Below are 144,179 nucleotides of genomic sequence, written 5' to 3' on the forward strand. Positions count from 1 at the left end.
ATGAGAGACTAAGACACAGCTTTCAATACAGTCAATGCATAACGCAGTACCTTAGGCAAACACTTATTTCAAAGGAGTTGTCTAAAAATATATACTTCTTTTTTCTCCTCTGCCCTTCATGGGTGATGACTGGGCTCCTGTGTAGTTTAAAGATGAGATGAAAGGACTCAAAATAATAGGTACGAGGAAGGGCGAAAATGGCATGAGAGTTAACAGTTCCTTATACAGGAGACAGACATCACTGTATGCAAGGATTACCTAGACTGTTCTTTTCAGACTTTTAAACATACTTACATGCCAACCAACCAGCTCTTGGTACTTGTTCATAATGAAATGTAAAGCTTCTTTAGATTTTGGACTAGGAAGTAAGCAAAGATATTACTGCATCAGTAATACTCCATGATTTAAGTTAGAGGCAAACATGGCAAACTCAGGCAAACATGTCCTGGGCTCATCCAAAGCCCCGTGGGCAGCAGGGCAGGGAGGGGATTCTGCCCCTCTGCCCCGCTCTGCTGAGACCCCACCTGCAGTGCTGCATCCAGCTCTGGGGTCCCAGCACAGCAAGGACAGGGACCTGTTGGAGCCAGCCCAGAGGAGGCACCAAGGTGATCAGAGGGCTGGAGCAGCTCTGCCATGAGGAAAGGCTGAGGAAGCTAGGGTTGTTCAGTCCAGAGAAGGCTATGGGAAGACCCTAGAGCACCTTCCAGTGCCTAAAGGGGCTACAAGAGAGCTGGAAAGGGACTTTTTACAAGGGCATATAGCGATAGGACAGAGGGAATGGCTTTAAGCTGAAGGAAGGTAAGTTTAGATTTGAAATTTGGAAGAAATTTTTTGCTGTGAGGGTGCTGAGGCCCTGGAACAGGTTGCCCAGAGAAGTTGTGGCTGCCCCATCCTTGGAAGTGTTCCAGGCCAGGTTGGTCTAGTGGAAGGTGTCCGTGCCTATGGCAGGAGGGTTGGAATGAAATTATCTTTAAGCTCCTTCCCAAGTCAAGCCATTCTGAGTCTACTACCTATGACATGAATACACAAGATTTTTGTTTCCTGGATTTATCTAATTCTTGCTGGAAATGCTAATGAGGATTTTTTCACCATGACCACATTAAATAGCAGAAAATTAAGTGGGATTAGAAAGTAAAAGGCACTTGAGAATAATGTCTCGTAGTTTGCCATCTTGAGATTCCCCTTCACTCTCTTTCTTCCTTCTCCACTTAAAATAATTGTGGCACAAAAGGTAAGACCCACAAGTCACTGGTTCACTACCACACACACAGAGGACAGGCACACCGATACACTCGTGTGGGGACAGCATGGCGCACCTGAAGGGACACAGGCTCCCTGGATGTCCAAAGGTGAATCACATGCTGAGCCATTTGTGAGGCTTCTTGAAAAAAACCCAACACCAAACCAAAGGTTTCTTTCAGAGTAAAAGGTGAATTCAGGAAAAAAAGAAATGCACAATTATATCAGCTACTGGAGGAACTTCCATCTTCCACAGAAACCCTAGCAAAGCATTTCCCAAGTCATGGCATACAAGAGACTGAGCACCAGGGCATCAAACTTCAAATCATCCTTGAATTTCATCACTTCTCTCAGTACCTGTGATGAGATTTGGGCATGGAGTCTGGTCAGGCAGATGTAGAGAGGTAACAACAGACTCGATGTATCTGTCTCAGTGGCTACCCACAACTCATCTGCAGAAGTAACCTTTGAGCTCTGTACTGAAATTTTCAAAGGAATTTGAGCATGCAAAAGGGTGTGACACCAAAAATCAACACCAGCTTCAGTACGGACTGGGGCCAGAGAGCCCCCACTAACTTACAGAGTAGCCCACTTTGCCTCCCATTTAGTGAGGAATTTTCACAACCTCCCCAAACCAGACTGGATGAAGAGAATCCAGATCTGTACTGTGAAGGAGGTCACAGTTCTTTCTCCATCTCTCCCTAACACACCACGAGGTATTGAAGGCACACGCTGACTTGAGTTGTAGAAACAGGCATCAAGTTTGTCTAACTGGCATATCCACAAGTCAATTATGTTTTGTTTTGCATTCAGCTAAATTATGAGTAATTAACCAGGAAAGTAATCTGGAAATAGTGACAAATCTCTTTATTCATTAAGAGCAAGCATTCGTTAGAAAGCCAAATCAAAGTGGGCTGCTGTGAGCTTGGATCAGCATATGCTCCTTCATTAGCAGCACTGATAGTTACCAGCAGAGAGGATTTTTATGCCCCAAGTTTGTGCCATGCTCCCTTCGAGTCACTCTGACAATCAAAAGGAAATAAAAATATCATCAGCAATTATTGCCTGCATATCCTAGCCACTGCTCTAGGCTCATATCAAGTCCCTACAGACATTCCCATGGGTGTATTCCACAGCTCTAATGTGCCAAGCTGTGCCATACAGCAGAACATTGTCATTGCATTCTTTAGTTTCAAACCCACATTTTTCTTGGCAAGTTTACAGTCAATGAAGAATAATTTGCTTTTCTTGTGTAAAGATGTTTGTATTACTGCAATAAATTTCTCTACTCTTATAAAGGCTTCCACAATGCACGTCCCTGCAAATGATCTATCAGAGTCCACACCTGTCCTTGACACCCACAATGATAAAATTCATTTCACTGAGGAGCAGAGAAGACTGGGGTGCCAAGTCCCGTGAACATAATTGCTATCCCTCCCCATTTGGAAATCCCTGAAGCAGAAATGAAAATTTCTTCATTCAGTAGCTGTTTCATGAAAAAAACCCATCAACATCACATCCAACTTTCATTTTGTGAGGAACAAGCTGGAGACCAAGAAGATTCTGTGTGACCACAGTTCTGTCTGCAAAGAGTTCACTGGCAGTGTGAGGCACTTCTGGGTGAGTTCATTCTGAATCACCAAGCAAATGCTGTTAACATTCACCCAGAGGGGAATGTTTCTTGGGATATCAGACCCATTCCACATCCTCATGACCCCACAGGCTGTTCAGCACACCAGATGCTCAGCTCTGCAGCCCTGCTTGTTCTGGTAGACACTCTGTAAGCTCTACTTGGTGTTGCAGCACAACCGAATAAATATAGTGAATTTACAAGAGCCTGAACCCACCACCAACCAATACAAGAAAAGTCAGAGATATTCAGGTGCTCCATGGAACTGTCCTAGGGCATCACCACTGGAGAAACAGAGGCACAGTGTTGGCTTTGCCTGGTGGCAGACTCAAAACTGAAAGAAACACAGCACTGAGGAAAGCACAAGGAATATTCCAAGAAATTATTTCCAAGCTGCACTGCCATTAGATTAGATTGGCTCCTTAAGGATGTTGCTTTTTCAGGTGGCTGCATTTTGGCTCAGCCATTGATCCCTCACATCAAGCCTACTTACAGAGAGAAGAGCCTGTGCAGAAGCTGGGTCAGGGTCCTTTCCCTCTGAAGCACAGTTGAGCATCACTGGTGGCATTACATCCATACTACAAGGTGATGTATCCAAAGAGAGACAGCATCCCTATCCCATTCTACTTTGGATACCAAACAATTAAAATGCTCAGTTATATAGTTCAGGAAGCCCTAGTTGAGATCTATGAACTCAGAATTATTGTTTTAAAATTACCTTTATGTATTGCACTTTCTGCTTTCCAGAATGTTTCCAAAGAGCTTCAGGTGCACAATTTATTGCTGAGACCAGGAAGTGCAGGATGATTCATGAGAACAGCTGTTCGTGTTCCCCAAGACACTCATGACCTATCCTATGTGCTTGCTTGCAACTGTACAGCTCCAGACACTGTGTCTGGACACCCTGGAACAAAAATTTTCTGGAGAAACAGCACTTGCACTAAGGCTGCAGCCCATCATTTGCACTAATGTCATAAGCTGACTTAAAAACTCCATAATATGATGGAAGTGCACCATTAAACCTTTGTGTGGGCTTCATGGGGAAATAGTGTTTACTTATTCTACATGTTTGCTTAAGAACATAAATAGAATAAACTGAGAAGTCTTCTTTGTGATATGAACCAAAGTAGATTTTAGTGTGAAGACAGGTATTTCTGCCCTACACAAGGGACCTGAACAATGTTTCAACATTTAAAATTATTTTCACATGAGAACTCCCATTTAGAGGTTTCCAGTTTATGGTCACTGATTTCAAGTTAATAAGCAGAAGGGTATTTAAATAAAACATAATACAGAGCTTTGTGAAGCAAAGCTGTTAATCTGATTTAGATTGTTTCATTTCCAGCTCCACAACTCTCAGTTTCCAGTCAGTAGCCTTGCTGAAGGCTATGTGTACCTAAGCTCCTTGAGGTACTTTTGTTGTCAGAAATTTGTATCAACAGCACTGATGCAAAGAGCCCACTAACATTCCAAGAATGGAAAGTACACATGAAATAAAGCAGATTTAAAAACCATCAAGACAATGCATTTTTCTCATTTATTCAAATCTTCTGCAGGAAGTAAACACTGAAAGATTTAAAAAAACTTCACACTGCAGTATGTACAGTTTTGTGACATCACATGAGGAAATTAATTTCTAATAAAAAAATGAGACCAGTTAAATTACTGAAGACACATCACAATAAAATTGGTCGTGGTAAAATCCCGAATTCTTATGTATGGCAATGAGAATCAATACTCCTTTGTTTTACAGGGATGGAATAGTCCTGGTACAATATTTCAATTATGCAAAATGGAGTCCTGAACTTACATGATTTATTATAGTTGTATGAGCACTTCATGTTTTAAAAGTAGGTTTGCATTTTTTTTTTCCAGACCCTTTTGATTTGAAGCACATTCTTTCACAAAGCTAAAATACCACAGCAGAAGTCATGTCCAGAAGTGGAATACTGTTGTGTTTTGAACTGACCTGACTTGTTAAGACATTTTTTTTTTTTTTGCCAACGCACAGATGCACAGGGTCCCCCATGCACTTTTCATGCAGCAGGTAATCACAACTTTAAATAAAAGAATTTTTCTATACATTCTTCCAGACTTGCAACTGTATACATACATGCAAAAATTTTTAAACCTATGTGATCATATTTACACTTATACATGGAATATACATAACAAAAAAGATTAAAAGGTTTTTTTTCCTTTGCATTAGAACAATACAAAATATGTATTTTTCATTAAGGAAACCACTATTTACATCACCTTTTAAAAACCAATTTCAACATATTATAGGCGTAACAAGTCAACATATTTACATTATATATAAATATATATATAATATATACTTACCAGTTTACTCCTCTGTAAGATGTGGCAGAGAACAAACTGGTAATATCATGTCACTGACGTCAATGAGAGCTGTAATACTTTCACCAACATTTAACAGGGAAAATTTAAACCACTCATTTCTATCCTTTAAAAACATTTGTAAATTAAAAATTTAAAAACATCACTAAGAGTAAATGGCTAAGAAAAGTGAAAGTTATGGCTGAATTCCCTTTTGATCTCATATAAACTTCTCAAACTGAGCTGCCCAGCTATGTGGAATCAGTAGAGAAGCCCTCCAGCTCTCCACCTTTGATTCTGCGGTCATGCTTAACCCACCATCATTTCCTCAAGCTTTGGCAGAGGAGACACTAGAAACGTGGATATCTGAGTCCCAGACACTTCCCTCTGGAAAGAAAAGGCATATCTGCGTGGCAATTCCAAGTCAATCCCCAAATCCAGCTGGCTTGGGCACTCCACCAAGTGCTGGGGACGCCCCCTTGAGCAAGGCACCGGGCACTCCACAACCCAACTGCTTCAGACCCAGCCCTTCCCAGCTAAGTGGGGCTAAAGTTAATTCAGGTTTAACTTCCCAGGGTCTGCAACTGCAGCTCTAAGCGTGGTGTGGAGACAATTCCCTAACTCACTTCCTCACTGCTCTGAGAGCTGGAGGCAGCTTTCCCCCAGCAGTCTCAGCTGGCTGTAACTGGGGCGTGTTCTCCCCTCCCCCCTGCTCCTTTGATGGTGGGATCACACACCAGCACCCATGGATCCTGCACCACTCTGCCCATACAGCTGCTGCTGCCAAGATCTGCCAAGACCCCATTTTGCTTCAAATCTATAGTCTAAAAGGCCTAGAGGAGACAGGAGTTGCTGAGAGTACTGAGTGCTACTCAAGAAATGACCCTGGTTTGCAATCCATCTATGGGGGTTGGTGGAAATCAGGGACTTTAGAGTTGCTTGGGAAAATGTAGCCAGCCCTACCAGTCTCTCCTGGGGCAACAAACCCAGCTCCTCTTCTCTGATGGAAAAGTCTCCAAGGCAAAAACCAGGAACTCCTTCTTACTCACCCATGCTACAAGACAAAAAGTAACTCGAGAGCCTTTGGTCCTAAGGTGTACATGCTGTAAATGTGGATGGGGTAGATTCAAAGAAGACCTCTCTTTCCTAGGGAGAGGGTAACACCAGTGATTATAATAACCACTGGAGAATTTCGTATAGGAGGAGGCTGCTGCCCTCTTAGCAGCTGACTGAGCAGTCCCTTGGCATGTCCTGCCCTCTCTCAAGGGCCTCGGTGTTGTTACCTGCTGTTTGAGATTGCAATGTCTGCAAGAGATAAGATTCTTCCATGAACACCATGTCCTGAACTTAAATTCTTGTATATTAGAGTTTACTGACGTCTGTGAGAATGGCAATACCCTTTCATTAACATCAACTAAAAAGAAAGCTAAATCCTTAACTGGTCAAACTGTTAACATTTTAACTTAACTGTTTTATAAAACTTCCAAAACTAAATGTTCAAAAGTATATATTATAACAATAGACTACCCTAGAATAAATACAAAGGTCAGCACATTGCTCGATCTCAATATTATTTTTTGTTAGGGTCAGAATCTCTTCCCCACTCTTCATCTCAACTTAACTTTGAAGAAGTTTTTTCAACCAGATAATTCCACATCCTCTCACGCTGCATTTTTCTGTGGAGCCCTTCAAGCAAATTATAGCCCTGTATTTAGTCTGGGGACCATCTATTATTCTATATTGTATATATTTCCTACCTATATACACATTGTTTCAAGAAAAATAATCAATTAAGACTTTAAAAGACATTTAATGGATGGAACAAATACCATCTTTTTAATATTTCTGCTGGGTTGACTCATATAAAAAGAATTCAGTTCCACCGTCAATCCAAAATATACTTTATCTCATTAATGATTATTCTATGAGACATCTGAATTGTCATTGGGCCACTTATAAATGCAATATTAAAGACAAACAAAATTTTATTTTTATATTATACTTCAGACAATGACATTTAAAATGATATTAGAATTTGTGTGAAGGTTTTAAAATATAAATCTTCTTTGTACAGCCCATTAATATATTATGCTTCACTGAAATAACATAAAAATATATCTTTAAATTGCTCTGTTATTTCTCATAAAAACCAGGGGGAATGTTTTTTATCGGATACTGCCAAATATTTGTGTTCCCTAAAAGAAGGTATCCCCCGGAGGGAGGCAAAACAGAATAGTGGTGCATTTTCCAGCTGTCAGACAGGAGAAGTCCCTCTCAGTAGGAACTGCACTGGGAAGAGGAGGAACTGATCTCAGGCTGGGGACAGGGGAAAGAGGGGGACAACAGCTTGCTCTATCTCAGCAAGCCAGAAGTCTGGGAAAAGGATCTCTGAAACTAAACCAGACAGGAAAAGAGCAAAATGCCCCGTCACTCATCTCTGCTATGCAGACATGAGATGGACAGAAACAGCAGTTTTGTCATGTCATCGGCTTGCAATGGTGAAAACAGACAAAATTAAACCCAAGTGTAGCTTCCATTATTTGTGCAAGCCAACTGCTTAGGTGCTTGCTCATGGCAGAGAGGATTATCAGTGAAATCAAGAAGCCACAGAGAACTTTTAGGGGAGTAAAAAGTTCAGCAGAACTTCTGCTTGCCAATAATTCATATAATTTAGAGGAACTGGATTTTGTCCTCTTCCTCCCAACAGAGAAATAAGGGCTGCAAATGGAGTTAACACTGACAGTGCTAACGGGAAAGCAGAGCCACATGGCTCTTCCCCAGCCAGCAATTCTTTTAAGGTGTCTCAGCTTTGACTGCAATTTTCAGTTCCTCCCATCTCAGGCTGATATTGCCAGATGTGACAAATCACAGCACAGGTGGGGATTGAGGAAAAGGGCAGAGAAGGATTTCTCAGACATATCCCACTATCCATTACAGAACATGACAAAACCACAGTTTTATCCTCAGTGCTATCTGGAAAATTATTCTAAAGCCAGATTTTCTGCAGTGAAAGGGGAGTGCATTAAACCATGCATCGGCTGTTCAGAGAGTAATAAATATTGGCAGATTATAGATTCTTTTCCCTGGTTGTAGGAAGAGGCCAACACATTTTTCATTAAAATCCTATTCCATCTTTGAGTGAAAGTCTGATGTGCTGCTTTAGTACAGTTGGTATTCTTCCACAGGGAAGCAGGATGGTGCTGAACAGACAATTCCACTCATCCCCCTCACAAGCTTTCCAGCATCTCCTCACTGAATACATATACTAAGCCTTATCCATCACACTACTCCAAGAGGCATTTTGGCTTTCCCCTTTTAGGCAGGGAAGCAACAGGAATGTGCCGACAAAAGGACTCATGCAGTACTTGCATGGCCTATGAAAATCTGCCTTTTTTATAAAAACCTAGAAAAAACCCTTAATCGTAACTAGTAACTCATAACTATGGCTAAGAATTCTGAGGAAGGCATTTGTCAAGAGCAGGGCAAGGAAGAAAAATAGATTTTACACCACTATTCTGGCAGGACCACAAACAAGATTTAAAAATAACAATACAAATTTTGGAAGCACTAAAAAATACATTTCAGTGCACTTCAATTATTAACACTGATGCAGGTTTTCCAATATGACAAGATAATACCTTGGATGGACTGCTCCATTTCTTAAAAGTTATTCTTAAAATTTCACAAAACATATTAAAACATTCAAAAAAAAAAAAAAAAGTATACTGTCTCTATGCTCAGGCTTCAAAAAAAGAAGGATTATTTTACAGGGAGGGAGGAAACGCAGCATTACCACCACCTAGGCTGTACGCTTACACGTTATGTTATACCAAAAGCTTGCAGATCCAAATAAGACTCTGATCAAAGAGTACTCATAACTTAATCTGATACATACAGAAACTTCTTGTACAAATTACAACCCTTCTATTTTCCTTGTGACAATCTACTGTAAAGCAAATTTTATCTACATGTATTTTAAATAACATCAACAGAAAAATAAAAAGTTTATCAAATGAAAACATGTTTCAATTAGACCATGCTTTTTTTCTTAAAATCATGCTCAATTTATACAGTAGTCAAGTTCATACTCATTTTTCTTTTTTCTTTTTTTTTTTTTTTTTTAACAAAGATTCAAAACCACTGATTGTAAACTCACTGAGGAGGCTGCAGTTTATTCTGGCTCTTTTTTGATTGTTCGCACTTTTTCCAGAAGTCCATGCACTTCTCCATTCATACCACCATGCTGATGAGAGGTGTTACTCCCCATATGGCTGTTGTAAGGGCTTCTTAAGTTACTAAAAGGAGTTTTAAGCTCTGCGTCAGACGTCAATTCCTCTTTGATTGTAACATGAGTTGAACTCTCAGTAAATGAAGGTTCATTCCAAATTTCTTTGTCATGTGCTTCTTGGCTGCTGACAGGGTTGCCGCCTTTCTGTAGCATGTAGTACAATATTGGATTGGTTTTGGTCAGTCTTGGAGAGTCTTTCTCATAATCATTCTTGTCCATGCCTGTGATCACCCATCTGATGGGCCCTTTCTCACTGGGCATGGAACACATGCTAAACTGGTCAGGCTCGAGTCTGGACACTGTACTCCCCAAATGTTCAGGGAAGGGGGAGCTGGCAGGACTTTTTACTGCTACAGGATACTGAAATGTTCTGTGATCTACACAATTGTTCTGTTGCACAGGGCTTCCCATCAATGATCTTACAGAAGAAATGGTGAATTCAGGTTTATTCATTGTTGCACTGGTTTTGTTTCCTTTTTTCTTGCCCTCTGTTAGTATGTTATTCCTATGCTGTGACAGATCTCTCTCACAGTTTTCTGAGAGAAGCAGCTGTTTCAACACATTAAAGCCTTTACTATCTCTAGACCAACTCCTATTTTCAGTTTCACTATTTGAACCATGACTTACAGCATATTTAAATTCAGCATCACTTCTGCTGAATTTCAGTTCTTGCTGGTTAAGCAAAGGCCCATACAGTGCCTCAGTAGGAGAAGCGTGATTGTTTGCAGCATCAGACACATTACTTTTCATCTTTTTTAATGGGCTTTCCAAAGGCTCAGCATGAAGCTTCCTCTTCTTCGGTACCGTGCAAAGACTCTTGGATTCAAGGTGTGTCAGCTCGTTGTTTCGGTGACTCCTGTCCAGCTCATCTGCAGGGTAATTGTCTTGATTCTGTCTCAGCAACCTACTTAGCAGGCCATTTTTGGAAAAGGAGAAATCTTGAGGTGAAAGAGGCTCAGTTTTCAACTCCTCGGATGCAGGAGAAGCAGCTGTGTTTCTCTGCAGTGAATGAACAAACCCTTGGAATTTGTTACCCTTGCATTCTCTTACTTGTTGTGCATTTGAATTATAAGGAACATTTGATTCTTCAGATGGTTCAGTTTTTATTTTCACCGTCAATATTTGCTCATTCAAAGCCTTGTCTGTCTGTTCTTGAGAACTTTCATCTCTTAAAAGCATCCTCTCTTTCTTTTCACTTTTACCTTTACTGGGAGTTCCCAGAAGCAGCTGAAGGACAGTGCGCCTTTCAAGGAGATTTTCTATTTCCGAACCTGGAAGTCCTTGTTCAGTGGGTGCAGGCTGACAACTGAATATTTTGTTATTTTCTTCATGCATACTCAATTTATTCGTAAGCAGAGGGCTGTTCAATCTATCAATCAAGCCCACAGGTTTATCCATGTTCCCTGCCAGCAGCTGTTTGCTAGCTCTTTGTTCCTCACTCGACATGGAAGTCTGCATGCCACACTGAGCCAGGTTCTGCAGCAGCTTGCTGGCACTGAATGCCGAGGAGTTCTGGGGACTGTCGGTCCTGCTCAGCTTAGCTCCTTGAATTTCTTTGCTTTTGGACAGGTCTATCAAGTGTTTAGATGCGGGATTCATCAGTCTGTCCGGCTGGATGCTGCAGGCATAGGGTGGTGAGCTCCGCTTGACAGCCAGGGACTGGTGTGAGAGATTTATAGGAGAGTCTGCTTTTGCAGAAGCCAGCAAAGGTGGAGTGCTTAATGGAGTCATTCGGTTGGCACTGGGACTGTCAGTAACAGGAGTCCTTTTCCCAGTCTGTACAGTGAATTTTGCCACATCAGCTGTACTGTGTGGTCCCTGAGGGTCATTACTCTTGTCTACCTGTTCTTCACTCTTATGCCCGAGTAACAGCTGAAGTAGTGTTACTTTCTGGTGGGGATTCAGCTTAGAAGCTTTCGGAGTGTCTTTCTCTTCCTTGTTCTCTGGACAGGAAACTTTTGGATCCCAGTTATGAAGCAAGGACTGAGTCAGGTTATCCAGTGATGCAGGTGGACCTACATCTGGTTTATCTGTCCTCTGTTTAAAGGATAGGTCTATAGGAAGACAGTTAGAATGGGAGCTTTCATCATCACTGCTGTCTTCTGTAAAACTGGGATTGTTGTCTGAATACTCATCAACAGTTGTTGGTGTGCTGCTGTCTTCAAAAAGGCTGGCTCTCTCACTCTGCTCACGCCCTTTCAAGTGCTTGGTGGTATTCTGGCTTTTCAGCAAATGTAAGAGCAAACTGTTGCTGGGAGACGTTTTCAGGTTACTCCTTTCCACAGTACTTTTGTATCCCATGGTTTTGGGAGGCGAATGCATGATTCCCACTGAACTCTGAAATGGTGCCATGTTGCCTTTGCTAGTGACTGTTTTAGGGGATGATCCTGCTTGACCATTGAGATGGCTTGTCATTCCTTTTGCCAAACCGAATTGGCCTATGTCCTTCTGAGCACTTTCTTGTAATCTGGCCATTGCTGCAAGTCTCTCGCTTGCAATCTGATTGGCATTTTGTGCTTTTAAAGCATGTTCCCTGGAGTACTGCTGCAAGTGGGCTTCACTGGAAAGGAGCAAGGCCAGCTGGCTGCATGCTACGCTGGGCTTGGGCGAAGCAGCAGGACTGGATCGTTTCTCTACCATGCTTGCAACAGCTTGTAATCTTGCAGCACATGACAGGGGCTCGTTCATCACCTTAGGGCTGCTCTGCACCGCATGAGGAGATTCTATAAACCTCTCTTTGGGCAGGTTTTTAGTTATGTCAGGCAGGCTGTTGTCCAGCTTCTGATCTTTTGCTTTGCTCTTCTTCAGCAGAGTCTTCAGGTGACTGGATGCAACACCATAGCACCTTAAATCTTTCTCCACTTGTAAAGAATCATGGCTAAGGGAATACCCTTGCTCCTTAAGACTCTGTCTAATCTGCTGTGACAGAGCAACACTCTGCAGCCTAGAGCTGAACGACTGAAGCAAAGAGGCAAGTAATGTGCTATCCTGTTTGCCTTTAGGCACATTTTCAACCATGCCAGCCAACAAAGCTTCCTTTTTTCCATCTAAATCCACAATGGAATCAGACAACCGCCTTCTCTTTGCTGCATTCCAGTCTTCTGAAGACTGCAACAGTCTTGCTTTTTTGAGGTGCAGCATACCAGATCCCCGATATGTACTTGTGTTAAGAACTGGACCATTACTTTGACAGCTGGGAAATAGATTTCCTGAAATCTTAAAGTTTTGATCCTCCCCACTATGCCCAGTGGACTTTTTGTCAACTGCAGTACCTGAGCCTCCTGCTGCTTGATGCATTAGTAATCCCTCTAGGTAAGTTAGAACAACAGAATCCTGGTGCATCTCAGAGCCAAGCTCTTCTCCATGAGTCATGTTCAATAAAAGTTTCCAAAAGGCTCTGGTTCTGTTCACTTCAAAGACTAGTTTCGCTGAATCAAGATGCAGAGTTAATAACAGGTAGATGTCTATAGTGTTTTCTTACAGACTTTCAGAAACAATAGAAAATGTATTATCCTAGGCAGGCTTCTCCCAGTGTACACTGTTTGGTGAGCCAGGTTTCCAATCATAGCAATCAGCTGATATCTAGGATATTTATGGACAACGTCTAGGAGGAGCACTCAAAACATGGTTCCACAGAAACAAAGTTCCATTAAGTATTTGCCACCTTCTTTCTTCAGGAGACCAGCTTGCTTTTCTTCCTTTTCCATTTCCACCAAGCTCATAAAATTCCTAAGTCAGAAACACAAAAGACAGAAAGAGGATATTTAGGATAAGATATAATTGCATAAGACTTTTTTTCCTTAAAAAAAAAAAATCAATCCAAACCCAACTCCCCACACATTGTCTTAGGCAGAAATTCAGGATCCGTAAACAACAAACACATTCCAGAAGAAACAAAAAATCAAATAAGGACAAAACACATCGTAACCAATTTAAAGAATTTAATGAAAACAATTCTGAGACAAAGTCTTATATAAAAATTAAGCTTGCTTCTCATAAGCACAGCTACTACAAGCCTTCACTGAATTTCGCTATTCTGCAGCTAAAAATAAGGACTAGCAAACCTGAAAGGAAAATCTTGAATCACTCTAAACACAGTTTTTTAAAAATTCCATTGAATTTTACTTCACAGTTGTATGAACTTTTCTTCTGTAAATGTAAATACACAGGACACGCAGGCTACCACTCTAAAATAGAACTAACAGGAAAAGGCAGGCCTAAAATCAATGTTTAGTTTCATGTTGAGTATGTTTTCAAATAACAGAATAGGCAGCATCATATATACGAGTACATTTTTGTTTGGCAGGGGGATGATATTGCTGAAAGTAGAAACCAAGTCGTTAGTGCTGCCCAGGACTATGCACTAATGCAAAGTCCAGTATGGTAACACAACAGGGGTGAAATCTGTTCTTCTTGCAGCATCCAACAACCACAAGTCATTAGAACAATCATGTGATAAGAGTGGTGAAAAGGTTGCTTATGCTCCTGATGCAATATAAATCCTGGCATCAAAACCCTCCCTTTCCTGGAGGATTTTCACCTTTATGTTCTATCTGTACATGAAATATATGATGGCAAAACTAAACCAAACCAGTTCTTCCCTGAAGTCTTGTTATTCTTCAAGAGTGAGTAGTATCTCTACTAAATACTCCCTTGGATGGGGCAATGTGGTATAAAAAGCTGTTTTAAAATGCACAGCAATGGTGCTTGTGCTGGATGCGTCTCTTCAGTTTCACTTACAGGGCTGGGCTGGGTCAATGGGCAGCACAAGCAGTTCAGTCACCACAGCTCAATAATGAGATCATCACACCACACATGCCTCCTCCTTCACTCATTCAATACTGAACTGGCATAAATATTCAACATGAGCAAAGGTAAGTGTCCTTCTGCATACTGAACTCTGCAATTTGCTTTCACTAGCTAAAACTCCATTGAAAACTTGTATTTACAAGTTTAAAAGGGATGTACACAGATGAAATCCTTGCCTCCTCCTAAAGTGAATGAATATTTTATGATTGATTTCCCAGAAGCTAGCTTTTAATTCAAAACCTACAGGCAACTAGAAGTCAGAAAAGAATCAGATCTTAAAAAAGTAAAGAATAAGAACTACTAAATAGCTGTCATGTTAACAGTCCTAATCTCCCAGGGCAAAGATTCCCTTATTAGGTTTTAAGTAATCTAGAAAAACTCTAAAAATGGAGCTATCTTTAAAAAAACCGCCCAAAACAAACCCAAACAAAAAAATCTAACCAGCAATGCCTTGTATTGTAAATGTGTACACCCATGCATTTAAATATCAAATGCAAAGGTGTTAGCTATTATTAAGGTCTCAGTACTTCTCTCAGAAATTCATGCCCACATTAACCAGTATTTACACAATTACTGGTAGAAGACACAGTATTCCTTCAAACATGAAACAATTTAGATGTGGATTCATCTAACTGAAAACTACTGATATCTTACTGTTCCTTCAAAAACCTCTGTACCTCTGGGTGGGCTTTTGCAGAGTTTCAACCCAAAACCAGAATAAAAATCACAAATAACAAATCCTTTAAAAATAAAATCAAGATTTCAAATGAAAACATCAAACATCCAGCAACAGTAACAGCAATACAATTAGACTAATTTCCTCAAAGATTTGGGAATGCACTTTATCTGGAGAATATATTTTTCCAGCTTCCAAAAGTAAACTGTTTGTCTGCAACCAAATGTTCATGTTTCAAAAGGAAATGAAGCTGACAGTGTGCTGTTACTAAAAAAGAAGCAAGTAGCACTTGATATGCTCTGTACCACATTTAAGATAATAAAATTGAAATTTTGTCAGGATTTCTGACTATCTGAGAAAAGCAAGGCTTGCAGGTCACCTTTAAGATAGAGTCCCAAACAAGTGCACCATTAAGCCAATATTCAGTACAACTTTACTCATTACACCTTTGGGTAATTCAAAAAAGACCACACAAATCCCTCGGGTACTTAAAAAGCCTCTTGTAGGAGATGACACTTGTAGCCAGTACAGTTTACATACAATAACCATTTCCAGAAGTGTTTTGCCCCCTTTTTCATTTTTTAAATTTTGTTTTAGTTACCCAGTGCTAGGGAAATACTGATAAACTTAATGAAATTGGGTTGCTGCAAAGAGGTTTCTTTAAAGAGAATGAAATCTGGAAAGCACTTAACACATAAGAACAGGACATCAGCAATCCTTTTAAAAAGCCTCTTCTGATCTAGTGAAGCAAGAGGTATTACAGTGTTAAAATCTCACATGATAATGTCCGTCTGAAGTGTAGTCACGCCAAATCCAAACCAGCTTTGGAAATAAACGTTCAGCAGGACACTGAGGCAACCATTCAGCAACTTTTAAAAAGTACATATAAACTGTACAAAAGAACTTCACTTCCCAGGACCCAGTGAAATGTTAATTTTTTTTTTAATTAAATATTTAAGAAATTACTGGAGCAGTGGTAATGAAAAAGAAAAGAAAGTTAACGAAAAAGGCAGAAGAAAGAGAAAGGAGAAATCATATAGCAACAGATCTCTTTTATTTCCCAGTAAGGGCTGAAGCAACTGCTAAGATCTATGAATCTCTAGACCTAAATATTATATTTAATTACTGTGACAAAACAAATTGATAAGTTGATGTGCTTTCCTGACCACAACTACTCTAAATGCACGATTTTTTTGTAACTTCCACTATCTTCTCCCAGACTTCTGTATCCTGAGAAATAAACAACCCAACTGTTTTGCAGAACGTCCAGGAGCGCCCACTGATTACAGCTCATTAAGTCATGTTTTACCTAGACAAAACTAAAGCAGCAGCAAAATCCACAGCACAAATGCTGTGACGTGGTGAGACACTCCCCAAGTGAAGCACACCATGAGAAATCAGTCCTACAGCCTTTTAAAATGTGCCTAGGGAGAAACTGTAGGCACAATAGGGAAGATAAGGGAATATTAAAATGTTCACTGAACTGTATACATCCAGAATATTAATTCCACTTTTGCACTTGTTGAAGTTTTTCTTTGTTTGCAAACTACAAATATATTTATCCACCAATAGCAACAAACTTTAAGATCCTTTGCCTACCATAAAATATTACTGCTGCAAAAGATAATGAAATCTGAGAACACAGGTTCTAGTATGTTAAAGCACAACAACAGAACCAATGGCTTTTTGCTCCTGAATATTTGTTTTTGATTTTTAAGGAATTCTTTGAATGAATGAAAACTTCACCTGCAAAACCTAACTGGAGACTCCAAACAAACAGCAGACTTGTAGTTCACCCAATAGATATGCAGTTCCTGCTATTTAAGAAATTATAGACAGTTCCCAATTTAACTAGCAAAATTACATCCATATTGTATTTTTCCAATATCCCAGACTAGTATTTCTAGTTAAATCCTTTTGCTAAATGGAACAGAGAGCCACAGTGAATTAACAACACTAGACTAGCATTATTTGAGTAGGAGGGTTACATAATCTATTGAATAACTCAAAAAACTTGGTATTATTAAGGTGTCTTCTTCTGCACTCTTAATTCAAGATCACTGGAAAAAAACCTTACAGAAACCATTAAGGTAATCATTTAGGAAACTGGCAATGGCTAGCAGATTGCCCACATGAACATTCATTAGAAGAGAGATTACCCAAACTCATGCACATGGTTAGAATCATTAATAGAAGTTGAGATTAGTATTTATTCACACAGATAAAACATTTTTATTAACTGCATTTCAGAGTTTTTTCATGACGATTAAACTCCTGTATCAATTTTATGCTCCATTTTTAAGTTGAGATGAATCAAAACATGCATTTGTAAAGCTAAAATCAAACTGGTCTGTGAAATAAAAATCTCCAGTTATTTAATAAATTTGGTGTTCTAATGCTTAACTACTACTGGAAGAGCCAGAAAAATTCTCCCACTAGCTTCACTGCCTTCCCATTCTCATATTCCCAAGTGTAAAGGCTCCAGCCCACCACATCAACCAACAGCTCAGACTGTCGTTTTAATTCTTACAGATTTGAGGAATGCAGTACAGTGATTACAGTGGCAGCTTGGGATCCAGGGGTCCAATTACTCACTGTGCTGCAGACAGGCTGTCTGACTTCTGGTTTTACTTCTCTGTACCCTGTTTTCCCAGATAGAGCAATAATAGATGGAAACTTCAGAAAGATAATTGAGGATAAATATATTAAAGGCTGTGTGTTGCTCAGCAGCTCCAGCACCAGCACTGAAAAAGTACCTAAAACACAGGATTTTAAGTGATTCCCCATTATTTATGCCTGCCTGCAGTAAAATGCTGAAGAGCACAATGAAATCAGGATCTCAAAAAAAATTCCTAGATGCACTGGAAATTGCAGCAGAATCTTGCAGTGAACTAAGAATGAGTGGGGGTAGTGAGACTTGCTGTCCCAGAACTATTTTGCTATTAAGCTCAATTTGCACACCTTTGATTTCAGCAGGAAGGATGTTTTCAGAGCAGTGGTAAAAGCACTTCAGTGTTTAGTTGGCTCTTTTTGCAAAGGTTCTGAGCAGTGAAACAGCCCTGATCAACAACCCTGACACCAAATGCACAGAGCTGCACAAACGAGCAGGTACTTCAATGGTACTTAAGCACGTGCTTTAAGAGAATCAAGTATTTGAGCGCTTTGCTTTCCAAAATCCATGCTTTGTGTCAGAAATCTGTTGAGATGAATGGAGCAGCTGAGACCTCTTCACAGTTTTGATACAGGCAGCCAAGACATTTTGAAGGTTCCCTTTGCAAATGTAATTTAAAAAAGGCAAAAGTAAAAAGAAAAAAACAAAAAGCAAAAATGATCAGATGGGGGAGAAAAACTCAGCAATAAGTCGGTGAATTACCCATGGCTGCACTCAAAAGAACTTGGGAATCCAGAAGCCTTTTTTTACAACTAATTCAATTTAAATAAAATAAATCAGGCTCCTCTCCTACAACTGTAGGGTATCGGTCTGAGAAAGAAAAAATAAGCTTCTTCCCAGGAGCTTGGCACATTACTCACTCCTCGTAGGCCTGCTGACTGACTCCAAAAGACATTTTAAACATGGGATAGCCTATCCCTTTTAGACAGCTCAGTCAGGAGAGGGCTCAGGAGGAATCGTGTTGCAGCAGCAGCAGGAGCTCCTGCTGCTACCAGGAATTCTGAAGGGGGCTCCAGAGACTCCAACCCCACCAGAGCTGGCATTCCCCATCCTGAGTTGGGGCTGTTCCCTCCAGGCTGGCAAGGAGCACACGGCAGCATCGCTCTCTCTGCGAAATACCCCCTCAGATAATGCAGGATTAGCGACAGCCACGGCTCCACGGCCAAATTCTGCACAAGCACACAAATGGAAAAGCCTTTTCCCCCGTGATTTTTTAAGCTGTGTGCTGCCAGACCCAGCCCCGACCTGACCTTAAGTTTTAAACAACAGAGAGGTGTTGTTTTCTACAGTGTGGGGATGGGGCAGCAGTGGGAGGGGGTGTGTAGAAAGGAACAGACCCAAACCGCCCTGATCAAAACCTTTTGATTATTTTAGCAGTTTCAATAATAGGATTTTGAAGAATACTATAGCAAACCAATTCCATAACAGATGATGAAACAGCTCAAAGAGATGCAAAATTTACCGTTTTACAAAAGCGCACAAGCCCCACATACCTGAGAAGCCTGTAAGTCACACAAAATTGACAGGAATGCAGAACCAAGAGCACAGCAGGCACGAGACACAGTTTTTCCTCTGAGAATAAGACCTGACAGACCACTGGACTGAAATGTTAGCCAACCAACAACTGAGTGGAGAAGAAAAAAATCCCAAGTGTTCTCGTGGTAGAGACTATTTACTTCAGCTTTTAAAAGACCACTAAAATGTAAATGCAGATTACTGTTCTTGTTAACAGTAGCACCAGAGGCACATAAGAAAGGGGAGGCTGTTCCTAAACATTCCATTTGGGGTGTGGAAAGGGGGATTCGGTCACCTCAAGTGTCCCTCCACTCCTCAGATTTCACATGGGATTCACCAGTCCGGGAATCTGTGACTCACTCAGACCACAGAATACCACAACGAGGAGCTTTGGGATGGTACGTAATATATCAAGGGGGAACACAACATTTCTACTGTGTGCTGAAATGAGGTGTGGAAATGTCAGGGACATTTCCATATCCACGCAGAGGGCTGCTCGGGGAGGCAGCGAGGCGAGGCTGCGCACTCTGCCAGGAGGGGGAAAGAAAGTGAAAATAAGGAAAAAAAAAGCCGTAACAAAAAACCAAATCAACCAACCAAAACCCTACCCGAGAAATAAAAAAATCCCTCATCCAACATCACCCCAAATCCAATGAAACCCCAAAAGAGCACATGGGAAGGGGAAAATGGGGAGCAGACAATTGCCATGAAAGCTGAGTTTGTGAAAGCCTTAGTAGCAGCTCTCCAAGGTTTATAAGTACACTTAAGCACCATATACAGCTTAATCCAAATCTGGCCTGCACATCAAAACCTCCTGCTGGAAAGTTCTGCAAAGTTCAGAGACGAAACACATGTGGCCATTTTTCATGCTGTGACACTCTTCAAACAATAGCTCAGCCTACCTTAAATAAGTATTTCTTATTTTAACAAGTAAAAGAACAGAGCATCACAGAAATAATCACTCCTAGATGCAGAAAATCCCATGCTGTTCATATAACCATGATTCACCTGGTGTTCCATAGAAATTTCAGTCAATTCCTTACCCAGGCTCATGCACATATATTTCTGCTTACAAATACTACTGGAGGAATATTTATATTTTGTTCTCTAATAGTACTGTAAAGGACATCTTTGAGTTCATTTCTTGATCATGATCTGCTAACACTCAAGGCATGAACTTAGAAACACACTCTCTGCCAAGTCTTTGCTAATTGTAAGGAATGAGGAAGAACAGACATTCAGCTTACAACCACCACCTGTGAAGGAATCAAGTATTTGACATCTAAACCTGTCCCGTCAGTCACTGCTCAATGGTCTTCTGCTACTGAGGAAAAAAAAGGCAGAAACTAAAAGATACTGCAGCGAAGTTACAACCCCACCCCACATCCATTAAGGGCAAGGATCCAGAAACAGCATGTATCACTAAATCTCAACTAACCTGGGTAAGGGTGTTGATCCAAGCTCAGACATACAGTGAGCAGAAAGTTTTCGGTTAATTCAGTCTTCTTATTCAAGAGACCAAGAGCAAAAACCACACAGAAATCTATACAAAGACTTGTTTTCAGAATAGAGGAGTAGATAATATGCAACAGAATGGACAGATCTTCCAATCTTTGGTAAACCACTTGCCTACAAATAAGCAATTAAAAGGAAACTCAACCAGATTTTCATTCCCTCTGACACCTACAAAACCAAATCACTGATTATGCATTTAACTCTACGTCAACTCCCCAAGAATGAAACTTGATTAATATACAGTGAAGAAATCAATGTCCTCTCCTGGGCAATCATGCTTCTGAGTTATGATCAATGCATGCAGATAATGCATTTCCACACAACTCTGACCTTCTGCTTGTTGGAGGGATCTAAAGATACAGGCATTTATTGATAGCAGTGCACTAAAGCTGTGTATTTCTTGGAATAACTGTATGTTAGGTGGTTTGGCATACTTTAAATCGTTTTATGTTATTTTAACCAAGCACTGGTTTCAGATGTCAAAGTGCAACAAAGGACTAAAGAGTAATGCCCAGTATTTTACTGACAGTAATGGCTGTGTTTCACTTGGGACCAGGCATCTCACGGTTATGAATGAAAGCCACTTTGTAGACTTCCCAACAGAACAGGCTTCAGCTAACTGAACACAAACACACAGTAATTCCAGGCAAAGTGAAATACAGGATCACAGTCACATAGCATCCAACTGTATGTAAAAGCCCCATAAATCCATGTTAGAAGCCCAGATGATTTGTGGTTTGGGTTTGTTTTGTTGTGTTTTTTTTGTTTTGGTTTTTTTTTTTTTTTTTTTTGTGGAAAGGACACTACAGCTTCTGTTGTAATAAGAGATTTCAGCTTATTGTTGTTGATGTTTCCAAAGGTTGTTGTGGACATAGAGAAGGCTCATATAACTACATTTAAGTGGGAAAGGAAAAATCCACATTAACAAGATGGTCTCTACTAGCTCAATTCAAATAAAAAATTACAATTTTTTTCCTCTCCAGAACAGCAATAAAACCAAGTGAAATTCAAGATAAAACATAAGAATCAACTTCAGTGAAACCTTGAGAGAAGCTCATAACATCCTATAAAGACAAAAGGACAGAGTCCTTACCTTATCACTATGCCAGAGTTAATCTAAAAACATTCACAACGTAAATCCCTAAGTAAAATACTGAAAGGACTTTAAGTCATATAGATGAATACAGAGATGATCATCTGACCCTCACACATAAAGAACAGGACTGCAACCCACTCCTAGCTACGAGTCAAATCGGAACAATTAAAATACCAACTTAACTCAAAACCAGAGAAAGAGGTATTTACTGCCACAAAGGCGTGGTAAAAGCAATGGATAGCTGGCAAGGGGAAGTGTTTAACTATCCCTCACTGTAAGGATATACACTTTGAAATAATTTCTCAAAATTTATGTTGATAAAGGTGCCATGCATTTTAAGAAGATAATATGCCATCACAAAGTTGTGGAAAGGAAACCTTCTGTATCTGTTTTTAATGAGTTCTTCATGAAGAAAATAATTGCAAGAGCAGAAAAAAAAAAAGCTACTTATTATTACTGCTTGTTCCATTACTGTCAGGAGAGTTGAAACAGGTGCTTATGCCAAATTAAAAACTGTATAAAACAAAGCAACATAGATGTGTGACCGACTTTTGAAGAAAGCATGTGATTTTCTACATAAAACAACACCACCCCAGAAATAAAAGACCTATTAAAAATAAATCGATTACTCCATACTTGCATATAAGTATTAGCTAATTTGGGATCCTATTTCACAGTGCCTGTGAAAACAACAGCCTCACTAAGGCTTTACGAAGCCCAAAGTGCTGGTGTTATACCAACCAACTCTGCTGCCCTGTTTGCACATGTTTAAAGTAAGGGCTGTGCTCAAGAACCTGCTGAAGTCGTGTGGCACAGAGCTCCTACAAGGCAAGCCAGACTAAGGGCCTCGTCACAGTCCAAAGAAACCCCAAAGACCCTGCCAAGCGTCTGTTCTGCAGTTCTCCATGTGGGAATGCGGGATTACAAATGGCGTGAGGAAGGACAAAGAGCAGGGACGATTTTCACTGCTGAACCTCACTTAATGCCACACAAAAGCACAGCCACTGCTGAGGTGCTTGAAAAGAAAACCCCACCTCCAGGCAGAACGCCTGTGCTGAATTTGGGAGAGTTTATTGGTGACCTAAAGACATGTTTGTAAGAACCACCTCCTAAACAGAACTAAAAGAACAACAACAACAACAAAAAGTCAGTATCTTCGAACACACTGAAATCTTAAAAGATGACTGAAAATTTAACTGATCCAAATATTTTAATTTTTATATTTTACTAAGGTATCCTGTGAAACTGGAGTATAAATCCTTTTAAACTGAACTTAGTTTGTCCATCCCTAAAATAGATTTGACATACAAACACAAACACAAGGTCAAGGTCACAGATCAGCAAGAAAGATTACAGAGAGGACTGATGTCAGAGCTGGCATTTGATCAAAGCTCCTGGATGTATCTTTTTTTTAGTACACTTACCAGAAATACCACTACCCTACATTTTCTTCACATTGGTACATTACATGTTTTAAGTATTCCCTACCCTTAAGAGCAGCTGCTCTGTCCTTATTTTGATAAGAACTGTTAGGCAGCATAGCAAATAAACTAAGGAAAAGCTCTTATGTTAAATGAAAAGGAAGGGAAAGACTTTTTGCCATCTTTTTCACTCTATTCAGCCATTGCTAATATATATAAACCACAAATCTAAAAGGAAAACCCACTCAAACACACGGCAAGACCAGAGTCAGGACCTTGGGTTTTAACTTGGTGCAGTCCAAGATACTTATCTTAATATAACAATTGTATATTTGAATGTGCACTTCCAAGCACAACACTTGCTTATTTACACTAATTATCTGTGTGCACAGCATATATTTCTCAATGAACAACAACAACAAAAAGAACAATACAAGGTCTGTGCAGAACACAATCAAACTAACCTCTTCTGTAATCAGGACAACATTTACCTCCTAGAAAGCTTCTCTAATGTTGAATGCTGAGTAAGTGAGCAGATTAAACACAGTAGCAACAGTTGACAGACTCATTAAAACTCAGCTGCTGAAAATAGTTAGCAATGAAAGTCATTTACTGATCTATCCACCCATCGATGCATTCTCAAAGCTTTGGACACATGCAGGAGAGTATTTAGCTTTACAGGTCACGTCTACCACATGTACCCCTCTGATGCCTGAAGATGAACAAGAGGTGTCTTGGGTGACACAATGTCACATGGCATTCAAAGCTGCACTGCTGCCACAAAGTTTACATGCTCATTGTAATAAGTAGTAATTTAAAGAACAGTGTGGCTTGTACTCTTAATTCTTAACCCCCACTTTCAACACCAGCACTGCTCTGATGTTAGTCTAGACATGACTGGGAGCAGTTTATCTTTAGACAGACGGATATGTCTATAAATAGGACTGTTTGTGTTAGTATTAAAGCTTTTATTGGAACCCATTTGGGGTGACCTGCATAGCTCACTCATATGTGGGCATCTTGGACACTGCCAGTAAAACCTTCAGGCCATCACACACCCTCCTGCATCTTGTTTCAGCTATTTAACATTTGTTTACTGATTTTCCTCCATTTTTGTAGAGGTAGTACATTTGCAGCTCTCTGCCTGTAAGACTGGGTTGTCTCAGCTACTAACAAAAAGGCCTCAAATGAAAAAAAGATGGGAAAAAAAAGGTTTAAAAAAGGTTTAAAAACTTGTCTCCTTTTTGAAAACATCCTTCACAAGAATTAGGTTGTCACCCTTTTAAGCTATAGTATTGCCTGAGCTACTAGGGCCAGACACAAATCACCCCTGAAGCCTGGGATGTCAGCTTCTCAGCACTGTGGTATAGGTGCTTTTAACTCTGATAGTGATTCATCAGATCTTAAAACAGTCACTGGTTTAAGATCAAATTGAGTTAAGTTGTAGACCTCAGGGCAATGCAATTCTGGTCTTCCTTAGTCCTCCTTTTCTAAGCCCTTCCAGCAAAATGGGAGAAAAGGGGAGGTTGGTTAGTTGTTGTTTTTTTTTTTTCCTAGGTGGAATTTCTATCCTTCCTACTTTGTGAAAAGCTGATAACGCTTCTTACTGCAATGAAGAGCTAGGAAGGGAAAAATAAAAAAAATGTAAATCAGGCAATGATTACAACAAACCAACAGAATTTCCTTTGTTATCCACAAACAAATCAGCAGCTTACTCTGAGAACCAAACACACATGAAAACGTGTATACAGGACATATCACAACCAAAAACATTCTAGGAAACACATCAGCTTATTAGCAGTACAGCTACCCAACATGTGAAAGCCTAAAGCAAGTACATTTGGAGTCATGCACCTTTTTTAAGTTTACAAACATGGAAACTCAAATGTGTGAAAAAGCCTTTGCTTTAATTCAGCTGTATTACAGTGAATAACTGTTCATTCCATGTCACGGCAAGTCTTCTCTCAAGCTTATACTATAAATACCCTCTTTAATCTTCATGACCAAACCTTTGATAAAACAAGTCAGCAGCAGTTGTGGGTTTGGGTTTCTTCCCGTTAAATACAAGCTCAGACTCTTTACATACATAAGCTATAGAAGCAAGTTCTGCTTGTTCTGAACTTTGGATCAAATCACCCACTCTTCAAGCAGCAGGGATGTGGCAGGCTGCTATCAGCAGCCAGTGGTGGTTTTGGCTGTGACACCATGTAGACAGTATCTGAAATCCAGTCCTTATCCATTCCTCTTTGGAGAGCTGGAACAGGCATCTTTCCACACAGTGATCCAAATGTAAAGCATTTCAAGAGTGCTGTCTTTTAAGAGGGGGTAATGACAAACTGCAGTAAACAACCAGCCACTGCAGCAATGACAATAAATATGACAGCTAGCACAAAGTACTTCTGGTCAATTTAGTAGTCTAGTCCACAACAGTGGATTATGTTGAAGAACTGGAAGGTTGTCAATGCCCAATTCTGTAAAGGTACAATTTTTACTTATTTTTTAGAAAAAATATTGTCTGTGGTCATATTTACATGTGTGAAATGTCAAATTAAGTTTTTAAAAATCTTAAAATACCGTATCGATGAATAGTGTAGTAGTAAGTCCTTGAACGTTGTACTTTCTTTTTACTTATTTATTTTCCCTTACATAAGTAGACCTATGAATTTTACAGGGCAATGAAATAATGGCAAGGTTATGCACACATGCAGATGAGTGCATGAGAACGGCATATTAAAGTTGCAGATGTATCCATAGGACAGATGGGTATCTACAATGCTAAAACCCAGTAACACATCACCAGTTTAAGCATCAGGACTACTAAAAGCAAACTAGTTTACATTTAAAATTTTAATATTCTACCATTCAGGACACAGCATAGGATTTTTGAGATGTGCAACATCAGTTATTCCAGCGTTACCATTCCTCAAGTTGTTTAACAAACAGCAACCACTGCAGGTGATTTGGTTTCCCATACACTGGAATTTGATATCAATTCATCATCTAATAAAATTGGTAACAATGAAAGGCAGTGGCAGGTAGGTGGTGAACTTCTCTCTGTAAATCTTGTCTCAGCTTTGGGGGGAATATCTCAAAATTATAGTTTTAATCTATTCACTTAATGATTACGGTGAGTGGGGGAAATTGTCATAAAAAAAGAACTAAAGTCAAGAATCTAGCAAATAAACAAGCAAAACTGCACCACAGTATCTCAAACCATGTATGACGTAGTATAAAGTAATTATCTGATAGTTATTATCTATAACCACAGCTCTATAGATTCAGCTGGTCGGGGTACGTAATATTTCCAGCTTCCCCTGCCATAACAGAGATTTGAGCATGACTGACAGGTCACAAACCATGTCCTTTGTGTTATATAAAGCCATCTTTCCTTGATGTAACTGGAAGAGTCATTTCCCAGTTCAATGTAACATCAATAAGTAACTCCAGTGTTTTCTAAATCAATACATAGTAAGGCCTTGTCAATAACCTGAAGAAGTTTCATTGACTGCCTACATTATTACTAAACCACATTTTTTTGGTTTCTTCTCTTTTTCAGTCTACACATAATCTTGCTAAAGAAGAATGGTTTTGTTCAAATTTTGTTGCTCAGTTTCATCAGTGAGTGAGACCAAAAGAACTGCACTGAACACATTCATGTGATTGCATTCAACAGCAGTTAAGACTTGTGAGTATCTGCAGAATCTTACAGAACAACAAACAACTCCCAAATACCAAATAAATGCTGAAGCAAATCATACTGGAAAGGGAGGTACAAGCCAAAGAGGACAACAAAGCAATACCAGAGGGGAAAAAAGCCCATAAAAAACCCACAACCCAAAACATCTTCTCAACGGACTACATGCTCTTAAAAGCATGCAATTTAAAATCCACCTGTTGAGAAAAAGCCAGAAGTTCTGGTGGGCAAGTGAACATGTCTTCAGCCTCTCAGGAAACTCGGCAGATTGTTACCGTGGCACCCTAGATAGCAATCTCAGGAGAACGAGATCAGGACTATACAGGGATGTGAAATGAACCATCTTCTGACTAGGGATTCGTAAGAGGGGTAAGGACCAAAGCTACTGTGAATGAGACAAAGTTACCACTCCATGACCCAGGTGAGAAAAAATACAGGTTAATAAACTTTTCAAGTTCATAGCAGAAACTCATACCTTTCAAGTGTCAATGCAGGATCTTTGTGAATCTGCTTTTCACTCCTCCCTGCCAAAAATAAATATATTATAATCAGGATGCAGAAACTTACGGTGGAAAATAATTATATTTCTACAGTAACAGGAAACTCATTCTGTTAATTCAGTGTTAGTTCATGAAAGGGAGCCTGTCTTACTTCTTAATGAGGTTTCAAAGCTAAAATTAAGTTTCCCCCCAAAGTTGGTTATACTTGTGGTCGATTTGTGAGAGTATCAGAGCTTGACAAATGACACTGAGCTGAGCAAGGTGGTAAAGGTAACCTGCCAGGAGAGAGGGGATAGGTCTCCTTGCCTGGTTAATACTACCCACTTTGTGAAAAAATGCTGTCATCGGGAGATTATCTTTATTCTAACACTCCCACTATCCGTTTACCCACCATGACTAAAAAAAGCCCCAAACAAACAACCAAAAAGAAACCAAGAACACGCAACACACCCTTGGCACTGCATTCTGCTTCTCTAAAATCTTACTCATTTTCTTCTGCTATTATCATCATTATTCTCATTCAGTCGTCCCTCAGCTCCCCACTTCCACAACCCACACTCGTGTAACGTTAATGACATCCAAAGACCATTCCACACTACACAAAACACAGCTGTTATTGTAATCTTTCCCCTGAAGACACTCTGTTCATATAACCCTTTACTTCAACTTTTCAATTGTTTTTCTCTTGCACTAGATTAAGTTTAAAATTTCTCATCTGAGTTCTATGGACACTAATAACTTTCATTTCTATCCACATAACCTAACCACTTATTGTGTCCTTTTTCCTTACCCTTTTGTTTCCACAAACATTCATGTTTGCTGCAATACTCAGGCACCTCTCATACAGGAAATTCCATTATGCTTCTGCACTGCTCCCCAGGCGAAGATCATCTACACTCTGGAGGCTCTTTCTTCCTCTCCTCCACAGTAAATTACCAGACCAAAATTAATCCAAATCCACCAAAATACCTCCTGCAAGACCACAAGCCAAAACACAAACGATGTATGTTGCTTGCCTTTCCTCACAGACTTGTTTGTTCCCTTTCTCTCATCACAGACTATATGAAGTTTAAAACAAATACATCTGCACCTGTGAGATGCTGACAAGTTCAGCTGGACAGCAATTAAATGAAGCCCTAGAGCAACACTGGCCTCCAAAATAAGTATGTTTTCTTTTCCTCTTACAGAAGAAAAAATGCATTTATTGGTTTTGCAGTACAACAATATGTGCTGCTGTAGTAACACAGTTTTCACCCAATACCTTTCTTTTATTACATATGATTGGAAGGGAAGGAAAGAATGATATACACTAAAAGATCAACAGAACACAAAGATTAATGATAGGGAGAAAGGGGTACAAAAGACCTAAAATATAATGTAGAAGGGCTAAAATATAGCATCAAAGGGCTCCCCCTTCTCTTGAGCTGCTACTTTTAAAAAACTAGTGAAAGCTCTTTCACTTCTCCAGCTGGTACAATGACAATATCCCTACCCTGATGCAATCTGCTTTCACTTCAGAGGGGACAGAGGCACAGAAGACCAGAGAATGAAAAAATACTGCTCCTAGGAAAGAAAGGAGATACTTCTTTTCAGAGAGACCATAGCTATTCACTTAATCATGACAACAAATGATGACATCGATGAGGAAACTTCTGAGGAGCACGGTGAAGGCTGAGAGAGCACCTGTCCCACAGACCAGCTAAGCATAAACCCAGACCTCCTTTGATGAAACAAAGGAAGCTTTCTGTTTCTCAGCTGCCTTAATGAAATAACCTTCCGAGCCCAAACAGCAGACTTAATACTGCAAGTTCTCCATTTTTTTTGAACATAATTTCTCCTCCTCAAACCAGAGGGGTTTGATTTACTGGGTCTACATCTGAATTCTGTTTTACTGCAAAGAAAACATAACCCTCACTTCCAAAGTCGCTTCGGTATCTCTCTCCTAAATCATGTAAACCAGAGCTTGCTTGTAGCACTTTGGAAGGGAACAGTTTGGGTGACCAAGAATAACCAACCAGGATGCAAATTCCACTTGTCTTCTTTATATGCTGCCAGCTTTATGAGAGCAAGTCTGTCTGTGCTTGATATTTGGCGTAATTACTATTGTAAAATGTTTTATATTCATGTAAATTCAGACGATGACCGCGAAGTGCTTACAAACTTCGATGAGACGGAGAGATAACGAAGCAGAAAAGGAAGGACTGTAGGGAAAAAGTATGTATAAGGAGGATGAAAAGCATCAATACCAGGAGAAGATAGTGAGGCTATTCAAGCTGCCTAGGACACTGCCCCACCAGCATGAAGTCCTGAACAGTAAAAAACAGAAGAGCAGAAACGAGATGATGTCAGATACTGCACACTGTAAAACATTATAATCAACTTGCTTCACTAAAATATAAGGCCGGAGGTGAAATTCTAGGTAGCATGGTCCCTAAAACACCAGCTGTATTTGTCCACTATGTTGTAGGAAGCATTTCCACTGAACTGCAGTAAGCATTGTCACAATGCATATGGATGGAAAGTCCAAAATTTTCAGGAGTTTACAATATTTTTACTGTGATTTTGACCAATGGAACAAGAGGAAGGATTGGAAGACCTAAAACATCTTGACTCTAATCTGTTGCTGAAAAACAGGTGGGAGGGAAAGAAGGAGAAAAACCAGTAAATTACTGTCTATCCATCACCACTCAGGACCAAAAGCTCCACTTATATCAGGGAATGGGGACTAAGATTCCAAAATGAAAATTAACAGACTTAAACTGCTCTTGCAATTCACTTCTACATATAAGATACAAAGCATGCACCGAATGCAACTTATTTTTGCTAGCTGCTTGGCAAGATGTAGATGATTCAAGAACATGGAGTAACAACAAGCTCCTTTTTGCTAATGTATCTGAAAACATCTTTCTCAAGTTTTTCCATGAATTCTTGTATTTCACTTTAATTACTTTACTTAAAGCAAATGTGTATTTTTTAAGATCAAGCATGATCCATGTTCCTCACACATAATGATCACAAGAAATCTAATAGTGTTTATGACAGTCTTTCTAATACACATCCAGAAAACCCAGACTACTTGATAGGGATATGTATGCACAATCTTTGCCACTTCAGGTACTAAAATCTCTCTTGTTTAACATTTATTTTTGTTTAATTGGAAAATTTGATTATGAGTTTAATTTTTGAACAGTAAAGCTCATCCAGCCATTTTTGATTTCAAATTGGCTTGCACTCCATCATGCTTAGCTGAATGCTACAAAAACCTTTGACATTGTGACCTCATAAATCTTGGAGAACAGAAGAAATTCTCGTAGGAGCAGGGAACTGTTGGTAAGGTACTTCTTCCACCGTTGACTGTACTCTGTCAGCTGTAACTATGTGCAAGTGTCCACACTTGCAAATTACACAAAACATGCATCTGAACTACCCTTCCATGAAATTATTTTCTCTGGTGAAATGACAGTCACAGGTAGAAAAGCTGAGAAGAAGAAAATGTTTGAAGTTGACTAAGTATTAGGTTTTTTTTCCGATGAAACATACAACCATAATTTAAAAACTTAATAATACCAATAAAAAAATAATCTTGATGTACTCCACCACCAAGCTGCAGAGTATAAGCAACATCCTAAGAACAGAAAGGACTTTCATAGACTTAGCCGTTCACTACATGAATATGGAAATAAAATCCCAAACTATTTTGGATTTGAGTGAACTACGGAATTAAGTTCCGTATTTCTAATACATAAACTGAGGTCATTAAAAAAAAACCCACTCACAAGCAAACTAACAAGTAAGAGGCATTTCAGTTACCAAAGACCTATTTCAATCTGACATCTAAATATCTGATGTTAGATGGCTGCTGCTATTTACAGACTGATCATAGTAATTTCACTCCTCCGTTGTTCACCAGGACCTCTCATTACGTGCACTGCGTGGGTCTAAACCATGTTGGAGGCTACTGGGTACTGTCAAAATTGCAAGAAAAAAAAAGAGATTCCATCTTGGAACAAAACAGAACACTTTAGGAACATCCATGAATGTATCACACCAGTGCTTTGGAATATTGCTGCTCTACACATGAGGAACAGCAATGAGGACAGGAGAAGTTTAAGCCACTTGCCAAGTAACACGTGAGCCCCATATCCATAGCAAATGAAGAAAGATTTTCTGAATTTCAGCTGAATTACAAGATATTCTCTCTCTACAATTTGTGGGCATTTTGATTTTTGGTTTCTTTTTTCCCCTACTAGTGAAACAAAACAACAATTGGATACCCTAAACTTAAGGAAATAACGGTGCTTACTACTAAAGGAGTAGGAATTGCACACTACAGTAAATGCCTTTCTCTTCCAAAATAAGAAAAATTACTGGCACTCCCATCACCCTCAGATGGAGATGTGTGTCAGTCAAATACAGTCAATATGGGTATTCCACTATACCTGCTGAAACAATGTTCCCTCCAAGAAAACACCAGTACTGAACTAAAGTATCACCATCAGTACTGAACTAAACACGAATGATAGCATTATCGACAAAAATATAATTCCACAAACTTTCCCTATTTCTCAGGGATCTAACATGATGAAGCAGTCTTAATGAGCTGGGCAAGAACATGGATTGGAGCTGCAAAGACCATTGCACAGCAGAAGCTCTTCTGATCTACTGCCCAGTTTCAATCTCTTTCCTAACCAAGAACAATGAAGTCCTTTTTACCCTGAAGCAAGGGTCTCTCATAGCAAAGTATGAATGTCTGTACACATACATAAGCACTTCCTTCCCAAACAGGTCCATTTTTAATTCCTTGCTTTTGAAAGCTGTTAAAACCTGCCTTTTACCAGTCTAATTCAGCTGTAATACAGTCGCAGCTCAGAGGGACACAGGGTGTGCATTCATCCCAGGTTACACCAGCAAAAAGGCAGAACTGCAGCAGCCTGTGCCAGCAGCAGCAGGGCAGTGAAGGAACTGATGCTGCAGCTGCAAGTGACTCCACACACAGAGCTGTTTTTTGCATGTGCTGAACTGCTGGGTGGTGCCCATCCTCTGGAATCCTGAATTACACCAAGCCCGACTGAGCCTCCTCTGCAAATCTCCTAACTAGTAACTAGTAACTCCTAACTAGTAACTAGAACTAAGCCTGCAGAAATGAGTTTGCTCCCCCTTAGTAATCGATATTAGCATTTTTCCTAATGAGCTTGTACAAACTCAAATTCTAGCTTCAAAAGCTGGAAGTTTCCAAACTGACCAAACTCAGTAAATAACTTGGCTCCTATACCTATTCATTTGTAGAACTCACAGATACCTGCCATACTCTGTACTCTTTGCCAGAGTGAGAGAAAAATGGATCAAGCAGTTGCCAGTGACTTAAACATCTAAGTCTGGGAGGAGGGGAGGCATCCAAAACTTCTAATTGCTAATAGTCAGTGCCACCTACGGCTGATGCTGCAGAAACAAAGATCCAAACAAAGAAAAAAAAAAAAAGGTATTTGGAACTTTGGAACTTTTAACAAGGTTTTACAAATGGCTTCAGGAGAACAGATTAGACAAAAAATGACTAATAATTTTCATCTATTCTAGACCATTTACCACCATTGCCCTAGGTAAGGCACTAGTATCAAAACAAGGTCCAAATTCTTTACATGATCTTACAACAAAAACATCTAAAAAACACTGAGTTTTAAGTGCAGCTTTCTATTATCTTACCACACTCATCTCCTCAAGCAAAATTAATCTTATTTTTATTAACAGCTCCATTTCAACCGTTCAACCTGGCTCTGTTGCTGCAGATGCTTTGTCCAGTGGTCAGGAGAAAGATGCCAGAGTTGTCTCATCAGGCCTTGCAAAATCCTCCCCTGTCACCCCAACAAAGTATCAGCAACACACTTTATTTTCAGGGAAAGTTAACCAACACGATAGACACAATAATTCCCTCCAGAGGTTTCGCAGCAGTCTCAGTTCAGTACACAAGGCCGTTAATTACACAACTGCCTTTAGCATTAGCAGGATTCTGGTAGTGACAGCACTGCTTGAGTTAAGGCTGCCTTCAGTATCTGCACAGAAAATCTATTTACTTGAAGTTACGCAACACCTCCACTTCCTCTCTACTATGGTAGAGCACATTAACAGAAAGAAAAGCGGTGGAGATGGGGAACAAGCATTTCACAATCTCAAGCAGGGCACAGCCACCCTTCAAAAATAGATCTAATCTGGAATTCACCTCTAAAATCTGCCTAAATTGATAATAACACTCAAGCATCAACTCTTACTTAACACTTGATTAGGTATTTCCAGAGGAAAAGCTGTGTGATACAGCTAACCAATACTGGAATCAACTGCATACCTCCAAGATAAGCAAGAACTGTTTTTAAAATCCAACTTATTTGGGTAAGGTTGTGTTTGGGTTTTCTTCCTCATTTGGTTTCTTCTTCGCCACCTCATCCACAATATAGCAGTCTACCCCAGAACAAGCTGTATTCCAAAATTCTCATCAAGATTCTAATGTCATCAGTCATGCTCATTCAGTAAAGTTGGCAGTAAAATTTTTAATTCGGCAGACATCCTTCTACTTTCCATTAAAAAAAAGAAAACTAGGAAAAATCATGGGCTACTGAAGCTGGTATATTTCATGGCACTAAGAAAATCAAGACAAAATGAAAAATAACACATCATCAGTCTTCTTTTAACTATGATCTGAAGAGTCTACCTCATATCTCTAATGATACGCTGAGAATTGACAAAAAACAAAACTAAGCAAAACCCACAACAACTCTCAGAACTGGCTTTTTTCTACAGAGGAATTATAAGAAGACCCAAGGCAGTCACAGGATCCTTGACTGGTAAAATGTTTTCAAGAACTTGGATTTAATCACATGTCATTCATTTTCTTTTCCTCTGATCATTTATTTAAAGTCATAGGTTGAATTATTTATGAACAAAAGTTAATTGCATTGAAATGCAGTAACACCCTGTATTTACCTAACACTTTCTTCAGAACTCAACCTCCTGTCACTAACTGGTTAAAATCTACAAAAAATTAATACAGAATTTGAGGTAAGAATTAACCATTTCTATAGCATTACTGAAATTCACTACCAAAACCTGGTTAAATATGGTGAAGTCCCTGGATCCTCCCATCTGCTGTGTAAATTGTGCAACTGTTTTTAACAACTTCTGGTTTTGTTACAACATGTGTTTATGTTGAAAAAAAGAAAAAGTAATTCAGGGGGAAGAATAGCTTACTCACAAAATATTTGGTTTGAACAAGTAAGTTTTGACTAATTATTTGCAACTAAAGTCATCATATTTGAGTTCAGTCACATCACAAAGCCTCCCGAACTGGAGTTCTTAGAAATTTTCTTAGCTGCCTAAGGATCTCGAAGATCAACAACTTGCATGTATAAGGCTGTATTCACACTCCTTGAAAGGTGTAAAATGTAAGCTCAAGGGTACACCCATATAAATATACCCCACATCCATAAAGTGTTAATCTTAAGTCAGCAAGGCCATATGACAGAAGTAACTATTACAGTGCATGACTGCTGCTCAGCAGTGAGCATTTTCCAAGTCCCTCATTTCCTTAAAGCAACTCATTTACGTGTCACCTGCCAGGACAAAGAGCAGAGAGAGGATTTCACAAATACCTCTGTGGCTTGTGTGTGGTGATAACACACCAGGAAAGATGGATTTTCATTTTCTCATCAAGTTATTAGATTAGGTTTACACGCAGATTTAAATGCCCAGGAGGAGTCTGCCACCTGTCCTAAACTTAATTAGTCAGGAATGTCTGCATGACAAGAGCAGATACTTCAGATGTTTTGGAGTGACCACAACCAAACATCCAAATAATCACCACCACAATTTCAGTGATGCCAAGAATGAAGCACTAAGCACAGCCCTCTGTGAAATAGCCTGAGTTTTATTAATGGAGTGCTTCATACTTCCCACACAACTGACATCAGCTGAGCATCTGTAAAACCAGAGAATCAACTATGTAAAGTCTACAACTGGGTTAAGGAAACGAAGAGCCGTAGATTTCCCACTAAAATAAGGGTGCATATTTATGCATTACTAAGAGGGGTGGTGGTGGGGGTGCGTGTGTGTGAGATATGAAGACTCAAATCCTGTAAGACTTTTCCTCAGCTTTGTTCTCGTGCCGTTTATCACAGCATCACATCTAAGATTTGCAGGTTTTTATACCTCCCCTCACCCCCTCACATACCCCCCTCACAAACACGTAGGACCAGCACAGCAGATTGATAACTAGGAAAAAACACCACAGTTTCGCATTTAAAGAGGCAAACACACCCATGTTCAAGTATATTTCATATTTATCATCTTGCTAAAAGCTAAATCAAAACCCCCTTAAAACATTAATTAGAATTTTATCTGTGTAGGTACGTAGCAACTACTGACACTGATGTAACTGAATATAATACAGAGAATTCAGTTAATCTTCTCCTTATGTTGCCACTGGCACATAAATTTGTCTCATTAGCAGGGGCTACTTAGTTCGCTGTAGTAAACAAAGCTGCCGATACGACAGCCTTGCACACTTTTCATTCATTCACGTATTTTTCTTTCCTCAGACTGCTAGCGTGTGTCATAGAAGAGCCGAATGTTAAACATTCCTGGAGTGTCACAATATGTAATACAATAAAACAGATTACAACCATACCTTTCTTTCACAGCAGTGGTGCCAAGCACAGGTACACTGTAGCAATCAATTTGTTCTGCAGACAGTAAGGCTTTCATAGAATACTAATGCAAAATCTCTTTTCTTTCTCCTTCGACTTGACTCCCCAATGCCTGGGTCCCGACCAATACAAGGAGGAGGGCAGAATGTCTTCTGCTGAGATAACCACAACTACTAATCAAGTATACGTGTACAAGGGCACAGGATTAAACCTCCACCAGGCTTGACTCGGGCACCGAGAGCAGCTCAACACATGCACAGCAAGGTCAGAATTAAACACACACGCACGCACGCGCATCTACTTGAGGGAACTAATTTATCACACTTTACCACTGACGGCTTTTTACCTCGGGGGAGTAAAATTACATCCCGGTGAACTGACGAGGTTCAGACACAACAGCTTCCCACAACAAATCAGATCTCTCGGAGAAGGGAACTGGGCTCAGAGGTGAACGCTCCTCTCCCAGCTCCTCAGAACTCCGTGCACACCACGCGTGTCTGCATGTTTGTGAACGTGTCTCTGTGTGTGTGTGTGCAGGTTTGTGCACACACGTGTGTGAGATGCAGCACCAGGCATTGGCTAAAACCAGAACCACAGCGGCAAAGTTCAAAAACAGGCACTAACTCCCCTTCGAGAGAGTTCTCTTTCGGATTGTATTTATCTTTACCTCTTAACATAATCAATCTATCAAGTCTAATTACTCCAGAAGAAAGCATTTTATTATTGTCTAACATAGCAAATGTCAAACAAGCTGTTCATTTACCTTGAAGTTTATTAGCATAGAAATGCAACATGAAGATGCTCTCAAAACATTGTCACTTGTATTCACAACGTTTTCGAAAACCACTTAGCAGGTTTTTATTGCCTGGCATAGTTGGATACTGTTTTAGTTCTTAAAATAGGCAGGGCATTATCTTAACTGTATCACCCTTGAGCTGATATAAGACCTTTTCTTTAAATATCCAATTTATATTTAACTTTTCTCTTTGGTTCTCTTTAAATGAACGCTTTTCCGACATTCCAGTCAGCTGTACATACGTGGATACATGTGTTTTCATAAAGGTTCATATATGTGCCTTTGAAGGAGTGAAAAGTGAAACACTGAAATTTCAAAGCAGGGATTTTTCCCCCCCATCAAGTTCTGCCCTGTCATGCATCCTTCCTGGCATTTTCCTTCCAGTACAGCCAGATGAACATTTTACCAAAACCATCAAGATGAACCCTACAAATTATCATTGGTGGGGTTTTAAAAACACTGCTTTTGCATGTGATGTGTATTGAGAAGAAAGCACTGCACAAATGCTCCCCTAAGTAACCCCCAAAATAACGCCCGGCACTTTACCTAGGACAAATTAGCAAAATATTTTTGAAATATCAGTGGCTTCACAGAGACACCAGCAAAAAGCAGCGTTAATCAATACTGATGAGCTCGTCCTTGACATACTGACCGTGTCATCGGGCTATTGTCATGTGATACCATGTCATTTCCCCACCTGGCTCATGACCTTGTCCTTTAAATGACCCAAAGCTTCCCTCAAGTAGCAGGAGGCCCCTCCCCGCTGCCTCAGCAAGGTCGAACGGGTCAGCGTGTCCTCATCTATAATCCACCACCATTTGTCAGCAGGGAGGCTGGAGGAGGCAGGCTTGCTACAAGGGGAGAATGCCCAATTAGGCAGCTGTCACACAAAGCATAGGCTGCAAAATTATCCCCTGTCAAAAGAAAGAGCAGCTGCGGGTGCCAATTACAGCAACCTTTCAACCCTTTAGGTACTGGAAACTACACAGAAGTAAATGAAGTACAATTAGTGATAACAAATCGATGAATTAGGACAGTAAATTAGAAATTACTAGCAGGTGAGCTTAGGTCTCCCATAATATTAAGGGCACAGCACACCCCAGGCAAGGGCAGGAATATACAGATTTCACAAAGCACATCAGTTTTTTCTTATCCGTGTCTTCCTTGTGTGGAGCCTGTTTCCCTCTGTCGTTTTCTTCTCACAAGCCAGACAGTGCAGGGAAAGGAAAAAAAAAAAGGCAGCCCAAAGAGGAAAGAAGTTGTAGCACCCAATCTGCCCTCTTTATCCTGGCAAATGCAGTTTCCTCCTTTCTCAGGAGGACCTCAGAGCCAGCACAATCTCTTTCTAGTAAGTACACTCCATTTGACATTTGCTGCACCACAAGTTCCAACTGAACAACATTTACCCCGGGGAAAAAAAATGAACCAAGAACAAATACAACCAGAAAAATTAAACCCCCTAATAAATTTTATGTCAGTTACTCTTGAAGCACTTAAATCTGAGTTAAGTGCTAGATTTTTGACGATAGGGGAAGACTAATTTCTCCACATTTCAGTTCTCACACAAATCATGCAGTGGCATCTCTGAGCATATATAGAGCCTAAAGTTTGCAAGCAAAGTTACTACTCCATGATTTTTTTTGCCTTTTACACCTTAGTGAAAAACTCACAAGTGGTTTTTTGCCCTATTTTATTAAGCGGACAGCCTGTGAAGTTACTGTGTGCTGGCACCAAAAGGCAGGTCCTATAGACCACAGTAAATCCAGCTTCTCCTCCAGTGCATCAGGTCAACCCTTTAAACAGGCGAGGGCTACCCATGGATACCTGGGGCTCTGCATGCCCAAGGCAACCACAGATGGATGGTCACCTTACTAGTCCCTGGCATTTACAGAGTAAGAAGCCTAGAAAACAGAATAAGGAAAATAGGAGGATAGGATTAAAAGTATGAATAATTAACATACAGCCACGTCAAACCATGGTCGAGACAGTGGTACCAACACCTTTGTATTTAGGTGCTTTGAGTCAAAGTGACAGTCAAATTAGAAGAACAAAATTCAAATTCCAAGATGCCATCTCCTCTTCCCAGCCAGCTCACAGTCATTTCAAACTAAGTGAAGTTGCCATTTCTTGTCAATTCTCTCCTTTCATTTCTCATTCCCTAATCCCAAACCCACCTTTAATATGTTCTTATGCCTTGAAACCACGTTGAGCACTGAGGAGTCCAGATTCCTCCCAGAGGCAGCTCTGAATAATACCTGTATACTTGCACTATAATTCATACATGTACTCACACATGAGTACACATATTTATGCTAATACATTCATCAAAATATGAGATGGAGCAGAAATTAAGCCACTGATCTCCAACAAGCAATTTCCTATAGCTATCTCTTGATCTATAACCACTGAGTATTCCACTGTTTTAAAAAAAATCTTGCTGTCGTAACTCTGATAAGAGACAGGATAATAGAACACTAACTATAAATAGATGTAAAAATGCTCATTTAACAGCAGTTGCAATAATGGCTCATCAAATTTGACATTTTCTTTGAGTAGCATATGGAAACCGTAGAGTACTGAAAGAGTTAATGTGTTTAGAATTCAGTTTCCATCATACTTGGGTGACTATCTCTTTAAATAATTTAAATCCTCTCCATCAACTACAAAGCTGTTTTGAAGCCATTTAGCTTTGTTCTTTACATGTGTTCTAATTAAGAAATGACCTTGTCATCACACACACCAGAAATCCTGGATTATTTCCTGCAGCAAAAATCTACGAAGCCAAAAAAAAAAAAAAAAAAAAAAAGACAAAAAGAAAAAAAAATGTATACACTTCTTCCTTTAGTGAGGAACTGAGGAAGTTGTTGGTTGGCTGAATGCTGAAGCAGTTTCACCGCATAATTTTTGTGTGTGTGTGTGTCGTTGAATGTCACAGGGCGGGTTAGCGTGACCTTGAGCTGCATCAGCAGCACAGCAAGGGTCGAGATGCCTGCAGGCGCCCTTGTACTGGATTTGCAAGACAAAAACCTTCAAACTGGCTGAAGGACATCTTAAATCTCTTCAAAGGTTTTCCCGAACTAATCTGGGCTGCTCTTAGCCGGATCTGTGCCAGTGTGAGAGGCAAAATTAAAAACAAGGTCTCTGACAGGATGTTGTCTCCTCTTAACCCTTCCCATGCAGGCGGCAATGCTGGAGGGACGCTCTCGAATGCACCGAGGGAGGCTCAACCCGCAGCAATTCTTTCATAACCAAATTATGTAAGGCACCACTTACTCGGAACGGGGCTCTTCCTCCCGCCGAGCACCCAGACGGCTCCCTGGCACCGCCAGCCCATCCCTCGCCTCCCCCGCAGCTGGAAATGCCATTTTTCCAGCACTCTGTGGGGACAGACCCAGCTCGCAGGATGCACAGAGGAGCTCGGTGCCTCTGCTCCCTCCACAAATATCCCGGGTGAAGATGCTTTTTCCAAGTGGAAGCAGTAGCACCCACCACAGCATGTTGAGCATGTTAAGGCCAGGCAGGTAAGGAGGAGGGGGGGGTCAGGAACACACAGAGGGTTGCTGTGGCAGGCATCAGACATGTTTTATGAGAAGAAATTAAAAAGTGACCACTTCTCATCCTAACCTGTGATTTCCTTCCCAGTCATCCCAAGCCAAGCAGGAAGCACAGCAGAGGATATTAACATGCGACGGGCCTACCAAGAGTTGGAGAGCATGACTGTACACACAGGGGAAACAAAAACAAATAAACCAACTGCCCAGCCTGCCTGCGACTGCTCATCATCTCACAAGTGACACAGAGGCAGAGATAACCTCTAGGAAAGGCCCTAGGAACACATGGTTACTCTATGAAACCACAAGTTTACCCAATGGATTTAGCAGCGTTATTCAAATACAACTATCGGCATATCGAAGGGATGGGTGCTTTCTCCAGAAGTGTATTTGCACATAGAATCGCCAACTCCACCTCCAGTAAAATTTTGCCAAGTAGGAGTATGCTTAGTTAGAAAGCAACATGGATCCCCACATGTGAACGTGGAGAAAAAGGCATCACCACCTTCTCCCCGTCTGTTTTAGCGGTGGTATGTTATTGGTCAGATTAAACTGTCAATTTCTACAAGGGGAAAAAAAATAAACACAAATGGGTTAAAATAACCTCAAATCTTAATCAAAAGGAGCCAGCATCACACTTCAGAATTACCTTTTACTGTTTCTAGGATATCCACCAGGCAAGTCCTTGAGGAGAAAAGGAAGGAGTCACTCGTACCAGCAGAGGGTGTTGTGATTCTTCTCTGCTTGAGCACAGAAGGCTTCGTTTATTCTGGTTTTGTACAGTCATTTTCTAAGCACTATAGTCTGTTACACGGTAACAAAACACATTTAAGTTTACTGAAGAAGGATACAGCTTTGCAGTTACGTCACAACTGCTATAACACTACCCTTCACCTACCACTAAAATAGATTCACTCCCAAGAACCACAGCTCTTCTCACAAAGCACCCTCCTTGTTAGAAGGCTTTAACAATTTCAAGCATTAGTTTTTCAGTAACATCAGTGACCGTGCCTTCTGCATCAGCAGAGGAGGAACTTGCACCATACAGATGCTTTTCCACAGGCCTAGGGTTTCCAAGGCATTTGTTACACCTGGACAGAAGGCCACGGTGTTCCCATAGCACCTGGTTGTCAGAAGGACCCCCGAGATTACCCAGAGCAGTCTCAGGGACTGTTCTGCCCCAGAGGCCCCGGCATCTCTGCTCTGCAGCCCCAGGGAAGCAGGAGGCTGGAGGCGGCACACACCTCATGTGCCTTCTCCACCACATCACAGACCCTGGCAAATGGAGACTGACACAACCCACACATGAGGATTCACTGATCTTCCTGCACAAAGGTGTTCTTTTTGCAGCCTTTCAATGACAGGATGCCATCCAGGCAGCCAACTGTGGGGGCTTAAAAAAAAAAAAAGGCAAATAAAGTTTAGCCACTTAGCCTATTACACAATGATTGTAGTACTGGGTCCTTGTGCTGTGCTTCCTAGAAAACTTTCCAGTTTACCCCAATTATCAGGAAGAGGGATTAGAAGAGACCAGTAGAAGTAGTTCCCATGTTACATGTTAACCTAGCAGAAAACACTAAAATGAATTTTCATGGTATGACCATGCAACATCTGTGATTTCTTAAGTTTCTCCAATGTGTAACAAGACAAAAATATATTATGGGTTTTCCAAACACCGAGTGTTGTGAAAACCCCCAAAACAAAAACAAAGAACTCCTATTGCAATGTTCCAGCTGAGCAGGGTGACTCAAAGATGCAACAAAAGCTTTCAAGCCACACAGTCGTTGCTGCCAAGTATGGGACACATTGTGTGGCCCTGCCAGAACTAGAAGCCAAAAGCCAAAAATACAAATTAGCAGCTTTCTTCCAGGGCCACAACAGTTCAGTAAAAACTTTCCAAATCAGGCTGTCCCTAGGAGGTTCAGACAGAAGCGGTGAGTGCAGTTATACAGCACCTGGCCACAACTCCAAGCCTACAGCAGCTCCCAGCACACCCATCCACCCGAACCACAGCCTTTGTGACAATGTCACATCTGTGGAGTTGGACAGTCACTCATTTCTACCCATCCGATGAAAGTGGTCTTTGTGGCTACAATTTCTCACGGGTGGCAAGCTGCAGAGTTAGGTAAGCGTGTTCCCTGCCTGTTCCTACCACAGGCATACTCACACCAGCACACACAAGCCCTTTCTATAAAGGGCAGGATAAGCATTTTACAGACCACCCAAATACAGGCTGCCTGCTCAATCTTAATTCTGCCATCTTCTAACTTTTGATTCTGAATACACAACATTCATATTCTTTAAACACAAGAGTTATTTTGCACGCAGTGTACCTCAGTGCAGCAGAGAAAAAGAAGGGGTAAAAATGGCAGAAGTTACTATAACATATTCTCTTTTCACTTGGATGCCGTTATTAAATCAAAAAATATCTGCTAAGGATGCTACTGACAAAAACTTTCTCTTGGGACCATACATCCCATTTGCATTAGCAGAAAAAGCTGAAAAATCATATTGTGACTGACCACATTTCCCAACATTTCTGGCCTAACTTCCCAGCAGTACCCAAAGCAGCCCTTGGTCTGGCAGAAAAATGAAAATTAATGCTACCACAAAATATTAGGTGTATCTACTTTGTAAGAAGCTTTATCAGTAGTGTATTAGTTTTAAGTATGCTTGATATAGCTGGCCTTCTTATACTAGTATGCAATAAATTACTTATACTAGTATAAAATAAATTAATATTATAACTACTACTTGACAGCAACAGGTAAGGGCAAGAAGTACTGAATAATGTAGATTAAAGTGATCAATTACTGTGATCCTTTTCATATTCTCCATATGGAGAACATCTAGAGGAGGGCCACAAGGATGGTGAAGGGTGTGAAGAGGAAGACATATGGGGAGTGGTCTGTTTAGACTGGAGGAGACTGAGGGGGAGACACATGGTCTGTTTAGCCTGGAGGAGACTGAGGGGGAGACCTCATTGTGGTCTTCAACATCCTCATGAAGGGAAGAGGAGACGCAGACACTGTGGTGAACAGTGACAGGACCCAAGAGAAGGGCATGAAACTGTATCGGAGAGGTTTAGGTTGGATATTAGAAAAAGGTTCTTCACCCAGAGGATAGTTAGGCACTGGAAGAGGCTCCCCAGGGAAGTGGTCACAACACCAAATCTGAGAGAGCCCAAGAAGCTGTTGGACAACACTCTTAGGCACATCGCTGCATCCAGCTCTGGGGTCCCAGCACAGGAAGAACAGGAACCTGGTGGAGCCAGTCCAGAGGAGGCCACCAAGGTGATCAGAGGGCTGGAGCAACTCTGCTATGAGGAAAGGCTGAGAGAACTGGGATTGCTCAGCCTGGAGCAGGGAAGGCTTTGGGGTGAACTAATTGCAGCCTTCCAGTACCTGAAGGAAGCCTGCAAGGCGGAGAGAGACTATTTACAAAGGTCTGGAGTGACAGGACAAGGGGCAACGGCTTCAAACTGACAGTAAATACCTTTAGACTAAATATTAGGAAGAAATTCTTCACTGTTGAGGGTGGTGAAGCACTGGAACAGATTTCCCTGAGAAGTTGTGGATACCATATCCCTAGATTGTTCAAGGCCAGGTTGGATGGGGCTCTGAGCTACCTGGTCTAGTGAAAGGTGTCCTTGCTCATGGCAGGGGGGTGTAATGAGATGATCTTTAAGATCCCTTCCAGCCCAGGCTGTTCTATGATTCTGTGGTACAAATTAAATAACCTTATTCTGCTGAGATCTCAACTAACACCCAGGCATCTTCCACAACTTGCTAGTAAAGCCGGATGTCTAATTTAGGTCTCCCAACAACTCTCAAATTCTCACCACAGCAATCTCCTGTTGCAGTGGGGGGATCCCCACTGCAACAATCTCCTGCAGATGTTTTGTCAAATACAGTAACTTCCAAACCTGGCACACCTTTCCAAAAAGTGCATCTCAGAAAAACAAGGCTGATGACCTGCCCAGATAACACCATTCATATTTGGGGGGTTCATTTCCTGCTTCAAGCATCTCAGATACTAACTTAAGGACATTATCAACACTTCATACTACGTACACTCACAAATATGTCCTATTCTAATATTTAACTTGTGTCCTGATCATGAATTACACGAGCATTTGCAGAAGAATAAGGACTGTATCTGTGTTTAAGACTGTATTTTGCTGAATCAGGACCCTGAACCTTAATGCAGGTTTTTCTCACTGCTGTGCCAGTTTATTTTATTCAGTACAAAGCCACCAACAGCCTTTGAGTTCTTCTGCTCAAGGTCATTTTTAACATTCACAAGCACAGCTTTTTGGCTGTCTGCACAGCACAGAATTTTTTTTAAAGTGCATCTCAGAGCAAAGTGATGTCTGGAAACATCTTTAAATAGTGAAAACCACCCTTTAAAGTTGCCTTAATCAGTTGCCTGTTAATAATTCTACTTGGCTACCTTTAATACCACAGGCTCTAATTTCGTCTCCATTTCTGCACCCACCCATATCTGGAAGGTATAAACATGATATAAAATCAGTTTCAACTTCTGCAATCTCAACGTCTAAGCTACACCTCCCACTCTTAGCCTTTGAAGGCATCCAGTACAGAATCAGGTCCTTGAGCTCCTTCCCCTGTTCCGCCAGACACAACATTTTCTAAATTTGCACTTAAAAGGGGGGGGTAGGGTGGGGAGCTACCTATATTCAACAATAATTTGCAATATTAAAAAAAAAAAAAATTCAGATGTTTGTTTATATTATGTTTTATAAAGTTAAACACAATTCCCTATTCCTCAGTCATCTTCTTTCATCACCCCAACTAACCTCCTTAAGCTTCTGTATCACTTCTTTCTTCTTATAATTAAGGATGTGGGATTGAAGGGGGTAATATGAGGAAGCACTTATTTTATTTACAGTTCTCATTGTGCTGTATTAAATATTATTCGTATTTTGTCAGCACCTGACTGATGAAGAAATATCACAAGCCTAAGAAATGAAGACAACAGTATGTTTTGGGTTTTTTTAAAACAAATATGTCAGTCTCTGCATCACCACTGAAACGCTGCATTGCCAATGTTCACCTTCAAATACTCGTTTAAATACTCTTACTTTGTCTGTGCAAATCTCAGTACAAAGCAAGAAGCAGCATACTGATTACAGAAAATACAGCTAGCCATGAAAATTGAAAAGATGGAAGTGTCTGGCAGGCAGGCATGTGTTGTATACATGTTTTGTATACACTGCATTTCCACATGTGCACATCTACGCTAGACATGAACACCTCATCCTGGTACCCCAGGCCATTGAGAAGAGAATTAAGAAGCTGACAACCAGATAAGCCCAACAGAAGAGTGAATTACACTTGTAGGGTTCCAGCCATGATCACACTGTAATACTGTTTTCTGTGTGTCCAACAAAATAGCTGAAGCCAACAGCAGTCAGCAGCGATTCCTGGTTAAGTGTATTCGCGTGCTCAGTTGCCAACAGCACTTCCTTCTCCAAAACAGGCTTCATTAATCCCCAGGTCGTGCAGTGCCTCAAACTCTCTTGCTCTCCAGCTACCAAGGGTGTCAGAAAGCCGCCCATAGCAAGTGTTCTCTTGCCATTTCGTTATTTCATTTTACAACAGTCTCAATGTAGAATTACAGGTGTTTTTGTGCTGTACTCAAGCCAGAGATTCCCACTTTACTGCACACATCTAAATTCACAACATATTAGGTGCTCTTTTTTTTTCTTTTAGCCTTAAAAATCCAATTGGTTATGAATCTCTGTTGGGGTTTTAGTTTAGTCTTAGGTTTTCCTGTTAAAGGAATTTTCTCCCATATGCATGTTGCTAGGGGACAAATAGCTGTACTTAAGAAAGACAAAAAGGGGAGTGGGGCGGGCCTGGCTACTCCTTTGTCTACACCTGGGTGTGGGGACAGTTCGCTCTGAGCGTCCGGAGAGAGAAGCTGCAGAGAAAGGAGCTGCTGCTGCTTTCTTTTTGGCCGTTCTTTCTTCCTGCTGGAAGCAACGCCGGGACCCCAAAAGCCGCTTTTCCCTGCCCTGCTGGAGACCGAGCTGTGGCTGTCCTGCTCCGCTGATGCTTCGAGCTTTCGCTACGCTGTAGCCCTGCTCGCCCTGCCTGCCTGGGCCTCCGTGGTTTTTCCCATCTGGATACATCTCGTCTGCCACCCGGGATTTGCGTCCGTCCCTGCCGTTCCAGCCTGCTGTTCCTGAGAGCCCGGGATCAGCTGCCCAGCGGTTTGTGAAGCCTTTGTTCCATCCCTTCCCGGGATCCCAGGGCACCAGAGCCGCGGGTTTCCCGAGCTCGCTCCGGAGCGCCCCCTGCAGCCGCGGGGGAACCATCGCACCTGCCCTGCTCACCGGGAGCCGCCAGCGCCCCTGCCGGCTGCGAGCGGAACTGCACCCGAGGGGAAAGGGCCTGACAGCCGAGAAGGCTGGCACTGGGTTTGTGATTGCTGTTACTGCCAGAGTTGTTGTTGTTTTGTTTGGCTGGTTATATACATATATATATATAGTAAGGAACTGTTATTCCTATTTCCCACATCTTTGCCTAAAGGCCCTTGATTTCAAAATATAATAACTTGGAGGGAAAAGGGGTTATATCTGCCACTTCAAGGGGGGCCTCTGCCTTCCTTAGCAGACACCTGTCTTTCAAAACCGAGACAATCTCTAATACATTTATAAGTTTCAGGACTCCTGACTATTTCTTAGCATTGAACTCAAAAGTGGTATCAAATCTCATATTAAAGTTAACAGAAACTTTAGTAGAAGGAAGTGAGATTTATCCTGTTCCTAGTCAAGCCATAAGCTTAAGTAAGGACCACTTCCTCATTTACTTAAGAACCAGTAGCGTTTTAAAATAAATAGTAACAGAAATAACAAAAAGTAATGGAAAAAGAGTTCCTAGGCAATTATCCTGAACTGCTCCCCTCCCTTTCTCAGAAACACTAGATAGATTCTTTTAGAAACAAAGCCTTTGATCTGTCTTGTAGCAAACATAACCCCTCAACCCAAACACAATGCCTCTATAAAATGAATACACAACAGCTCCACACTCTCAGCAATTTTTTTGAATTACAGCAGGTTTTGCCAAACTACTGGCTTAGGAAAACACAGAGCACACTAAAATTGTTCTGCTTTTTCAGAAGACACATCAGGTTTCTGTTTAGTGCATACAACAAAACGTAAGTCCAGTTTCTCAAGGTGTGCAATGGTCCATTCAAGTTTGTCTAACTCTTAGTACTTTGCCAATAGTACAATTGTTACCACCACCACCCCCAGGCTGGCTGATTTAAAGAATCAGAAATATGAATTAAAGAATCAGAAATATGAAGCTTTCACAACTTTTAAAATGCACCCAGAGATTTCAAAACATTTACAAAACCCCTGTCACTTTTCAATTATTTTCATTTACGGATGACTAACAGTATGTCTGTGCCAAACACAGACATAAAACGCATTCTTCAAGAGGCATGAATATACATAAAAACACAGATTTGCCAAATTAAAATACTGTGAGAACAACTATTTACCTCAAACAAAAACAAAAAACAACTTAAAATTAGTCAGCTTTCCAAACTTTCATTAACATCACAAAAATTGTTTGAGTTATTAGAAATGTACATAATCATAAAAAACAACATTATTCCATTGTTTCATCTTTCCTGCTGTACAAGTGAACCACAATTGAGAAACCATGGATAAGCAGAAATGCAGCATTGGGAGAAGGCAAACGGAGTACAAACTTGAAAAAGATAAAGAAGATGCAGTTTTACTACTCTAAATATAACTTACATAATTTATAAAATAGTTGCATAGATAAATATCAGATGTCCTCCTACAGGTTGTCTTAACTGTGGGGTTAATGGATCAGCCATAAAGAAAATTGACACGAAACTCTAAACCTTTCCTCCTTGCTATGTTTATGTGTTAGTACCAACAAGCATCAAACACAGCATCAACAACAAAGTACTATCCACATAAAATAAAAGAACCCAGTCTATTTGCTCACAAGAGCAAAACATACATTACAGTACTGTCCAAAAGCGTAAGATGAACAACAAAAACAACTGTACATAGAGTTCACCTCCACAGATGGCTCTATGTTGTGTGTCTCCACATCACCCAAAGGATCTCCCATGCTCATGAGGCAGCCTTCTCCTCTCATCTGTCACACTGACATTGGGAATGTAAAGAACAGAAAAGAAATGTATATGGGAAGAACCACACGGAAAATTTCCTTCCCTTAATTCTTTTCTTATGTATGAAGTTTTCCACAGGAAGAGAAATTTGGGTATGGAATATTCATGCTCACTACCACCTGACATCAAGGTTCATTTCTCTCTGAAAGAGTCTCCAAAGGATAATAAAGTAAAAGCCTGAACACTTGCAAGAAGCATGTAACAATGCAGAGAGGCAGTAAAGATTACTCCCGCCCTGAGCAAAGGGAATAAATAGATAATCATGGAAAAGAAACTACTAAGATCTTCCAAAAGCCTGCTACTTAAGAACACAGGAAGAACCTGGTCTTTCAACGTTAACAGCCATCAACATCTAACATACATCTTTCAAAGCAAGCTCAAGTCATATAAATTCATATAAACCTTTTCTTTTTTGTGATCCAAACCAGAATGCCCGAGCTGCAGCCTGCTGGCCAGATCCAATCCACTGCAACAATTCATCTGGCCAGCTGCCCACTCCTTGCTGTCCTCCCCAATGGCTAATTAGATATAGGAAGGAAGCAGGCAAGGGCTCGGGGAATTGCCCTCACATCTGATTTCCCACCACTATGTTTCATAAGCACCTGCAGCCTCTGCTCCATCAAAAAACAGGGCGGAAATTACCACATGTAGTGATGGTGTTCATGTAACTCCATATGCCTGTTAATAAATGTGAATTTTGCTCCATGTCTGCTAGCACTACCAGCCCTGTGTCAGCACAGCTGCGGGTTGCCCATACATTTCTGTTACAACATTGTACACACCCTACCACAGTTGTCCACACCTCTACACACATTGTCATCTGCAGTCCAGACCCTGTGCCACCAATGCAGCTCCCTGGAAAAGCTGGACGCTAGTTCTCCAAACCAAAAGGCTTCACACCAATCCAGGCAAGAAACGTCTTGAACTGGGGTGAGTTTCTCCCAGAACAAGCCCAGCTCACAGAGGAAGGCTCTCCGTGCTCCCTGAGTAACATCCAGTTCTAAGCTGAGAGTGACTGCTAGCTGCCACCACAACTCCATCAGGGCATGCATACTAATGCTCTTGGACTGTTGCCATATCATCCATATATGCTTTATTACAGCTCATCTCCTTAATGTGCAAGACATTTATCTTTGATTCTTTCAAAATGAGAAAGAAAAAAAAATCCTGATACTGTAGAACTTGTTTTAGTACTGTTCAGACCATTTAAACTGGGTCACTGTAAGCTCTTCAAGCAGATGTTTCTTTGTCATCACATACAAGTAACAGCACCAAGTCATTTTTTGCCTTATTAACAAACTTTTCTGGATTGTAAGGGCTAGAATTTTTAATAATGATCAGGTAAGCTTCTAGCCACAGTTTTTCCATTTATCAGCAGGAAATTTCAACACTAAAAATACAGAAAGAGCAGGTTAATCAAATGAATCAAACTACCAGCCTCAATACTAGCCAGTCATGGGGGGGGGGGAACGACAGATGGGTGACGGGACAAACACAGAACTTGCAAAATTGAGTCCACAAATTCAAAGGCAGATCAATGACCATGACTGACACAGAAAAATAAGTAGATCTCAAAGACACCAGTCAACCATGCTCAGAAATATGAAGCTCTTCCCATTCCTTAGGTACACAGTGAGATCAAGGAATGCAACTGAGAAATAGCATCATTTCAACAGCAATGCAGTCTCACTGATATGTGCATTTGGAACAAAGGTACTGGACTAGATTATGTTATTTTAAAATAGTGAAACTCTTTCCCAATACCGTTTTATTTCAAGGATGAACTGCATGACATGTCCTGCAAAAACATGACCTGTCCTACAAACCTGAGAATTAGTGGTGTGGAAAAAGAAGAAAACAAACCAAACCAACACACTTGAAATGCATACTTTAATTAACTTGACCAATTATTCATAAAAATTTACCAACCCACCTGAAAACAGGATTTGCTAGTTTTTCATAATGATAAAGAACATTCTCTGGTCCTGCTCCCCCCAGCTTGTTGCCAAAAAATGTATAGCACAAAACATCCCCACACTCTTTAAAAAAAATTTCAGACGTTTAACAAGCAATGACTGTAACTTGCAGAACTACAGGCTCTGTAAAAGATTTTACCCCTTTAGTCAGATGTAAGACATCTTAACTCTAGTTGTGTGGATGTAAACAAAAACACTGAGTAGACAGTCTTCTACTCTCAAAATAGGATTCATTTAAGAAAGAAAGTGCTCTTGGCAGTTGTTCCCTTGGGAGGGAAGCTATGCCAGATGATGAAGCTGCTTCCCGTGGAGGCTGGCAGGTAAGAGCTGAGCCCTGGGACCTGCTGGTCCCCCCTCCAGAGCAGCCACTAGTACAGCTGAGCACGCAGGCCACTTCTTTCTCTCATGGCAGCCAAAGAGAACAGCAGAAGCCAAACTGCAGAGTTACAGTTCTCCATCAAGTTTTGTCTCACTTAACAAAACTTTTGCAATAGGCATGCACAGTTGCAAAACCCCCAAAGAAACTCAAGACTTTTGCCACGCCAAACTTGGCTTTTCATCACTGAATTTTTCTTTTGTTTTTTCCCACAAGTTTATGGAAAAAACTTTGTCTAGGAGAAGGTAAGAGAGGGAGGATATTTTAAATAATCCACACTAAATTTTAAAAAACCCCAAAAGTGGATGGATATAGATTTCGAGGGCAAACTGGAAAAATGACTGGTTCTCCTTTATGGTCTAAAGAATGATGAAACGTCAACAAAACACAAAAAAGGTGATATGTGACCTCAGACATTTGTAATAAAGAGTTTAAAGTACCTATGTTGATTTCTCATCAAGAGAGATGACATTATGAAATGACAGATTTTCAAAGTACTGACTGAAAACACATTAAATAGATCAGTCCTGCAGAAGTATTTAATGCTAAGGGTGGTAGAATGAATGACTGCAGGTGGTGACTGAAACAGAACGTTTGCAGAAGTTCAAGAAAGACCAAAGTTAGTTTCCAAGTTAATGATGGAGCAGTAGCTTCAAATACAGTCACTTTGCTTTTTGTTCATGCAAGGTAAATCTTATTACTACATGCCATCATTTTAGTGCGCCTTCTAAGTCTTTAATATTGTACACCATTTGCCTTTTTTAATAAAGTAGGTTGTACATCCATTTCATTAAGATGTAACAGTGATTAATCTCAAGTAGGAAACACTGACACCATACCGAACATGCAGCACTCATACATGGATCAGACCGGCCTTCACAAAAATCATATTTTGTATGGATTCAAGCCACCTCAGACCTCAGATATGAGTGAAAGGCATTCTGAGAAGGATGAGCCCTGGTACTACAGTTCCCCCAAGCTGAATCCCACATACCCAGCCAAGTCTGATGTCTTTCCCACCTCGTTTTCCCTCCCTCTGTTACACAAGAGGAATCATTACAAAGTCCAAGGCTGTGAGACTATTTTAGCATTAATCTGTGCCTGCAAGACAACATGAACACAGACATCCACGGCTATGCTGGGCTTGGGCACTGTCAGAAGTTTGTCCTAAACTCTCAAAACACTTGATGTTGCTTCTATCATTTTCAAGACCTGACTGAAGAATATCTCTTTGAATATGCCTTGAAAGAGATGCAGAGGATATACAGCAAAGTAAACACTGCTTAGGGATAAGGCATAAATAAAGAAAAAAAAAATTTAAAAAGAAACAACCCAAGAAAAAGCACCCAGCCCAGATTTAAAAGGAAAAAATGGCAAGGATTCAGAAAAAAAACCAAAAAACCCAACCCAGACAAAAAACATCAAGAGAGCCCATCATCCCAAACAAATAAAATAAGTAATAACAAAATGAAAAGCAGAGAGATTAAGAACTAAAAAAGTAAATCAGATTTAAGCCAGATACTTTTGGTCAGTCATGTTATATTATTTCCTACATTTCAATCAGCACGCACACACTCACCCAAATAAACTGCATCTTAATCCACATCAACTTGGTTTTGCTACTCAGCTCCAGATTACACCCTTGTCCTTCCCAGAACGGACAGATTTTGTTAGGGTTTGGTCATACAGCCTGGCTCATCACTCTGTGCACTTTTTGGATCAACAGAGGCACCTCCTCTCAAACCTCTCCAACCTCCCCCGGAAGCATCTTCTTCAAACTCTTCAAAGTCAGTGCGCCTGGGTCACTCACAGCCCCAGTACAAGAGCAATTCCTCAGTGGTTGTAGGCCAGAAAACACACATGAGGATGGGGAGAAGACTTGTGGAGGGCAGGGGAGCAGGAAACAGGGAAAAAAAATACTGGAAGAAAAAAAGGAGGGCAAAAAGAAAAGTGGTATTTCCAAATATGAAGTGCCAATTAGGGAGGGAAAAAAAAAGTGAGAACCACCTCTTTCAAAATATAACTTTAAGCTTTAAAATACATTAAAGGTGAAGAATCAGCCTTACTAGTCAATTAGCTATAGATTTGCTGGGTATGAATTCAGCTGCTAGTATTGCCTGAGCTTTCTCCGCCCCCAACCTCCTCCCCCCAATCACTGTTTCATTGTGAAAGAATTTAATTATTATTTTCATTACCAGATGCATACATTATAAAATGAGCCTGCACAGAGACCATGAGCCCTTTAAGAAAGCAGGTGTAATAATGAGAATGATATGTTTACATTTTTCTGCAATAAAAATGAAGACATTCTCAACAAGGCTACTTTTTAAAATATACTTGAATAAAATAATTCATAATAGTCATAACACTAAACGTGACACTCCTCCTTTTCTTAAAAAAGGATTAGTCCAGTGCCTTGAATTTTAAAGCAACTTAAAATCAAATTAAAACAGGAGTTTTATTAACTTCTCTATCAAAAACTTCCAGAAAAATTTAACTTGAACACATTTCACAATGATGAAATAGTAAAGCTTTTCTGCTTTGTTCTTGAAAAAAAAAGTAATAATAATAAAAAAAATCTGTTCCAGAGACATCAATTATACTGCATACTCAAGGAAAGAATACTGCAGCCACCACATAATATGCTGGTATTCCAAATACACCACCAAAAAATTCAAGATGAAAAAAACAGTTTTCAAATGAAATACAGATACATGTATTTATTTATTTAGGAGTTTAGCAGCATAAACAAAAATCTCAAAGCCATGGAGCAATAAAAACACATTTGTATGGATACAATAGAAACAACACAATGGTAACATCTGCATATTACTTATTGTCTAAAATTACTGACTTGGGAACAACACAACCTGAGTTCTTGTGCTTTATGTGACCCTATTTAACAACACAGGGCAACACTCCAATTTCACCCAGGAACCAGGTTCAATAAATCATTTGCTGCTCATGGCCCACCAAGCACGCACTGGGTGATATAGAGGTAAGCACCAGGGCTGTCAGCAGCACAGACCCCCCGCTCTCAGTAACAGTGTCCCTGTGGAGCTCAGTGTGTGACCACCTGTCACATCCACACACGCTCACCTGTAAATCCGTCACTGCTACGGGGGGACGTTCAACAATCCACTGCTTCCAGCTCTTGGAAGGTTCCCCCTGCTCAGGAGCTGGGGGAACCATCCACATGCACTCACATCTCACCAGGACTGTGCCTCGTAGCCGGGACCTACCCCTGGTGTCCACGGGCACCAACACCAGAGGAGCACAGAGTCATGGCATCGCTCCTGCTGCCCATGCAGAGATGGCACAAGGGCGATGCCCTTGCAATGCCTCAGCATGAATCTGCCCTACCTGGGCAGACCTCTGGAGGCCCTGGAATGCCAACTTCCATTTTGGAAAGGTGTTGAGTCTTTACTCAAGTAGGATGGAGGGCATCTGACACTTAACCACAAGCCATAATAACAGAGCACTCTTGTTTTCCCATTCTCAGATGTGGATGCCAAGCCAGGATTCACTTGACCAAATGAAGATGTTTACAGTGTAGGTGTCTGTATCTGAACAGGTCATGTTGGTCTCCCTTTACAGCCCATGGGAAGAACCAGGCTCTTTGACTGAACTCCTCCTACAGAACATGTCAAAAGGAGGTCAAATGAATCACATCCTACAACTGCCCGCTTATGCTCCCCGCCTGACAGGAGTTCTCCAGGATTCCTGTTTCTCTTTGCTGGATACGTTTAGGATCTTCCCTCCATTTCCACTCAAGAGTTAGACCTTAGTAACACAGGTGAGACAAAACCCACACTGTCCTAGCACCAGCTTAATCCTCCCAGTTTAAAAATTACTAACGAAGCACTGATAGTGTAAGTTCCCAGCATCTCCCACTCAATCCAGTGGGTGCCTGCTTCCGGGTAACACCAGTCCTTCACATAACTGCTTTTAGTCACATGACACCAATTAGTGTGTTTATTTCAACATTATTTGTCAGCTTGCACTTGGTCCTTCAGTACTTTTCCTCTCAGATGTTACAAGAATTGCCTGACTCTGGGTAGTAACTCTTCTCATTAGCACAGAAACTTCCTACCTTTGTTGACAGTCTTCAAAAAAGACTTACCAAAAGATCTTTCTTTAGGTATGACCTATATATTTTCTTCTACTTTATTTCCTTAAGTTATTGATTTCTTAAGCCTTTTCTCTTTTGTTCTACACTTAAAAATATTATCCAATATCTGCTGAAACCTGTATGTCTTCATTTGACTTTGAAACAAGCCACCTGCTCAGGTTTATCACCTCCATTATCTCTTATTTTTGCTTGTAGACACCTCATGTTTATTAGATAGACAAGAACTAAAGCAATGAATATTCTCAAGTTCCCTAATTCTACTTCTGATTTATTTCCTCATCTTTCCCAGAAACAGGTTACTTTTTTCCCTTACTTCTAGCCTCTAATTCCTCTTCTTTCTTCTCCTAAACCATACTCCCAAAGCTATCCAGAATCGAGACTGACAGGAAAAGGGTTAAAATGTGTTCAGGAAAGGGAGGTAAGTAATTTGTTTTCTATCCTGTCCAAAGCAGACATGTCAAGCTGAACTCCCTCACCCTGTAGGGCCAGGCAGTCTCTTACCTGAGCAAAAAGAGACATGATATTGATGTACTGTTAGAAATTGGTTCCACACTGAACTAACGAGTCTTAATTGCTTAAGGCTTAAGATGAAATTTACCTCCCCTCTTCCTTCCTCATATTCTTCTATAACCAGAGTCATTTTGGCTGGCTGTTGGGCATTTGCCAACAAACCTTCAGACATCTCACAGCAGTTGTAGAACAGAGCTTTTCCAGGCCAAAGTTTTGACTGTATTTATATTCCAACAGTTTGTCGCTCCAGCTTTGGCATGCAGTTGCCATGCAGCACTCCAGACAAAGTCCCTCCTCCTCAAAGCTACTTTTGATCCTCAACACTTTGCTTCAACAAACTGATCAACCTCATCGGAAATGTCACAGCTAAGAAAAAAAGCACCAAACACCTTCCCCTGGGGCAAAGCAGGCCCTATGAGAGCCTGTTCAGCTGTGAAACTTGGGGATGGTGCTTTAAGCTTAAAGCACTTGGTGATGGTTTTAATGGTTTGACAAATCTCCTCCCTCAGAAGGAAGGAAGCTTTCCATGCCTGGCTGTAGAGTCTTCCACAAAGCTGGAAGAAAAATGCACTTCTCTAAATTTAACTTGCCATACTTTCAAACTGGTCTGTGTGAGGAAACGTCTTTTGCTTTTATTTCATGCAAAACATTCAATTAAATTCTCTCAGGAGAAAAGCCCTTATGAATTAAGGCATGTACGCTATTTTTTCTTTCACATATATTTCACTTATCTTCCCACATGGCTCAAGTGGAAAAATCTTGGTGTAGTGATTTTAAACTCACATTAACCTGCCCTTCCTCAGGGGCAAAGAAGAACAGGAGAAGCACTGAGCCATTCCTCATCTCCATAGGCAAAGAAATAAGATAGGCCTGGCACTGAGCCCACCCAGCAAGCCGACTCCACCAGACCAGGTTGGGAGCACATTCCACAGGCAGAAGTACTTCTCGAAGAACTTCCTGCCAATAGCTACTTGACATTAAAAACTAGAATGATCTAGGTCAAGTATCCCAGTTGACATTAATTGCTATGTTGGATCAAAAAAAAAAGCAGGCAGCCTCTCAGCCGGAGCTCAAGTCACATTAGGCTTAAAAGTAACTGAGGCCAAAACCTTGAGTTGGACCCAGAAGCCAAAAGGAAGCCAAGCAGCTGTTGAAGAACTGCCCCAGCATTGTTCCTACCACTCCTGCCCTCGCTGTGCGCAGCTGCCGACCGAAGCCGGGGAGCACTGACCAAGGACCGGCGATTCCGTGGCCTCGCACAGAGGTCACAGAGTCACAGACAGCCCCCGGGACACGCCACCTCTTGAGTGCATTTCTGCATTCTGATGCAGAAAGCTGGGGGCCTGCTGGCTGTACCTACCTCAGAAAACCAGCAAATTACAAAACACTTAGATAAAAGGACAGGGAAAACACTCCAGAGGCTGGTAAACTATAGTAGCACCTGCCTTTAGTGCTTTATCTCTGTTTGCTGCTTCTTTTTATCTCTACGAACTCTGAAGGCAAAGCATGTGCCATGTCCAGCTGGAAAGGAAAGATTACCTGGAAAAGCAAGTCATCTTTTTATTGATCAGAGCACAAGACCAGGTGACTCTTGGTTAACCAGAAAATCCAATGAGTTCTTCAGAACACCATGCCTGAGAGTGCTGGCTGGACAGTAGTCAAAGCTATCACTGTTGACAAGTTAAAAACCAGAATAAAGGATTTAAAAACTGGGGAAGTTCATCTGGTATCAAAGACCTCAGATGATTTTTATTTATTTTTAAGGGAAGATGATTGATTAGGACCAGTAGTAGTTTTGAGAAAGCACTTTAATTCAAACAAGAAAGAGAGAATTAATATTCACATTTTCAATCCCAGAGTTATCATCATGGCCAAGGCTGAGAAGGTCAGGTTCTGGAACAACTGCTACCATGTGGAGGGTATCTCCTTCCAGATATTCTTCCAATTATTTCCAAAAATGTCTTACAGTAGATGAAGACAATTTTCAGGTACATGATGAGTTCATGACAAGAAGAAACAACTCCACAAGCCCTTTCAATTAATGTAGCTACAGCTGAAACAGAAAACAACTATGGGCTCATCTTACTTATCCACACATCTTGAACAATACAGCCTTTTATACAACAGGCATAAAAGGAACAAATTAATTTTTAAAGAGCAAAAGATTAAAATATATAGCTGTACTCCATAACTCATAGCAGGCTTCCAAATTGCAATCAGTATTTTCTTTTGCATTTAAGAACTTCTGAATCTTAATGCTTTTTAGACATCCAAGTGCCAGAAATAATAATTTTATTATAGATAACTGTCTGTGATTAGAATCTGACTATAGTTTTTGAAGTTCTCTGCAAAGCCTATATGGGTTAAGTGCCCATTTGTATTGTTATAAAACTTCTTTACAGTGCTGTAGTACAATACTCAAGCAGCAGACCCTGAGCTAATATTTAGCATACAACCTGAGAACCTCATGTAGACCTGAATACAGCTGGAAAACCTAAAGTCTACAGCAAGTCCAACAATATTTGTATTATTTTATTCAAAAGTTTAAAAATACAGATGTCAACTTCTCAAAGCAGGAACAGTATTTTGGAAAAGTAACTTATAGTAACTTATCAGTCCATTGAATTATTCAGCAATTACAGCACGTGCAGTACTACAGACCATTGACAGCTCATTTAGTTCAATGACAACATAAAAAGGCTTTCTTTCCCCCATGTACAAGCTCTTTAGCCAGTAAAGATAACTAGCACTTTGTCCAAATTTTCCAAATAACAGTCTGGGGCCAAATACAAAACTGTGTCAAGGATAATCTTCTAAAAACTTAGCCAGTGCCATTTAAAAATAAATAATTGAAATCAAATCAACAACAACAACATAACCTCAACATGAAACATCTAAAACATTTACTTAAGAAGCTGGGGTGCTTTTTCTACTTTACAGACCAGATCCAGGTGGGCCATAAAACGTTCAAATATTATGACAGTCGAAATTAACCCTAAATGTACTTGTAGGAGGAAGTGCATAGCATTTCTCCATGTAAGCCAACAGGAAGCACCACAGTCTGCTTGTATTACTGGGAGAAAGTCTGGTGACTCTCCCAGCAATTATGGACTAGAGCAGATCTTTCCCATGCCCATTTGGACATTAGGAAAAGGTTGTTCATGGAGAGGACAGTCAGTCAGTAGAACAGGCTCACAGCGAAGTGGTCATGGCACCAAGCCTGCCCGAGTTCAAGGAGCCTCGGATGACACTCTCAGCCACATGGTTCAGTGTTAGGTAGTCCTGCGAGGAGCAGGGACTCGGACTCAACGAGCCTTATGGATCCCTTCCAAATCAAGACATTGTATGAGTTTATACACATATTTTCAGTCATCAAAATGTTGATAACCTATTAAGACTTCTCAAAAGGCTTTTTTTTTTTTATTTGGCAATATCCAATAGTGCTTTTTTTACTCCTTCATTCACAGAAGGACATCAGTACTTTGTGATAGGTCTCCTGCAGTGTTCAGAGCAAAGCTCTGGAACACCATGTATTGGACGGGGGTTACCTACAGAAATTCCTAATGCAGACAACTAATCAGCTGCACAGATTAAAGATTGAAACGAGTGGTCTTTGTTAATTCTTTTTTGTTTTTCTGAGTTGGTTTTGTTTGTTTAAACTAGTTTCAATTACCAAGTGCATTCAGAAGTTACTGTAGCAATATTTGCCTTTTCATCCAAAACTAGGGTAGAACAGTCATTTATTAACCATGGCAGACTTGTATTTTACAATGAAAGAATGTAAAACATATGAGTCAGGGCTTCTGTTTTAATTATGTTTTAATTTCCTTTAGCAAAACTGGAGTAGAGTTTCTCATAAACTTGATTCAGAAACATCCTCTACCTAAATACTTATGTCTTTTCTTTACTTTGGAGAAGTGCTAAAAATAACTAAAACTGGAAAAGGAAGACAAAATAAAGAGGGCAACACTGACACAGTCTCTCAGAAGGAAACAGTTATCTTTTTGTTCAGAGAATTACCTATGTTACTCTTTTTATTTATTAACTTTTATTTAACCCACCTCTTGCTGCTGTTCTTGATTACCTGAAAGGAGGCTCAGGTGAGCCTACTGAGGAGGGAGGCAGCGATAAAATATACAAAAATCATCACTTCCAGTCTCGTGCTTTCCTTTACTTCCACTTGTGCTCTCTTGCAAAGCTTTCCTTAGATATCCTCCAGCTCTCCCAACCTCTGATCAGTAACACCACTCTTTCCTCATCCTGCAGCAGGCTCAGGAAATAAAGATGGCACAAACGTTTCTGCTTTTCATATGAAAAATAACTGCACCTCTTTGAAACTGCTCCCACGAGGGCAATACCACAGCCCATGCCTGTACCAATGAAGTGGCAGGACTGAAACTGAGCCATAATATCAATCTGTGTACTTTATGTGTAAGGAGTCACTCTTGCTATTCTCTTGTATTTCCATATCTAATTGAGTATGCCCAAGCTTTCCCTCACATGTGCAATGCCAGCCTTTGTGCAAGCAGAATCTCTCATGATTTGACAGCGGTTTAAAACAAAAACTCATTAGTGGGGGTTCAACAACTGGCACTGGTAACACAATCCTGACTGTATCATTCATTCACACAGGTAGCAGTGCTTCTGCCTCCATATGATGAGCTCAGGTAAGAGGGGTACTTTAATTTCTCAGACTAAAGCACAGGTGAGGTACCTGTTGCCTTTTAATCTCCAAGCATAGCAAGAAAAAACATAAAGATAAAAACCAAAGTAGGGGATATTTGTTCTATTTGTTTCTGAATAAAGACTGTCTGGTGAGAGGGTTACCTGTTGTCTCACCTGGCCTTAATTTTGTCCCTGTCTGCTCCACAGGCTAATCTCATGCAATGCACTGCCAGGAAGATGTTACCCTTCTTGCTAGTTCTATGCAAGCACCTTTTTCCAGTATTCTGTTGTTAAATAATGCCTCCATGCAATTACAACCCATGTGTTCGTCAGTGCTAGACTGAAGTAATGCGGGCATAAGCCTGTGGGACCCTGGGATGCCTCTCTTGCCACAGATTTCCCTTCTGGATGCTCTGGCCAGCTTATTACCCCACACATTTTAGCCTGTCAAATTTTAACAGTCCCATTCTTACCCTGTTTTAGTGTGTGCCTGTGGTTTTCTGCTCCAAAACACAGTGGAGTGCTATTTCCAGCCACCATTTCTGGGTTCCTGTGTTACAAAACAATCATTAGCATAGGAAATGAAAACCACAGTCAGACTTGGGGCGGGGGGGGGGGGGGGGGGGGTGTGTGTGTGTGTGTGTGTGTGTGTGTGTGGAATCACTTGTTCCCTAGATATAATCTACTCCTTCCAGCAAAAGGAAACAACAATAACCAAACCACCAACTCACAGAAGACCCTACAGTTCCACCAATTTTCACATTAAGCTCCCCCTGGAATCAGAACATGGTATGGAGTTAAGAGACTGACTCCTCCTTGGAAAAGTCACATTTACTGCAATACAGCCATTAAAAGGAACAACTAAAATAAATGTTAGTTAGCATATCAGAAACAGTGTTAACTGGTCACAAACTCAACCTTTACCTCTAAAAAGAGCTCACTTTGTGCCGGCAGTAGGGCTATTTCCCCTAAATTTAGGTGTGTTCCACTTAAGCCTGATGTTTTCTCACCCTCAGTGTCAAAGCTTATGAGAGCAGGAAGCACCGAAAGCGAACCAGGACAGGTTTCCTCCAGAAACTGAATAAATACTTTTAAGCATCATAAACATGCAATTTGGCATGTTGAAAGAGATGCAAACAGATATCCCTTTAAAAAGCCCCTTTTAGGACCAAAATAGTTTATGTTCCCTTTCTCACAGCTATATGTTCACATGCCCTAATCTATTTTTAGAATGTCCTTCCTAGATTAATTTTTAAACTCAAGTCTGGACACTTTTCCCCCTCTCTCTGCCCAGACATCCCTGTTGAGTCTGTTCCACTACTGGAGGCTGCAAGGACATGGAAGTCAGCCTGCCACAGGTTTGCATCCCACCCTTTCCCACAAAAAGCAGAAAAAGACAACACAGGGATGGAGAGCCTGTAGAGAGAGGAACAGGGCACAGCACTTACAGGGCAAGAGCTATAACTTCCTACAGCAGGCATGCTATTATATGTACTTTCTGTCACAGCAGATGATGACTTAAAGCCATCTCATGAAATGCTGCAAGGCTTAAAAAGAAGGAAAAAACCAGCTGTTCCCCAACTTCCAAAGAAAAGAGTATAAATAAGCATACCTGCCTTCATCCATGAAGTAGCCAGCCCACACTTAGGCTTGACAGCATCTCTCTAAGAGAATAAACCCACCATAGACTTTACAGGATAAATACATAACTAAACCTTCTGGCAGTTCTCTTTACCAGATACAATTCTACAGCTTTAGCTACATTAGCTCACAAATGTGACAATTTTAACCCAAGGGTATTTATATGCTTTTATTTAGAAGGGTCTTGTACCTGAAAGTCTGCATACATCACAAATCTTTTGAAAGGAAACAGATTACAGACAACCACTGATGTCAGTGTGAACTATTTAAGGATTAGTAAGTTGCTTTGGACTAAGCCAGTTCTTCCCATTCCACTTACTAACAGCTGGGAAAAACAATGTAATGGTGATTAAAAAGGAGGGAGTAGGGGGGAGGAATTTAACCAGCTACTTTACATAAGATGATCAATGAGCAATTTCTGTGGACTAAAATTTAATCTGACATTAGTTCAGACTTCCGTTATTTACATCTGTAGTCCCAAGGAGTGGTAAACAGCACTTGTAAACTGAGAGGAAGCTGTGCCCACAGACCACAGCGTATCAAAATATCCAGTGCTGGTCAAATCCAGTGGGACACAAATCTCCCAGCCATACCATGGTCACTGAACTCCTCAAACAAACCACTTTTGCATTTCCAGACAAAAATGTGTTCCCCACGTTACACAGGAGCAATCTGCAAAGACTAAAGAGCACACATGAGGTAACAAAAGAGAGCTAGTAAGATATTACAGATATTACACCTTTTTCCTCTCTTCTGTGATCTCATTTTAGCAATCACCAGTTATTTCTACATATCTTAAAGAGACTCACTTGTAAATAAAAAATACAGAAACACAGTGCTGCAACACACCAGCACTCGTACAGGGAGTCAGAACTCAGGAAAGTGAGTTTACGAATTATGTTTACACATTTTTAATATAGTCTAATGATTAAATCAAAAAGGAAAATAGTAAGGGTATTTGCCCTTATCTTAATTAGCAAGGCTGTTTATGCAGGCTGAAAGGTAAGCATGTGTTTATTTCTCCATCTCATTTTTATGTATTACAACTGAAGAGCATTGCGTTATTTGCACTCTTGAAATCGTAGAAGCCTCCAAACAATTTCTGCAGAAATGATACTTAAAAATTTCACATTTGATCCATCCAATCAAGAGCTATTTTACCCAGAAAGATTAAGGCTCTCACTTACCAGAAAGATTCAAACACTTGCAAAATAAACACAATTTATACCCTTCCCAAACTTCTATCAATACAATTTTCCCCCTAAAATTTCTACAAGTAAATCTCATCACTAAAAAGTTCAATTATGTCATGAAGTGATTGCCCTAATTCTTCCAAACAAGAATGTATGAGGTCATTTGATACATATCTTAACTACAGAATCTAAATTGGGATTGAAAACCAACCAGCAAAACACAACCCCAAAACTGACACCATCTAAAAAGCTGACCACAGTAGGTGCTTTATCCCAGACAGACGGAAGAGATTCAGGAACTGTAAAAATGGTTTCCATCCATTACTTTCCTCTCAGTCTTCGAAGCATTTGCTGTTCCCAGTATCACCAGCTCTGCTATACCTGTTGTTATATGCTCTTTCACACAGTCTCTCTCCTGTCTACATTATATCTGCAATATTCAGAAATATTGCACTATCTTAAATTACTTTCCTGGATTATTTAAACAACCACTCCTATTTCTACAATCCAGGCCATCGTGCCTGAGTTTTCTGAATCCTGAAGATGATCTCCATGAGACATGGGCAAGTTTTTAGATTTAAAAAAAAAAAGAGAATTAAAAAAACCACACATAGGACAGCTGCATCTCCAAGCAACTCACTTCGCTCAGCAAGGAAGAGAAGCAAGTGAGGAGACAACACACCCTGACTTGTGCCATCCCCCTGCAGGGAAGGGACCTTCTGCAGAGGAATGGAACAGGTCACCAGGGTCAGCAGCACCGCCAAGGATAAACCTGACAAAGTCCACCTGCCACAGCACCAAGCAATAAGCTAACAAAAATTAGATCAGATAGCAGACCTCCAAGTGTTTATAGCCCATGACTCAACTTTCCCTCCTGTACAGTGACCTTTACAGAGGACAGGAAAAAGAGGCAAGCATGCTTATATGTTAAATTCATACAATCCATTATCCAAAAGAGTAACTGATATCAGAGGCTCTAAATCTACTTAAGAAGCAGAACAGCAGTGGCCTACGATATGCCCAGAAGGCCAGAACAGAGGAAATTTGATTGGTTTTGTGCTCCTGGTATCTTGTGAAACATGTGCAATTTTTCTCAAAGAACATAGTAATAAGGTAGAAGACACAGAAGTAGTGCGATCATCAGCACAAAGAGGATATTTTAAGACCTGCTTTAATGCTCAAGTTCAGTTTTGCAGAGACAGAATACAGCTGACATTTGCCTGGACAAGACATCAGAGCTGGAGGAACTATACAGCATTGCAACGCAAAATACTCAGCATTACCCCAAAAATAGTGTCCAAATACTGCTCACTTCCTCTATCACATGTTAGAATACTCTGAAAACAAAATCAGAGCAGGGTAAGGCAAAAGTGAAATTGCCTGGAAAGCCTGAAGGGCACACTGAACAGACCCTTTTTTTCACTTAGGAAATTCACAGTAGAGTATCACCAATGGTAAAACTCGAAGTCCAGAAGATAAAGTTCGACCAAGTGACCTTCTACGCATTTCAGATCAAAAACCAGTTGGGTCATATGCATGCTGAGATAGCCTTGGGCATATGACAAACAAGCTTAAAAAAAAACTTTGTGAGCAAGCACTCAAGACAGCTGTGTTCAAGAGCTATATCCAAGAGACACAATCAAACTTTCATGTTTGATATTGTAATCTAAAGATGAGCCAGAGTTCAGTAAACAGTAAATGTGATTCTGCACAACCTTGTTATCTTTTCATCTCAACAGTTAAACCTATATGAGGGAGTGCAAAGAGGTTACAAAATACTATCAGCACAGTTTATTAAATGGTCCTTTTGCATTTATTTTGTAGCAGGATAAAATTTAAGGTAGCAGAGACTTAAACACCGGTAAATTAGAGGACCAGGACTGATTCTTTAAAAATCCTTTGGACCTCCACAGGCAAATTTCTTCACAAAATATTGCACTCTTATGTGGCCACTGTTTACCAGATTGGAGCAGTTTTGCTTTTAGTATGTTAGCTAAGCAAAACCGAATGGCAAAGGTGCATAGATTTTTCCCTGTTTTCCATAAATAGGCCCTAAAGTAACAGATTAAGGTGATTTTTGTCTGGGTTTTGCCTTTCCTCCCCACAGCCATACACCTCTAGAGATCCATGATTCTGGGAGTTCTAGAACTTTTAACATATGATCTTGGAATTCAGGTGAAATTTTGGACTACAGAACTCAACAGCATCACTCCTGATTTCAAAACTGAAGGATTTCACACTTATCTGTGGTCCACCTCCCCAACTCCCCCAATCCTTTTGGACCATTATATTCTGGTTTGAACTTTAGCTTCTTACCCTCTTCACATCTCACTCAGGGATTTTGCTGTCCACCTTCTGAAAGCACCTTTAGATCGCTTCAATTTATAGTAGTTACTATAAATTCAAGAAAGGACAATAGCTTGGTTTATCTTCACACTTAGGAAGCAGAGAATAAAACCTGAAACCTTCAACTCTTACAAAAACGGGAGGGTTGGGGCGGTGAACACCTCATAAGTAGGAAATCCTTCAGCTTCGAGATCAGGAGTGATGCTGTTGAGTTCTGCAAGGGTGCTTTTGGGTTTGAGTGACAGGGTATCGCCACAATCCAGAAACAGTTAAATAAGACTGTGCATTGAACTAATGAGTGTTTGAAGTATATTCTCATTGTTGCACAATTTATGTTGCACATAAAATTCAAGTAATTCAGAAGAAAGTTAGCTACCTCAACAGCAAGGAGCCCACATCCTTCTCTTGTTAGATGAGAGAAAATACAAAACCAAGTACTCTACAAAACAAACACAGCCAGCAGTTCTTGTTACCCAGATGGATCTAGAAAGCTGTACAGAAAGTTGTGTCCACATTTCACATAGCTTTGTCCTTCCCCACCAAACTCAGTACAGTACAGGACTGGCAGACCACCCTTGCTTGGATCCCCCACCCCAGGCAGGATGTCTGCTTCTCCATCTGGGAGCTGCATTCCTAGAAAAACACCATGAGATGAAAAAGGTGGGGGAAAAAGTTTTTTGGGCATCTTTTTGTTCTGTTTGATATGACACTTGTCACGTACTCATCTCTTTGCCAACTACAAAAACTTCTGAGGGAAAAAAAAAAAAACAAAACCACAACCCACTCAGGCAAGCAATTTTTTCCATAAATGATAAGCAAAACAACTATAGCCAAACAAAGTTGAAGGCTACTGACAAGAAAATAGAGACCTAGGCCCTGTTCTTTCTATTGCCTGAGAAATGAAGGCAGAAACCAGTATCTTGATGTTCTTCCCTGCTGTTTCACGCTGCTTTTTCTCTGTATTTCTGCAGCAGTGGGAATAAAGACAAAAGAAGCACCAAAGAACAAAGCACGAATCTCATTCTGGCAAAAACAGGGAGGGGGAACAAAGGACAGAGTGGAAGTGGATGGACTACTTATAGCAATTATTGTCAAACATTTTTGCACTTCCTTCCTTAATGTAGCTCCTTTTGTACACAAAGGCCTCCAAATAGTTCTGAGAGGTTCCCTTTGTAAAACAAGGAGAAAGGAAAACTGTAATAAGACTATGCAATGAAGATAAATTTTCCCAATAATGCAAGCTACAGGAAACACATGGAGGTCAAATAAAACTATTATTTGCCTTTTCAAACACTATTTTCTTCAGCTGCTAAATAAAAACATTATGAAGCCATTTTACACAGTAAAATTTAACCTTCTATTAACCTTCCATATTAAGTAAACAAACCTTTCTAGCCAATAAGCATCATTGTGAACTCTCCGAGATGATAAGCAATACCTTAATTACATTCATTTACATGACTTTGAAATTGTTCCAGACCAAAGTCAACAACTACAAGGTCAAAGAGTATGGAAATCTAAAATAAGGAGAAATCCATAGTCGGCCAGTTTACAAGGATGGTGCAGCATCCTTTCTAACCCAGTTTGCAAAGGGTCAGGGATCCCAACCAAGTAGTCGTTTTTCATCAATTACATTTAAAAAGCAAACCCTCTGAAGCACCAAAGAGCAAGTCCATCCTTTCTTTTTTTTTTTTTTTTGAAGACTATTCAAAGTTGAAAGCAATGGACACTTCAGAATTGTTTTTGATGCCTAATGGCCAATCAAGCTGTATGAATACCTTATGCAAATGTCTTACAATATTCTAAATGAAAGCCACAACACAAAAGATACTTTTAAAAAATACATCCATATCACTGACAGCTAGTGAATATTTGATATAGTACCTTTATACTTGGGAATGCTACACTGACAAGTTTACAACTTTTAGAATGCTGCATGAAAACCTTCATTATTTCATCCCTGCTACACTTAGAACAGGAAATAATAATAATGCCCAAACAGCAATTATAAAAAAACTTTTAACAATGACTGTTGCAAGAAACTTCATAAAATATGTTCTGCCCTGAAACAGCAGAAAAGTAGACACAGAATCCACCCATTCCCAAGATATTAGATAACGGCTCAGGTATGATCAATAGCAATCAAATTAGCCAAAATAGAGCATACATGCATGCTGCACTAATGGATCATTTCAGGATTACATTTTGTGTATTATGGCCATGAAATTATTACAAATATATATATAAAAAAATCTAAAGTACAGCTTTTGGATTTAGGCAGTCCCATATCAATAGACTGAAGCTGACAACATTTTCTTAGTATTAAATTAGATAAATCTCCCCGCACCCTACTTTACTAGCCAAGCACTTTTTATACAACTCTCAAGCCAACAACCTTCTGCAATTTAAGTATGATTTAGTGCAAGAGAAGCAATGAGTATTATAAAATTTATGCTTGTTCACCTTCTCTCCCCACAGAGAAGGGCAAGACGTTTTTTCATGTAAATATGTATTAGATCCAAATCATTTAAATAGATATTATTCCATAGAGAACATGATGCTGCATATGCCCATTTCAGCTCCATGTTACTAAATAAACTGCAAGATAATGATGCTGCCTTGCTCATCCTAAAGGGCACTGAAAATATTTCTAGGCATTTCAAACAGAAGTAAAAGGAAGAGACTTTCAGAAGAAAAAAAGAAAAACTAGGGTGGCTCTTACAAAGCTTCCTAAAGTAAAGATAAGTTACTGGCAAATTAGGAAATCTCTTTAGGAACAGGTCACAGCTGCCACAGGAAAAAATATAGCTCAGGTACATAGAATCTTTATAGTATGAATAGCACATCATTGTTATCAACCACTTTCATTTCTTTTAAATGGAGAAGGGAAAGATAATCACGTTTGCAAGGAGAAAACCAAGAAACTTTAGACAGGTGACTAATCCTAAAAGTTAATGTAGAAATGCTAAATGCAAGGTGCCAAATGCTAATTTGTCTCTAATATGTCTCAGCTATATTTAGCTACAAGTGTCACTGCTTGAATGGAAAAGAGACAGAATAGGGAAAATTTAAACAGTGTCTTAAAAATGAGAGCTTTAAGCATTCCTTTCAGGTGAATGCATATACATCTCCCTGCTTTTCACAAAATGCACCAGAAGTTAATCAGCATGTTACACAAAATGCATTTTAAGTTAACAATTTATTTCTAAATCATGTCTATATTAAGTGAGGAAGACTGTCATTTGACTTGAAGCTATCACATACCATTTGGGCCACAGTCAGTTATCTTACAATACAGTCTGACCTCTACTTGATTTTAAAATAGGATCATCACCTTCAACTGTGTATGAACCTTGAACATTATCAAAAACAGTTTTATTGCATCAACGATTTATTAATAGTCTTTTATTAATAGTAATGTAACTTTGACTTTACAAAGTCATAAAGATGACGAGAAACACAGTCAAGACTTATTGTGCTACCTATTTTATTTTAGGCTTCTAAGGCAACCTCATGACACAATCAGAAAAACTATCCTGAAAGTAAGAGCTACAAAGGAAAAACAACAGAATAGGCATGTATCGTCCCAGTTCAACAGTAGAGCAGGAAGGATACAGACGGCATAATGAGTTCAGACAAATGCTGAAACCTTTCAAGTACCAAAATTGTCCTGTAGCCAACTGTGCTTGGAACTGGAGAACTGCTCGTGCTGAGACAGGTAACTTCTGGACAAGCACACGAGCAGCGACTGCAGCAAGGAAGAGGCGTGAGCCTTACGTGGGAATGCGCTAAGCCAGATTCCGCTTCCAAGCAAAGCACTACAGAACGCCCAAAGCCTACAGGCTCTCATTCAAAACAAACCTGAGGAAGGAGGAAATGTTCCTCCCAGAGTGTTTCTGGTTCCAAACACTCACCATGGCACCCCTGCTGTGCGGTCACTTTTAGAGCTGCTGGCCCCACTGCACCACAATTTAAACAAAGAGCGGCTAAGTTATATTCTATAACTGGCATTTACAGCATCAGCCTTGGACTCCTAATCTTTACCAGACGGGCACACAAATCAATCTATCAGCTCATAAAGGTATGCTTTTTAACCTCTAAAACAGATGGGATTGGCCAGAAACGTCTGGCATGTCAAACTGCTAATCACGGCTGCCCTTTGCACAAAATAACCCACTTAAGTTGAGGCATGGTTGCACTGTAACAGACATTAGTCTGTGGGAAACCCATTTAACTGTCACAGACTCCCGCCACTCTTGCTCTCCCTTAATTAAGCCTAATGCCTTATGCTTTGACCTTTTGTTCTAGCCTATTAACCCTATCTAGTACAAGTTCAAATATGTTAAACTTAAAAGTTTGCTGTAAAATATTAAATGCCAAGCTACAGAAGGAGTGAGGGATGCTTCTCTACCCTGCAAGTTACCAACCCCTTTTCCAAATTTCGAAGGACTACGTTAGTCCCCAAAGACAAAATATGTCCAAACGCTAATCAGTTTCACAACAAAAAAAGTGGAGTTTCTTCCACCGGCATAGCCTGCTTTTTCTTCTTCGGAGGAGAGAGGAGGGTGAGGAAAAAAAAAAGAAGTGAAAACTTCTGTTTGCAACTTCATGTCCTCAGGCTTTTGTGTTTTTATCCAACAAGAAAAGCACATGCTATCAGCCAAGATCATACTGCACTCATTTGCTGTTCTCTGAAACCCATCATTAAAAATAAGACATAATTGGTTTACAGTGACCAATTTCTCCTCAATTAAAGGCTGCCTCTGCCAACCCTCCTCACACTGAGTCACCATCTTGTTCTTTTGACAAGATAGTTACACTTACTATTAGACTGTAATTCTCATCTGCATCTCCAGGCGAGTTGCATCCTTTGAAGTGTCTCAGACTTGCATAGACTTAAACAAGGACATAATGTACACATTCTAGCTACACACTTTTCGTTTTATGCAAGCTCAACTAAAGCATGGCTGCCTTCTGCTCCACTATCTCTTAATTCATGAAGGGTACACAGCACCAACAAGACCAGCAGTTATGTTTCTAGAGCAGGACTCTTCTGGAGAAAGTCTACCCTAAGGGTCCAGAACTCTGACTTAAACAAGAACTCTCATTCCAGCAACAATAACAAACCTCTGATCAAGACACTACTGCACTCCTCAGTAAAGCTATTTATGTATGCAATGCAAGCTTGGTATACCAACAGAAGTATTTCACAATTAGTGCTCATAACTAGTAAACAAACCTATTCCCCACTCCAAAAAAAAAAGAATGATAAAGCTCATAACTGCTTTATAATATTGGTAAGAAACAGAAAACAGAATGCAAACCGTTGGGATTACCAGCCATGTATATACACTGACAAACATGTTCTCAAACGTTTAGCTTAACCACCTTACTGACAAGCTGAATACGTGGTGCAACATCCTTGTTTACAGCTCATGCTTCTGCAACCCTGACTAAATAGAACTGCTTTAAAAAGAGGCAACAATCTTGAACCAAAGCTTTGGATTACTTTAACTGTTTTTGAAGATGTGAGAGATTTCAAAAAGCTTGTTGCCACAAAAGCCATTGTCTACTAAGTTCTATGAAAGCTGTATAAGAGACCATCTGCTGCTGATCACAACAATTCTCCAGTTTCACATTGCTAATTAATTACTTGTGTTTTAATTCCAAAGTGCCTGTCTTACTGATTCTAAGACCAGCAAGTAATACCATTAACTTTTCTGTATACACAATTGCTCAGGCAACTAAGATGCACTACAGTAACACTCAACTCCTTTTTTTTTTGAAAAGTCAAATAGAAAACGTTGTGGGGAAAAATGGATCTTTCATATCAATTTCTGATTATTTCCAAAGCACTGATTTTGGTTAAATCCAAATCCCTACAATTTAAGAAGCGCATATATTTTCATATTTTCTAATGATTTCAACTCGGCCATATTTTATTGTGTTGGAGATGCTCAAACTGCACTACACAGACCAATACTGTATTCAAGTAAAGTCATGCAACACATGGATTTATTAAAAAAAAAAAAAAAGATAAAAATATATCCTTGCATCTGCAATCTGTGTCATTACAATGGATATGAGAAGTTCTGCAGGCTGGGATTTGGTATGACTTCCTCCAGCTTCTAGACCTTCCCTACTAATGCTCGCAAAAGTTGCCACTGGAGGCAATGCAAATGAGTCCTAAGAGAGACCAGAAACAAAACAACAACTGCTTGTCAACCATTACATGCCCAAATTATATTCTTTATGCTCATCAGCATTCTCAAGTTCTTAGGCACGCATGTAGGCCCACCGAGGACAGTGGGGCTACTCAAGTGAATAAAATGACTCACAAACCAAAGTGCATATACATAAGCAATCACTGGACAACACTCAGGGAATTATTCCCTGGTATCAAAGAAAAATAGGATTTAGGAAATGGGAACCAAGGGAGCAGATCCGAACAAAATGACAGTGATGCTAAATGTCTACAAGCCATTGCAATGTAGTATCTAATAATGATTTTACGGTGACGGTCCCTTGCCACACAAGCTCAATTTGGATCTGTTTTATTTAAAAAATAAGAGAGATGGTAACACAGTAAGTGTTATTTAATCTTCTCTTTCACTCAGAAATTACATGTAAATCAAGCTCTTCACTGTTTAGACACCTCACAAACGTGGGCTAAACTTTCAGAACTTAACAGAAAATTACAAAAAGTTCAGACGTTACAAAAATATTTATTTCTCTTTAATCAGCATACATATAAAAAAAACCCCAACTCTTACAGAAAAAGAGAGAGATTACCTTGAACATTTATCACTTCAAAACATATTATAATCCTAAAAGGCTTATACATGGCACACAGTTGTCTGACAGCTTTGGCAAGACAAAGAACAAACCCCAAACCAAAGAGACAAGGTAAACAACCCAAACAAATTATTTACCTTGAATGTGGTTCCATTAGGAAAGGTCTTCCTTCAGGAGTCCAAGGATGCATCAATTTTCTTCCTCAAAAATTTCATGCTTGATCTGAAAAAAACAGCAGAAATCACCCTATGAAAGTCTGCAAATCATTTTTTCCTACCTAATATGCCTCTATCTACTTTCTTACTGGTGGTGAAACAGAAAGCAGTGCTTTATTTTGGCTAGTATGAACTGCAAGTAACATTTTTATTTCAGAAGAAAAATATCGTTCTGAACTTCAGAAATCAAAATCTTCCAGACAGAACCACGAGTAAAACTAGTAGAAACAACTCATGTTGTCTAGACTTGTACTGACTAAGGGGACATTATTTCTGCAAGAACAAAATCCACATTCAACTCTAAGCCAGAGTCCTCTTTTCCATCCTTTCATTCAAAAAATAGCTGTCACATGAAAGCCCTCCTTCCTATGTAGTGGTTACTGCTTAACACTTCAAACTTGCACCCATGAACATCAAAATCAGTTTTTAAAGAGCCTCTATTAATTTACATATACATAAGGAAAAGACAAGAGTGTAGTGTAACAGGTGAGCGTAATGCTAAACGCCACAAAATTAGTTAGAAAAAATAAACCAGTAGAAATTGTAATATTTGCTTTTGAGAGATTTAAGAATAGTATGCAACACTATTTTATTTTAGTTAGAAAATGTTATCCATTACAATCACAAACTTAAAAGTTCTCAGCACTTGTCTACTATTCTTAAATGAAATGTTGCTAAAGGTTGCAAACTAACTGCTAGCCCAGATCATTCTTATTTCTACTGTTTCAGCCTTGTTGCTGTGACAAGCCTCACTATTAAAGGTCATCAAGGTACCACCCAAGAAGCAAGCTTATTAGTTAAATTTAAACACAATAAAATACACTTTAAAGAATGAAATAAAATAGACTTTCTCCACCACCAAGCTGAACTCCCCCCCTCTCCTGCTTGGCAATGGGAGAGTTCCTCTCCTTATCTCAACACCTTTAGCTTCTGTTCCCACAAAAATGCACACAAAAGCTTTTTAAACACTGAGGACCCCACAGGTGGGTAGGATAGAGAGGGAAGAGTGGGAAGTGTGTTTGCTGGGGACACATCTGAGCATTTCTTCCTCCACAAAACCACTTGGGTTCAAGCCAGATTAGAGAAAACATCTAACTCCGACCACTGCAATGTGCTTGCTAACTGGGAAAAAAGATACAGGTGTTGATCAATGGGTCATCATCCAAAAAAAACACCTATTCAAAGCTTTCAGATACATGAAATAACAGCAGCATGCTGGACTACTGCCAGCACCAAGACCCAACAAAAGATGCCCAACAACAGAGCCAATTAAGCTGAAAAATAAGTAAATACTCCAGAAAACTATATGCAGACACTATTTTAAATCTTTCTTCCATATACATCACAAAATGAAAAGGTAAGTTGCACCACAGAAGGGGTGCAATCCTCAACATTTGTATCCAATTGGGGGGGAAAAAATCGACCACCACAGTAAAAATAAATGGAGACATGACAGGTACAGTGACAAAGGTGCTAATAAACATAGTTCAAAGCCTTCTCAACTGCATTTTACTGAAAGGGTAAATAAGCTGGATGTGCAATCTTTTGTGGCCAATGAAAAACAGGATAAGAGATCCCACAGAGCAGAAGAAAGCAGGACTATTAAAAAAACATACTCATCTTTTCAAGTCACCTGAATTTGAGAAAAATAGTTAATTTCAGTATTATTATTCTATACTATAGAGGTAGACAAAGTGTTTGTCACCACTGACAAATGGGTGAATTTAATCATTCCTACTTCCAAGAGAAGACAGATTGCTATCTAGTAGGGAAAAAACACAAAACAACGCACAAAAACCCACTCCATACAGTATTGCCATCAAGGTTCAACATATAGATGGGATTTCTTTAGGTCAGCATTAAATAGTCTTTTTTGTGTTGTTCCAAGTGACTACAAAAGGTTTATGAGACTTCAGTTCAAAGACAACAAAATTTGCTACTTCGGGGAAAAAAAAATCCATATTCCTTCAATATGTTTTAAAAATTGAGGAGAAAAAAAAAAAAAAAAACAAAAACTTTTCTATAATACTTCATTCCCAAACACTTCACATCTGGACCACTTGCTTTACAAACCTTATAGTTTTTGGAATGTTGATTTGTTTTGTATTATGGACTACCAGATGAAGGATAGGTGATGACACAAACACCACCACCAAGGCCATCTCCTGGAGCAAGAACCATTATTTCTTTCTACACCTGAGGCAAGCCCTGCTTTTGCCATCACTGAAAAGGCCTTTTCAGTTCATTTTCCCTCTCTTTTTACAGTGGGATGGGCACAGAGAAGAAGCAGAAAGCAGGTAGCTATGAATCTTAAAGTTTGCTATGGAAAAAAAATCAGAACAGCAATACCAAGTCTAGGACCAATGAGATCAGAAATACTGTTCATCTGTGAGCAGGACTTACTGCTTGGACACATTTCAACACACTGAAGTCAACTTCATTGCCTACTTTTTGGAACAAATTAAATACTCCCTTATTTGTTTTCAAATAATAATTTCACCCAAGACTGGAACACATTTTACATCTAGTGCCTGATCTCTTCACGAGGACTCCCTCAACTTCTTTTTTGAGAGGAGGAAGATCATCCCCCCAGAAGTCTTTCACAACACCGAGCTTCCTTCCTACATTAAACTCAGCCTCTTAGAAACCAGTGACTAAAACAGAAGATCTGTAGCTTCTGCTTTTAATCTGATTTTGTCTATAAGCAAAATTGGTTTTCCTCTGCTGAAAGCAATGGTATTTAGAAATAAGTGGTATGAAAACAAAATTTCACTCAAGACAGGCAATTAAACAAGAGCAATGAGCTCCAATAACAATTTAAGTATGAGAAGACTATGCCAGGAGGGGGTTGACCCAAGCTAAGATGTCTAGCAACTGCTTCTTCCCCTTTGTACACATGAATATTTATTTACATGAGTTTTAGTTCCTATTCTCCTTCTTCGACCATCAAGCCAAGTGACCTGCAACAGACAGCCAAATAAATTACCAAATTAATTCTTTCAAGTGCTAAATAGGTCCGCTAGCATTTCCAAGTATTTGAAATAAATAATCCAGAAACCCTAAAGAGCAGGCATTCATCTTTACCAAAAGAATACCTCTGCTCAGTTTTCCCAAGGAATATCTTCCCACTGGGAAACAGGAAAGTTTTCATGTGATCCCAGATGTTCACCCAAAGCACTGCCTGCCAACCCTTGTATGCTGTTTTCTAATGCAGTGTTTTCTAAAGTAACTAGTGAAACCCTAACAGCAAAATATCCAAAAGCAATGCCACAATCCTGTTAAATAATTTCCCCCTAGCTCTCCCCCTCTTTGCTGCAGGAAGGCCAGCACAGCTCAGAGTTACTGTTCTTATCGTTTTGGCCTGTTGGCAGGCAGAAAGAGCAAACCACAAACGCTGTTACCATTAGCTTTTTTGTCTTTAGTTCAAGACTGTTTAGACAGACTGTCCAATTTATGGTTTTTATCTTTATTGTACATTTATGCATATTCTTTTCACACCACCTCCTCCTGTTCAGGTTTCATTCCCTACCTATGTACCTTTCCGCTTGCCTGTCATTGCGTGCCCTCCTGAGCTGCAATGCAAAATTTGCACTTCTTAAATACCCAAAAGGGTATTTATCCTTTTTAATCCATAGGATAGCTATCCTATTCACCCTGCCTCCTGCTCATCGCTCAGCACGTGGGAGATGAGCCCTGCCCTGCCTGCAGGCCCCATGCGTGGGACGGCAGCCACCAAACCCCCTCTGGAAGAGGGGCTTGTGCTCCCAAACCAGGCACCCAGCTGGGAACCCCACGCTCTCCCCAGGCTCCCTTCTGGATCCCCTCCACTCCCTCTACATTCACATAAAGGAAAAAGAAACACAACCACAAGACTTTTGGGGTTTGAGGTACAGGCAAGCTCTGAAGATCTATTCTAAAATGATAATTCATAAAAATATTATGGTCTTCATGTCTTCTCTGATAGCCCTGCAAGGAGGTGTCAAGCACAGCCCTAGAGCAGGACAGCTGACTGGGGGAAATGCGACTCCCTGGCTTTGCCTTGGGCAAGTTTATACATGTGCTTGGCACAATGCAAAACAGAGTTTATCTTTTATTATAGTCATGTCCCACACTGTCAATGGTAGAATTAACAGTGTTCCCACTAACAGTGATAATAAAGCTGACATTATATAAACTTTTTGCCAATGCTCAAAGCCTGAAAAATAAAGTTAGCTCTGAAGAGACAAAATAAGCTTTAAGCAAGCAGGACTTTGTCAATTCTTTTAAGCAAATCCCGCAATAAGCAAAACTACAGGCAAATACGATCACCATAAAGTTAACTCACGTTTGAGTTCTATAATCTTTACTGAGTCACTTAAAAAATTTTTCCTTGATACCTTTTACAGAACAAATTTACCCCGAACACAACTATGAAACACCACAGGTGATGCAGCCAGTGATTAGATCACCCTTTTAAGTTTACAATATAAAAACATTATTTACTTTTACTTCTTTATCAACATCGTTTTTATGACTCTAATAAATTCTGGTTAGCACATCTTTCACTTTATAAAATGAAACAAGTATGAGGAGCAGAGAAGAAGAGCATGTTTTCATCTGCAATTTTCTACCTCAAGGCTAACGGGGGAAAAAACCCCAAAACCTCAATCCAGCATGGTTTGGCATTTGACTGCATGCTGTACTCTCTGCATGCATGGCCTAGAAAAACCTGAAAGCCATTGATAGCTCTTGCTCATTAGATGACCCAGAAGCACAGGCCAATCTAGCAGCAGGTCAGATTTCACCCCTGCCCAAAACATGCAGTCACTACTCCTTACCTCTTCCATCCCACTCACAGAACACAAACACCCTTACATATGCACTTCACTCACAACTAACTCACTGCTTGCTTTGGAGTCCATGTCAACTCTATCTCAGGAGACCACTGACAGAACAACAAGTAAAACTTCTCAACCACAAGTTTGGGAAGACAGCTGCCTCAGACAGCAAAAACCCCAAACCTGCCTGAACACCGTTCTCTATCAGAACTTTTGCCTTCTAAGATGTTAGCTACTGATGCCCATATAGTAAGAATTATTCAGATGCCATTAAATCTGATCCCAAGCACAAAATACCCTCAGCTCAGAGAGCTTTTGTCATCTGGCATCCTTATGTGTCACTCTCTCATGTGTTCAGTCAGCCCTAGAAACAGTAAATAACGTTTGAGTATTAAAGAAAACGTTTCCTACTTGCTCAGGAATACACCACCCCCCTTCCACAAGTGACTGCTTCCTCCCCATAGGTCTTCACAGATTGGATTCGCACTCTTTGTTAAATAAAGCTTTACGGTATCTCTGAACATTTATAGTGCCATGACTCAGTTAAATTCTAATCAGCCTGTGAGCTGTCTGACACTGCAGCAGGTCCCCTCAAAATAAAACAAGGAATAATATAGTCTACAGATTCCAGAAAGACGAGACAAAAGAGGAAAACTTCCACTTCAGCCTTAACAACCACATAATCCCAAAGCCAGAAATCCCACTGTTTTTTCCAACACCTTCAACACGTGTCAAGCATTTTAGCTGAATCCTTCTTTAAATTAAAAGCCCAGTAAATCACCAGGATACACAAGACAGATGAAGAAAGGTGCAGCACAGACACAAGGCTGGCTGCTCACTACAACGCTGCCCCTCGTTTTGCCCATACTACGTTCCCTTAGGTTTCACTACCTTCCAACTTAATCACCCACTGGCACTTAAAAAGAAGAGCCCCAAACAACGTGTTCCGTAGGGAAAAACGGAAGGTGGAAGCGCGGGGGAGAAAAAATTTTAAAATTCACCTTTAGAGGGCTTCGGGGACACAAAAAAAACCCCCAAGAAAACCACGTCTGGAAAAGTAACCTTTAGTCTAGAAGGGAAACAGCGACGTCCCTAAGGAGCCCGAAGCGATGAGAAGGCATCTTTGGGGGGCGCAGGGAGCCGAGCCTGAGCCGCGGCCGAGCGGGGACGGCGGCGGCAGCCCCGGGCTGGCTGCGGGCCCGCAGGTGGCGGCGGGAGGGCAGCGCCAGGGCCGGGGAGGCGGCGGGAGCGGCGTGGCCTTGCCCGCAGCCCCGGGAGCGAGGCCGTGTGCCCGCGCCGCCGCAGCCGCTGCGCACCGAGCGTGCGGCCCCGGGGATCGCTCACACCGGGAGGGGTCCCTGCGAAAGGGGGGCCCGGCCGTGCGGCCGGCGTTCGGCGAAACACTCGCGGGTCCCGGGGGGACGGACTAGTAACTTTTCCGTTCCGGCGGCTCCCCCGAACCCACCGCGGCCGGGCAAACTTTCCGCCCGCACCGGGGGTGCCTCGGGGCGGGCGCCGCCGCCGCGCCGGGCTCACCTCGGCATTGTTCCCCGGTGCCGCCACCCGGCAGCGCGGCCCCGGCCCGCCCCGCTCGGCCATTTCCCCGGCGGAACAGCGCCGCACTCACCCCGCAGCCGCCGCGGTTTCTCCCGGGCGGGCTGCCCGAGCCCCCCGGAGCCGCTCCGGCCGCAGCCGCCGCGCACGCCGCCCTGGTACCGGCGCTGAGCTCCGGGGAGCGACGGCTGCCGGAGCCGAGGCGAGCGGAGGGGTGCCCGCGGCTGGAGGACAGGACAGGGCTGGACAGGGCAGGACGCGCCGCCTCCCGCCACCCCCGAGTCCGCGCGTCTCCCCCCCGCCCCGAGCATCCCCGTGCACATACAGGGCGAGCCGAGCTCCGCTGCGCTGCTCTCCGCGGCTCGGGGCTCTGCTGCAATGCCTGCGAGGCTGACTTTCAAAGCCTAACCCGCAGCCGCGATCCTCCCTCTCCGCCTTCCACCTCGCCCGCCGCGGCGCAGCCCGGCTCCTCCCCGCGCCGCGCCATTCATCTCTCCAGCCAAGTTTCTTAACCCTTTTGTAACCCCCGGCGCGGGGAGGGCGGCAGGGAGGCAGGGCGGGATGCGGGCATTCAGGGATGCGCCCCCCGCCCCGGCGAGGGCAGGGCAGGGCAAGGGCGGCCGCACCGCACGTACGCGAATCGCATCCCCTCCTGCCCTCTCTAATTAATCTGACTGAAGGCGCAGAGCCCCCGGGAAACAAACTTACGAGCGACAGCACCGGAGGACCCGTACCTAATGAAAACGGCGGTGGCTTAAAAATAACACTTTTCTTTTTGTTTTTTCTTTTTCCTTTCCCCCTTCGGCTGCCTTGTAATAATGGGGGGGGAGGGGGGAGGAAGGGCCGCTTCCACTACTGGCGACACCAGTACTTGTCGGTTTAGAGCTTATGTTTTCAGCCTTTCCTCCGAAAAACACGCGCTAGAAACATTATTATTATTATTATTATTATTATTATTATTATTATTACTGCTATTTTGAAGGAAAAGCCGGGATGCTCCCGGCAGCGGTCGGCGGCATGGGAAGGGCAGCAGCCCCGGCACCTGCGGCTGCTCCCGGGCTGGCGCTGCCCCCCCCCCGGCTCCCAGCACGTCTCCTTATCCTCGGCCCCAGCCTCCCAGGCCACCGGGAGCGGGGAGCATCCCTGGCGGCTGTGCCAGAGCGCCCGGCGGCTGTGCCAGGGCTGAGCCGCGGGGGAAGGAGGGCAAGCGGGGGGAAGCGCTTCCAGGATCGGGAGCAAACCGGCTCATCAAAGCCATGCTGTCTGCCCACGTGGCAAATAAATACAGTTTGGGAGGAAGAAAAAAAAACAGAGTTGGGCAGTGCTTCCCGAGAAGAGTCAGCCCTCCATTTTGGTAGGCGACATCCCCCAAACCTCTGCTGTCAGAAATTGCACTAAATGTCAAGTTGTTCTTTAGACTTTGCTGCCACCAAAGAAGAGAGTACGCAGAGATACAGGCTGAACTTGGCTGTATAAACGAAGCTACAAAGTGCATGCGACCTTCATCACACCTCCTGTGTGCCTGTGTTTAACAAACGTCTCGACGTGTCACACGCTGTCTGCCAAACGCTTTACAGAACGCTTCGTGATACTTTACTTCTACGAGTCAAAGACTGGGGAAAGAGAAACACATTTGTTTGCAAGTCACATATAAACTGCGTGGTAATTACTGCATTAACACATGCCAACGTTTTAGTTTTAAAACTCAGGTAAAATAAATGATCTATTCAAGCGTCTTTCTAGTAAGAGACTAATATGGTTAAAGAGCACAGGAATTTCCCCTTTAAAGAAAGCAAAGGGGAGTCACATTTATGAAAAGCTAAATATTTTAACCGAGAGATACCATGAATGAAAGTAGATATAGGAATGTTAACCAAAACGTCTTTCACTTTGGAATGTATGGATTGTGTACAGGCTTAGAGTGGAGCTAGTAATGTATTACTTGACCTATTTTTTAAGCCAATGAAAGATTTAGGTTAATTTCATCATGTGTTTTTAACCACTTTCTTCCAGACATGCAGCAGCATTTTCTAAAGCCATTGCATGTCACAGTGTTTATACAAGTCTCTTTTATTGAGAGCATAAGTCTCATAATTCAGCCTGATTGTACTTCCATTAAAATAATGGGTTTGCTCTTCATTTCCATAGTAGTCTTATTAGCAAATTCTGATCATAAAGAAATTATCCTTAATTTCTTTATTTCACAAAGAATCTTCATCTCAAATTTTTTTCAATGCTAAGCAGCTGAGTTATCTAGGGAAAAGGAAATTTTCTCATTACTGCAGCAATTTATCTGCTATTTCAATCAAGAGTGTCTGTAGTAGAGACCTCTTTCATTCTTAACCTTAGGGAACATATTGCGTAGATGAGAGACCTACAAAATGAGGAATCTTGGACAAGCAACAGAAAAAAACGTGTGTGTGGAGTATTTGTTAAAATGATTGTTGTCAGGTAACATATAGTTGCTTGAGGAGACAAGTTTCAGTAAGATACAATCAACTGAGACTGTGTTAAACGATACAACATATAGATTTAGTACGTTATTTCCACCACTTAATAGTTGTATCACAATGAGTTGTGCCACTAGTCCATGTTTACTTAACTATGAGAATTCAAACAATATACTAAATAAATACCCTGTACAAGAAGAGGAACCATTCCATCACACAGTGAAATCCATTACTCAAGAAGTATGAAAGTACTGATGTGTATTGGTTGGTCCTTCCTGAACATTCTTCAACCAAACCTAAACACACCCTCGCACCCCAAGCATAAAAGATGAGCACCCATGGCTGTACCTATCTACCATCTGTGAGTGGTGTCTATACCTTTTTTTTCTTATATTGCAAAGCAGGACACTTGTTCAATTTTTTTTTCAAAGGGAATTCATCACTATAAGATGCTGTTAAATGGAAGGCCAATTGTGACAGGAAAACATAAACTACCTTTGCATCAGTCTTGGAAAGGAAAAACATATTTATAGAGCTTACATTAGAACTTACTCCCAGAATTGCAAGCACTTAATGGAGAGCTACTGCTGTTGTACTTTGGTAATATCAGAGAACCACTTCTTTTTATATATATAAAAATATATAATAATGCACTCCCTCCTTTAAAAGACAGAAAGTTATATTTTTGACCTAGGAAGACTTTAATCAAAACCAAAATACAACAGTGATTCTGACATTCTTGAAGAACAAAATTAATCTCTGTCACCATTTAAAACATGGTTAAATTGATGTACCTACAACTTTCCTTTGATAATTTTGATGATTACAATAATGTGTTTAAAAATGATGAGTAAAGCTACGTCTTCAGTAACAAACTTGGTCTTTTACTTGCTGAAGCAAAACACATAGGTCTGTGCCATATGGTAAAAAGACACATATTATTATCAAAAAGAAAATGCAAATGCTTTTTTATTATTCCCAAACATTTTTAAGCTAATGCTAGCTTATTTTTAAATCACATAAGGTGCTTTGAAGAGCTTGGGGGAACTACAGTTGCTTTTATTTTGATTTTCCTTTAAGGTTATCTCAGCCTCTCAAAAAGCTAACCACTCTGAAACTACCTTTTTCAATCACAATAATTAAGGCCTTGCTTTACGGCATCCAATCATGATATGAGAGGCTTAGGATGTGGTCGAGGAGCTAGGTACCTTTACAGAAATGCATTTCCAGACTAAATCTTCCTCTAAAATAGTTTGTCAGCCTTACATGGACAAATAATGAAATTCCATCCTTGACTCAGCCTGGTTCAATTCACGTAATATGTCAGATTACCCACCATTTCAAAGGTGCCTTCACAGAGGATTAAATCATCTAGTTGTTCCAGAACTTAGGTACATACACACCCCCCCCCCCACCCCCCAAAGAACCCAAAAATAGAAAATGAAAAAAAGGAATTATTATGACTCCTGTTTATTCAATAAAGGATTTAAAAGGAGGTTTGCCTAAATTAATGATCATCATATAACAGCGTTCATCCATAAATCTGAAGTAGTAAGGTGCAAAAGTCTGGTGTTCTTCAGGAGTACTATCTGGGAATAACTGAAATCAGTGGGAACCCTGCAAGTGTTATCAGAGGAATGAGTGGTCCAGGGAAGGGTTCCTGCAGGGGGTACCATAGGGCATATCCTGTTTTCCTCATGACAGCAGGAAGTCTGCAACTGTTGGTGGTGGAGTTGAATTACACAATAACATGTAAAGGGAAGAGTAATACACTCTATAGCTGAAAGTTATAAAAACTACACACCACTGCTTTTTCATCCACCTACATTTAAAATTATAAAGGTATTTGTATGCATACATATATCATTCCCTACTGGAGCTGTTTTCCACTTCCTTTTTTTTTTTTTAAATTACAGAGTCTACTTCCATTTTTACAAGTACTTCCAAGCAGGTCATCTGAGAGGAATGTACCCTTAGCAGCTCAAATTAATTTTTTTTCCTGCATTATTTAAAAGTAGACTTCAGATCGTGACTATTTGTTCTAAGAGTAATAAGCAAAGGACCAGATGCTAGAGTCTTTTCAATTACAGAAACATTTAAAGACAGCTGTACCATATAAACTCTCATGGAGGAATCATATGCTTGCAGCATCTGGTGAGTTTTGGCCATGCCTCCAGCACGTCGTATCTGTTCTGAGGCACGAGCTAGGGTGAGGCTTACTTCACCATATGTGTTTTTGGGGTAGGGGTGTGCAGTTTTTTGACCCTAAATGAGGACTAACACTTCAGGTCTTACATTTAGTGGCAGGAAATAAACACTGCTTCAGCCCCTGTAACACCTTTCATAGAAGAGTGAAAGGGGCTGGTGCTAAGTTGATATGACTACATTACATTACATTAATTATTTTACCAGAATAAAACACCAGGGTTTTTATCCAGAAGAGAGCATCCTGTACTTGTGAATTTTCTGCAATTTCATCCCACGTGCACAAACATGAAGAATATATTTCTGAGAGCATTGTTCTGATGAGTCACATTCCTGGTAGTGTGAAAGCACATCCAGAAAATAACCGTGCTGGAGTCACTACTCATAAACTGGCATGAGAAAGTACCAGTAGAGCAGGTATTACACTACAGAAGCACTGCTCCTACTTGTGGGTCGATAGCCATGCAAAGATAACATTTGAGAAGGTTATAGGCATGTAGCTGAAACTGTTCAGAATGTTCATTTTCCTTTCAGAATTTGTATTTGCCTCCTTTCTCTCACAAAGGTGTTCCCCATGTCAGCAGTAACAGATTGAAAGAGGACTGAAGAATCATGCCCTCTCTCACACTCTGCTTTCAGAAGTTACTCTCAGTAACAATTTTGTTTCACAGCCCCGTTTTTCTGGCTGGCTAACATGAGCTCTGGGTAACCCTTTGTCGAGGTTCTCATGATGACACAAGCCATGTTGTTGAAACAGTATGTTCTAAAATGAAATGAACACTACGTACAAATTATACACACGCGAGCTGGCAGCCAGTACCACGCTGCAAATGAATAAAGTTCTGGAAAGGACCATTAGGAAGCACCTAAAAAAGCAATGCTTACGTGTCCTGTGTTTGCCCTTCAAAATAACACGGGTGCTGGACAAATGTTTTAAAATATATGAACACTTTAATTACATATTAAAATTGCAATAATATTCTTTAGTACAAATGATACTAAGAGCTCTGACTCAAGTACAGGAAACTGCTGTGTTAAGCCAAACTGTGCATCTCATGTATTTTTATTAAATCTATTTCCTTCCCCACATATCAGCTTATGTACAACTAAGAAATTCTGAGGAAAATCTGGCTTCTTTGTCTAGGTACCTAAAAGCGGACTGTTTAGAAAACTTGGTTCCAGTTCTTAGGATGAAATATTCTCAAAAAATTGTTGCTTACCTACCTAGCATCACAAATTTAGTCACAAGTGATTAATTTTTGTTTCTGTTTACATACAGATGCCTAGTGAGAAAAGCCATTTAAATTGTGTATCAAAAAACTTAAGGAACTCAAATCACTGGGCCATGTAAGGTTAGATAAGTTTCTGCTTGATTGTATTTTACATGAAGAGTTTATCAGAATCATATTAGCTGTGCTTTTATAAGTGATCCAACTATATATCTTTGCATATTTTTATTAGCATACAAATATCTAGGTTTTATTAGGAGACATTAGCTCCACTAAATGTTAGGTATGTAACATATCCAGCTTTGATGCCGTTGATCATAATACCAGTAGTTTGCATCTGACATAAAACTGTCAGAAGCATGGGAGTGACTCAAGTCACCATAAACCACAAAGCAACAGCTCTGTTCACATAAGTTACATCCCCTAGTAGAGCTGGGAAATTTCCCTTGCCACTTTTTGCATATATTTTAGAGAGCTGCCTAGCCAGGACTGCCCTTGCTTTAAAAGGAGTGGGAACATGAGGATACTGCCATATATGAACAGCAGATACTACACCCTGTTTCCATATATGTAATTCTAATTTTGGAATAATTGCACCTCTTTTTTTCTTGTTTGATATATGATTAAAACAAAAAAAGGGTGGAAGTATTTTTCTGTGGAGAAGAAAATTCATTCTAGGTTTTGATGACTTAGCACAGAGAATATCTGGGTTACATTCTTAATTTGAACAATATCCATTTTGCTGCATTACAGTGGCCAAAACAACTACTTTAAAATAAAAGCTTGATTAGAGAAAATAATTACATTTTGTTAATAATTTGAAATTTTTGTTTCATGTTTATTTGGTTTTGAAACAACATTTAAAGTCTAACCTGCTGTGCCTACTTTTTGCTTTATTATTTTATTTAAGCAGAATACTATCATCTTATACAAAATGCAAATGGATCCATGTTTTTCTGAAAAACTCCTTTTAAATTTATTCCATCCCCTAAAATCCCTTCTTTAATGTAAACAATACTGAAACTCTTGATACATCAGTTCCACAACACTATTGTTAACTTTCTTAATATAAGGGTAAGGACTCACATGGCTCCTTACAGGCAGCTCCTAAAATATGTTACGTTCTACATCCCGAGTAACTCTTAAATATTTCAAAGGCCTGGCCCATTGTCTACCAGCAGAAACATACAGAAACAGTTACTTGAAAAAATGTGTTTGAAAAAAAGGAATTGTCTGTGTGGTTTGCCTAGAGCAGATTTAAACTCTTGAAAAGGTGATCAATAGTCACAATTATTTAACAAATAATTATTAAGCAGTTAAATTGGCCAGGTTGAGACGACAAATAATAATTAAATCCATAAACATTTTTTCACCTCTCCCAAGCTACTTTATGTACCAGTTATTTGTAATTTTCCCCTCATGCTGTCCAATTGATGTTGCTCATATGGATGCTTAAAGAAAGCTAATAAATGACACAACAAATCAGATAAATTCTTGGATTTTTTAAACAAATAGTTTCACATGTTTTCCAGAGTTATTACTTCAATCGTAAATAGATTTTTTGTTCATGTTCTTTCTATAAAGAAAAAGAAAAGGTATAAACAATTTACTTTATTATGATTCTCACTATTCTCTACTGAAATTCTCTTTCCCAGTATCAGAGATGTACTGCAATTCCAGTAATAAGCTGTACTTGGATTTATGAGCAAAACACAGTGTAAATCATGACATGAAGACATGTAATTCTGTTTTCTATGACTCATCAGCTTTTTTCCAGTTCCCACCTTCATATCCAAAAAAACCACTTCTTTTTTTCCATTATTTATTTATTTTTTTTTTTTTAACTTGTGGGATAAATTGCATGGCCCAGACACTACAAAAGAGAATATTTTCCTCCTATTGCACAGATGTTCTCTTCTGAGTTTTCATTCTTTCTTTCCCCTATCTCTTCTCTGAGAAATATCACTGAACATTTTCATTGACATTTTCTGATCCTGCTAGAATGCTTCTGGTAGAAAGAAAATCTATAAACCAGAAAATAAAAACTTACCTATTGAATTTCTCTTAAATTCTCAAAAATTGATTAAAAAATCATGATTTGCAGAACCTGTCATCCCATTATTAAGTTTAATTGTCTTTTTATTGTCCCTTCTGGTCTTAAACAAAAAAATAGTAGCAATAAGCATTATTCAGTTGCTCGAATCCAGAAGAAAGCAAGAAGTGCCACACCATACACTAATTCTGTTTGTTGCAAGTTGATACACGACACGAAGCATAAAATCCCTCCAAGAATTTCTAAGTTATTTTACATCCCCTGAAACCAGCATCACCAAAAGACATAAAGGATTTGCTTTTGACTTCAGTGAGTATGGAAACAGATTCTGTATTTTGGGTGGGGTTTCCACTACTTAAAATTTTCAGCAGGACAGCAATGAGATGTAACCTTCTCCTAAAGACAGGCTCTCATATCCCAGCTAGTCTCATTTTGCTAGATCTTGATGTTCTTCTTGAATGCCTGAGGAACTTTATCTTCCTGTTTGGCACAGTACTAAATTGGCTTAAATCATATTTATCCAACTTTTACCTGCATTATATTTTCAAGGGTAATTTGTGTCCTTCTCCTAAAGCATTTATTTTTTGTGCTCTGTAGGGTTCCACTCTGGCCCTCTTCTTACTCAGCAATCTGAAGCTTTCTGTGAGCAGTGTTGGTCACTGGCATGATGCTGAATTTCATTTCTATGCCGACAAGACACAGATGTTGTCAACCAAACCAGCAATTCCAGACGGTGCTATTACCATATTGACAAGCTGGTAAGCGTAAAAGCCTCTACAAACATCAATTTTCTTCAGTTAAAATCAGAGAAAAACCCTGAGCTGTTCATGGCTGGCTCTTGCCATCAACCCAAACCCACTTGAACTTCTAACCCAGCTTTAAAATTCAATGTAGGTTCATTGGTTAAAAACTCTGTATGTTTTATGATTGCAAACTCTTCTTTCAGTGTTGCAGTCAAAAGATTAAGGCTTTCTATTATTAATTGAACTAAATATGCTTTGCTTATTGCTCACTCATGCTTTTATGTTCCCTAGGCTAGATTATTTTAATGCCCAGCTTGTTGATCCGCCGAGGAGGCCAATTATCAAATTTCGTCTTTTGTAGCAAGTGCTGTTTCCAGAGCAAGTATTGTACAGACTAATGCATGTTTCATACCTGCTGTTCTCTCACAGTGGCTACTAATACACCACAAAATCTATTTAAGCTATGGCTGCTCTTTCACTACCAAGTTTTTTCATGAACTTTGACTTATTATAAGAGATATTTGTCAGCGGGGCTGATTCTACCAGGTTAAGCATTCTGGAAGGGGATTCCGTTCCAGGTTAACGGAAGCTTTATCATTGACTTCAGAAAAACAAAAACAAAGAGATGTAAACCCACATACTCTCTACTGGTGTTCTTAAAGCTATTGCATGGGCACTGGGTGGTGGATATCTGCTTGTATCCCATACATATTTCAGAAAGTGTTGGTGTATCCCAACTGGCAGATTCAGAAGCACTTTTCAGCTCCTGAATCCTGGTGCTTGTGCACTATAGCTATAGCCCACATATTGAAATAAAACTAGGTATAGGCACCGTTTCTATGCAAACTCTGAGTTTCTTCTAAAGGAAACACTAGTATGTCATCACCCTTCCACCAGGCTGATCAGAGCACCTGGACTGACAGAGGCAGTCTGGGCTCCTCTGCCTGATGATGGTCTGAGTATGCTCACAATTTGCATTGTTTTCTGAGGGGTTCTGGCTTCAGCTATGTCTGTCAGCTGCCATGAAATGCTTAATAAGTGTTTCATGTCTAAACTGTTTAATTTTATTTTGGTCTTTCCTGTGAAAAAGAAAACTTTAAGAGTTTTGTCCCCAGGACTTGGCTTTTAAATGACCAGAAATCAAACCTACCAGAATAGTGTCATTAGAAGCTTTCCTGAGAACACAGAGCTTCAAGGGTGAGTGGTGGGGAGTGAGAGGATTTATAACTCTCTAGCACTGACAACGAAGGTAATTTCACAACAGACTGCATAATTTACTTGTTTATAGAAAGTCCTTACAAGAGCAAGAATTTCTGCACAAAGGAGTGCCACCATTTAAGAGGAAAAGAGCAGTTATAGAACCCCTAAAATTGTAGCTAAGAATATGGGCCTACAGGGATTTCACTGAAGATTAAAGTATTTTGGCTCTTGTGACTGCTGTAATGAGAATACATATGGAGATAAACTGACAGAACTGAAAAGTATTTAATTTAGATGGCAGCGTACAAAAATTAATGTGAAAATGAGAATTGCTTAGGGGTAATAGATTGAGGGTACAAGATTCATCTTTTAAGTGTTAACCTTTTACATGACAGTGTGATACTGTAATTAAAATGGCAGCATTCTTTGTTTGGGGAAATTTATTTTACCTTCCTAATTGTTTTGTAATTCCTGGGTTATTTTTTTTTCCCAGCAATTTTTGACTGACAGAAGTCGAGGATTTTTCACAGCAATACAATGGAATGAATGAGCTTCGTTGTACTGAGCAAAAGATTAAGCATCAACTTGTTTTAATTGTTGTAAATTATTAAATTAAACTGTTCTTGAATATTAATATTTGTTCTGGTCTATCGTGAATATGAACGTGGAAATTCAATTGATTTCTTTCTAGTAACTAGATCCTTAAGAACTTACCCCAAACTTTGAGCCACTTTGATGTTCAAAGGCTGAGATCAGAGATGAGAAGAAAAAGAATAGGGACCTCTTCACTATATTTTTACCTTTGAAGTCTCAGGTTAAAAGCACTATTTCTGTGTGCTTAAACAAGCAAGAGAATGAAGGATAAGATCATGAATTATGATAACAGACAAGTGACAAATGTTTTTCATGAAGTACTTTTCCTTGTCAGGAGAGAGAATGTTCTTCTAAGAGATTTCCGAAGAGATTGGCAATTTGTAGAGTCAATTATTGGGAGGGAAGAGATATATACTGTATTTGGGTTTAACTGTTTAAGTGGGAATAAAGGATTCATTTGGAACTTTTCCCCTTGTTTCCCTCTACATGTCATACAAGTGGTAGCAAACATGCACATTATCCAACTGTCAACAAATCCCCTAGACTCAAGGCTGGAACAGTACATCCCATGTCTCCCCCCAAAAGTCTTTCATGAAAGCTCCTCTGTCATTCAAGATCATACTATTCCCTCGTCTATTTATTTCTAAGTGTCACTCAGCTCCATTCCACCAGCTTGGAAAAACGTCAAGAACTTTTATCTTCAGAGTCAGTTGCCAGTTCTGTTTAGTGAACAAGCCAGCAGGGACCTCTGGTGCCATCAATGCAGCTCCGTCAGTGCCCCTCTCTTTAGGGATGGAGTATATCATTATCCCGATGGCTGGACAGAAAAAAGCTGCATTTTTAGAATAGTTCTCAGGGAGCAGTTACTGGAAATCTCCTCCCTTGAGACAGACTATTGGCAACAAGTTTTGCTGCTGTGACATGAGGTATTGCATCAAGGCCCAATCCTGCCGCTAATAAAGTTAGTGGGAAATGTGCCATTCTTTTCAAGTGAAGGCAACAGGATTAGTGTAGCAAATCAGGGCTAGAAAACGTACCTTGCATCTACAAATGCAAATGGAAAGGCATGTCCCAAGTGAGGATGTCATTTTATGTCTGGTTTCAGAATCTGGCGGTGTGTCAAATCAGAGTAAGTCCCTTCCCCAAGTTTAAAATTGACATTATAGAAAATGGTAGTTTTATTTTCACATTGCAACACTTCCATTTTTGGTTTTGGGGGTGTTTATTTAAGTTTGCTTCTAAAGTAAGCCAAGAACAGACTGTTTCAGTGTTGGATTTCTTTTTCCTCTTTAAAAAAACAATTAGTTTCCTCTAATACAAGGCATAGGATTTGTAGAGATTTTAATTCTTAACAAAACTATTTTCTGATAGAAAATGGTTCACTTTATGCTTTTCCTTAACCAGCTCTAGCAGACTCTTTTAATTACTAACAGACACATTACACAGCTGTGCTAGGAAACATTTCTTAACCTGCTCAGCCTGAATGGAGAATTTCTGTTGAGGTCAGCTGTTAGACCCACAGGCTCTTGACTGCACTAACAGGTAACAGTCCCACTCTCTTGGCAAGGGCCCTTTTCCTATAGAGAAATAACATGGTGCTAGGTTATTTTAATTTGTATATGTGTGTATGTGTGTGTGTGTTGGTTCTTCTTTTTTTTTTTTTTGGTAAGATATTATTATACTTGGCAATACTGGTTTTAATTCTACTTAAAATGACAGAACTGGATTGTCATCATTTTTCATGGGTAAAATCTATGCAGTTCATCAGAGGTGCTGTAAAATCTAATCAGAAATTAGGCTGTAAAATTAATAGGCCTATATTCCCTATAATGCTGTTTTATAAATCTGGAACTGTAGCAGATATGGAGTTCCACATACGGTGCAATTCAGCAGTGGTGGAATCTTCAGTTTAAACAAATAACATGTGCAGTAACTGGTACCCCATGCTAAAGAGCTACTGGCTGTGTTTTACTTTGAGCAGTAGGGTACCAAATCCTTTAATTCCATGTCTGGGCTTTCATTTGAGTGTATTTCTATACCACAGCTATAAGCCATGGGATAACTTCCCCCCAGTTTATTTTTGCACAGCAGAGGTTAAGAATGGCTGTAAGACACTGGTTTTGACCGCGCAGCCCTTGTGTGTGAGTATCCAGGTGACTGAAGGGCAGTGCTAAATTACCCCTGTTAGTCAGAGAGGAATGACGGGGGGAAGTGGACAGGGGAGGCACAAGGAACGCTGAGAAAGGAGCCGGTGAACAGCGCTGTGGAAAAGGGGAGCAGAGCCAGCGCTCCCCAGCGCTGCCCAGCCCCGGCGTGCGGAGCCCGGCGTGGGGAGGGAGATGGGCGATGGCTGCCAGCATCTCCTCCTCCCTGCGCTTGGCACAGGCACACGCACGGAGGCACAGAGCCTGGGCCGAGGTTTCCCCTTCCCAAAAGCCCGATGGGAAAATCCCAAGCGGGACTCCGCAGGATTCCCCCCCCGTGAGAGCAGCAGGGGGGCGAGCCGTGCGTGGAGCCTCCCCTGCCCCCGGCAGGATCGGGCAATCTGGCGGGACATATGTGACATATGTGACATTATGTAAGGAGCGGCTGCTGCCGGCGGTGAGCGATGGCAGGGCGGCAAGAAGAGACAGCAAACCCTCCTTCCCTGGGCTGGAATGAGTCACTTCCAATGGTAATTTGCACCATTTTAACGCCGAGTACCTCCCGTGTAATGATTATACAGTGTTACTATAAAACCTCAGGGCTCATCTGCAGAAACATTTCTTATGCTGGAGTTCTCTGCGGAGACATACTTATAAAAATTGGTGTGAGGGGAAGATTAAATAGATAAGAGCATAAAAACAGATTATAAAATAAATACAGTCTTGTAGATCGGTTCAGTGGGGAGGCAGGAGCTCACACTCCTGATTCTCCCGACGGATTCTGTAATACTGGGCAGATTCCTTCACCACTTTTCCCACCTCAGTTTCCCAGATTTGAAATGCCTATTTCAGCTCTTTCTCTACCTTAGCTAAATGCTGTAATACAACAGAAATACCTTCACTGCTGTCTAGTCTATAGAATCTGGATCTCAGTTTAGTCTTCAAACTTGGAACAAACCATTATCAACATATAAATATGCTTCTTTTTGGTTACAAATTGTGTTCTCTTTTCTTGTACATCCTGCTATTCATGCCATTGCTATCTCCATCCCAAGAAAAAAGTGTTTGCCGAAGGCAAAAGAGCAAAATCTTTTTTTTAACAACCTGATAGAGAATAAATCACAGTGAAAAAGAGACTTTTTAAAAATCCAGTTTTAAAAAAACTTCACTAATTTTTTTTTTTATATTAATAAAGCCACTCCCAGAAGTAATCATGTCTTACACCATTAGTGCACAGCAATACAAAACAAGGTGGAAACCTTTGAAAAGGTACTTAAAGGAATAAATCTGTAATGAGGAATACACTTTCTCTCTGTCATAATTGCACATTTAAGAGGCCTCTGCTTTACCAGGGGCAATTCAAAGTGACAATGCCTGGCTTAGTGCTGTTGTCTTTCAGCTACTATTATAGAAATTGTAGCTGCACAATTTTCAAAGCGAGCAATTTTATGAAGTTAATTGTGTAACATTGTTTATGAATTTAAACCACACAATTAATGTATTATTTACAGACGTGCATAATGGACTCTTTGTATTGAATGATGGTTTAAGAAAAAATGTAACTGATTTTGGAGCTACAGTGATTGATTTATGAGGTAAAATTAAAAGTGCTAAGTATGTATTACTAAGCTAAGTGGATGGGGGTGGTATGAAAAATATTTATGTACACTAATTGCAATGCATGGATATCAAGGAATCAGAGAATTTATTTAAGCAAAGCAAAAGGATTAACCTAGAAGTAAATGGTGAAGATTTAAGAAAGGCAATTGGCTATCAAGGGAAACCAGACAAGAATTAGATGTTCTTGCCTATAAAAATCTTCTCTAATGTAAGGTAATGGAGGCTTTATTCTTAGAAATTTTAAAACAGCTGGATCGAACAATATCAAATTAAAAGACAGCACTCCAGTAACATCTCTCATTAATATCTTGCTTTTTAAGTAATGGTGGGACTTTAAATGAAATGGTACCGAATATGAATAATGGAAACTACCTGCCTCTAATGAAGAAAGGACCTCTGAGGTACCAAGGGATCTGACTTCTTGGTACTTACCAAGAAGTACTGGAAGTACTTTCCATTTTTAATTCATTTGGAAGGAGAAAAAAAAAAAATGTATCATTATACATGGTGAATGTCATACGAGTTCACGGGCAGTTCCATTAGAGAGCCTTAAACCAAGTAAAAAGTTTAGTTAGTTTATATATAAAGCATGCCCTGCTGTTCTGCTGCAGCTCTTTATACTAACAGATTTTAACTGAACAACAAATTGAAGAAGGTACTTGTTTTATTTCATTCTGCGAGCTGACAGTTTAACAAAAGCATGTAAAATTGTATTACTGCACGGGACCAATTTGGAAGAAACACAGCGAAGCAATGGACTAAACTTGCTGCTTCCACCATCCTTTTCACTTCTGCTTAGCAAAGGAGAGTCTCAATTCACTGTTAGCTAAATCCCATGAACATCTTGCTAGCCCTTATCTGAGCTAGCCTGCTTCAGGGAAAAGGAAACTATCTACAGGAAAACTACTCTAGTAAAGGACAGTTCCTCTTGTCAAAGGGCAGGAGATGGGTTTAGCAAGGAAGTACGTATAATTTAATGAGAAAGTTAATCTAAGTGTTTCCATATTGATGGGTCTTGATTTAAGCCTAAAATTAAGGAAGGTTCACATTACTGTGAAACAGCCATGAACAGAATATACTAAAACTTACCTTTAAGCCTGAGCAAAATAACAAGTACATTTTTCCTAGATTGGCAACTGTCAAACATTTTGACATAGAAACAGGGCAGATGGATTACTTATTACTTTCATTTTGGATACCTAATTCCATCAAAATATTACAAAGTAAAAACATTGCATCAGGAAATTTTTATCCCTGAATTTTTGGTGGGCAAAATTAAATAAAATTCACCCAGATCTTGTGGCTTTTATTTTCTGTTGAACACACACACGTATAAGAATTTCTATGCTACACCATCTTTGTGTATAAACAATGTAACATATATAGCATATATGAAGACAGTTTTCTTTTCTCTCAGATTCACATTATTGTCTATTCCATATTACTTGTAACTGGTTAAGTATCAACTTCAGTTCATTTTACAGCTCAGCTTTGTACTCCTCCATTTATTCTCCTGCCAAAGCAACCTGACCCTTCTTCCACCCGAACATTAACACACATTATAAGTTTCAATTTTTCCTCTTTCTGGAAATTTATCTTCATACTTTGTGAACTTTGTAACTCATATTTTCATCAAGTTTCAGTCAAGACACTCTCATAGGTCTGAGTGACTGCATTTTGAGTGTGTGTTTACACTCTTATGTCATGTGTGCTAGAATGACATTACGAACTCCCATAAAAAAAAGCAGATCATGCATACAGTATATCAAAAATGTTTATAACATTTCATATAGAAATGAAATGGAAGTTTTGACACTATTGCCTTTCCTGGTGTAATTTATTGGACTTGTGGCCACCAATTAGAAATGTTTATACATGCTAACAGTTCTGTTCACTCACTCCACTGGCTCAGATATGGTGATATTCTCCCTAAGAAAGGATGGCCATTAAGCACAGCATGATAACTAATGGAAAGTAGAAGCTCACATTTAGCAATCTAGAAAAATACTAATAGAAGACCAGTTTACAAATAAATAGCTGCGGTTGTCATAAATTAAAAAAAAGAACAACACCCAAATTTATCTGCTAGATTTCATTTGTTATTGACTAAATTAGAGTACTTTCTACTACAGATGACCTGGTGGCTGTCTAGCATTACAGACTGGAGCATGGGCTATCCAGCCTAAAGGTTAGGGCCTGTGTCCAGAACTGGGAAATGAGCCGAATGTTCATGGCCAAAAACCAGGAATCAGAAAGTCAAACCAAGGGTCAGCAGCCAGAGATAGGAATAAGCATCTGCCCAGGAATCACGACCTGAAATCAGAAACCCACAAGAAGAAACTGCAACCACAGGGCACAGTGCAGAGGTGGTTCTGAAAATATACACTCTGATGTGTGAGAGGATGCACCGGCGTTCCACCTCGAAGACCTGCTCCTGAGCCATGGCTGATGCGCTCTGGCTAATGGGTCCAAACTGCAGAGACCCTGACTTACTACTACAGAAGAAGCTCTTATCACAGAATGGCAAATTTTACCTGAAAAACATGGCAAATAAACCAGCCTTCTATACTTTGAAACTCTCTGGATGTTGAGAAAGATGGATATTCTTTTCTCAGTATCACACATATTTCGGTAGATCCATAGAAGCCTTACAGCGCTGCTGCAGCCAACCCAGCAAGTTGCAGACACATTACATCCACATAACACTCCTAAATTTTGTACTAAGATGCAACTTCCAAGCCTGTTACAAGCAGGAATGAGTTAAAACAAAGGTATCAGAGTATGGCTCCTTAGAGTTTTGATAATCCTATGACCTTCCTAAGGGTTTTTCACAGTATCACTGGAGAGAGCGGTGCCAAATGGTCAGACTGGACTTCTACCTGTAATTGTGTATGCCTGAGGCAGCAGTGCAGGAAGGTTGCATGGAACAGGGCCTGGTGTGACCAATCAGATCAAAAGATAAGTAGAATAGGTTGGGTTGGAGGTCATCTAGTCTAACCCCCTGCAGCAAGCAGGGACATCTTCAACTAGACCAGGTTGCTCAGAGCTCCATCCAACCTGACCTTGGATCAACTTCCAGGGATGGAGCCTCTACCACCTCTCTGGGCAATCTGTAACAGTGTTTCACCACCCTCATCATATAGAATTTCTTTCTTATCTCTAGTTTCAATCTGCCCTCTTTTAGTTTAAAACCATTACATCTTGTCCTATCTCAACAAACCCTGCTAAAAAGTCTGTCCCCGTCTTTCTTGTAAGTCACCTTATAGTGCTAAAAGGCCACTATAAGGTCTCCCCAGAGTCCTTTCTTCTCCAGAGGCCCAAATTCTCTCAGCACATCTTCATCTACCCAATCTTGCTTAGGCATTAAAGGATATCTTAGGCACATAAGAATTTAAATATGCAAATATTGTGCAGCAGGTCAGAGCACCCACATATTTCTTAGAAAAAGATCATGTTGAGGATTTTGCTATGACCTCACCCTATTTTTCTATGTGAAAGAAAAATATTGTCTGACTTCCTTCATAGCATATTCTACATCTTATTGACAAATCACTTATGACACTAATTTATTAGCATAGAAATATTACTACACTCAAGACAGCCTGCTTTGATTTACTGCATCAGGGTTTTTCATATGCCAAGGTCCTATCATCTCTGCTGGATCATTAAAAGTCCCTTGGTTTTTTTTGGTGGTTTTTTTTTTTTTTTATGCAACATAAGAGTTTTGCCCTGTGGCCCTGGCTACAATCCTGAGTATTGGAATGGATTTGCAGCTCAAAGGAAGATTCACTGAGCTAATGCTTAAGAAATACAGGATATGTTTATCAAAACCATCTTTACATTAGCTCCATAAAAGTCAATGGCAAAGAAGGGGAAAAAAAAGGGGGCATAAATGCAGAAAAGTAAAATCCAACAACAATTAGAGACAAGCTGCTTGAACTGCAACACTGTTTTAACCTCCTTGTGTGAAAACTACATTTGTGACACGCAAAGGGAAGGAATGAAACTAAATCCATCTATCCCTTTTCCATACTGTTAGTGTTCCAGGGGCTGGTATCTGCTTAGTTTTGTGAAAATATCAACACCATTTTACAGGGTCCACTGACTCTGTATCCAGAAGCACCTGCTGAATTCCACAGAGATGTGAAGAATTGTAGGATTCAAGAGTCTTTTTGCCATCACCATTATATGACTAGGAAGCTGGGTGGCTTCATAAGCTTTCATAAGCTGTTGTTCCAAGTTTTTTCTCTCTTCCATGGCTGTGGCCTCCCCTTCAGCAGCTTTATTTCACTGTGTGCACAACCAGTGACTGACTACTGGTCCTAGTCAAAGTAAGCAAGCCCTGCATCACCAGTATTCCAGACTACAGGAGTCCGTTCAGAAAGCACATTAAAAACAGAAAACTGAGACTGAAATTAAAACTTAAGCTCTGTCCCTCACATAAATTGATTGTGTATTTTGAAAAAGAAATCAAAGTCTCATTGGCCTAAAGCTTGTGGCTCAGACAAATCCATGGAAAATCAACTGGCTTATTTTTAATTCAAGGATATTTCCTAGAAAAAGAAAAAAGTGCATCTTAACACCTAACTGAAGATAACCAATTATTTTATCTTGTCTCCACTTCTTCTGAAACCAAATAAGCCCAAACAATTTCATTGTTATTTAAAAATGAACTATTGAAATGGGATATGAATAAAAAAAGTGGACACATTTTCAAGTCTTTCTTGCATCCTCAGTTTTTTATATGTATTTCAGCAAATGCTATTTTAGCTGTAGCAATAAATCTGAACACCTGTTGTTTGTGTAATGTGTACCTACCAGTCTCTCAGACAGACCAGATCATTCTATAATATAATTCCAAAGAGCATGTTCTTATTTTGTCTGAAAAGTAAACAATTCATCTGCTTACAAGAAAACAAGTCTGCTTGTCAACACAGAAAACAAATGCATGGTGATGCTATATATGCGGCATAAAAAATAGCACAGAGTTTTGAAATAAAAATAAATATATCAAAATAGCCTACATGTATAAGTTCAATTAACGTAAACAAGCAATAGCTAATTAGTGAATATTTCAGCTGCATTATGGAAAATAGGCTACACATGCAGGCACACACCTTGAGGTCTGTGAGGAGCACACTTGCTCCTTTTTGGTCATCACACCACCCACCAGCATGGCTGATAAGGCACTGAAATGCCCTGATGTTTTCCCCCCCCTCTCCAGCAGATATGGAAGCACGGTGGAGATACCCAGCTGCGTCAAACTATCGCTGGGAAGCAAAATCTTCACTAGGAACTTTGTACCCATATATATCAAAGAGTCAACACAGCTCATTGTCGCATTAGGGAGCTGCTGCTGTCCCAGGATTGCTGAGATACTTGGCAAGACAGACAGGCAGCCTCTCTGTCTCCCCAACGGCGTCTGCCTTGCTGCAGATTTGTCATGCAATTCATCGACTTGAACTGAGCACATAAATTTTCAGTTATGACTAAAAAGTTAGAAAATTCTCCACAGATAGTCAGGCTGCTGATAGTCAGGCAGGGAGCACTTTGGGAACAAGAGCAGGAACAAAGGATCTCCCAGAGCACGAGGGTGACTTAGAGAAAGGAAGAACAAGCTAAAAGTAACACTGGCAAGAAACAAATTCAGTGTTAACTCTAGAAGATCCTTCTACATTCATTCATTTTCCAGTCAAAACATCATTAAATATTTAAATCACTCCCACACAGGTGGCAGTTTATTGAGATTCGTTTTTGAGAATTGAGAGTTCAGTAAACCAAAAGTTTCTACCACAGTCTCAACTCTGAATTTAAAAGCAGCATCTTCACAATAAACCACTGATCTCCACCCTTAACTACGGCAAGCCAGCAGCCAGAAACACAACAGAGAGATCATGCAGTATCCACTTAACACAGAAGCAATGCAAATCTGGATTTTCATATAAAATCTCATGTCAGACAGAAAGACCAAAAAGAACAAGGTCCTTTCGTAATAAAAACTCAAACCTTTCTCATATATGAAGTATATCAGAATTCACACCTTGTAGGAAAATTTGATTATTTTACCCTTTTTTCTTTTCTTAGAAAAGCTTCTTTTCATTCAATATTTTACACAGTGTAGGCCATGTTCTATGACTGAAGTGCAAAAACCTGAGAGAAAGACTCAACCTAAATATGAGGAAACAAACATTACTGTTTGAACAACTCTTTTGAAAAAGCTTGTCAAAGTCCTTACACATTAAATATAAGCAGACCTATAAAAATAACTTCATTTTAATTCACTCTTTCCTTCTAATTTTGTAACAATGTGTGCAACTCAACTAACGTGCTAGTTGCATTATCACCAACATACAAAGTAGTGAGCTACTCAGAGACCTCTTCTAGTTTTAACATTTACCCGGGGTGCTTCTTATTTTATTTGAAATACGATTTTTAAAAAAAATTGGTGAAGTCCTAGTGTGCAAACAGTTTTACTGAATATGACACCAAATGATCGATGTCAATTTGCTTTAGAGAGCACTGTAAGTATCTGTACAAGTACCTTCTTGCTGATATAACACAACCTGCATTAGGGAGAAGCAATGGGTGGTGGAAAGTTTGCCTTAACTACCCCAGGAGAATAAAGCAGTAAAACTGCAGCTGCAGACAAGCCTCTTACTCTACCCAGCCAGTGTGGTGAAGACTGAATGTAGAAGACACACAGAAAAGAAAGTTCTGAAGAGGAGAGCAAAACCAAAAAAAATAATGAGACACAAATAAAAATGCCTTTTGGACTGCTCTGGTTTGGTTTTTTTCAGTATTCCTGCCAAAGGAAATCCTCCTGCATTTTCTTAAGACACCTAAATTTGCATGAGAAGGAGGAAGCTAGATGAGAGAGTTTTCTGATAGCCTTACCTGAACGGGTTTGAAGCAGGGACTAGGGAGTGTGTAAACTGAGAAGAAAACATTTCACAGGCACAGATTCTTAGGGGAAAGATACAGATTTAAAAATATCCTGCAGGTCATATTTGCATGCATATGCCTTCTTCTGGCCACTTTTTTTTTTTCAGAAGAGGCAATAGCACTCTTCTCTTCTAGGAGTCTCAGCACCTTGAATGAACTCCAAGTTTTACTTACCTGTTAGATCTCTCTCAATACTAGGATCCCAGTAGATCTGCAACCAACTAGTATGGCACAGTCCTTCTCTGGGATCTGGTTCTTGGTTCAGGCAGGCAACAGGTGGGATGATTCTCAAACTATCTGCTGAGAAAGAAAATAGGCAGCTTTAAACAAAAGCAGGTACACCCAGGCAAAAATCTAAAATAAAACAAAAAGGAAAAAAGTAAAAGAGAGAAAAAGTAAAGAAGCAGAAAAGGAAAAACAAGAATTGACCTGCAAGTAATTTTTCTGTTTATTCTTGTATTTCTAACTGAAGCCAGGTGACACAGGGACAGAGGACTCTGATGCAAATGGGGGGAGCGGAAGGCAAAAGGGAGATGCAAACATTCACCTGTCTACTTCAGTGGAGCCAACAACCAGCATAGTTGCTACCTTGCAAAGCCAGTCCCAGTTCCTGTTTTGTTTGATTTGGACTACGTACCTGAACTTCAGCCTACTGCCCTGGCCCGTGAAACCTCACTAACCACAGGGTTACAGGCACTCTCCTCCTTCCTCCCATTATACCTTCCCCTGCAAATATATTATTATTAATATGTGGTCAATGCCAACAGAAAGGAATGAAGGAATCCCACTCCACACAGCAGTAATGGCCTGACAGGGCTCATCTTTTTGGATGAGGCAAGCCAAGGCTCAAATCTGCAGTCACTACCCGGAACAGCGGTATCACCTGAAGGACTTTTATCAGTGCAGCAAGCAATGTACACATTTTATAGCTGTTAACTTTATCATCTTCTCCCCTGAAAAAAATACTGAAAATTTTGCATATTTTCAGTAGCCAGAAGTGCTGGGGAGGGTAGTGACACCAGTCAGAGTTCCTTAGGAAATGAAGATTCCAAAGCCAGGTATAATCAGCCTAGCAAAGAGAGGCCAGAGACTTGGGTGGAACTTCGGCAGTAGGAGCAACATAAAATGTTACTCTCCATTGCTGCTATGTCAGGGATTTGCATCAATGCAGACCAAATGAACTAATTATGGATGTGCTCTGCCACAGTCACTACTTCCAACAGTGTCTCAATGACTCGGTCTGTTCACTGCAGTAGTTACACACAGACAGCAAAGAGTAGCAGGAAACCCGCCCCTCCTCCCCCCCACCCCAAATATTCCTGAGTTTCCACAGTCCAGGACAGGAATGGAACATCACAGGTGCAGTTCCTGTTATTTCTGTTTCTCAACATTCTCTCAGGAAGGGTTCAGCCAATATAACACATTATTGTGGATCTGTGGACCTTGGCTGACATTCTTTTTTCCCCACTTCTTTTTAAGCATTGAGTAGCTCATGCTCTCTTCTGAGCCCTCACAAGCCATGGTCTGGAGTGTTCACTGAAGGGTCTTTGTTAGTTTCTTAAATATATTGCTCAGAAAGGGAAGGTCAGGCCTGAAATAATAACAAAAGCACAGGACTAACTCATCAGAGGAAGGCTCCTCTGGTCCTTGGTGGACTCATGAACATTTGCAGGAGAGAAAAAAAATTGTAAATTCTAAACATACAGATCTTTTGGTCCAGAACTCATTTTTTTGGCTACTACAGTCCTTCTGTCAATCCTGGCTTTAATTCTGGCTCTCAATAATTACATTTATTGAACCCAGACATATAGAAGCTGTGATACAACGGGGGCAGACTTCTGATGTCTGAGAAAGTTTTCTGAACATCCATGTTCCTTTCAGCGAGGTGAGATGACAGCAGCCTTCTCAGACCTGCAGCACGCTGTGGGCACTGAGCACTGATGACTTGGTTTACCACCCATGGTTTACCATCCTTTCCATGATAAAGGATGTGGCAACAGATAGGAAACTTTCCTCTGTCTGTAATACAGCTACAGCATTGCCTGAAATATAAATTCCTCCAAGGGTGTTTGTACCATCCTTTGCTCTCAGCTGTCAGTCTCCATTCTCACTCAGGGTCTGTGCTGGGGTACAGCAGCCTTTGATATGACCACAGCTAATCAAAAAGGCTGCACAGGTGGGGTTTTCAGCCCTTATGAATAAGACAGTTGGGGTTAACTTCGAAAAAGCCTCTGAAGGAGGTGAAAAAGGAGGATTTGAAAGCAGGATATCCAGACATATTAAGTTCTCTTCACCCCCATGGTGTGGAACAGCGTTACTGTGAAACAAAGGAAACACAGGGACTAGCTTTTTTCTTTCTTGTTTCTTTTTTTAAAGAGTTGTTTCATCTCTTTGGATATAGAGAATTTGCTGTTCACTTTGCCTCATTTAAATAAATCTCAGGAGGAAGGAGAACACACACGGGCCCTACTTCCCACATGCACCATTCTCCCAGTCTGCTCCTTCAGTGGGGTTTGGTGAGGTCAGTCCATTATGCAGCACATTATATTTAAACACTTCAGCAACTCCTTCCAAAATGTTCACTCTTTAATGAAATCTGACACATCAGAAAAGGGAATGGGAAGTTTTTATTGGTTGTACTTACAATCTTAAGCCAACTGTTGCTTATCCCGAGTGTGTCAGACAGCAGGGCCAGGGGCCAGCAAGGCTTCAGCCACTGACCTCTGAACCTCGGCCGGACCTTGCCCCGGTCAGCTCCATGACAGGAAAGCTGGCAGACTTTGAACCCAGGCTTTGGGGCTGTGAGCAGGGGAACAGCTGCACTTTGCAACACGAACTTTGTACTTCGACACATGGACATTTAATCTCCATAAAAGAGCCTTTGTTTCATTACTTATTAACATCTCCTCCTTGAGTAAAGTTCTTTGTTAATGAGGCTTTAAAGCATGGTCTGAGGGTTTTTTCCCCACCTTCCCATGCCCAAAAAATAAAACCCACCAGCAACTTGATAGGATTACATTAAATGTTAAAGAGTGCAAAAAAGAAACAAACCCAAAACATCAACTTAGACTTCATGCACCTTCTGAATACTGTGGATAGTTGCTATGTGCTCTCTTCTGAGTGAGCAGTTGTAATAACCAGAGCTAAATACAGAAATCAGGCAGTGTTCTGAGGCCTGTCTTTGCAGAGATCACTTTTTGAGATGATACCTACAGTAATTCAACCCCACAGCAACATTCAACCTTACTTAATAAATCAGCTAAAAAGGTGAAATAGTAGGAAAGTGTCAGCCCATCCACACTAAAAAGCCCTGCTTTATGACAGTGTCATGAGTTTTATAGTTGCACAGCTTTTTGCTACCAGTTTTACTTTGGAGCAGTGTCAGTGCTTGGCTTCTGTGTATTTCATCATAAAATATGCTAACACACACAGCCCAGCAAATTTGAGGAGAAGACACTTGTGCCCTGTCCTTCACTAAAATAAATCTTCGATCAGGAACAGACACCTACCTAAACATCAAATGAAAACCTCAAGACAAAGGCCACCTAAGATGCTTTAATAATTTCTGTACCAACAGTAAAAGCTGAAGATGCCCAAATGCATTTACTGTAACAAAACCAAGTGACAGAGAAGTACTGGAAGATCCTGGTAATGCCCTATTATGTCTGTGTTGTCATAACAATATGGAGCAGCAAAAGAAGATTAAGAAAGTAAAGGTTTCCTGAACATTTCTTCATCTGCAACTAGAATAAAAGAAATACTTGGAAGTATAGTATTTGTTACAGCCTGTTAGAAAGAAATTATCCACAGACAGAGGGATCACAGTCACACTCTTCCTATTGTTCATCACTACCATCTTTTCAACATGAATCTCCTTCCATGCCTCTCTGGTAAGCTTTTTTCTCTTCCATATGATGGGGGGACACCCTCACACACACCTGACCCAGTTTTCCTTCATTTTCATTAACAGTATGATACAAAAAAAGGATATTTCCAACTAGCAAGTCAGGGGGGCAAAGAATCAACCAAGTGAAGTGGTATCAAAGCACTCCCTTGCATGAGGCTGGGCTAGCAGGACTCGGAAGTGATCAGATGAGGATGGTCAGCTCCCGCTGTTCCCTGAGAAGGCCATGACTTTTCTTATTTGGATGTATTTGTTTACCCCCCCCCACACCTTCAGGGCACTGCTTTGTCAGCATCACCACTCATCTAATCCCAGAGTCTGACTTGCATTCTTCGCAGAGAGTGGACTGACAGAAAATGACACAATTACTTTTTTTCTGTTACTACATTTTGGGTAAGAGTACTTCTGCCCTGCTATGACTGCAGAGCAGCTGGCACAGCTACAACTGTGTTACACCTTATTGTTTCCCTCTGTGTATCCAGCAAACTGTGACTTCTCCTCGAGGAGCCCCCCCATGATAAGGCAGGCATTATGCATTCCTTATCACCTCCACCCTGGAACACAGCCCTCCAGTCACACGGGCCTACCATCATGATCATAAGATTTAGCTGTTGCTAAGAATAGGCATGATCGTTTGGAAGAGATCCTGCTTTATTCCTGGGTACAGCTTCTGAACGGTGTTAGACAATAAAACCTTTAGGCTGGATTCTGGATGGCACCTGCCTGCTCTTTCCATCAGCTCAGGCCTATCAGACCTCTCTCTGTGAGGGCAGGCATGAAGATCTGTGCCATTTGCTTAGTTAGGGACAGCTGCAGACGTGCACACGAAACCATAATGTCTCTGGGAATAAAGCAGGAAAGCCTCTGGGAAATGACAATACCTTTAATTTAAATAAATAAATAAATATAAATAAATATGCTTGGAAAGAGAGCTGAGAAGAATAACAAGAATGATTTCATTCCGGAGGAAAAAAAACCCAACTCCTTGCAGTGAGACATTGAACTAAATGTATTTTGCTTCAAAGAGAAGATTATAATCTTTAAGGGACTAGACAAGAAGATATTTCATGAGACTCCAAATTAGTGGGCAGACACACAACAGAATCCAATATTTGCAAGTTCAATCTGAAGATAAAAAGCACGTTTTAAGTATAATTAGCTACTGAGATGAATTGTCAAAAGATGCAGTAAATTCTCCATCACTAAGAAACTATTTTAATTATTATATGCTTACCTTCCACTAGAGCCCAGAAGTCTCAGACAACACAGGCCCAATAATCTCTAAGTTTATCTAACTTCTAGCACAAGCCACCCCCTCTGTCTGAAAATTGTTCCTGTTGCTAATTCCAATGGGATTATTTTTTCCCCAAGAAATTCAAGGTGGGAGAATTATGACAAGTGGATAATTAGGGCATACAACATCAGGTCACGTAGACATTGTTTATGTAATAGTAGCATTCCTCAGTTCAGTGCTTCCAGGGAAAAAAAAACATAAAAGAAAAGGTATTCCCTAGTGTCTCATTCAGGTTAGAACACCAAAATAACAACAGCAACAAAACCCCAACCAAACAAAAAAGGACTATCACTTTAGAGATAAACTTTAAAATATACAATATTGTGTATAGTATTGTGATATGCTTTTATCAGTTCCAGAATCCATCAAAGAGAATCATAGAATGACCTGAGTTGGAAGGGACCTTAAAGATCATCTCATTCCAGCCCCCCTGCCATGGGCAGGGACACCTTCCTCTAGACCAGGTTGGTCAGAGCCCCATCCAGCCTGGCCTTGGACACTCCCAGGGATGGGGAACCCCAGCCTTCTCTGGGAAATCTGTTCCAGTGTCTCAGCACCCTCACAGTAAAGATTTTTTCCCTAAAATCTAATCTAATCTGAACCTGCTCTCTTTCAATTTTAACCCATTCCTCCTTGTTCTGTCCCTACATGCTCTTGTATATAAGAATATTTACAGTATTTAGGTAAAGAGAGGAAAGGTTTCAGAGTGGCGCTATCAGGCACTCTTACCAATTCCCTCCTGGAACATTTTAGCATTGTTCTATACCCTAAACAAAAAAACACAGTTAGCAGCACATTATTTCTCCTTTGGTCCTCTAGGAGTTTACATGGGTAGCTCCTATTAACACTAATCAGAGCTAAGGGCAGAAATCCCCCATGGACAGCCATGTTGTCTGGGGATATGTCCATAATTAATATGTTCTTAGAGTCTAATTTTGAAACAAAGTAATCAGGCTTAAGATGAGTTATATTAAGAGCAATAAACCTGTGACTGCATATTTGACTATATATATATATATATATATATATACACTGTATCCAATGTCAGACCAACGTACAGTTCACAAGACAACTTCTGACAAAACAAGCTCTATCTTAGCTCAGTTTGGGAGCATGATATGTGAATATGCAAGAAGAGAAAAACACAGTGAGGTTTGTCTTCTTTCTGTTTCTGACTCTTTTTTGCAGCACATCGTTATTATAAATGTTAATGCTCATCATTGTTCTTCTTCACATCGTAGTTCCCAGGCTCAGCAAAGCTAACATAATCCTAGCACTTCTGATGTTACAAATTAAAATTAACCATGCAGCACCATGGGAATATTTGTAATAGGAAAGATATGGAATGGGGACTTTGTGACAAGTACGTGGAGGAGAGAAGAGGAAGCTAGATGGCTTGAACATGAGTGGTTTTGCAAGTAAGAGATTATGTAATGGGACAAGGAATACAAAATAAAATTATGCCAACAGAATTTGGTTTCAGTATTATTTAGGATTTCTGTCACTGGAAGAGACATTTTCAAGTCTGTGATTGCTGATGCTGCAGCACAATTGATGCCCAAGTCATACATAATGTATTGTACAACACAGTATATTAACTCAGCTTCAAAGTGTTAATATGTCATGAAACTTAATTCAGATATCACAGATTATGCAAAGGAGATAGAGATGTGGAGACACACTCTCGTTTCTCAGAGGTGTCGGCCAGACAGCTTTGTGTCCCCCAGTCCAGGAGAATACGGCAGCAGCTTGCTCTAAAGCTCTTTCACAAGGTGAGGGCTGCGTGGTTCTTCACCCCAGTGCTTTTGACAGAGAAATCCCATGCCAAGGGCAAAACTATGCATTAAAAAAAAAAAAAAAAAGGCAGAAGCATTTGAACACAAGAAAACAGCCCAGGTTTTGCAGTGTCCCAGCTGCTGATATATTTTACATTGCAGATGTGAAAACTGTATAATATAAGCACAGAAGAATTTATCATTTTCTTTACCTACAATACGGCCAAGTCCTAGCTTTAGTTCTGTATGGGTAGAAAAATCCAACTGTGCTCTCTGAATGCCCATGAATAGATAGCAGCAATGGAGACAAACTCTTTTCCTGGTCAGATGCTGGGAATAAAGATTACAAACTTTCCACAAAGTTGGGAACGGAGTTGCATGGAGACTTATCCAGTGCCTCTATCAGCTGGGAATGGAGCCCATGACAACCCACAGATCTCAAAATGGAGGTAGAGACCTTCTTCCATTTCCACACACGCTGTTCTTGTGAGTCTCTCACTAACTGCTCTCTCCCTGAGCAATTCTATGCTTCACACAAGCTGCTACTAAAGGAGACCATAAACAACACCTGCCAAAATTGCATTGGAAGCAACAGAGGAAAGCATCCACAGGAAGCTTTTGCTCATGGTATGAAGCTTTCAAAATCCCCTTTGCAGGCAGTTCAACTGAGGAAAGAGGAATGTCATCTATACCTAAAAGTGAAGTTTAGCTCCTGACACTGCCATATTATTTTTGCATGAACTTGGACCCTGATGCTTTTAAAAACAAGTAGGAAAGGATATATCTAATTGTCTCAGTGTTCCACTTCATCTGTAGAAAAGGGATAACAGATGACAATTTTCTGCCTATAGAGATAATATAGGTGGATAATATTAAGCATTGAAATATTAAGATACTATGGACATATACTAAGTCTTTATTAGACTGTCCTCTAATATCTATCATCTCTCTGGGTGTTCAACTCAACGTAATATAATGCAATTAGAAAATACTCTTATGCAAAATACTTAATGATTTTATTCAGAAATTCTGTAGAACTCCCCATTACTTGAAGCAAAAATTCAAACTATTAACCAGAGGTGGCTAGATAAGTGCATTTTTTTTTGCTAGGAAAAAAAATTCCACCTATTTTTAATTAAAAGGCAACTCTGTCCCAGAAACCACACATGCTCACGCACAAAAGAAGCCAAAGCAAAATAACCTCATCCTAACTCTTAAAACTTTGAGGAATCTACTTTTAGTAAATGAACTGGGGGGGATTTAAGCCTTCATGATTATCTAGGTTATGGATTTCTTTGTATTGTCTGTACTAAGCCGAGAGGAAAAAGGGATGCTTTCATTATTCAGACTTAATGAACGCACTCAATTTAAACTAGCTAGACAATCCAGTGTATTTGGAAGCAAAGAAAAATAAACTAGGAAAACATATGAAGTCCAGGATTCTCTGGAAGAAAAACCAGCTTGCAGGGCTGATCACAGCCCTGTACGCCAACTGAAGCAGGACATGTGCCTCCTCAGTGACCACTTTGGGGAGGACGGGAAGTAATGAAAAAAAACAAGTCTGCAGGAGAGGGTCCACACACATAGTAGAGAAATCTTTCTATCATTTAATACTGAGAAGTAAAGGAGTTGCATTTTGTATACTTCCATAATTTACTAAATACATTCCTTCTGCAAGATCAACGTCTGGTGCTACCAGTCCCCCAAAATAACAATTCCTTGAACATACACTCAAGAAAACACCATTCATGGTGGCTGACAAACAATCTGGGAGCCTGTTAAGCCATCCTGTGACAAATTCACACCACCAATGTAGAGTTAAACATTTTTTTTTAAATGACAAAACAGTAAAGTACATCACCAAGTCATATTTGACCATCACTTTCTCCCTTAGCTACTTCAGGGGGCATGCAGCCTGCACTCACCAACTTACTTCTGTCCTATTCCGTGGTGGCAGGATCCCCAGGTTCTCCTCATCTCCTCTTGGCCAAGTTAGAGCACCCTGATGTCTCTCAGGTGCTCCTCATGAGGGCTCACTTCCTACTTTCTCCTCTAATGGCAAATCTTGTTCCAGAGCTTCTGCCAAATATGGCTGTGAAGGCTTAGTTTTCCCATCCCCTGTTTTCTACCATTAAGCTCAGGATATAATGGAGGGCTTAGGATATGTAATTAAGGCTTAGGTTGTAATAAAGGGACGCTCTTTTGTTTAAATTCTCTGCCTTACTGTGGCTGCTTTAAATTTGTATTTCTATCATTCTCTAATTAGTATCTCTCTTCTGTCTTTAGGCTGGCTTTTCCTGTTTATGAGGCTGTAGTAAAACATCATAAATCATTTAACCTAGAAAAAAGTGATTGTACCAACAGCTTACCAAAGCAACAATTATCAGTTTGCTCTCAATACTACCTAGAGAATACAGATGACAACAATTCTAACAGAAAATGAGTGTGAGAAAGGGGTTACAGGAATGATTTAACCTCTTCTTCCTACACAGACAGCACAACTTCTGGGGACTTTCTCACAGTAAATAAAAATATCTCTCTGCAGATAATTAGTTCAGGTGTGGCAGCAGTTTAGAAGGTGGTTCACCTGGAATCACTTCAGGTATTCACCCGCTACCAAACAACATGAACATATTTTCCCCATCTCTCATCCTTGTCTCAGCAAGCATCCTACCATGCAGGGACAGCCAAATGCACAGGAGCCAACACAGCAGGCTCACCAAGACTAAGAGCAACCCATTAAAATATATATAAAAGTCAGATGAGTGGTAATGAGGAACTCATAGGAGTCATTTCCCTCTAGTTCCTCTGCCCATCCATTTTCACACATCCCTCCCCTCATTCTTCTGGGACAGCTCTTCAGGTTCTGTTCTAGTTTACCCTGTGGAGAGCTTGGTTACAGCTGCCTGCCAACATATTGGCATGTGCCTGCACTCAGAACACAAAACTGGGGAGAACCTAGGTTGGTTCTCCCAGGATCAGAAACTGTGAAAGGAAGAAAAGCTGCAAAGCAAGTCAGCTGTCAGCTTTACAGCAGGGTCCTGCAAAACACTAATTCCTTCTCCACCCTTTGTTTCAGTTCCACAACACTCTCATGCGCTCCTCAGAGAAGTAAAAAGAATTACTGTCCAACACACACAGACTCTCTTTTTCCATTTAAAAAACACACATTTTCAAATTCTGTCCTCTTCTGCACCAAGGAAGGCATGTGAAGCTAACTACATCCTAAAATGGGCTTTTGGTTCAAAATAACCCAAACATAGCATATTTACTTTCAGTGTTATGGTAAGTCAGTCAACTAGGCACTAAGCACTGCTCAACAGGTGTTCACAATAGATTACACAAAAGAAATAAAAAAATCACCATCGACTTCTGCATTGTGAGATGAGTCCCAGTTTTTTGAGCCATGGGCCATGCAGCAAAGAATCTGTTATGCATCCTTGATCCTGCGTTCCAGCCTCTGCCAACAAATCCACTTTGAAGATACTCCTAATGTTCCAAGTCCTGAGAACCTTTAGTCTGTATTAATTAATTAAAAAAGGAAAAAAATTAAACAGATATCCATCTGCCTTAGGGCGATATTCAGCTTGCTCCCTCTGACAGCTTTCCTTATGACTTTGAAATCTATTACCTGCTGCAAGAGTAGGAGCTTTGTGACAACCTTCAAAAAAAAGCTTCTGCCTTCCATGCAGGAACTGTATTTGCTTCAGTGGCAGATCAAGGTCTCCATGTGGTACAGAACAGCAATTACCCCATGAATATAACAAATATGCCAGCAAGCATGTAGGAAAAGAAGTATATGCAAAGTCAGAAGCTAGTCAAAACTCAGCCCAGAAACTTTCTTTGAGCAAAAGTTCATGGGAGAGGGGAAGGGAGAATTAAAACAAGTCTGGCTGCACATCTTGAACTTGCTGAAATCTGAAGACATTTAAACCAAACATAGTAATTTACTCACAAGAGGCTGAGTTCTTGTTTGTACAATGACTGGATGGGGAAGGAACAGAACACTCCTGCTAAGAATTCCTTCTCCTGGGTCAACTGGACCTAAAAGGACTTCAGAGAAATTGGATACCTGCTCTAAGGAAAGCCATTACTGCAAAAGCTCTTCCAACCTGTAGACTTAGGAGAGCTGTGACCCCATTTATGGATGCTAGACCAGAACATTGGGCACAGACTCCTTTGTAAACCTGCTACAAGAAGAACTGCCCCTTTAGCAAGGTACAGACTCTAAACCCCACACAGCCAACAAAACAGATGCCAAAACCTGCCAAAAACTTCCCAGAACTTCTCATTGTTCAGAGGAGGAGGTGATTTAGATTGGGTCAAACCTAAGCATGTCTTCCATTCACTCAACATGAGCATGCTTACCTGCCTGCCTTCCTTTCTGTCTGAGCTGCAGTACCCATTGTGGGCTTTCCACCTCCCAGTATGTGTCTGTCAGTAAGGATGGGTGGATCACTGTGGCAGCCTTCTCCCTCTGCCCATCATCTTTTCCAAAACACAGGAAACAGCTGTCAGGTCAGTTCTGAAAGCTGGTTAATAATTACACAGACTAATTATTTGCCTTTCATCTTAATAATTAGCATTTCAAAAGTATTTTATTAATCAGTCTTGTTACAGGTAAGGACCATTGTAAGTTTTGGATTTTCATTTTTTTTTAATGCTTTTAGAGTCTTTTTTTCATTATTAAATCACCATTGAGGTTTCCAGAGGTGCTGTTATAGAGCTTGTAATAGCTTGACACCCTCCACCCCTCTTTCAATTCCAATTCACTATCTAGGTGAATGACTATCTAAAATTATCATCATACTCTCCAGATATCACTATCTAGAATAATCTGGCTTCTGTGGCTTAGCAGATACAGTAATAACATACCTAATTTTTAACTTTCATGATAGGGTTCCCCTGGGACAGAATAGAAGGAAGACTGATTTATTATTAATATTATAAATAATTAAAATTAATGAAATGCACGAAAAGTGGAAAGTGTGAACCAAAGGAAGAACTAGCACGCAAGCCTTAATGTAAATTATTGTCTCTGTGTCTATACTACCAGTCTGTAGTCCTTTACATCCGTGCAAAGCATGCATAAAATCTTACCAGAACAAAATGATATAATTTCCCACTCACTTTCCACACATAGAAGTATCTACAGAAGGTGCAAGGCAGGGGAGAGAGTGGTCAGTCAATCGTGTTTTAATTTACAGCTATTTTTGTCTAAGCCCTGAATGGCCTGCCAATTATGAACAGTACCAGCTGGGCTGTCAGGAGAGCAGACTAAGAAGGACACACAGATAAAGAAAACGATCATAATGTGAAAATGAAGAGCAGGAGAAAAGTTTGGAGTGGGGAAGACCCGATGGGGAGCCCAGCTCTGGTTTTAAAATGCCTCACTACAGTCCTGTCTTCCACAACCCCCCAAATGAAAACATGATTGTGATCATCATCATTATCTGGACATAGGCCTCTAACACAGCTAGGACTATATTTTTGACTTCTTGGGGCATAATTCAGATTGCTATTAGTTACAAAAATTGTGACTTTGTGTGCTTAAATAAGCAGCGAAAATAAGAATTCGTATGATGAGGAGGATGAGAATCTTTAAAGGGTCTTCTTTCCATTTTTCAAATAAGTAACAAAGCCTCACTAGTTTCTTTCTATTTATTTTACACAATAATTTTACAGAAGTTTTAAGCAAAATATAAAATAAAAGTTGAGATTTTCAGTAAAATGGCAGCTCTTCTGTTTCCAGAACCTCCTTTCCCCCGACTCTCGCACAGGGACAACATAGAAAACAATTCTTCTAAACAAAACCTGATGAATGCTTATCAGTGGAGTCATGTTTTGAGCAGCTATTGAGGGAACAAGGAATAAGCACAGGCATTAAAAGACAATTTTATTCCATTGCTATTAGGATGTCAGTGATGGACCACACTGGTGTATATATAGAAATGTTGCATTTGGCAAAGGAGCAGTTTTGGAAGCTGATCTGCTTTTCATGACTGCTCTTCTCTGTGAAAAAAATTAAGAGATTTACCCCATACTTTATTATAATCTGCTTATTTGTGGATGCAGAGCAGTTTAAAAAGGAGAAGTATATTTATACTCATGCACTTCACTGTATATCAGCATCACACTGACAAATTCTACAATATCCTCCCCTCCACTCCTTTCCATAGCCTTGTAGGAGAGGCAAGGCAGACAAGGCAGTCTGAAAAGCCAGCAGGCCATAACTCCTCTCCTCTAGACAAGCGACAATTAATCAAATTCGCCAGCGAGGCAGGTACCTCTTGTCCTTTAACACTGAAGGAAACATAAAGCTCTTTTCTCTGAGCACTGATTGTCCAGTTGATACTGGAGCTCTCAGGAGCAGCTACTGAGCTGCCGAGATGCTGAAAAACAAGGTAACCCAAGACCTAAATATGCCACTCTTCTGCTGTTTTATTAATCCTTATTTTTCAAGGGAGCAATGAAAGAACAACCAGCGGCTGGAGTATAATGTTTTTCACCATTTTTCCCTGCAAGGTCATGAGTTGCTCCTCCCCTTCCAGTGGTTCAAGGCCCCAGGGGTCATTCAGGCTCTGACCACAGCAGCCCTGCTCAAAGGGAGCCATCCCCACTCATGTCTGTGGGAGTGCAGCACCAGGGGTGAAGAGACATCCCCTCCTTCGGAATAAGAAAGAAGAGAACAAGCCACAAGACCATCAAATATGTCTACTGTGGAACTAAGAAGAAAAGGATTATTGCTTTTCTTTTGGTTTTGCTCTCAAGCAACTAACCTTTCTGTTTTAGTTTTCTTCATATAAGCGTAACTCATTGATTAATTCTGACAATTATATAAAGCTTTTGAAGTGCAAAGAGAGACCAAAGAGCATATCCAAAATCTGGGACAGCCATAGCTCATCTGTTTCTTATGGTTCCCTAGCACAGGTTTTATTTCCAAGTAAGTCAGTCATATTTCAGTCAGTGCAAGAGATATTTTCATAACCCTTGCAAAAACCCTTCCACTAAGATGCAATTATGTCCCCCTTGGAGGGGGAAGGGATGACAGATATAATTTCAGGGGACTATACAAAAATGTTAAGATTAACTGTAGAATCTCTCCTTCAGTCACTCAGCATCATCCAAGCACTTAGAAACGAACCTTCTTGGAAAAAAAGATAAGAGTCTTATTTTAATTGCTGAAGATTATTTTACCCAGAATTGCTGAATTAAAAAACTTTTACATTGCAATGTGATCCCCAGGTTGAGGGAGCCCCTTGTTGGCTTTGCTAACTCAAGTGTAATCCCAGTGAAAGAAGAGAACTGCAGTAAGGACGCGTGAAACGAGAAGGCTTGTTTGCTGTAGAAGTACCCTCATCTCACTTTCACACAGGCTCCAGCCTCCTGTTGACTGAAAAGCTGACGAAAGGAACATTCCAAGCATGTAAGCCAGAAGTGTAGGCAGAAATGGGTGATGATTGGGGCATGTCAATCATGTCACACCGCTGGAAAGCTGCCCAGTACGTGGTGAACAGCTGCTCTCCCAATGACTAATCACACTGGAGGAGGGAGATCATAAAATTCTCCATTTTCAGAGAGGAAGGTACTGCTCCTCCTGATGTCACCTCTTATAATGAGCTTCTCCTTGTCTTTCCAGGTCCATGTTGTAGTAGTCCAGCCACAATGTTTACAGCAAAGACATCTCATGCACAGAAGTGTGAACATCAAGCATGCCAGTGTTTTGCCTTCAAAAAATTATCTGTCAGCAGTGCTGTACTGCAGATGTGGAATGATCAGTGATCAGTGAATTAATTTCAGAAGTTCTGAAAACAAAAGCAATTTATAAGAGCAGTTTATAAGTATTCTTACTACTACTGTTTGGTTACAGACAAGAATACAGTGATGTTGTTGAGTTCTAACAAACCCAACTCAAAGTTCAGTGCTCTTCTATTGAAATGATCACTTCAGTAAAGGACTCACAAAAGCCTAGAGCTAAAGATGCCCCAAGGTGGTAGAAACCAAGACACAAAGTACATCAGTTTGGATCTACCTCATCTGTGCAACCACAAATTCTGAGAGGAAATAAAATTTAAAATTTCAGAATAAAATGCAGGAAATTATTTTTATTTTATTTAGAAATCCTGAGTTAGTCCATTTAAATGCAATGCAATTTCCCAGATGCTTAAAGATGATAGCAGGCAGGATAACATCCATAAAGCAAGACAGAATACAGCTTTCATTATCTCAAGTGTTCGAAAGCCCAGCCCATACCAGGACAAAATGGCTGGTGTTTGCCTTTAACCATTCCAGTCATCCTGTTTTTGAGGATTGCAGTGATAAACAATTCCCTGAAGTATACTGTAATTCTGCAGCACTGATGAGCCCAATATCAATGCCTGTGTTAAGGGCAAGTTCAAAGACTCTCCAGTGTTTGCTTGATAAGCTTCTCAGAGAGGTCATTAACTAGGACAGTTCGTGTACTGTACTCTTCATGCAAATTTTCTGGGTTCTTTTTCTTGGTTTTGTTTTTAATATCTTTATCATCAAAATCCTATTTTAGGGCACCTTCCCCAGCTGCCTAGGAACATCTAAAGGGAAAGGCACACGTGTAGCTGAAGTTGACACACACATACTATGGCCTGTGAGTCTAAAGCATGTTTTTGTTTAAGGACTCTTATCACACATGAGACCCAGAAAGGTTTTAACTGGGTGAAGCATAAAGCTCTTACAGGACTGAAGACAAGAGAGGAATGGAGTAGAAAATATTTGCAAGACTTAGATCCAGTAAGAAAGTTATTATAGGAGATGCTTAGGGTAGCTCCTGGTGATTCTCATCTCTAGTACTTGAGCATTAGCAATAAACAAAACCAACCAAATGAGAACCTTGTTGGTACCTCATCCTCCGGAGCTAACTGCTGCTGCTTAAATCTCTAAAATCACTGATGGTGTGGTGTTGTCATCCTGGCCCTGCAGATGGCAGGTAGTGGAGGTGACCAGGCTCAGTCCCACGGATGCAGTGCTGCACAAAGCATCCATCAGGACAGCTCTGGCTGTCACAGTCAGCTTGGGACAACTGTTCCTCAGCCAACTCCTTCCAGCAAGCCATCTACAGAGTCTGAAACAGTTCCAGAAGAGGCCCTCACTGACACAGGAATGCTGTTCTACCACACCAGCATTTTTCACTTAATGGAGGAACAAGACAGAAGCAATTGCTGCTGTCAGTGAACCATTCCAAAAAAGCTGCTCCAGTAAAAAGTTTCAACTGCATCCAGGCAAGGATGTCGGACAACACCAATTCCCCTAGCCAAGAGCGAGACAGGCCTGCCCAAGTCCATCATAGCTCTAGAGGTCTGAATTAATGGCAGCTTTGCAGGGAATCAGCTGCTGTCTAATACAGGGCCCAGAGGCTCCAGCAAAGATCTTTTAGCAGATCTAAGACCCAGAAGCAACCAGAGTTGCCTGAAGCCATCGCAAGCATCAGACACAGACTAAGACTCCAAGAAGTCCCAGAGTCCCCAGCTGTCTCTGAAGGGTTGTTGTTGGCTGTTCCCCAGCCCTGTGGAGCAGACAGGAGCAGGATCCAGAGGTGCCATGATTCAGAACCACCAGGAGAAACAGCTACCTGAGCGGGTGCTCTAAACAGGAAAGACAAAAGTTAAAACCTGAAAATTTTCATAGCCAGCTTTTCAGTTTCATAGCAGAAATTAATTCAAGCAGGGGGACAAGTCAGCTGACCAAACCAGCAGGATAGCGTTAAAGAGACATGAAGAAACACAGCTGGTGGGCATCTCCCTCCTCCACAGCGGTGGAGGGGCAAGAGGGGTGGTGGCAGTGGGAGTGCCCAGGATGGCTCTGAAGGGCCCCATCTGCACCTGTGTCTTGCCACAGAAATTTCAGCTTTAGGAGTCCTGTCAGAACACAAGCAGAGTTCTGGCCCCAGAGAGAAGACCAAGGATAGATCTCTTTGTTTCTTCTTTTGTTTGTCAACAGTTTCTTTTAGACTGTGCACTCCTTCCCCAAGTCTAGCTGCTGAGTAACCAGACAGAGCAAATAGATCAGATCTCACACACAAATAGTTTTCATCTCAGCAGATCCCACTCGGGCAATGTCATCAAGTGCCAAGGTTTTGGCATGAAACTTTACCCTCCTAGCACCCATATTTGTAGCTGGAGGATATGTAGGGAGAAGAAATATACAGATATGTAAATATGGGGGACGAAATTCTTTACTGTAAGGGTGGCGAGGCACTGGCACAGGTTGCTAAGAGAAATTGTGGATGCCTCAATCCTGAAACTGTTTAAGGCCAGGCTGGAGAGGGCCCTGACCAACCTGGCCTAGTGGCAGGTGTCTCTGCCCCTCGGACTCTTTAACTCACTTCTGATAAGTATCATCATCTTCTCCATGTGTAGGCTTTTTCTTGTTTTGTTGTTTGCTTGTTTGTTTTTAATTTAAACTGATCTTTGCAGTACCAACTGCACTTGAAAAAACTTTCTCAAGTGTATAAACGATGGGTAAAAAGCTATTTCAAACAACCTACAGCTACTCTGGGCAATCTGTTTAGCTCAGCTGATTGTTAGGTACTCCAGGAGTTCAGGTTTACGTAGATAGTCATTGCCAGTATAAAAGATAGTGATGTCAGCCTGTCTCGTTTATTCAAATATCCCCAACCCTGTGAGCCTCAGATGTTCCCTTACAGGAAGAGAAATGAAAACAAGGGGGGAAAAGGAGAGGAAAGGAAAACCATCCTGATACACACTTCTCTTTTGACTTCCCAACAGATGCTTCTCAGAGAGGGGCTGACCAAGCCTGAATACTGGAACAGCCAAGCATTTTTAAATATGTATTTATTTATAATTAGGATTATAGAATATTCTAAGTTGGAAGGGACCCACAAGGATCACCAAGCCCAACTCTTAAGTGAATGGCCCATACAGAGATCAAACCCATGACCTTGGCATTATTAGCACCAGGCCCTGACCAGAAGAGCTACAGAACCTTACCAGACATCAGAAAATATGGATGCAAAGGAACAAGACATCTACCCAGGAAGGCAGCATTCTGACCACCCTTGAAGCTGTGGAATATTTTTAAATTCACAAAATTTCCACTGTATGTATATTTTGAGGTTTCAAAATGTAATACTACATTTCCCATTTCTAAAGCAATATCAACAACAATGAAAGCTTAACAATTTGGAAAAAAATACATAGCCAAAATTGAAGCACAGCAAATCAGCTTTCCTGGATTTTACTGGTGGGGGGATGAAAAGGATTGAGAGGGGACATGCTGTTGATTTTTTTTTCCCCCGGCCCTTCAGCTAATGCTATAAAAGAAACATTTTTTGAAATCTCCACAACTCTTACACAATAGGGAAGAAAAAGAGCACAACCAAATCAATCACCCTCCAGCTGATACCACTGCAGAATGAAATCCATTCAGAGATCTCCTAGAAGCAGAACAACACTTCTGAGTTGCAGCAAATCAAATCTGGTGATAAAGGGGCTGCTCTCGCTTCCTCCCTCCATGACAAACAGAGGCACAGGTTATCTGCTCCAGCATAGTCAGAGCAGCTGGAATTAAGCAAGTCAGTTTTTATTATCAGTCCACCTTCCCGAGGAAGCCACTTTATACAACTGCCTCTACAGGTGCTTCTATCCATTTGTCTATCTTGCAAAATAACTTCCAGTTTTCCAGGGCAGTTTCAATGAGGTTTTGACAGAATGGTAGCAGTTATAAAAATACTGTCTGATCAAGTTCTGTACATGTATGGATGGTAGGGCAGGGGAAAGATAATGTTCCTGCAGAGGGAAATTTCCTATGTTAATTTATTGGACACAAGAAAATTCACACATTCAGCACAAAGCTATAGGAAATCAGATCTCATAACTTCTACTCATTATGGCACTACTTTTTTCCTACAGTTGTGAGATACTGAAAGATTGCAGAACCTCAGGGAAACAGAAAGATGCATTTTGCAGTGTATCAGCACTGCCTTTTTTATCTAAAATACCACCTTTGGAATATAAAAGTAGCTGGGGTGACAGTAATTTAACAAGTCTGCAATGAAAACACATACACCTGATGAAATCAGAGGAGGGTCCAACAACAAAATCTCTACTTGGATTTTATGCCTTCCAGTGACTCTATGTATGTTTTTATCAAGGATTTAGCTTAGAACAATCTTTGCTGTGCATATAGGATATCAGAGGGAATGAGTGTGGAATATACATCAAAATGATGACAGTAGTCACATCTCTGGCAGGTGTCACTTTTCACTTACCAACATGTTTCCTTAAACCTGTCCAAATTTTTATTCTGAGTGAAGTTTTGGTGTATAAAATGGAAACCATATCTTTTATTAGGTCTTTAGCCTCTAAGTTAACACTATTTTACTGTGTCTCTGAATATGTTGTAAGTAGGAAAAACCAAAAAGAACTAAATGCATTTTTAGTTTGAATTTCAATAAAAGAGTTGCATTTCTCAACAAAATTGTGAATATTGGGCTGCAAATTATTACAGAAGGTTGCATTTCTTTTTATTCCCTCTGCAGGTTACTGGGTGAAGATATTTGATTTTTGTATTCTAACAATAATTGTATTTTGTTGGCTGAAAAAAACCCAAGTTCTTTTAGCTAAAGACAAGGTTATCTAACCATCCTTTATTTGGGGCAATCAGCCATCACAAAACAATTCCTGGGAGTAAACACCATAGTTAGAGACATGCAAACAAAAACTAGCATTATAAATGATAGCACCACACATGAAAGAAAAAGGAATCAAAGACATTACTACATGAAGCAAATCTGTATTATGCCTCCCACTGAGCTGTAATATTTTCGCTGTACTCTGCTTTGGGGGGTTGGTGTTTGTACATTTTTCTTGTTTGGGTTTGTTTTTTTTTTCTTAAGCAAAACCACGTGCACCAAGAGGGTAAATCAGGTAAAACCGATTTTTTATTTTAAGTTTTGGAAATGGCACAGACTTTTGTGTCTACCTCTCTTCCAGCATGCCAATGTAATAAGTCCCTCAACATAGATATCAAGAAGAATTATTAGAATATAAAAAAGGCCCCACACAACAAAAACCAGTGCCACACACACATTTTAAGATTTTGTCAAGTGGTTTAAATTCTGGAAAACAACCAACCAAACAACCAAACACTGCCAGTCGCATAAAATCAAGTATAACTTTCCTATTAATTTGTGACAAGGTGGCCTCTATGCAGTCAATTAAAGCCTTAGGTTTGGGAATGGGCATTACTTTGCTACAGACAATGAAGCAGTGCTGATCTGCACCAGTATTTGATTTGGCCAAATATTTGGAAGAGGCAATTGCTACCTCAAAACAAGAGGTCTCTTTGCTGAAAGGAAAGGATCCTGTTGAAAAGTTACTAGCTGAGCAGCACCTCATTTCTAAGTTTTATGCATGAATCAGCCTCAGGGAAGATTCACAAATATACCCTAAATTAAATGTTTTTCCATTATTCCAACAGCCTAAAAACATAAAGAGAGGAATTAATTACATAGGGACAGACCTTGAATCCATTAGTTGTTAGGGATGTCCTGTGTATCAAAGATTAGATACAATACATAAAATAGCATTAACATCATTAAAGCTTAGAGTCATTTCAGCTACTGGTAAAAGTTAAGAAAATATAATGAGAAAGCACATTCCCTGAGAAATGTAAATGGATTTGCTTTCTCAAAGACTGGTGTGAACCTACATGTAATCAATCAGCTCAGTTGCTACAGCTGCACTGTCAGAAGCGTAAGGGTAGATTTACTGTAGGAAGGTACCGAGAAAAAGCCGTGACAACAGCACGAAGATGCACCAGAAGCTCTTTTCCCCACGTATGGCCTCCATCAATTAAAGCCACAATTCACCAGCAACATCAATAACAAAGTAACACTCCTGAAAATCCAGGAGGAAAGTGGAACACAAAGTGGATGCTGTAAAACAGAATCCTTCTGCACTGAGGCATAGCAGCCCCATAAAAGCTATGGAGTACCAGGGACTGCACTGCTGTAATTCACTTGTCCCTCCCTTTCTCTTAATACTGTCTTTATATATTGGTGTAAGCTATATATCCATCATATAAGGGAGAAATGTAGTTTTCTGGGCATGGGATAATCTATTTTATTATATGTTCTTATGTTCTCCGGTTTCTTCTTCCCACATCTGTTTTTCTTGGCTCTGTGTGTACAACAGCTGCATATTTGGGGAGACCAATTTCAAACAAAGGAGAAGTATTCCTTACTTTTCTCATAAATCACTCTTCAGATGGTATACAACTCCAGAAATTCAGACAATTAGGCCAAAATATCAGGGTTTTTTTCACAACAAAACAAATCAGCACCATTTCCCTAGGGATATCCCCCCTCTACCTAGAAAACCAACCAGATAAGTGCGCTTAGAAATCCAGTTGTTTACATCCACTTCTGCCCCATGATTTAGTGTCCAGCCTTTCATACAACTCATTTCATGCTCATATCATTACTACTTTCTGGACTGGAAAGAACCTGAACAAACAATAGGAATTATGGTCTTAAAACAAAAGGAATGGAAATACACTGTGGTCCATAGAGAGGATGGCAGGATCCACCTTCCTTCCCTGAAGAAGGATAAAGATATTGACCCCAGAGCAATTTCAGCCAGCTTGATGCTGTTGCTTCTCAAAAGGCAATTCTCAAGCACAGAGAGTGAACATGACAGGAGCACGTCACCATCAACACAGAAGAGCTGACGGAGCATCAGCTCCTCTGTATTCCTCATTTGCTAAACCCTAAACTCTTCATTCAAGCCACATTACTGCCCAGCTTAAAAGGAACTACCATCAAGGAGATACACAGCAAGGTTTTAATGACAAAGCAGAATATGCAAACACCACATGTGCCATAGCATTAATAATTCTGTAATTGAAACCAAAGAATATATAGTTCACATTTCCATGCTTAACCATTTCATATTTAAACAACAAAGTGAAGATACTGTGAAAATGTTACACAAATAGTTTCTCCTGTTCATTAGATGTACATGAGACATGAGTTAAGAATGTAAGAAGAATGTGAAATTAAAACCAGTAAACCCTGTGCCAAATGTTATGGATTCCATCAGTTTAACACCCTTTCCAAAATCTTTCATAAAAATCACAATGCAGCTTCACACCCAATCCATTAATTGCCCCTCTTTTGCTAAACACCAGGAAGCCTGCAGGCCTTCTGTTTGTCTGTTTATTCTTAATTCAGACACCGGTGGGGCATCTGAGGTGGTTTAATAACAGCCCTGTGCACAATCTAACTTTTCCAGTCTATAGTTTGACTGTTTATTTTTTTGAGGGGATGAGTGGTGTTCTTTGAGTTTACTTGTAATAAAACATGGCCAGTGCTCATTAGACAAGTACAGCAAAATATTTGGTTTTAAAAGACAGTACTGACCAGACTATTCTCTGCATGAAGTGGCTGCTGGACATGGTAGGAGCACAGCAGCAGTACAGTTTGCCTGCACATGTCTGACATGCAGATTTTCAAACTGAGTGCATCCATTATAAAGCCATGTACAACGAGCACCAGGTGAAACCTCACAACCTGTCTGAAGAAAGAAATTTTAGGCAGCCCCATATGTGTGTGCTCAGCCCGGTGCTTTTGTAATCCTGCTATTACTTAGAAGAGACCATACTTCACCACAAACCTGTGTGAAGCACCATGGGTGGTCTCTAACTCCCCAAGATGCTAAAAGCTGCTTGCAAGCAGGTCTGCTGGCTCCATTCAAGCAAACAAACAAACAAACAAACAACTCCCTAATAGTCCGTATCTTCTGGTACCATCAAGACAGACCCATAGAAGGTCTTAACTAATGCCAAATACCAATGGCCTTTGCACTGCAAAATCCCCAAAGGCAACCACAAAACCAACCCGATCACATTAAAACTAAAAAAAAAAAAAAAAATAAAAGAAAGAAAGAAGCCAAGTCCAAAACTTTCTTGGCAATGGCACTGCGGATGGGCTGGAAAGGAGAAAAGGTGAGGGATTTCTGCTCTGCCATTTGCCTAACCCTCATTCCCTCTTGCCAGACAATGGCTTTGCCTTTCAGCATGCATAGTACAGTATTTTGCAGCTGCTCAGAGAGAAACTTCCCTCCTTGAATAGTGCACACCAACAGTAGCTAGGAAGTTCTGGGAAGTAGCAGCTGGGGGGATCAGTGCTGGCGGGCTGAGCTGAAATGCATCTCTCATCACAACTGTGCAGAGCCAGATCCCAGGGCTGTTAATCAAGCACAAGTCAACGGGAGCTTTGCCCAATTAAGTAACAGAGTCTGGCTTATTCCAGCACAGAATTACACCACAAAAGCAGAAGCCCTTCAGTACCCAACACTGAGGCCAACGCCCTCCTTTCCTCTACTGGTTAACTCCCTTCCTTTATCTTCTTCTCCCATAGTCCTGAATAAGAGAGTTTAAAGCTAAACTGTGAAGTGATGCCGAGAAAAGCAGGGATGCAGTCCAAAGGAACAAGGGGCATTTGGGTTTTAGTTCTCTTTATCTCAGTTTTACTACCTGCCCCATTTGTACCATGAAGATCCCTCTTCTCCTCCTCTCCCCAAATAATTAGAAAACAACAGCATTTATGTCCACGCTGAAGCATAACTCTGGCATACTCAGGTGTGCTCCAAACCCCTGTGTAGCCTCCCAGTCACATACAGCTTGGATCAGCTTGTGTTTCCCCTCCTGAGATCTTTCTCTTTCCCTCCAAAGAGTCTCTCACTAAGGTTGGCTGACCTGTTAAAGCCTGATGTGTCTGCTCTTGCTCAAATCCAGTCTCTGTCTCTTTGCAAGATGTGGAACTTTCCCTCCCTTTGTTAAGGGAGGGAAAAAATTTACTTATCCAAGAAATGAAAATATTAACACAGAATTAAAAAAACAATCAATGTATCCAATTGAGTGGCTGAAGTGTTCAGTCAGCATCCCAAACTGCAGAGAACATCATGAGATAGTATCCTAGTCAGGAAAGCATATACTGCAGAAAGAAGTGCCATGACGTATTTGCTCTAATCTCACATTACCCTCTTGGATCTTTGATTATTGGAAAGATTGCTTTCTCTCAAGAACCTGAAGATCTGATCTTACATGACAAGACACAAGGGCACAGTAAAATTAGAACAGGTGCAGTGAGCAAATCAGTAATTCTCATCAAAATAATTTTTTTGTTGAGTGTCTATCACTAGTCACTGAGAAGCTAAGACTTAAAACTTTTATGATCAACTTTATTTTGCTGCAAAATTTGTTTAAAACCAATAGCAGTTTTGCAATAATGCCTGAATGCAGGATTTTCAAGCTCTATTATCAGGAGAAAATGTTTCTTGTCCCTTCTCCCCTTAAATAGGAAGGCTGAATAACCAGATATACATTTAAATCTATTTTCTATTTACCCTGAATTTCAGAAAAGAGTGCCACGATGATTTACATGTACACATTGCCTGTGGTCCCGCTGAAACCAGTGAGATTATTCTCAGAGTTCTCTCTAGAGAATCAAGGATGTGCATAAATCTTGCAGGATCTCAGCCAAAGAGGTTGTTTTATTGGGAAACAATAAAGCGACACAGGCTTGTGGTAACTCCGTGAGCCAAACCCTCCTCAGAATCACGTTCGTTTCTCTTTGGGGGTGTGGAGTTCAAGCACCCAGACATGGGAAGCGAGGCAGAGACAAGCATGAGCCCCTCCACCTGCAGAGAGGAGAGTTGGAGTTCATGAAGAAGCTCCTCACTGTGCTGGTGTAATTCAGGTGCAGTTTTGGCTTAACACTCCAGGAAAACATAATCCTCTGTGGTCTCCTTGGTGTTCCATGGTTCTCATTGCTATGGGGGTCACATAACAGGAATGTATCTAGGTAGGCTTGAGAAGCACGTGCAACTTTTTATAAAGGATAATGGATAGCCTACATTATTCATAACATAACTGATTTCAATTGCATTATGCTTTACTTTCCAGATTTTCAAGCAAGGACATCCTAATAGGACTGTACAGGTATATTTCTTCTAAAATTCATGCACTGCACTGGAATTAGATGTCTTCCACCAAAATTGTTATAAAAATTAGCACTACACATCCTTAGATTGGGGCCTAAAATGTCATGGTTAAAATATTATCTACAACACTTACATCTTCTATTTCTTTAAGAGAAACATAGAGAATAACACAAAATTTTAAATTAATAACCAGGACAAAAATATTTCTCCAAAAAACAAGAAGCAATACAGATCTAAAAGCTCTTTAAGTTTTATGTTTTATGGTTGCTAAATGAAATACAATAAAAATAAATAAAATAAAAATATGTTTCTGAATTACCCCAAACCACCTGTGAAACAGTAAAATGGAATGGAAAAAAGCCCAAAACAAATCCAACAACAGAATTGCCAGGGCAATGGGGAATGGCTGGGAGAGGATATGAATTTATTCTCTCCCTTCAAATTCATAACCATGTTTTTCTTCCCCAGAGATAGTCTTCATGCACAGTGCCTTCACAACATTTCCTTTAGAAAAAGAAAACCTTGCACGTAAACACACTTGCATTTGCCACTGTCTACACTGGGACACAGCTAATTCAGTACATCTGTTCTAGAGGCTATCACTGACAATCCACAGAGAAGAAAATGCTGATTTTCATCTTGAACCAAAACCTGACATGACCTTTTGTCCCTTCTATTGGAAGAAAACCCACCACAACCGCCCTCAGACCCCAAATCAAACTATCCACCATGGTAATTGCAGACTGCCACACAAAGAGAAAGCAGAGCTGAACTAGATTCTTCATTCTGGACACCCAAAAATCTGTTCTCTTCCCAGTATTAAGGTAGAATTTTCCTTGAAAAACAAAGCAGAAGGGAGTGTTCTTACTAGGTATTATCACTTGCTCACACTGTATTTCAAGAACTGCTGTTTTAAGACTACCAAGTTGGGGATTTTTTCTTTCCTTACATTCACAAGACAATATTAGATGTTGATTAAAACCAGCTCAATCAACTGGAAAGTGTCCATCAACGTCAGCATCACAAAAACAGGCCCTGAGACCCTGTTCTGCAGTGCTGGAGAAGAAAAAGAGACTCCTTTAAAATCATCCAAGCAAAAAAAAAAAAAAAAAAAAAAAGAAGTAAAAATAGGTATTCATGAAATGTTATTGTCCAAGATAGAATAGTAGAGGCTGAGGAGAACAAACAATATAAATAGAGAACACATTTTTCTTTGCCTGCTTTACAATAGCTAAGATTCTTTAAAAAAAAGAATAGGTAGAAAGATAAGACATGCATGCCTGATACTGAAGAAAAGACTGTTTGTACCCAGCACAGTGGATAAATTGTTCTAGAACAGTTCAGCCATGTCAAGAAATGACCCTTTCATGCTGCCAAGGTCAATCAGACCCATAGCCAGTGTTAGTCAAAAAGGTCATCACCACTCATATATTTAAAATAAATTCACCTGTTTTCTCCTAGAACTTCACACAGTACAGACCAGTCAGGTAGGAGATGTTAGGTGTGGTGTGGTATATGTGCTCTATTGATGGATCAAGAGCTGCAGGCAATATTTGGCCCAGTCCTAAGACTGTCACAAAGCCTGTATGCTGCTGCTGCAGCCCCCAGTTACAGGTAGAAGCAGGAGGGTGACAGATATACCAAGAAAAGGGGAGGCCTGACCCCTAAACTCCTAATTCTTGGTTAAAATTTCACTTCACTCCTGGTGTTCAAGACAACACTTGTTTTAATCTCAGCCTGATCTCTGGAAGACCCCCATAACATAGCAAGGAAGAATTCACATAAGCCTATTCCCATGGAAATACATTATACAGGTGTATCCTAAGAAGTAGCATACTTGAACAAGAAAAACAACATTAAGATGTAAATTAAATGCATGATTGTATTTAGTCTTCTACTCAAGCAATTCCCATTGTTATTTTGACTTACTGATCATCAGAGAAATGCTGGAAAGCAGAAGCTTTTAAACATCTGCTAATCAATTATATTATTTCTCTAATTCCATAGTTTCGTTTAAAACTACTGATTTCAGGGGAAGTTTATAGCTAAAATATTCTTATCCTTGCATTCAAATGGGGATGGATCTCATTGTGGCAAAAATTAGATAAATAGTTTTGTGGTCCTCACCTGTGTGCATAAAAAGTTAATAAATAAACAAATAAATAGGAACAGTTGAAACATCCAGTGGGAGTTACTTCACAGATTCACCTTCTTTCCAAATTTATAAGCTGCTCTTTTGAGACAGTTGCCTTGCAGAGAATATAGGGAAGAGAAAGCTCAGCTGGAATGCCTCTCACACAACGTGAGAGAAATAACATTCAGCTATAGCGTGATCCCCAGTGTTTTTTCACAACAGCTCTGGCAAAGAGTCCCAATTCTTACAGAATTGTTGCCTGCAGACAGTAACATTTCTGTTCCTGAAGTTGCCTTGTTTTTCCAAAGGAGACCTATGTGTAATTATGCCCACACTTCCACTGCATACACTAAGGAGGCAGGATCCCTGTCCAGAGCAGAGCAGAGCTCAGGGCAGGCAGCAGAATTATACCACAAAGCTGTAGCTTTGTCCCATGATGTCTAGTCAACAGATACGCATCATTGCTAATTAGCTGTCCGGTCTCATCTGTCCACAGTTGAGAGATAAAAGTGTAAAACAAACTCCTCTAGATTTTAAGGCCAGAAGAGACTAAAGTTCAATTCATTTTCATGTGGGTTTTTTCCAGTGTTTTCAGAACCTGAATACTGAACAGGTTTCTCCTGAACCCTTTTAAGAAACTTCCTGTAGAAGCTTCCTCCCCCAACGAACTCATTGAAACCCTACCCACTTAAAAACATTTAAAAAAATAAAGTGAATAAATAAATAAAGCACCCTGGAAATCACAGATCTCTTTTGTGTTCCACAGTTTGCCAGCAGTTAATGACATTTCAATGGCTTAGGTGAGAGAGTAATAGCATATTCAGTGCTCAACAGAGAAACAAAGAGAATGGAGAGGGAGGGAAAAGAACCTTTTCTTCAGTGAACAAAAATGATGACAGAAATCAAAGTGAAACTAAATCAAAATGTGCTGGGAACCTGTAGTATTTGCAAAAATTGCAGAACCCAGGTACTCCTGTCCTGAATCCAGGCCTTCTGATTGTCCAGATTTTCTATTAACTGCACCTGCCAATGATTACTCATTGAGCGAATTCTGTATTCATACTAGAACTAAAGTGATTGTACTGCGCACTTACTGTCCTGCCTCAAGAGTGACCTGGTAGAGTTCAAGGCTTGAACAAGCAGTGCTGAGACTCACTCTACCTTTCCCAGATACAGGCTGGAAGCACCTTCCTGTGCTGCTGGAGCACAGGGATGCAGAGGGTGCTGAACATCCCGCACTTGTGTTCCTCTGCTGCATGCACACAGCTCTTGTTTACTTTGAACAATGACTTCTGGCTTAATGCTTGAGAGCCAGCCCAGGCCACTTTCTGCTCCCAAGCCAGGACACCCAGTTCTCTGCACCACTGAGCTGCAGAAGCCAGCACAGGTGGTGTCCCATATCAGAGGCCCTGTCAGTGCTACCCTTCCCACCTCCTCTCCTCCCAACATCTGTGGGCACACAGCTGTGAGCAACCCTCACTGAACACACACTAAGGCAGGAAAAGCAAAGAGGCCTTTTTAAGCCTATGAATATCTGGAGAAACTGAGAGGAGGCTGAGGAGCACAGCCTGTGGAAGGATCCAGTGTCCAGCTGCCTGTATGGACAGGGCAGTGATGGAGGAGATGGAGCCATACTCTCACATCAGTGTCTGGCAGGATGAGACACTACAGCTGAAAGCTGAAACAAGAGAGTCAGGCTGGATATAAAGAGCAATTTGCTGTCCATGAGGGCAGGCAGGCAGTGGAAGAAATCATCCAGACAGGCTGTGTAGGCTCTCCTGATGGAGGCTTTCAAGAGCTGCCTGGACAAAGGCTTGAGTAACATAATCTGGTCTCACAGGTGACCCTACTTTGAGCTGGAGCTTCAACAACAGACCTTTTGATATCCATTCCAACCTAAATGCCTGTATGGTCCTTTTGAAAGAAGTAAATTCAAGACTTTGGTTTACATGAAGACCTGCCTTCTCTCTGGTACCTCAGAGATGTGATTTCAGGACAAAACAGATATTTTCTTCTTCAAAGTACTCCCAGTCCTGCATGCTTTGTAAAGGTGAAGGCTTGGGCGCCCCAGTCCCCTGTGTGGGAGCAGATGAAGAGCTTTCAGAAGGCCAGGTCATGCCATTTTGAAACATGGGCAAGCTCTGGCTGCTGTCACATGCACGGTGACCTCGCTGCAGAGCAGTGCAAGATCTTCTTGGCATTGCCAGGCAGTCATGCCATTTGTTGCTGTTAACAAAACAGAACCTAGACCTGTCACAGGCAAAGGCCTTAGAGGCTTTTTGTTTAATTTGTTTGTTTAATGGCAAGATTCTCAGAAAACACCTCGTAACACAATAAAAATGCGTTTTTAAGGCACCTCTGAGATACAGTATTTAAAAATGGCCTCCACACGAAAAGTACTTGCAGATGCCTACACACCATGTCAATTAAAATGTAAACAGACATAAAACTATTTAAGTGGAAAATACAATGTATTTTTGAATGGCTCATAATTTAAGATTAAAAACATGAGAGCAACTGTAGGGCTCACAGCCTGACACTGGTTTGAATTCAAGTAACTATTAACAAAGTTGGTTGTCTCAATTCAGCAAGTCTCATGCTGTTCCTCACCTATCTTATGGATCCCACCATTGCACTTGATCTCTTTGCCATTATTCTCCACAGAATCATAGGATGATTTGGGTTGGAAGAGGACCTTGAAGATCATCTAGTTCTAACCTCTCTGCTGTGAGCAGGAATGCCTTCAAATAGACCAGGTTGCTCAGAAAAACCCAGAAACCAAAAAGCCAGAGGCTTGAAAAGGCAAAGTGGTTTAAGTGCCACATCTAGGGTGTAGCAAAACCAAAACAAGGTCTGGTTTGGTGTCAAGGGAGATTTGAATCAGTTTTCTGTCCACTTCATTTATTTGATGGGTGAACACAGGTCCCCATGTTCCTGAGATGGACTCTGAACACAAACATGTTCTCTGGTAAACCTCAAAATGAGTGAAGGGGCTCTCCACAATTCAGGCCAGAAAAACATAATTTTTTGTACGTAAGACTTTGAAATCTCTCTTTAGAAACAGTCTTCTTTTAAAGCCCCAGATCAATATCATTAGTGGACAATACAACTATTACTGTTTGTGACTCTTCATTTTTACATGTATTTTGTCTCCTTGATTACTGTGTGCAGTTTTGGTCACCACAATATAAAAAAAAGACAATTATTAGAGGGTGTGCAAAGGAGGGCCACAAGGATGGTGAAGGGCCTTGAGTGGAAGCCATATGGGGAGCATCTGAGGGCACTTGATCTGTTCAGCCCAGAGAAGCCTGAGGGGAGACCTCATTGCAGTCTTCAACATGAGAGGAAGTAGAGAGGCAGGAACTGATTTCTCCTCTCTGTGACCAATGACAGGAGGAAATGGCCTGAAGCTGTGTCAAGGGAAGTTTAGGTTGAAATCCGGAAAAGGTTCTTCCCTCAGAGGGTGGTTGTGCACTGGAACAGGGTCCTCAAGGAAGTGGAGACAGCACCAAGCCTGACTGAGTTCAAGAAGCTTTTGGACAATGCTCTTGGGCACATGGTGGGATTCTTGGGGATGTTCCTGTGCAGGGCCCAGAGCTGGACTCGATGATCCTGATGGGTCCCTTCCAACTCAGCATATTCTGTGATTCTATGAAAAGAATGTACTCTGAAAGGGTGAGAGGGAAGCTATCCCTTACAAGCACATAACATGATCACCAGGTATCTTCAGGGGAGGTATTAGTCATGTTTCAAAAACCAAACCAAGCCCCGCAGTGCATCCATCTCCTAAGGACAGCTGCAGGTGGGTGAGCTGCCCACCAACACACACCCAGCGGGTGCTCAAAGCACCTCCCACCCAACCTGCCCTGGCGTGAGGGAGGTTTTGGGGTGCACTGGCTCTGCCTCCCTGCCTGTCTGGTACCCACACGCTGGCTGGGGGGCTCGGTGCCAGCTCCATAAAACTCCATCAGACAAACTGCAAGCATGCACCTGGGGATCACACAGAGCAGCACAACCAGGTAACAGAGTTCGGTATAACTCGTAAGGGAGCCTAATACCTTTGAGGCTGAAAAAATTACCACTCATTATGCTAAGTAATGCCTTATATCAGCATGTAAATAACTTTTCTTTGTAAGCAATCACCAAAGCATTCTCAACAGAAAATTAATATATCTGATTTGTTTATGTATTCACCTAATTTAGGGTAGAAAGATTTTTAAACTGAAACTAGATATGAAAGTGCATCACCAAAATTCTTCTGAGCTACGTGTACAGATCCATTTATATTTATACTTATACAGACACACACACAAAATTACACGTTCTGTCTCTGTGATAGGCTGCATCAGATACAATGTTAAATATACAGTCCTGTGCTGTATGTTACAAGAGATTTCACTCATCTTCCTGTTTCTGACAGCCATCGTTTTGGTGGGAGATTAAAAGTTAATTTTGTTTTTTTGTCCTTTTGTCTTTTTCCTTATCAGCAGTGCCTCCAAGGCATGCTAAAGTATTCTGAAAGTGACCTTCATTTTACTCATATCATCCTGACACAAGTGATTTAGCCTCCATACTTGTAGGAGTAAACATAAGAAACACCCACTGACTGACAAATATTTCATCAGAATTCAGCCATGCATTTGTTCCTGGGCATGGAGGGGAGGGTGTGTTAGATGATGACCTCATTTAGAACGGCATCATCATTTAAGTTCACCACCAGTATATGGACATTACCATTACCTTTTGCACTCCCAATCTGCATCTTCCTATCTTCCTTTAAGGGTTGCTGTATTTTGTGGCCCATTCCATGTGCAGCTGCCAGGCACTGATGTTGCTGTGATTTCCAAGGTGGACACAGATCTTTTAACCAAACCTGACTGGGCCAAGGATTTACCCATTTCTCAAACATACTTCCAGAGCAAGCAGGCAAGCAAATTTTGAACGCTTAAACATATAGAAGCTAGACAAATAATGTAGGGAAGAGCACAGCCATGCATCCAGCTCTGCTCGGGCTTGTGTTTTCCTGGACAGTAGTGGCACCATTGCTCACAATGGCCAAAAGCCCTGAGCCATTAAATCCAGTGAGAAAATCTATGCCCTCACAGCTACTCTCACATAGAAGTCCTTTGCTGGACTGGAGTCTGGAGTGCAGTTGGAACAGCTTTCAATGTATTAATTACTTGTGACTTGCACTTGTGAGGTAGTGGTGGTAGCTTAATAGATACAGTACAAATGTGAAAAGCAACAGAGATGGAAAAAAAATTGATGGAGATAAGGGCTTTAGGAGATAAGGGATTTAGTCATAGACTGGGGAAGAAAAATCTTAAGAAAAGGAAACAAAAATCTGGCATGTAGCAATAAACTTAGTCAAACAGGCTCTTGAAGAGATAGGACAACTTTTTCTGAAAGAATTTAATACCTGAAGCATCAGAGAATGTGTTCTGGGTTTTACAGAACAGAAGTCACAGGATTAATAAGAAAGGTGATTTCAGCAGTACCATATTACACAGACCTGGGCTAGACAACCATGTGAAAAAGTGAAGGACTATTGTGGCAGACACGGCAAAGGCCATGAGGTTACATATACAGAAGGAAGAACACATGCACTGGAGATGCTCTATGAGTGCTTTTAGTATAGTACCAAAAAAATAAGAGTGCATATGAAAAATAATGAAAAAAACACCTCAGAGACACCACATTCAAGAGAAGCTTAAGACAGCACTCAAACAGCAACCAAATGAAAACTCAGCTTTGACTGCAGATGACACCCCCACAAACAATTTGTCCATTTAAGGTGAGGGCACACACACACTACCGCACTCCTGGGCAGAGAACTGCTGCAGCACCCATCTGCATGGCACCAAAATTACTGGATTTTTGAAAGAACTTCATCGTCCCCACAGGAGAATGGGCAATAGCTAGTTCTTACATTTGGCTTGGTGATTTAGTGTGCTGCTCACAGCTGCCCATGATGTTGTGCCTCATCTCCGTGCATTACCTCCCCTGCTGACTCCACAGCAGACAAGAACTAACCCAGCTGGAAGTGCCTGCTCACTCCTGGCTTAGCAAGAGTGCCCCAGATGACTCCCTGGACACGGAGTCAAAGCAAGAAGCTTACAGAATAGGCCCACTGCTCATTTAAGTCTGTCTCCTCTTTGCTAAGAGGATCTCCCACCTTCTCCAGAAAGCTTTGATAGAGGGTGCAGAGTTCACATCTCTTTCAAAAATACCTCGTCATGCAGCACCTTTCTGTCACATACAGTGGAAAAGAAAAATCACGCAGGTTCATGTGAACCTCTCTTTCTGACTCACATTTACCCACTTCCAGGCCTTTGCAGGCTGTTGTGGATCTTGACAAGCTATTCTCATTTTCACTTTAGATCTATGTTTTGACTCAACACCAGCAGAAAATAGGTCACAGAAAAATGACCTGGATACTCAACCACCTGAAGGAGATTTCTCACTGAATTTTAGGGGAGGAAAAAACTTAGGCACTGGCCATTTAAAATAAAATAAAAATTAAAGAAATCTTCCAAACAGCAGGAGCTATCAGTGACCCATTACAACACAAGTGATACAAGAAAATCAGGTGACTTGGATTTACACTCGGTTTAGCACACTTTGAATGCAGATCTACATCACAAGGGAGACAAAATGCAATGACAGTTTTATCATTCAACAATATTGCACGTGGGTTTTTTTTACCTTCTTATCAAGGAAAAAAGACCACCTTGTGAAAAACATATCTTAAAGATGTTGTACCTACCAGAGCCATCTCATCCAGTATGGTGAGAACATAATTCAAGACCTGGCCAGGGAGATACAGCAGTTAGGAACATGAGTCAACTTCATGAACTTAAATGAGATTGCACTACAGCTTAAAGTATTTGAAGGACCTGAGGCTAAATCAGCTGATCCCTAGAAAACCTGAACTCTTTGGTTGCAAAGCCTCTGGTTGCTATTTTGACATCGATATTTAGAAAGAAAGAAAAAGTCCAAGCAATAAACCCTGCAGGTATGTAGGTGCCATGTCAGAGAGCATAAGCATATACTTCAATCCTGCTGGAAGGACCAGCATATCAGAAAGCAAGGAAGACTTCAGCCTATGGAAGTGACTTCCCAAATCAGGGCACAGAGTGTGCACACAAAGAGCCACTTGGTGTTTCAATACACAGCTGCTCTGGGAACACCTCTGTCCTTGTGTGTGCACCCCCAACTACACAGACAGGTCTCCTGCAGTAACAGGACCTGTCACGAGAAGGAATCAAATTGGAGTTTGAGGATGTTTTTTTTTTTTTTTAAAACTCAGACCTAGTCTTGGCTTTGTGAACTTGAACCAGAATCCAATTTCTATTAATCCAGTTAGGGATCAAAACCAGAGCCTGTAACTAATCTGTGTAATTTAACTTGTAGCTTTAGTTTTGAATATTATATTCCTCCAACAAATACTTATTTGCAAAAATTGTTTAGCAAGTCCTGCTATGTAGCACATAAATCATACTGAAGTGGAAGCAAAACTAATGAAGGACTAATAGCCAACAAATTAGTCACTGAGCTCTATCCAATGCTTTCTCTCCAACAAAACAAAGTACTGCATATGAATAATGATGATACTTCTTTCCGCTCTCCTTGTTTTGTCTTCCTTTAAGGGAGAGGGTTGGTTGATATATCATCATTTCACTAGTTAAAACATATTTAATTGCATTATATATACTCTTTATGCATACATATCTCTTAAATATAAGCACATAGCACATACAAACACACACTCTGTATTTTCACCTCCGTTTCGAAGACATCATCTACAAATTCTTGCTTTGTAAGCACTTGAATTTCTGAATGGTTTCTTCTTCTTTCTCTGACACCTGTCACATTCCTGAAGGGTTTATGCTTTGTAGAGGGCCAATACAACTGCAAAAGCTATAATTTCAAATATTTTGACATATATATATAGCACTCAAATCCAACTTAATTGGATCTGAAAATTTCATATCGACTCCCTTAGGAATTACTTTTAAAAATTTAGATTTACATGGGAAAGAGCAGAATAAATTATATTTAAGAGCTCATCTAATACATTAAAAAAATAATAGCTAACTTTATTGAAAAATCATATTTAAAGCCCATGTAATAGATCAAAAATTCCAACCATCCTTATTAATGCTTTTAGTCCTTCTACCCAGTTTTTCCTCTTTCATCCACATTTCTTCCACTTGCTTTACTCTTTGCATCCGTGCTTCTTTTCCCTCTGCTGAACTAATTCTGCACACCTCCATATATTAACTATTGCCCTTCTTAAAAGCCTTCTCTTCTTGCTTCCCTCTATCTTTTGAATTATTTTCAGCCCTTTTTCCTTGGCCTGTCTTCTGTGGTATCTCCCAGGTTAGGGACCAGCCTGCACGGGATGGACTCCTCGCACAGCCCTGTGGCACCACAGGGCAGGAGGTCCCTGCAGGGTGCCCTGGCCATGCTGCTGCCAGCCCTCCAGGCTGGCCTTGGGTCAGGAGCACCAGCTGCACACACTGGTTTCCTTCTGCACGTGGCCAGGGCAGGAGCCCTTCTGCTTGACCCGAACAAGAGAAGGAATGTTGTAAGGGATGGTGCTGTGGACTACCCCAGCCCTGCAGACACAAGGGTTGAGTCTCAGGCTCCAATTTCAAGATTTATTCTTTCAGTCCTTGCGTTGCTCTAGCTCTGGTTTAATTTTCTCTTCACAAACCCATTCTGTACCTCATGGATTGTCTCACAAAAAGGCACAAGCATTAGCAGCAGCTTTAAGGTGCAAGCCCTGTGTTATTACATGACCTGCAGGAACACAGGGAGCATCCTTCCCTGGCCTCTTGGAGAGAGACTTGTCTGTCCCATAGTCTAGCACACATTTCATACATGAGCAGTATTTCAGAAACTCAGGGAGCATGTTCAGAAAAAGGGGCTGGGTGATTGTGCCCATCTCAGCTCTGAGACCACAAATGCCACTGGATCTAAGACACTGTCCCTGCTTTGAAGGGGTACAGAGACATCAATAGTGGCACTTCCTTACTTAGCTGAATCCTTGTGGAGATGTGCCAGTTTTGCAAAATGTTGCCTGGAACTGGGCTGAGGAAGCAAACCCCTCAGCTTCAGGCTGACCAGAATCCAGTATGCTGTTCCTTACCTCCAGCCCTCCCAGTAAAAGCTCTCATACACTTGCAGGCACAGTGGTGTTTGCCACACTGGCTTTGTAGGCAAGAGCTCCAGGGACAGTTTCCACACACAGAAGTAGAAGCTGGAGAGCACTAAGCCAGAGGACTCTCCTCATGCTCAGCCTCAGTGAAAGCCCTGCTATTTTGTCTATTTATGGCATGTCCAAGCCCCCCATCACCATGGCAGCTAAGCACAGAGAGGAAAACGCTGCAGACTGGAGCAGATCAGACAGCAGCACTTATAAGACATAACCACAAGACTGTATGTCACATCCTCCCCTGGCTGCTACCATGACCCATTTATGATTTCTACCTGAAAGCTGTACACTATGAAAAAGTTTTATTAACATACCCAAACTATGCTCTTCAAAGGCCCTACACTAGCAGTACAGGAAGCCAGAACATAAAAGCAGGCCAGAAAAAGGAAAAATAACATTCAAACTAAAATAGAAAACAAATCTCATTGAAATTAACATTGTAAAATACACTGCAGTGAGCCAAGGTAAGAAGAATGCATTCAGCTCACACCGTGCCTCAAGCAACTTCAAAGGGGAAAAAAATAACACATTTAAAGTATATACAGAAGCAGCTCAGGTTTGTCATCAGCACAGAAAACTGAAGAGTGAGAATTTGGTCCAAAATCAAAACCACAGGTCAGAAGGCAGGTGCTCTCATGAGGGAGAGAAATACACTGAGAGTTTTCAGCCTCCCTCCAGCTTATTGACTTAAGTTACACTTCTTCCTCCTTTTATATGCATTGACATTCCATCAACACAAAGTTAAACATGTTAATAATATTTAATGTTTTATTTGGCCATTTCCAACAGGGAACACATGATCTGACAACCAGACATTGCTGAGTACAGAGCTGTAGTGACCCATTTCTGTAAGAACCAGCACCTGTGACCAAAGAGGGAAACACCACCATTTGTGAACAAACAAGTCAGAAATGCCTTCTTGAAGGTTTCCTGAAAATGACTAAAGTCTAAAATTATAATGAGGCTTCCCTTTTTTTGGTGGGACTGACCTTTTCCCCATGCAGCAAATAAAGAGACTCATCTCTGTTGATCACACATTCTTATAAAATTTGGGAAAGACACAGCACATGAAACCTGAGGTGCCAAAGGTCCAGGGTGGTTTCTACAGTCTGTGACACTCCAATTTCCTAAGCAAATACATCAGACTGGTACTCCCTGCCCCAAGTAGCTACAGGTCTTCAGATACAAGCAGAAGATATCCTAACCCTGATCAACCCCTCTTTCTGCCTCTCTTACTAGGAAAAAGGATTAACTGGCGGGATAATCAGACATTGTTTACTCTCCTGAAGCCCACACAGAAAAGATTAAGGCCAACCCCTGATGGCAGGGGGGTTGGAACTAGATGAACTTCAAGGTCCCATTCTGTGATTCTGTGAAGGCTTTAGCAAGTGGGAACCTAAAGTTAGTAAAGTCCATACTGAAGCACTTAAATGATCTGATTTTTTTTTCTTTTTTTATACCACTGACCTCCCTGTAACTCTGTGAATGAATACCCTCTGATAATCCAAGCTTTATATGTCTTGAGCCAAGATTAAAAGTGTTATTTGAGTAAGAAAATTATCCTAAGGAAAAATTAAAAGTTTGGAAAGAGTTAAGAAAAGACAATAGCACTCCTATAACACCGAGTCAAAACTCCAAGCAAAGCAAAAGAGCAAGGAGAAGGAACAGTGAAATATTAAATGCAGTTGCTTCTTCTATTTGCAGATTAATAATTCAAGGCCTATATTTATTTATTCATACTAATTGACCGATGAAGTTATGCTGTGGAATAGCTGAAGAGAAACTAATTGCTGTCTCATTTTATTTTAATAGTATATTAAAACACAGGCTAGACTGGAGACCTCTTCTCGACTTGTGCTGATGTTATCTGCCCTGAGACACTGGCAACAGGCCAGGGACTTGCCTACACTGATATTTAGGGCTAACCTTAGGAGTCAGATTAGGTGATTGTGCCTTTGTCTATAATGGACCACAGATGTGAAGCTAATTCTTTTTGAGATCAATCTTTCCTCCTTTCTATTTTTTTTTTTTGTTTCCACTTAAGTTGTGTTATCATTTGTTCAGCCTGTGCAAAGGGCCCATAAAGTAGATGTAAATGAATTTTGCAAAACCCACACAGGACCCCTTAATGCCACTGGAACAACTGGGGCTTAACTGCAGTGAGTCCTGTAGCACACTAAATACAGGCATCCCCAAGTATTTCTACAGGCTCATAATTAACACTCCCACAAGAAAAATGAGACCAAAAATGAGACAAAAAATGTGCAATATGCATTCTGTCACAGAGTCCTCTGTCAGTTCCTGATCCTTCAGTGTTTTCCCCGCTTCCCAACTTCTATGCTCTCCTGGTAACTCTGTTGATGGTACTCTCTTTGGTGTGGAGAGGCCTTTTTCCTTTCCTTCCCTCTGGGACCCCCCAGCATACCCTTCCCATCTCCCACCCCAGCCTAATTCCTGCACATTCCCAGCCTCGTTCATTGGCAGGAAGGCTGCTACCATGGCTAAGGGTGGAGACCTCATGCACAGCAGCTCTTCTGCTCAGCTGCAGGGGCATCACCCCTGCTGCCACAGCATGAGGGGGAGCAGTGGGGCAGGCAGAAGGACAGAGCCACAGTCCCTGCACCACAGGCCTTGGCACAGGAGCCAACAAGCCACACCAAAAATCTGTCAGTGTTCCAGTGTCTCCTCTCACACACGTTTGTAGTTGCACTGTTATGGGTACACCATGCAAAACCCCCTTAGCAGAACAGCACAACAGGGCACCATCAGGTGGGACAGGAAAGTCCCCCTGCATTCAGAGCCCAGCATTTAGGCTGGTTCGCCCCATGCAGCCAAACAACAAACCGCTGAACTGGAGCCCTGGCAATTTACATATCCTTTGCATAGATACAAATAAGCTCAGAAGGTGAAAGGCAACAGAGGAGCAGGTCCTTTGAGTGCAGATCCTTTCATCTTGGAGTTTGCTAAGGACAGATGTAAAGGCAGCTTACGATCCCAGTTGTGCACATTCCTCCTTTGAAGCTCTACCCCTCTCCCAGCCCAAACTTTGCCATTTAGCACTCTCATTACCTTGTAAGATCTGCTCCTCCCTTCAGCATTTCGTCCCTCTGCAGAGCAGCAAGCTGTTTCCCTCCCTTCCCAGGCATCTTAATTAACACACTTTTTTCCCGGTGTGTTTCTTTCCCCCCCACACTCCTTCAGACATACCAGTAGCTTCACTCAGGTTTGTTTCAATGTTTTCAAAGTTATCTTTAATTGCATTGTTTTGCATAGGTCACAAGCTGACTTTCACATAAAACATAATGTGGAGCAGAATTTGAGGGCTTGTTTTGTCTGCACAGGGTAACATGCAGAGCTACACCTGTACTGCTAATTTGGACAGCGATGGTTCTTTTAAACTATGATGATTCCATACTTACATGGGGCCACATCTTTCATTCCTCTATCCATATTCACATGATGCCAAATCTTCCTATCATCTTTTCAGCCCTAATGCTTCATTGACTGACCCAAAAAGGCTTCCCTGGTTCATCATTGTTTGATTTCCTTCTAGCCAGCTGATTCACATCAATTCCAAAGATCACTCCATTAGGACTGCACCTAATAATTTAAAGATGTAGGAACCTCTTCCTGTTTGAGGTCCAGACGGGACCTGAGGGAGGATGGATGGATGTACACGGACTAAGCCTGTTCCATGGCTCTGAATTTGCGCTTGCCAGCTCAGTAAGCAGGCAGAACAAGCGCAGGACAGCTTGTACAGTCATATAAACTTGCTTGCACACATATCTTATCACCCTTTTGTTTTTACACGTCTTGTTCCTTTTTTCCTTTGACCTCTGGGAGCTGTGGCAACCTTCCCTGGGAATTGCTCTGATGGGAGTGGAGAGTTGCCACCTCTGCCTCTGGAGCCCTGTGTTATCTCCCTTCTGATACCAGCAATAGGGTGAAGAATCTGGACATTCATCCAGGAGGCAAATAAATAACCTAAAATCCCTCTGACCTACAACGTCTGCTCGAAACCATAGCAACAGCTCTTCCTCAGGACCCAAAATGACCACTGAGTGGGGCTGGGGAGGGGGCTGAGGAGCAGTTCTGTGCCCTCCCCCGGGTTGTGCCCAGCTGACAAATGAGACCTTGACTCCCAAGTCCCTGTAAAATCAGCCAACAAAAACAAGTTATTAGGGGTATATTCGCTCACAGAAAGCAGATTACAAATTACCCACATGCAGCACTTGGAAACAAGATTATTTGTGACATAACAGATTGTCACCATTGTAATCCAGAGCCTGTAAACACTGGTTAGCCATCCACAGGCAAATGCAGATCTGTGCCAGTGTAGCTGTTTTTAGGTAGAGGTGATCTCGAAATACCAGATGCTAACATCTGAACCCTTTTCTGTGCCACTAATACTGTTCCCTGAATGCTTTCCCTGCTGACCTTAACCTAAATGTTTCCTGCACCTTCAATGGCCCCAGGACTGTATCTTTGGGGAATTCTTTTATAAACCAAAATTAGGCACTATAATAGTAAGTGGAATTTTAGAAGGGAAAAGTTATTTCTAAAATTGTATTAAGTAGACTTGATTAACTTGTCCTTAGTTCCAAGAACCTGTTGACTATATTGTTAAATGATTAAAAAAAATAATAATTAAAGTAAGAAATCAACATTTTATAACTGGCACGTAAGGCATCTTCAAACAGTTCTTCCAGCACTTCATTCCCAAATGAACAAATTTCAAGGGCTGACTGAGTGCAGGGTGGCATCTCAGGATTGTGATAAATTCCAAAATCACACACCAACAGCAAACCCCTGCAGAACACCCAATTTTCCAAGCCATCCTGTAAAGCTGAAGTGAGAAGCCCCTGCAGGGGAAGTCTGGGTGCATGGACACCTTGCCACGGGGATCTACGCAACAGTTTCACTGAGAGGGTTATGGATTGGCAGCTGTGCAAACACAGACATTTTCCCTTAAAGAAGGCCAGAGCCAAGGCAGGGAGGGACTCTGTAGGGCAACACAACACAAACATGAAGGGGATAATCATATCTGTTTAATAAAACAGGTATTACTAGCTTATGAAAATGATGAGGTGGGAATCAAAGGCTTCTAACCAAGGCTTTGGCACTCATTATGAAAATAGAACAGCAACAACACCATCGAAAGCATTTTCCAGCAATCACTCTGTGCTCTCACCGCCACACTGCCCATCTCTGGGGAGCAGAGGATTCCAACAAGCTGATAAAGGAAGAGCTGGTTCCTGCTCAACTCACAGAACCACACTCGGGCCCAGCACTCTGAGAATGGTAGAACTTGCTTATGTTTTCATTATTAAGGCTTTGTGGGAAATTTTGCATGACACCAGAGGATGTAGGAACATGAGAATTATGTTTTTAAGTCATGATTAAGTCACAGTGAAACACTCACACAGCATATGCATTTGCAGAAGTAATGGGCCATGAGAAAAGGTCTCCTGTATAAGTCCCTTAAAAGGCTGGGTTAATTCCTTCTGTCTCAGAGATTCTGGCACCGAGTTATCCTCAAAAGCAGTGTGAGCAGAGTGGAGGAGGTAACTCCAAAACAAGAGTACATACATGTTCTGCTGTACCCACTGCTAGCTTGAGAGACAAGGCAATGCACTTATGCTCTTACAAGGAATTTCTCATTTACTTGCTTGATAGCAGTTTTAATACATTTGTAAACCTGGAGAAGCTCAAGTAACCTATTGCAGGGAACGATAAAATACTGCAATTGCATGTAAGATTTTTGGATAATGCACATGTATATAATTGATTAATTTGGATCTCATATCACCCCCAGCTCAAGAGCAGTTCAAATCTTGTAAATGCATATTTCTTATTTTTCAGAGCACACAACACAACTGATGCCACCTGGAAGCAGCTCAGCAAGGAATACATTTTTCAGCTACCTGAAAGTTTTCCTCACCCTGAGCTCATTGTTTCTTGGCCTGGCCCCTGGTAGCAGACGCCAGGAGCCTCATGGGGCCAGTGTGTTGTCCGAGGGGTGCCGTGACACACGCCCGACCCTCTCTGCAAGGGCAGCTGGGTGGCTCTTTCTGCAGCTGAACCAGGGCAAGACCTTTCTGCTGCTGCCCAAGGATTCCCCTCCGCTGGGAGGTTTCTCCCAGGGCCAGGTTGGCAGGCAGCAGCAGGAAACAGTCCCAACGTGCTGTGAAACTAGGGCCGTAATATGTTAATGTGAAGACTTTTTCCAAGTAATCTTTACCATCTGTTGTCTCACACTGATGTTAGTATTAATAATTTATAGGCCTTCTCCTAAGGCTGAGGAGGAAGCAGAATGCTAAGCTCTAAGACAGAGACAGTATCCTTTTATTTTTTTTTTTTTTAATGAGATTGATGTTGCTTCATAGGATCGCCTCACCCAGGGAATATATGGTGCTGTTCAGCTTTCTGCTGCTGTTGCTTTTGTAAGCCTTTTACTGAAAATAGCAGTGGCAAGATATTTATTTTAGTCCATTCCTCTGTTGCTTCTTTCTTTCTAAAATAAGGCATGCAGCCTATGTGGTACATAACCAAAGTGCACGTAAAGGTCAGAGGCAAAGCATAAGCTGACAATATAAGTCATGTTATAGGATGCAGTTACTGCCAAGCAAGAGCAGGCAGGGCTCCTTCTTGTGCTATCCGAGGCACTGTTAGGCTGAAGGAGCACAGTTGTGCTACCAGTTTAAGCCAGCAGAATCTCCTTGCTATATTTAACCTTGATTTCCTCAGAGACCAAATATGCAAATGACAAAATGCGATGCACAGCAAACACTGCTTTCATAAGGGAGAGCTGAGTTATAGTCCCAAACAATCAAATCAGCCTTTCCTACTCACAAGGCTTCACTTTAATCCCTTATTAACAGGATTAATAGCAGACTTACAGTTCATACCATCCTACTCCCCTTTTACACAAACCAATCTAGCTGCTTTCACAGGGGGACAGGTGGATTAATAGTCTTAGTCAAAAACTATGGCGATAATGCAGAAAATCAGCCGAAGGGAGGGATTCCAGGGTGGAAATGGACAGCTGGAAGATTGCTATCAAAGCCATGCAGTGACTTCACCCGCAGATAGAAATGTGAAATGCGTGGGATACCCTTCTGCTTCTAAATTGAAAAATAAAACAAACCCCCTGAAAGATAAACAAGTACAGTAAAGGAATAAGTCTCTCTATTAATAAATGCTTACCAGAGGATAAACAAGTAAAGGGATAAGGAACCTGTGAAGCTCAGAAATGTGGAGGCATTCGCTGAAACATAACTCCGCTAAGAAATGCAAAGCTCTGACAGACTGTTATACAATCTTTGATTTCTTTTAATAACAGTTGAAGGTCAGATGCCGCAGCTCTTCCTGGAAATCCTAAAAAGACTGGGTGGCTCCCCAAGTTAGAAAGGAACTGCCACATCGTATGTTGTGCAACACAGAGCTATTGACTGAGGTATATTACATTACCTCCACCAGCTGACTCAGCCCCAGTTGTTATAAAAGGCTTTGGCACCCGGGCGAGCAGCACGTAGCAGTCACACGCCCAGGGGCGGCCGGAGCCCGGGAGGGCTGGGGCTGGGCAAGGTCGGGGGGGTCAAGCTGATTTACCCCGGCATCCCCCCAGCGCAGGGCTCAGCTGGGTTACCCGAGTTCACACCGAGCTATTGACAGGCAGCGGCATTGCTTACTCATTACCGGATCAGCAGGGGACTGTCTGGGGCGGAAAAGTTAACCCTTCCCCTGCCCCGGGTAGCAAAGAAAAAGTCCTTAAAGCACAGGACTAGGAAGCCCGGACTGGTGGAGTCCCCGGGGTT

The 144,179-nt window shown here is 40.7% G+C and overlaps 1 protein-coding gene across 6 annotated transcripts; it reads right to left on the reverse strand.

Moving 5' to 3' along the window:
* Positions 1–4,387: 4,387 nt before the first annotated feature.
* Positions 4,388–100,309, reverse strand: NRIP1 (nuclear receptor interacting protein 1). Of its 6 annotated transcripts, none has more exons than XM_048293739.1 (4): positions 100,211–100,309; positions 72,408–72,492; positions 27,373–27,421; positions 4,388–13,229 (listed from the first exon to the last, which is right to left on the reverse strand). In XM_048293739.1, exon 4 carries the CDS (start codon positions 12,870–12,872, stop codon positions 9,384–9,386), a length of 3,489 nt encoding a protein of 1,162 aa, XP_048149696.1. In that variant the 5' UTR covers positions 12,873–13,229; positions 27,373–27,421; positions 72,408–72,492; positions 100,211–100,309; the 3' UTR covers positions 4,388–9,383. The 6 variants fall into 6 exon arrangements, with proteins under 6 accessions (XP_048149696.1, XP_048149694.1, XP_048149695.1 ...); XM_048293737.1 differs by lacking the exon at positions 100,211–100,309 and adding an exon at positions 79,182–79,313; XM_048293738.1 differs by lacking the exon at positions 100,211–100,309 and adding an exon at positions 78,930–79,050.
* Positions 100,310–144,179: the final 43,870 nt, after the last annotated feature.

Source organism: Corvus hawaiiensis, chromosome 2, assembly GCF_020740725.1.
Source record: "Corvus hawaiiensis isolate bCorHaw1 chromosome 2, bCorHaw1.pri.cur, whole genome shotgun sequence".
NCBI classification, from domain to species: Eukaryota; Metazoa; Chordata; class Aves; order Passeriformes; family Corvidae; genus Corvus; species Corvus hawaiiensis.

Bases quoted from the DNA above. Each gene is read 5' to 3' on its own strand.
- NRIP1 (XM_048293739.1), bottom strand. From the start codon at position 12,872: ATGACTCATGGAGAAGAGCTTGGCTCTGAGATGCACCAGGATTCTGTT.